We start from the raw sequence: 142,744 nt of genomic DNA, 5'->3' as shown, positions 1-142,744 counted from the left end.
GCACTCGGCATAGGTGTGACTGTTCAATACCTGAAGGAGAGAGATCAGCTACAATACATCAGCATGGAGAGAGATCAGCTACAGGCTGAGAAGCAGCAGCTGCTATCCAGCTATGATGACATCAGCATGGAGAGGGATCAGCTACTGGCCAATAACACCAACCTGACCAGGCAGGTGGAACAGCTACATGCAGCCGAGATCAAGCTCCAAGACAGAATCTCTAAATTGACCAAGCCATGTCCTTCAGGATGGCTCTATCATTTCAACACCAAATGCTACCGCTACGATAACACAGCAAAAACCTGGTCTGACAGCAGAGTGCACTGTCAGAGCCAAGGAGGAGACCTGGTGGTCATGGGCAGTAGAGAGGAGCAGGTCTTCACTCATGGACTAGCCAGAGGGAAAACTGTCTGGATTGGACTGAAGAGGGCGAATGGAAAATGGAAATGGGTGAATAACGATGAAGCATCCACCACTTTCTGGGTTGTCGGGCAACCAAATAATGGCGGAGAGGAATGTGGGGTTCTTGACTCTAGTTACAGTAACCCCTTGAGCAGCTGGCATGATTACTATTGCAATGACAAGCATGCCGTCATCTGTCAGATTTCTGCTTACATGTAGACCTTTCCTTCAAAACACTCTGCATCAAATGGTAATTTGAACTGCTACACTATATGCCTTGTCAAATGTTTTTTCTTAACTGTTTTTCCTTAGCCAATGCCTTTAGAACTTGCATCGAAAAAATACCAATGACGTGTTAAGATGAAGCACTGTTGTACCCTGTGACTTGTCTTTGACATTTGGAAATGTTAGAAACCAACATGATCTCACAGCATTCTGTGAAATGAACAAGTGGGTCCATCATGGAAAGCACTTACAGTATGTGTCCCCATCACAAAATTTTGGCAAAATTTGTGAAAATGCCACAAATTATGTCTCCCAAGGGGCCATGTTCATCTCATTATGAGTTCATGTTGCTTGAAACCTGTAGCACAGTGTTGTTCCGTTAATGTGACAGGAATGTAGAGATCCAACTGGGTCGGCTGTTGAAGGAAAGCGAAAGTCATTGCTGTTCAAAATGCTATTCAAATGGTTTCTATTTGTTCACTTCCCTTGCTTAATAAACACAATACATAAATACCAATGAAGACTCCATGTATTTTTTTCAAATATAATCACCTGATTTTGTGGAAAACTGTTTTGTCTTGATAAAGCAACTTCAAAATATTTGACGCTTATGTTGGAATGTAGAGTAGCCTATATAAAACATTTCCGTCCATTGTAGTAGAGTGAGGTCGTTTTAAAATCAGAACGGTCAGTTATTTTGTTTGACATCTAAGTCTAGTAAGATTTTCCTCCATTCCTCCCTGTATGTCTGAATGTAGAAACCAAAGCTCCCACACACCGCAAGAATAACCTCCTGAGGTCCGGGGGAAAAACGCTTTGGAATTATTATTTTTATTTTTTACATAATTTGTTTATTATGGTGGAATAAAACATGACTAAAGCATTTTTTCCCAAAATATTTATTTACTATTTGTTTTATGACATCAGGGGGACTATGACGTCAGGACTATGTTCGTCTAGATTTGTGTTATTTTTGTATTGTATTATTGTGTTATTAATGTATTAATTACTGCCTTACATCGTTATGAACTGCCCTTAAATAGTTAACAAAACACTGAAAACATAAAAACACACAACAATGTAATTTTTTTGATAGGATTCTTTCAAATGAGTCATGGAACAACCTCAATAAATATTACTTTCCGGATTTGAATTTTACATTACATTACACTTATCAGCTGCTGAACCACACATTTAGGTAAAAAGTATTTCATGAACTTCATAGAACAATGTGGGGCATTGATCAATAAGATCCATAGATAAAGGTGTAGCAGATCACATTCCTCATTCTTACTACAGGTACAGTAGAGTAGGCCAATCGACAAGTCCCTGCTTCCAATCCCAAGACAATCTCTCAAACCACTAGGCTACAGTGGACCATTTGGGCTACAGCTGCTCCATAGGAATTTGAAAAGTTGATAAAGGAAGATTGTATGGTTTATAACTCAAGAAAATAGCATATGATATTAAGTTTTATGTACGTATGTGTGTTCATGTCTTTTGGTGTCTGCTGAGTATCCCTTGAATTCACCCCTTGACTTGGATCGTATGATGAGTGATCAAGTAAGCATAATAGATATGGGAGATCTTGATTATATTGCTTCTCATCCATATTTCATGGTCAGTACCATGGTTATATAGCCATGAAATAAAATGTCAGGAATATTAATTATGGTTTTCCCTTGACTGACGACACTGTATCCACCCTGTCTGACGTGTCTGCTGCATCCTCGGTCATAGATATTTCATATTAACATGGTAGCTAATTATTGGATGGGTGGACAGATTTGTAAAAAAAATGTATTATTTGGTAATATTCTATAATAGGTAAAGGAAAAGATTTAATTCCAAAGGCCAACACTTTCAAGAGGGCTGACTTTCAAGATGGCCGACTTGTTGTTTGTGATAGTCTAAATGTTGAACAGGTGGACAGATTTAGACCATATCTTGAGTGTTAGAGCAGCAATAGGAACATGGATACATTTTGGAGGCATCAAATGGTCAAGATGGCAGTAACTAACCTGATATTTTAAGGGTTTCAGGGATATATCTCTGGCAGCAGGGGTCGTATGCATAGGCCGGTTTTGTTCCTGTGCAGGATCCTCAATGGCAGATACATCTTTTTTTATTATTATGTTTATTAAGTTTATTTAGCAGGGACAATGCAGTGCACATTATTACAATCATGACAAGGCAAGGCCATGACACAGCTTGCAGATGTGAATACGAAGAGTTCAGATGCAAAACCCCCTAAGTGCCTTTTCAGAAACATTTCTCAATTCATTTTTATATAATACAAACATATCAGAATTGCATATTTTTTATTTTATTTGTGTAATATGACTATTGTATTATCAAGTACATAAATGTAAACCAAACCAACAACAGGGTTCCCAAAAAATACAGAAGTGCAGGTCTTCAGAAATGGAGTTAGGGGTTTTGCATCTGAAAAGGTTTACAGCTAGATAGCTCATGTGCAACCTCAGTCCCTGATCAGGCTAACTATTCTAATAAAATACACAAATCACCTAAAATATACTAAAATATGCCTAGTTATTAAAAAAAATGTACAGTAAGTCTATACAAATATACAATTTCAATTATACGCCATCTTAAAACACAATTCCTATAGCATTAAAACCTTGTGCAGGAAGAAAGAAAAACAATATGATGCGTGTGACCTGTATATGCTGTGTGTGCATGTATGTGTGTTATCTATTGTGTGTTGTGATGATTACATTTTTGGTTTTCCTTCAGCCAGTGTTTCAGTTGTCTGGTAAATGCTTTAAACTCAGTTTGTGTTTTTACGTATTACAGTTGGTAAGCTGTTCATCATCATCTTTGCCTGTTCACTTTCCTATTCTAATGCCTGGCCCTGGCCCTGGCTCCCCTTATCTCTTGACGACTCTGAGTTTTTGGAAATTAATCCTGGGGAAAATAATTTTTACCTCACTCAGCCCCATCTGTCTTGAAGTTTAGAAATTGGTTGAAAATTAGATGTACTAAGTCCCAACGTCTACTACAGTGGACATAGGAAAAGTTGTGATTTGAAAGGGTTGTTATTAAAATATCATCCTGATACTTGACTAGCATTTTGTTCAGAGTGTTACATTTATGAATCAAGATTCCAGGTGTTCTACAGCCCCCCACCCCCCACCCCCCAAATGTGGCATCACTGGAAAACCCTAAATGTCTAGTTTACAGTATTAGATTGAAATAGATTACATACATTGTGTTTGAGATACATTTGGCAAAGTAATGTCCAGTACAGTGGACAAAAATGAATTGCCGGCTCTCAGGAAAGAGTTAATGAAGGTAGAACTCAGTTTTAACTGGAGGTGAGGTGTACCTTTCTCCAAATGGTGGAGTGTTGCTTTAAACTTGCCTGATGAAGGTCTAGTACCGAAACGATGTTTATTAAAGAAAAACAGCGAAATGGTCAATGTGCGGGAGTTTCTTCGAGTTGTTTAAACTCGGGGAAAATAGGCGGGAACACTCTGTGAGGCAATGTCAGGTCACGTTTTTTGCCCTTCTCGTGCGGAAGTCTATAACATCGAGTTCCCGAGCTGACGTTTTCAGTGACTATATTTGCATCATCATCATCATCATACGCAACTGGCATGTAAACAATATCACAAATGCAGAAAAATTATCTTGTAATCACTATCAACAATGGTTAATGTAGGGCCTAATTCTATTGCTGATGCACATATGTCAGAATGCTGGTCTCTGACTGTTTAATTTGGCCTACTTCAGCTAAAATTATATGTTGTGGATGTGGAGGTTCAAGTGGAGGTGAAACAAAGAAAAAAGAGAGCCAAAACAAAACATGCATTATCCCCTATTGTTCCGGGATCTGTGTCGTTCGTGTGCCACAGCCCGGAACTCGGTTGTCTCGTCAGATGTGTCGTCAGCCATCTCCGGAGCTCCAGAGAACCTGAAGGAAGCATTAGTTAATCTACAGGACAGGCTGTCATCATGCTTTAGCGTATGTATCGCACGCTAGTGCATTCAGCGTGTTGGTGCGACGCATTTTGAAGTTAAAGCGTGCTCCTCAACGCAACGGTAAAGCGCTTTCATGCACTTTTGACACGTGACGAGGTTTGCGCAGTTTTCCCGCCGTGTCGGCGATTTTGTTTTGCCACAGCGCATTTCTGTTACTAAACGCAAATATGCTTTGCTGTGCCTTAACCAAAACCACCCCTAAGTCTAACTTGTCAGTAAAGCAATGTTTCTGCTGCTTTACTTTTGCCAAGAACAGCGAGATTAGGCGAATTTCTACCTAAATTGTGCCTAAACCAAAACCATCCCTAAACCTAACCTGTCACAGGGCGTTGTGGAGCACGCTTTAACTTGGAAATGCGTATTGGACACACGCGATAGTGGGTTCAAATCAGCGTGTCATAGATACGCCTATGCATGATGACATGTTGCACAGGAAGTGGTAAATCTTCTAATAGATATACCTGCAGGCATCAAAATGAGACTCCAGGCCCTTCTATTAGATTATACATAGCCTATATTGTGTTTATTAAACATGGGAAGAGAACAAAAATAAAAAGCATTTGAATGACTGACAGCATGTGTCAACCCTATCTGTCACATGTATGCAGCAAACCCTTGGGACACATAATTTGTAGCATTTTCACAGATTTTGCCAAAATTCCATGGAGTCCAATTTCCAATTTGTTACAGAGTACAGGCACAGGGTACAACAGTGCTTCATCTTAACATTTCAATGGTATGTTTTGGATGCAAGTGATAAAGCCATAAAGGAATAACGGTTAAGAGAGCATTTGACAAGGCATATAGTGTGTAGCAGCTCAAATTACCATTTGATGCAGAGTCTTTTGAAGGACAGTTCAAGTGTAAGCAGAAATCTGACAGATGACGGCATACTTTGTACTACAATAGTAATCATGCCAGCTGCTCAAGGGGTTACTGCAACTTGAGTCAAGAACCCCACACTCCTCTCCGCCATTATTTGGTTGCCCGAAAACCCAGAAAGTGGTGGATGCTTCATCGTTATTCACCCATTTCCATTTTCCACTCACCCTCTTCAGTCCAATCCAGACAGTTTTCCCTCTGGATAGTCCATGAATGAAGACCTGCTCCTCCCTGCTGCCGATGACCACCAGGTCTCCTCCTTGGCTCTGACAGTGCACTCTGCTGTCAGACCAGGTTTTTGCTGTGCTGTCGTGGCGGTAACATTTGGTGTTGAAATAGATCCATTCTGAGGGACATCGCTTGGTCAATTTAGAGATTCTGTCTTGGAGCTTGATCTCGGCAGCACGTAGCTGTTCCACCTGTCTGGTCAGGTTGGTGTTATTGGCCAGTAACTGCTCCCTCTCCTTGCTGATGTTGTTATAACTAGATAGCAGCTGCTGCTTCTCAGCCTGTAGCTGATCTCTCTGCAAGCTGATGTCTTGTAGCTGATCTCTCTCCATGCTGATGTTTTGTAGCTGATCTCTCTCCTTCATGTATTGAACAGTCACGCCTATGCCGAGTGCAAGCAGTAGAACACACAGCAGCCCCAGACCCCCAATAGCCCATCTGGAGCAGTTCCTCACAGCTGCAGAAGAATTGGAGTCAGTATTTGCATATATTTCCTCTGCCATCTTGTGTCATCAGCTTCGACTCCCCAAATGATTGTGGAGGACGGTCTGGATTTTCTTAGTTTTTGTTATTGGGACCTTGTATGGGGCTGGACTAGGTAATCTGGCATACGGGGCATTTTCCTGGTGGGCCGGCAGTCCTCACAGGGGCTCATGCCGTTATTGGTTGTTGTCGTTTTTTCCCCCTTAGAGACTGGCCCACCATTTGGGGGTGGGGGAGGGGGAGGTGGGTTGGCCCATTGGCCCATTGGTCCATTTTAAATACAGACAATGAACTGAGTCATATCATCGAAAAAGGTCATATAAATAATATCGTACAAAAGCTGATGGGGCCCTGCCATGGCCAACCGGTAGGGTACTCATCTGCCATGTGGCCAACCTGGGTTCGATTCCCGGCAGGTCCTTTGCAGACTTCTCCTCATTCACTTCCTGTCGACCTCTCAAACTGTCCTTTCATCAATAAAGTCATAAAAGACACAAAAAAAGAAAAGTAGAGGGGCTGCTCTTTATCAAAAATGCCCAGGACACATTTTGCTCCCAGTCCTGCCTTGTACATTGCAGACCCCTGAAACCACATTAGTGTGGTAAAAGATACTTCCTGCATGCATTTGTTCCAGTTTCGTTCTGACTTCATACTAGTACATAGGCTAGTGTTTAGGGTGAGCATCTAAGCATACAGTAAAATAACAATCCTTTTTCAAGACACATTATTTGCCACAAGCCATTTTAGCTTTAACTCCAACTTCTCACTTTTGTTTATGTTTGTGTCTTACTGTCTTGACAGACACTGCCAAGTACTGTATTTGTCAGGGTTTTCAGACAAGGAGTAACCCAAATGCAGGCACAGTAGACGGCTGAGGCTTCAGGACAAACTTAGGTTTTCTTTTTATTTTAAGACGCAAGAAACAAAATCAAACACTACAAATGGCAACGCTCAGAAGATCCAAGAACTACAAATCAAAATACCCACGAGGGGGAAAACAGGTAGAGACTAACAAAACTAACAGGAAAACTGACATTACAAGAATCACAGAGGGACAGACTTACGGCAAGACGAGACCTAACAATGGCACCACACAGGACAACAGGAAACACAAGGTTTAAATACACAGGTAAGTTAACAAGGAACATTACACAATAGGCCAGGGCAAACAAGACACAGGTGAGCAGACTAATACTAATAACAAGGAAACGAGAACAAGACAGGTGGAACAAGATCAAAAGCAATGAACAGGTAACCATGAAACAGGGGGCATGACAAAACTAAGAACCGAACAGGTGAACCAAATGACAGAGAACGATGACAGGGCCAACAATAGGGTAATGAGGTAACAAGGTAACAGGAACAGGACGAGCTAAGACTACCAGGGCAACACAACAGGTGAAAACACTACAGGAGGGCCAATGGCAAGCAAACAGATGAGGGGAAGCGAGACAAGATACAGGTGAGAACAATCAGAACAGCAAGACGGCACTAAGGGCAATAATTAAGACATTAGGAACAGGAAACTAATGGACGAGTTAGCACAAAGCTATAGCCTGAGTATCATCCTCCGTAGTGACCGCGCTAGCTCAATACTTTCGCTTGCTGACCACGGAGTCTGACCCTGCAGCCACCCCTGGCAGTTGGAATTCAGATATTCGTTCAGTATATGAACAGCCAATAGGCTCGCTGATAGTCTAAGCCCCTCCCCAAGCCCTCTTACATATTCAACTGAAATACAACAACTTGATGATGGCGATGTGATGTCTGTAACCAGGACATTTGATAGTGCTTGGTGTAAACTGGGACATTGCCGTCCGCCAAGACCTTTGAAGGGTTTTCGGCACTGACACTGCGCAGCTCTTGGGCAGTCACACTGGGCGTTTCTCTTCTGTTCACTTTAATGGTTTTAGTTGACAGTTAATATCTTCATAACAAGGTTGGAACAAGCGCAGCCCCATTTCAGTGTTACTTTTTTTTGCTGTCACACTCGACGCATATACACAGACACAAACTGGGAAGGAGAGAGGGTGGGGGCTGCTCCGTGGGCTGTGCATTTGGCGCATATTAAACAACGCAACTAGTAGTTTCCCAATAAAATTTGAATCATAATGCCGTGGATCCAATACTATAATATCATATAATATTGTCCTTAAGTCTGAGCGATGCATTGATTATTTGTTTAGGGTACGTTTTCTGCCAGCTAAATGCAAGGGGGAAGGGGGCTATATTAGCAAACAAGACGATTGCACAGTTAGCCTGCTAATTTTAAATATGATCACCTGGAGCTAATAGCCTTCACATGGCTTAATCCATCCCTGTTATCAGTCCGCTTGAGGTTTTTGCTTCGGGAAAGTGAAAAAATGAGGTCCTAATTAATCTTCAGATGGTGTCGGACCCTGACGGTGCCATAGGCACACGTTGTATGTCTCCCTGAAATCATAGGTTTTTGACGGACCTCGACAAGTTCTACACTCCTTAGTTACCGTTGCTGAGCTCAGATTGGTTGGCGGCCGTTTGTGGGAGGGGTTTTGCGAAAGGCTAATTCCCTCATTAAGTGAGATAATTTCCAACTGCCGGGGGTGGCTGCAGGGTCAGACTCCGTGGTCAGCAAGCGAAAGTATTGAGCTAGCGCGGTCACTACGGAGGATGATACTCAGGCTAACAAAGCTAAGAACAGGTGGAGCAAAATCAGGGGCGGGGTAGAAACATGACAGGAAAACACAGGAGCACTATACTCATGAACAGCCATCCGGGTACTTTGTTCTTAAATTTGCGTTACGCCCCTTTATGGGTGAAAACAAACCGAATGTCTCATTGACTTACATGCTAAATCGGCTAGCCTAAATGAACACATTCCATGCTTCAGCCACGGCTGTTTGGCTATATTATTTGAACAGCCGGCAACACAACACGTTTTTGGCATGTTGCGCGTGAACAACGCTAGTCTACAGGTCCGTATCTTACGTTTATTAAACCCCAACATCACCAATTGACTTGCATGGGTTGTTTTCCCCCACAAATGGGCGTAACGCACATGGAAAACGTCACGCCGTTCATGAGTATAACAGGATGAGAATGTAAACAAAAGCACATGGACAGCAAGGCAGACAAGAAACGGGACGCATGGGGTAAAACACGGGGAAACATCAGTCAAACACAACAACACAGAGTCCAGATCCTGACAGTATTGGGCCTCAATTCTGTCATGTGATATACATAAGGACAAGAGGTAGTGAAAAGGAGCAATCGACGTTGATACTGTCGATCGATGTAGACAAAGCATGTGAGCATGGCCGTAGCCACATATGAGGTAAGGGAGGTCCGGACCTCGCTTATTTTTAGAGAAAATAATATATATTTTTTAATCTCAGTTTTTGCATACACGTTTCAAATGCCGTTTTTATTTACATAGATTTTGTGTATGGGTGAGTATGTGGTACCATTGGAAAGGTCTCTTTCTGCCCTCTCCAATAGCATGCGTATGACAAGTGTGTGTCCCTGACTAACATCAACAAACAGTAGTTGCAAAATTAACTGGTCATCAGTAGACAATCGATTTCTTAGGCCATCCTGCAGCATACAGGCTATGTCATATACTGACAGAATATTTATGACTATTGATCAACATCAATATTACTTAAAGGTGGTTAAGTAGTTTATATCCAGAATGTATGCTGCCCATTCACAAGTGTAATCATTTCTATTTATCATCGGCATCTATTTCTGTATGCCTGTTGAAAATGCCAGACATCTATATTTTCCATACTCGTCAGATCAGTAGATTTTAGTTTCTTCTAGTAAATATGCAAAATGCAAAGTTGTGAATGGGCATGCATTTTCAAAATAAATTGTGCACCTTTAAAAAAAACACTGTGGCCCTCCCTTATTTCAAACTCCTGGCTACGGCCATGCATGTGAGCGAGAACTTGTTGTCACAATGCGGATTAAACACTGTGCCTTTAAAGTCAGCCACAAATATGCACAAGACGATGAGCTCGCACCAGTTTGATCTAGCACACCACGTGTGAGGTGTGTGTGTGTATTGGGCGGGGGGAGGATGGGGTGCAGGTGGGAAGGAGGAGCTGAAGTGGGGAGCAGTGCAAACTTGTGTAGGGGTGAGAGACAAGGCATTAGGTGCAATCGAGATATCGCAACGGCTGTATCTGCATTTAGACAGCAATGCACTCTGGCTCAAAAAGTTGCATGACGGTTAGATTTCCTGTCAAACTTTGTGTGATGTTGCGGCGACGAGGTGACATGTCACATGGTGCAGTGGCGCTGCCAGAAATGTTGGGCCCCATGAAAGATTCGCATTTTGGGGCCCCTTAAGGGCCCCTCTCAGTGCTTGGGCCCCCTTAAGGGCTCCTATCAGTGCTTGGGCCCTTAGAATCTGTACCACTTTTCCTCCCCTAGCGGCCCCCCTGCATGGTGTCAAACTATCGCGGGATGAATGCGACTGCAGTCAGATCTTGCAACCTCTGCAGTTGCTTATCCCCTTCAACGCTCACCTGCAGACTGCCTCCGAGGTCACGCGCCCATGAACTGGTTGGTCAACAACTCACTCACGTGTGTATATGAGTCTTGTCTCACACCTCTACACAAGTTTGCGCAGGTCCCCACTTCAGCTCCTCCTCACTGCCTGTTAGTAGAGCAAACTGGTGCGAGCTCATCATCTCGTTCATATTTGTGGCCGACTTTAAATGCGCTGTATTTAATAACACCCACATCGTGACAACAAGTTCTCGCTCACGTGCTTCGTCCTGCTGCCGATGACCACCAGGTCTCCTCCTTGGCTCTGACAGTGTGCTCTGCTGTCAGACCAAGTTGTTGCTGTGTTATCGTAGCAGTAACATTTGGTGTTGAAATAGATCCATCCTGAGGGACATCTTCTGTCTTGGAGCTTGATCTCGGCAGCATGTAGCTGGTCCACCTGTCTGGTCAGGTTGGTGTTTTTGGCCAGTAACTGCTCCCTCTCCTTGCTGATGTCATCATAGCTGGATAGCAGCTGCTGCTTCTCAGCCTGAATGAATGAATGAATGAATGAATGTATTTGACTATTTCGGTGTAAAACATGGTACAGCAACTGAACCATACATTAAAAGAAAGAAACAGTCGTGGATAACACAAAAAAGCCCTAAGGCTTATTTCCATTGTGGTTCAGAGATGGTGGGAAACACAAAAATACCTGCTGATCTCGCTCCTTCATGTATTGAACAGTCACACCTATGCTGAGTGCAAACAGTAGAACACACAGCAGCCCCAGACCCCCAACAGCCTATCTGGAGTAGTTCCTCACAGCAGAAGGGTTGGACTCTACAGCATCTTCTGGCCTGGCATGGCCGTATACATTGCTCTCTATTCCCACAGAAACGTCAGAAGTCTCCCTAAAGTCAGCAGCATTTGCACAAATTTCGTCTTCTTCATCTTACGTCTGGAATGGCTGAAGTCTGTTAAATGAAAGCAGTCTGTCTTTGTAAAAAACCTTTGTCTGGATCTTGTTCGCTTCATCAGCTCGAGAACAAGTTTAAGGAATTGCCTTTTAATGCATTAATTAATCTGTTCAGTTCATCTGGTCTGTGCACTTCCTTTTGAATTAGTCATTTCCTTTAAAGATGCAAGATAGGTCTTTTCATAACATCATGCAGTGACTTTTTGAACTTCTAGGTTTCCTCCTGTATAATTGAAAAATAAGACTGTACACGCACGCACGCACGCACGCACGCACACACACACACACACACAGCAGGAGGTGTGTCCATTGAATCCAACATGCAGATGGCTGCCGGTGGGACTAGAGCCAAAGGCTCCCCTGGAGCTCCCCTGGTGTCGTATGGCCGATGTTTAACTTGCAGGTGACCAGTTTCACTGCGGTGGTGGCCGCCAGTAAACACTTCAATCCGGGGCTCCACAGCCAGCCTGGCGGGTCTCAATTCCCCATACACTTGGGCTGAAGCGAATAAGGCAGCCTCTTCTAACACCAAACACCACCACCTAGTGTGCTAAATAGGTCCTGTGCTGCTGCAAGGACCCCAAGTGACTAAAGCTCCTGTCGGTGGGCCTGCATCACTTCCTGGTGAATGGTGGCCTGCCAAGCTGCATAGAAGCGAATGGCTCACTGTCTACCTTTCTTGATAATATGTTTGTCTTTGTAAGATTCATCATGCAACATGTCTTTGATAGGATGTGCATGCTGTGCTAGTATCTTCAGATGACTTCTGTTTAGGATTCTAACCAAGGGATCAATGACTTATGTACATGTGCTGTAGCCTACGGTAAAAGATCCATCATTCTATACAGACTCAGAGTTTGTTCAAACTTTTTTTCTTGTTAATTTTTCAATTTTCCAAATTTTACAATAATTGGATGGAGCTGATGTGACATTTTTCATCACCATCCTCAATTTAGGCCAATTGGGTTATGTTATATTCTATTAAGCATGGAAAGAAGGATATCTTACATTGGACTTTTAATGAAATCAAGATGTTTTTATTTTCATTTGATTATATGATTGAAGCAAAAAAAACAAGTAACAATTCTGATATCACAACTTTACAAAACTTTACAACCACCATGCAAGGGAATATGAGAAGCTGACCTTTTCAAATGTAGGCCTATCTCTTTTTAGAATTTCGAGAGAAATTAACTTAACCTCTTGTGACACAAAATCACTGTCATTTTTACAGATTTTTCCAAAATTCCATGATAGTCACAAAAGTGCCTTCCATGTGCTTTTCTCATTTTGCAGAATTTTGTGAGATCATGTCTGTTTCTAGAGTCCATGGAGTAACATTTCCAAATGTCAAAGTCACAGAGTACAACAGTGCTTCATCTGAACTTCAATGGTATTTTTTGGATGCAAGGAACAGCAGTTGGATAGCATTTGATAAAGCATATACTAGCAGTTCAAATTACCATTTGTCTTTTGAACGAAAGGTCTACATGTAAGCAGAAATCTGACAGATGACGGCATGCTTTGCATTGCAAAAGTAATCATGCCAGCCACTCAAGGCCTTACCACTACTTGAGTCAAGAATACTACATTCCTCTCTGTCCTTATCGGGTTGCCCATCATCCCAGAAAGTGGTGGATGCTTCATCGTCATTCACCCATTTCCATTTTCCATTCACCTTCATCAGTCCAATCCAAACAGTTTTCCCTCTGGCTAGTCCATGAATGAAGACCTGCTCCTCTCTGCTGCCGATGACCACCAGGTCTCCTCCTTGGCTCTGACAGTGTGCTCTTCTGTCAGACCAGGTTTTTGCTGTGGTATCGTAGCGGTAGCATTTGGTGTTAAAATAGATCCATCCTGAGGGACATCGCTTGGTCAATTTAGAGATTCTGTCTTGGAGCTTGATCTCGGAGGCATGTAGCTGGTCCACCTGTCTGGTCAGGTTGGTGTTATTGGCCAGTAACTGGTCTCTCTCCTTGCTGATGGCGTTATAACTGGATAGCAGCTGCTGCTTCTGAGCCTGTAGCTGATCTCTCTGCAAGCTGATGTCTTGTAGCTGATCTCTCTCCATGCTGATGTTTTGTAGCTGATCTCTCTCCTTCATGTATTGAACAGTCACACCTATGCTGAGTGCAAGCAGTAGAACACACAGCAGCCCCAGACCCCCAATAGCCCATCTGGAGTTCCTCACAGCTGCAGAAGGATTGGAGTCTACAGCATCTTCAGGCCTGGCATTGGCATATGTGCTTCTGTCCTTTTCTTGGGAGCTCATCTCAAGATCATCAGCATTTGCATATATTTCCTCTGCCATCTTGTGTCATCAGCTTCGAGTCCCCAAATGGCTGCAGAGGACAGTCTGCTTTTTGTTCTTATATTTGGCCCCTTGCAGACCTCTAGTGTTAGAGGTGTTAGAGGAAAGAGACTGTGGTCAAAGATACTTCCTGCATGCATTTGTATCGGTTTTGTTCTGACGTCAGGTAGGGTATATATAGTGTTTGAGGGGAGCATTTGTAAGCATACAGTAAAATAACATTCTTTTTTCAAGACACATTATTTGCCACAAGCCATTTCAGCTTTAAACTCCAACTTCTCTCTTTTGTAGGTACTTGTTATTGTGTCTTACTGTCTTGACAGACACTGTCAGACACAGGGTGCAAGCAATCTGTCAAAATGGAGGCATTGTGCCTCAATTCTGTCATCTGACATCTAAAAGGACAAGAGTGGAAGTCTGTCTGTTAATCAGCCGCAGCTCAAGAGTGATTCTACGATTCGCCTACGCTTTTGGCAAAAGCAAAATGTCAATTATCAGTATTTTTTTTCAACTAAATGACCTATATGTTTATATAGTGTATATATTTAAGTTTCCAAACAAGCAAATTGCCAAGCTTAATCTTAAATCATTTGATAAATACTCTTAATGAAAACGAACATTTGCTTGATTATTTTGTCAACAGTGCTATGGACAAATACTATGTCATTTCAAACATATATAAAAATACTACAGAGTTGAAACAACATATGTTTGAAAGTGCTTATGTCCCTTAGCAATAATGTTGTCATTAATCTGTGCAACTGATATAGAAAATGTGATTGTTGAGCTTCATAAGTAGGATTTTATGATTCACTGTGATACAGACTAACACATTTTTCATTATAAATCCCTGTAACATCTGATTTGAATTTTTGTGCGGGTTTTGAACATATTTTAGGCTGGAAATCATCAGCCTCATCTGGCAACCCTGACTGTCATAGCTAATTGTAACACCATTGACGGTGACACGGCTTGACATTTCAGCCATTTTTATGGTGTTGTGCTAACTGAGGACCTCAGAAGTTCCACCACAACACCTTAATCAATTCATGTATTTGTATGCCTTATCTGTGTTTTTCTACATGTGATTTCTAATTCAGATTCTTATGAATATGTTGCTAACACAGTTGACAGGCAATTTTCCCGCTATGAGCACATGAAAAAGAATGGATTAAATTATGGAAGGATGGAGCTCAAAACTTACCAAAAAGTCTTCCCATATCCTGCCAAAGAGGTTATGACATCACGTGATGTTATTCGTATGGCCTAAGACCAAACCATTACTGATTTATCGAGGGGGTTTCAGACCGTGACACGGTTAACACAGTTTTCGTGGACACACACAAAATGGCAAATTTCCTGTATAATGGAAAGGACAGTGGTCTTTCTGACAGTTTTGTCATATTGTGATGATTACTGTGAATCAACATTTGCAATCGTCTTGTGCAAAACAAGTTTCTTTACATGCTAATATGAAGACTGAATCTGACATTTGTAAAACGGGATGGCATGAAAATGCCCAAAACCAGTATTAAATATTCATTCTTGCTGATGGAAATAATGCCATATCTACACTTTCTGTATTATATGAAAGATAAATGTGTGCTAATGTCCAAAACATCATTGGATGCAGTTAATAGTTAGTGGAACTGGCAAATAAAATCCATGGACTTAAAAGCGCAGCCGATTCGTAGAATCACTCTCAACTTTCAGCTTTATTTTCCCCAAAAGGCAATTGGTTGATCTAGCCTAGTATTGAGTAGTCGCCACATATAAAGGATTGGCTCTCCAAGTGGTGTCCCCAGACAAACAGCTGTCTACGTTCTCTTTTCTCATCCTTTAAGACTAATGTTTTGGCCACATTCTGTCGCTGTTGGGCAGAAACGTTGTATCTCCATTTTTCATGTTTTACTACTTTCCTATTTACTTATTTCACTCATTATCAATCACTATTTTCTTAATAAATACACATTTCAACATTAAAGTTTATAATTCATGTCGTCATGTATTCATGTATTTAACAGTCACACCTATGCTGAGTGAAAGCAATAGAACCATAGAATGTATAATATCAATCTATGAGTAGAACACACAGCATCCCCAGACCCCCAACAGCCCATCTGGAGTTCCTCACTGCTGCAGAAGGATTGGAGTCTACAGCATCTTCAGGTCTGGCATTGGCATATGTACTTTTGTTCCTTTCAGAAACAGCTCATATTCGGTGTCAGAGTAGCGGTGGCCATTTCTGATCAGCGTGCTAAAAGGCGTAAGTGTCCGAGCACCTGAAAAATGGCTCAAGAGCGCAGAACAAGGAGAAGAAAAATAGTAATAATAATAATAATAATAAAAATCTTTTGAAAAACAATAGGGCTTCGCACCGAGAGGGCAAAGGGCCACAGCCCTTGCACTTCGGTGCTCGGGCCCTAATTAGTCAAGTCAAGTCAAGTCAAGTTTTATTGTCAATTTCTTTACATGCACTGGTCATACAAAGAATTTGAAATTGCGTTTCTTGCTCTCCCATGCAGACATAGACTAATCTAGGTAAGGACATAGACAGTGCTCATACAGACATTTAAAGTGCAAGACTGGACAACAGAAGACTTGTAGAGAACATACATTAAGAGGAGGTATTTTGTTGTGCTTTTTCTAAAAGTCCTTTATAGCGTTCTGACATAGTAATAGTAGCATTTGAAGAAAATAAATACTTAAATAGGTTTATCAAATACACCAGCATCAGTATGTGTGTGTGTGTGTGTTTGTGTGTGCGTGTGTGTGTGTGTGTGTGTGTGTGTGTGTGTGTGTGTGTGTGTGTTTAGTGCAGGTAGAAAGTGCGGTGTGCGTCTGTGTGTGTGTCTGTGTGTCTGTGTATGTGTGTGTGTGTGTGTGTGTGTGTGTGTGTGTGTGAGTATGAGTTGTGTGTCAGTGTGTGTATGTTTGGGCTTAGTGCAGAAAGTGCGGTGTGCTTGTGTGCTTGTGTGTGAGTGTGTGTGTGTGTGTGTGTGTGTGTGTGTGTGTGTGTGTGTGTGTGTGTGTGTGTGTGTGTGTGTGTGTGTGTGTGCGTGTGTATGTTTTGAGTTAGTGCAGGTTGAAAGTTCAGTCACAGATGTAGTAGTGCAGGTGGAATGTTCAGTCGCAGATATGGTGGTGGGGATGAGGGGGGGAGGGTTGTCAGTGGCCTGGCTGGCTAGAGGCTGACAGTGGAGGGAGAGTGGGTTGAGTGTTCAGTATCTTGATTGCTTGATGCATCGTGCTGCTTGCAAGCCTGGTGGTACGGGAACGGAGGCGCCTGTACCTCTTTCCAGAGGGCAGGAGGCTGAACAGTTTGTGTGCAGGGTGGCTTGTGTCTTTGATGATCATCAGTACTTTCCTGGTGAGGCGTGCGGTGTAAATGTCCTGCAGGGAGGGGAGTGGTACTCCAATGATCTTCTTCGCTGTGTTCACAACACGCTGGAGTGTCTTCCTGTTTTTCTCCGTGCAGCTTCCTCCCCACACTGTGATGCAGCTGGACACGACGCTCTCTATGGTTCCTCTGTAGAATGTTGTCATGATGGAGGGTGTAGCACTTGCCTTCTTTAGTTTGCGCAAGAAGTAGAGACGCTGATGGGCCTTCTTCGCCAGTGATGTAGTGTTGGTGGTCCAAGAGAGGTCGTCGCTGATGTGCACTCCAAGGAACTTGGTGCTGCTCACTCTCTCCACAGCATCACCGTTGATGGTCAGTGGTGGCAGTTGTTTTTGGACCCTCTGAAAGTTGACAACAATCTCCTTGGTCTTGTTGACATTCAGCAGGAGGTTGTTGTCTTTGCACCATCTGGCCAGCAGGTCTACTTCTTATCTGGACTCCGTTTCTCGATTCTTGTCGTTGCTAACCGTCTTAAGTCGGTCTTGAGTTGTTCGTAAGTTGCTCTTGAGTTGGTCTTAAGTTGGTCTTAAGTTGGTCTTCAGTTGGTCTTTAGACGCAAGACCAACTTAAGACCAACTTAAGAACAACTTAAGAACAACTTAAGACCAACTCAAGACCTTGGTTACAACGTTGGTCTTAAGAACGAACAAAATGGCTAAAGTCGTTAGCAAAGACACTGTCGAGAAACGACCCCCTGTAGTGAGTCTCATCGCCCTTAGTGATGAGGCCCACCAGTGTTGTATCATCCGCAAACTTCACTAGATGGTTAGTGCTGTGGGTCGTTGAGCAGTCATGTGTCAGCAGCGTGAACAGCAGGGGGCTGAGAACACAACCTTGCGGAGCCCCCGTGCTCAGGGTCAGGGTGCTTGAGGTGTAATTAAAGAAAACCTACAGCAGTACCCCATTCACACACACCCATTAAGGGAGCACACATTCACACACAGGAGAACAGCAGCTAACCAGGGGGTCGTTTCTCGACAGTGCCTTTGCTAACAACGTTAGCCATTTTGTTCGTTCTTAAGACCAACGTTGTAACCAAGGTCTTGAGTTGGTCTTAAGTTGTTCTTAAGTTGTTCTTAAGTTGTTCTTAAGTTGGTCTTGCGTCTAAAGACCAACTTAGGACCAACTTAAGACCAACTCAAGAGCAACTTACGACCAACTCCAGACCGACTTAAGACGGTTAGCAAAGGCAAGAATCGAGAAACGGACTCCAGCCTGGCGGGTCTCAATTCCCCATACACTTGGGCTGAAGCGAATAAGACAGCTTCTTTTAACACCAAACACCACCACCTAGTGTGCTAAATAGGTCCTGTGCTACTGCAAGGACCCCAAGTGACTGAAGCTCCTTAAGCTCCTGTCGGTGGGCCTGGGGGTCGTTTCTCGACAGTGCCTTTGCTAACGACTTTAGCCATTTTGTTCGTTCTTAAGACCAACGTTGTAACCAAGGTCTTGAGTTGGTCTTAAGTTGTTCTTAAGTTGTTCTTAAGTTATTCTTAAGTTGGTCTTGCGTCTAAAGACCAACTGAAGACCAACTTAAGACCAACTTAAGACCAACTCAAGAGCAACTTACGACCAACTCAAGACCGACTTAAGACGGTTAGCAAAGGCAAGAATCGAGAAACGGACTCCTGCATCACTTCCTGGAGAATGGTGGCCTGCCAAGCTGCATAGAAATGAATGGCCCACTGTCTACCTTTCTTGATAATATGTGTTTGTTTAAATTCATCATTCTTTAAGCTGACATGTAGAGGTGCACAGACAATTCAGCAACAGAAAATATTGCCAATTGAGTGGCCAAATTGGAGGCGAATGGAAAATTAATTGAAAATGGGCATTAATTGAACTATTTTCAGTTCTACTTTAACATTTGAAGACTTCAAATAAACATTTATTTTCTTTGAAAAACATGTCTAAACATTTATTGTAAGTCGCAGATTCAATCAATATTTAAAAATAGTGAAAAACCTAACTTTTGATAACTTTTAAATTAACTGTAATATTCGGTTTCGGTATTTGGCCAAGTGATTATTATTCGGTTTCGGTTTTGGCCACAAATTTTCATTTGCATGCGTGCATCTCTACTAACATGTCTTTGAGTGGATGTGGATGCTGCGCTAGTATCTTCAGATGATTTCTGTTTAGGATTCTTGCCAATAGATCAATGCCTTATGTAAGCTTACATGTGCTGTAGCCTACAGTAAGAGATCCATCATTCTTTACAGACTCAGAACTTTTTTTCTTGTTAATTTTTCAATCTTCTAAAGTTTACAATAAATGGATGCTGCTGATGTAAAAAAAAATGTATGTGATCACCATCCTCAATTTTGGTCAGGGTTATGTTAGGCCTATATTCTATTAACCATGGAAAAAAAGATGTCTTACTGTTACTAAACTGTTACTAAAATCAAGATGTTTTTATTTTCATTGGATTGTATGAGTGAGGCAAAAACAAGTAACAATTCTGAAATTAGAACTTTACAAAACTTTACAACCACAGTGCAAGGACATGACTGAACTTTCTGGCATGAGTGGCAAATATGAGAAGCTGACCTTGCGTTTCAAGTCTATCTATTTTTAGAATTTCGAGAGAAATAAACATTATGTTTTCACAGATCACGTCATTTTCACCGAATTTTCCAAAATTCCATGATATGGTTCACAAAGGTGCCTTCCAAGATAAACTCATTGTGTATTGCTCATTTAACAGAATTCTGTGAGATCATGTTGGTTTCTAAAGTCCATGGAGTAACATTTCCCAATGTCAAAGTCACAGATTACAACAGTGTTTAATCTGAACCATTTTTGGGATGCAAGCGACTAAGATATTAAGGAATAGCTGTTAGATGGCATTTGATGAGGCATACATTGTAGCAGTTGAAATTACCATTTGATGTAGAGTCTTTTGAAGGAAAGGTCTACATGTAAGCAGAAATCTGACAAATGACGGCATGCTTTGCATTGCACATGTAATCATGCCAGCTGCTCAAGGGGTTACCACTTGAGTCAAGAACCCCACATTCCTCTCCGCCATTATTTGGTTGATTGTCATACCAGAAACTGGTGGATGCTTCATCGTTATTCACCCATTTCCATTTTTCATTCTCCCTCGTCAGTCCAATCCAGACAGTTTTCCCTCTGGCTAGTCCATGAATGAAGACCTGCTCCTCCCTGCTGCCGATGACCACCAGGTCTCCTGCTTGGCTCTGACAGTACAATCTGCTCTCATTCCAAGTTGTTGCTGTGTAATTGTAGCGGTAGCATTTGGTGTTGAAATAATAGATCCATCCTGAGGGACATCGCTTGGTCAATTTAGAGATTCTGTCTTGGAGCTTGATCTCGGAGGCATGTAGCTGGTCCACCTGTCTGGTCAGGTTGGTGTTATTGGCCAGTAACTGCTCCCTCTCCATGCTGATTTCGTTATAACTGGATAGCAGCTGCTGCTTCTGAGCCTGTAGCTGATCTCTCTCCATGCTGACGTCTTGTAGCTGATCTCTCTCCATGCTGATGTTTTGTAGCTGATCTCTCTCCTTCATGTATAGAACAGTCACGCCTATGCCGAGTGCAAGCAGTAGAACACACAGCAGCCCCAGACCCCCAATAGACCATCTGGAGTAGTTCCTCACTGCTGCAGAAGAATTGGAGTCTACAGTATCTTCAGGCCTGACATTGGCATATGTGCTTTTGTTCCAATCAGAAACAGCAGAGCTCATCTCAAGATCATCAGCATTTTCGTATATGTCCTCTGCCATCTTGTGTCATTGTCTTCCACAACCATTTGGGGAGTCAAAGCTAGTCTGCTTTCTTGTTCTTATATTTGGCCCCTTTCAGACCTCTGAAAAGTGAAAACCACATTAGTGTGGTAAGATACTTCATGCAGTTGTTCCGGTTTTGTTCTAAGTTCAGATACTGTACATACTGTATATAGTGCTGGAGGCGAGAGACTGTAAGCGTCCAGTAAAATAACATTCCTGTTTCAAGACACACTATTTGCCACAAGCCATTTCAGTTTTGAACTCCAACTTCTCTCTTTTGTTCTTGTTATTGTACCTTACTGTCCTGACAGACACTGCCAAACACTGGGTGCAATCTGTCAAAGTGGAGGTATTGGACCTCAATTCTGTCATGTGATATGCAAAAGGACAAGAGGTCGTGAAAGTCTGTCTATCTATCTATCTATCTATCAACTTCCTCTAAACTTTCCGCTTTTTTTTTAAATGGCAATGATTGATCTTATCTAGCCTAGTATCTATTAATCCCAATTGGCTCTTCAAGTGGTGTCCCCAGACAAACTGCTGTTCACTTCCTCTGTTTTCATTAGGTCTATTTAATTATGACTAATGTTTTGATCACATTTGGATTTAGCCATTGTTCCACCCCGGGGGGTATACTGAGGAGCTGGTTCAGTAGTAAACCAGATTAAGTTCACCTGGTGGTAGAGGTAAATCATCTAATAGAAGAGCCTGGAGCCCTCATTTTCTTAACTAAATGATGGATGTAGGTATGTCTATTAGCAGCTCTACCAATCCTTGTTGGTTAACTATGCCTGGTTTATCACTTAACCATGTTCAGGATTCTCAGGATTGCCAAGAATTTGAACGTGCAGGTGGAACAATGACATAATGCAAAAGTGACCAAAAGGATGAGAACAGAGAGTGTAGACAGCAGTTTGTCTGGGGACACCACGTGGAGAACCGATCCTTTATATGTAGTGACTACTAGATACTAGGCTAGATCAATCAATTGCCTTTTTGAGAAAGTTAATAAAAAGATAGACTTTCACTACCTTCTGTCCTTTTAGATGTCACATTGAGGCCCAATACCTCCACTTTGACAGATAGCACCCTGTGTCTGGCAGTGTCTGATAGTAAGATCTAACAAGTACAAAAGAGAGAAGTTGGAGTTTAAAGCTAAATTAGCTTGTGACAAAAATAACAGGAATGTTATTTTACTGTGTACAGTATCTGAACACAGAAAACAAAACCGGAACTGAATGAAGGAAGTGTATTTTACCACAATAAAGTGGGTTTAGATGTCTGCAAGGGGCCAAATATAAGAACAAGAAAGCAGACTGTCCTCCACAACCATTTGGGACTCGAAGCTGATGACACAAGATGGAAATATATGCAAATACTGATGATCTTGAGATGAGCTCCCAAGAAAGGAACAAAAGTACATATGCCAATGCCAGGCCTGAAGATGTTGTAGACTCCAACCTTTCTGCAGCTGTGAGGAACTACTCCAGATGGTCTATTGGGGGTCTGGGGATGTTGTGTGTTCTACTGCTTGGACTCGGCATAGGTGTGACTGTTCTATTCATGACGGAGAGAGATCAGCTACAAGACATCAGCATGGAGAGAGATCAGCTACAGGCTGAGAAGCAGCAGCTGCTATCCGGCTATAATGACATCAGCATGGAGAGGGAGCAGTTTCTGGCCATTAACACCAACCTGACCAGACAGGTGGAACAGCTACATGCCACTGAGATCAAGCTCCAAGACAGAATCTCTAAATTGACCAAGCCATGTCCTTCAGGATGGCTCTATCATTTCAACACCAAATGCTACCGCTACGATAACACAGCAAAAACCTGGTCTGACAGCAGAGTGCACTGTCAGAGCCAAGGAGGAGACCTGGTGGTCATCGGCAGCAGGGAGGAGCAGGTCTTCATTCATGGACTATCCAGAGGGAAAACTTTCTGGATTGGACTGAAGAGGGCGAATGGAAAATGGAAATGGGTGAATAACGATGAAGCATCCACCACTTTTTGGGTTGTCGGGCAACCAAATAATGGCGGAGAGGAATGTGGGGTTCTTGACTCAAGTTACAGTAACCCCTTGAGCAGCTGGCATGATTACTATTGCAATGACGAGCATGCCGTCATTTGTCAGATTTCTACTTACATGTAGACCTTTCCTTCAAAGCACTCTGCATCAAATGGTAATTTGAACTGCTGCACTATATGCCTTGTCAAATGCTCTCTTAACTGTTTTTTCTTAGCTAATGCCTTTAGAACTTGCATCGAAAAAATACCAATGACGTGTTAAGATGAAGCACTGTTGTACCCTGTGACTTGTCTTTGACATTTGGAAATGTTAGAAACCAACATGATCTCACAGCATTCTGTGAAATGAGCAAGTGGGTCCATCATGGAAAGCACTTACAGTATGTGTCCCCATCACAACATTTTGGCAAAATCTGTGAAAATGCCACAAATTATGTCTCCCAAGGGGCCATATTCCTGTCATTATGAGTTCATGTTAATTGAAACCTGGAGCACAGCAGGCACGTGCACAGCATAGTTGCCCACGGTGCTCGAGCAATGGCCCTTTTGCCCACATTGGCTGATATTGCCCTTCCAAGGGAGGGGAAAATAATATGGCAATTATAATTTCATATTTCAATATCATTTGATTTCTTTATAATTCATAATTTTGATTGAAGTTTTGTACAATAAAGACTTAAGTCAGTCATACAAATTCATCAGACCCATCGAGAATGGGCACGAGCGATGTGAGGTAGGCCTATGCAACAACTCCGGTGGGGAGGGAGAAGGCACGCGACAGGCGCTTGAGCGCCTATAAGAGACACGAAAGATTTTGAAGATGCCTGGGTGTCGGCTAGAGCCCTATTCACAGTCTACATATTAGGGTACAAAATATGCTCACAATCAACCTCTCTAATACAATCTTGAGTTTAGAACTTTTAGTTAGCCTATCATACATCTGACAGCCAGCCAGCGCCACGTTTAGGTAGCAAAAAAAAAAACGACAGCCAGCTGTAGATATGCCTCGGAAAAATAGACTAAGATTTCATGTTTCAACCGATTTGCTTTGCAATTCGTATTTTTGATTGAAGCTTCCTAAATTAAGTTTTCAAATTCAGATTCACCTGCACCTCGAGAGATAGGCAAAGGGAGGGGCAGAGCAGCATGCGCGTTACGGGGGGCACGCGCAGCTCTACATGGGAGGGAGGGGGGAGCAAGCATGCATGCGACCAGGGCAGAGTACATAGCAGACTACACAGTATTAAACTACATGATCACAATTAATGTCTCTTAAAGCCGATCTCGAGTTTAGGACGTTTAGTGATCCTAAGTAATCTGACAGCCGGTGTGCCACGTTCAGATATTGGGGGAAAACGACAGCCAGCTAGCTTGCAGAAGTTTTACATGGATCAGGTTGTTTTGTGGAAGGCTAACCCAACTAAGAAACATGCAGATGACATGTCGTTTTATCAAGCAAGAGAGAACTTAAGGGGGTAGGCTAGCTAAAGGAAGCACATCTCTGCAGAGTTGGCTGCAAAAAAAATGAACAGGTGCAGGTGAGGCAGAGAATCTTAGTCAGGATTGTAGAGGTTTGATCTTGGTGAGACCGCTAGGAAAGTGCTTTTTCTTACGCTGATATATTCTCCGACCCAAAGATACTGTTTCCACTGTCAATGTCCATGTAATTGAAATAAATCCACTCCACATGATAACTGTTCTTCTCAAGACATAGGCCTACAAAATGTGCATGAACTAACTAAAATATCTGTAATGAAAATAAAAGGTTAGGCTATAAAGTCTGCGAGAAGCTCGGAGCTTCAGAGCAACAGATAAGAACTGGTCGCTCCCACGCCTCGGTTCTTTGCGATCTGAAATGAAAGCCGGCTCGTCAATTCTTAAAGCGACAGTACACATTTTTAATATAGGCTACAAAAGACCCAACAAATGACCTAAACCTGTGAATTCTTATTGTTTTAGTTTCCTATATAATATTCATCATTTTAATCATGGAATATGCCTATTAATGAAATTTCAAATTCAAATTAAATGATCTTTTTAACCATTTTTAAACTATTTCTATTTATTATAACTTTAAGTCTACTTTGGCTGCTACAAGGATTATAAAGATGACAGTGGGTTAATTGATTAAGCATCCTCATATTTAGCCTATTATTTTACTCATCATTTCATTTAATTTAAGATGAGGATGACTCAGAGCCACAGACCTCTGCACATAGGGCAGGTAGGCATAAGACTGATCATCTCTGTGACTGATACAGGTTTAAAAACTATCAAGGCTTTTTCTCATAATTTCATTTAATTTAGGGGCAGCCACATACCACACATGAGGAAATGTGAATCAGGAGACATTTAGGGCAGGTGGGCATAAGGCTGATCATCTCTGATATGATTAATAGGTAGGCCTACATGTTTAAAAACTAGCATGTTATATCATATGGTACGCATATTCAAGATACTATACAATAAAATAATATTAATAATTATGACAATAATATACTAATATATTCTACTACTACTACTAAAAATAATAATACCCATGGTGCAGTTTCCTAAAAATTCTGAAGGCCGCTCACTGTTGATGGGTTTTTTGGGTTTTTTGGGGGGGGGGGGGGGGGGGGGTTTGCCCTTTCTTCAGGTTAGAGCAACTGCCCTTTGAGATTCCTGTGCACGTCCCTGTAGCACAGTGTTGTGTGTTAATGTGACAGGAATGTAGAGATCCAACTGGGTCGGCTGTTGAAGGAAAACGAAAGTCATTGCTGTTCAAAATGCTATTCAAATGGTTTCTATTGGTTCACTTCCCTTGCTTAATAGGCACAATACATAAATACCAACGAAGACTCCATGTATTATTTTCAAATATAATCACCTGATTTTGTGGAAAACTGTTTTGTCTTGATAAAGCAACTTCAACATATTTGCTGCTTATGTTGGAATGTAGAGTAGCCTATATATAACATTTCCGTCCATTGTAGTAGAGTGAGGTTGTTTTAAAATCAGAACGGTCAGTTATTTTGTTTGACATCTGCGTCTAGTAAGATTTTCCTCCATTCCTTCCTGTATGTTTGAATGTAGAAACCAAAGCTCCCACACACCACAAGAATAACCTCCTGAGTTCCGGGGGGAAAAATGCTTTGGGATAATTATTTTTTTATTTTTTACATAATTTGTTTATTATGGTGGAATAAAACATGACTAAAGCATTTTTTCCCAAAATATTTATTTACTATTTGTTTTATGACATCAGGGGGACTATGACGTCAGGACTATGTTCGTCTAGATTTGTGTTATTTTTGTATTGTATTATTGTGTTATTAATGTATTAATTACTGCCTTACATCGTTATGAACTGCCCTTAAATAGTTAACAAATAACTGAAAACATAAAAACACACAACAATGTAATTTTTTCTGATAGGATTCTTTCAAATGAGTCATGGAACAACCTCAATAAATATTACTTTCCGGATTTGAATTTTACATTACATTACACTTATCAGCTGCTGAACCACACATTTAGGTAAAAAGTATTTCATGAACTTCATAGAACAATGTGGGGCATTGCTCAATATCCATAGATAAAGGTGTAGCAGATCACATTCAAGTCCCTGCTTCCAATCCCAAGACAATCTCTCAAACCACTAGGCTACAGTGGACCAATTGGGCTACAGCTGCTCCATAGGAATTTGAAAAGTTGATAAAGGAAGATTGTATGGTTTATAACTCAAGAAAATAGCATATGATATTAAGTTTTATGTACGTTATGTATGTGTGTTCATGTCTTTTGGTGTCTGCTGAGTATCCCTTGAATTCACCCCTTGACTTGGATCGTATGATGAGTGATCAAGTAAGCATAATAGATATGGGAGATCTTGATTATATTGCTTCTCATCCATATTTCATGGTCAGTACCATGGTTATATAGCCATGAAATAAAATGTCAGGAATATTAATTATGGTTTTCCCTTGACTGACGACACTGTATCCACCCTGTCTGATGTGTCTGCTGCATCCTCGGTCATAGATATTTCATATTAACATGGTAGCTAATTATTGGATGGGTGGACAGATTTGTAAAAAAATGTATTATTTGGTAATATTCTATAATAGGTAAAGGAAAAGATTCCATTTCCAAAGGCCAACACTTTCAAGAGGGCTGACTTTCAAGATGGCCGACTTGTTGTTTGTGATAGTCTAAATGTTGAACAGGTGGACAGATTTAGACCATATCTTGAGTGTTAGAGCAGCAATAGGAACATGGATACATTTTGGAGGCATCAAATGGTCAAGATGGCAGTAACTAACCTGATATTTTAAGGGTTTCAGGGATATATCTCTGGCATAGGGGTCGTATTCATAGGCCGGTTTTGTTCCTGTGCAGGATCCTCAATGGCATATACATCTTTTTTATTATTATGTTTATTAAGTTTATTTAGCAGGGACAATGCAGTGCACATTATTACAATCATGACAAGGCAAGGCCATGACACAGCTTGCAGATGTGAATTCGAAGAGTTCAGATGGAAAACCCCCTAAGTGCATTTTCAGAAACATTTCTCAATTCATTTTTATATAATACAAACATATCAGAATTGCATTTTTTTATTATTGTTTGCGTAATGTAACTATTGATATGTATTATCAAGTAGGCCTACATAAATGTAAACCAAACCAACAACAGGGTTCCCAAAAAATACAGAAGTGCAGGTCTTCAGAAATGGAGTTAGGGGTTTTGCATCTGAAAAGGTTTACAGCTAGATAGCTCATGTGCAACCTCAGTCCCTGATCAGGCTATCTATTCTAATAAAATACACAAATCACCTAAAATATACTATACTCAATTATACGCCATCTTAAAACACAATTCCTATAGCATTAAAACCTTGTGCAGGAAGAAAGAAAAACAATATGTTGCGTGTGACCTGTTGCTGTGTGTGCATGTACTATGCACTATGTACTATTATTCCAGTTCTAATAACAAAGCGAGGTCTCTTGAGGACACGCATACATTCCCCCAAGACGGCAAGCATGGGAAATCTCAGACTTGTCCCAAAAAAACTCACTACCACAGTGGAAATGCCTCCAATGCTCAATGCTAAATTAGCTTTACAGAATAGTAGATCTCTAAGGAACAAGCCTTTTGTTGTCAATGAGTTTATCTGTACCCACAACCTTGATTTTTTATTTTTAACTGAAACATGGCTGGAAAAATCCACTAGCTCTATCACACTTATAGAAGCAACTCCGTCACACTTTAATTTCATTAGTACAGAAAGGCAGAATAAACAGGGAGGGGGGATAGCAATTATTTTCAAGGCACTGTTTCAATGTCAAAAGACATCACTAGGTGAATTTTCATCTTTTGAATACTTAGCTGCAGTTCTAAAATGTTCTTCTGACATACTGTTATTGACTATTTACAGACCCCCAAGACTTTCTGCACCACTCTTCTTAGAGGAATTTGGTGAGCTGTTGTCGAATGTTTGTGTGGACTATGATAGCTTGTTTATAGCAGGCGATTTTAATTTCCACGTGGACGACTTAGAGAATGTCTATGCTAAGGAATTTTTAAGTCTTATTGACATTTTTAGCCTCACACAGCATGTAACAGGACCAACACACAACCAAGGTCACACTTTAGACCTAATAATAACAAAAGGCCTTAATGCTTGTGCTAGTGTCAAAGACTATGGCTTTTCTGACCATTACTGCATTTTTTCTGATGTTTCTATGTACCCTCATGTTCAAAGGGAATCTGTTACAGTCAAAAAACGTATAATCAACTGTGAGACAGCCTCACTCTTTCAGCAAGCACTTTCAGAGATCCAAAGTCAAACCTCAGAGAGTGCAGATGATCTCATGGTTAATTTTAATTCAAGGATGACCCGTATTATGGATGTTATTGCCCCCGAAAAAATAAAAACAGTGGGACGTGAAAAAGCACCTTGGAGAAAGAATCCTACAGTTATATTGCAAAAGCAAGAATGCAGGAGGGCTGAAAGACAGTGGCGTAAATCCAAACTTGAAGTCCACTACCAAATCTATAAACACACACTCTCGAAATACAACCAAGACATTTCTAAAGCTAGACAATCTTTTTTCTCTGACATAATTAACAGAAATATTAATAATGCACGTGTCCTGTTTGGCACTGTGGAAAAGCTAGCAAGGCCCCCAAATCTAATGCCCTCTGAGTTCCTCTCAGTCAGCAAATGCAATGAGTTCGCATCCTTTTTCAAAGGAAAGATTGAAAAAATACGTGCAAACATACTCACACATGTGCAACCGACCCAAGATTCAGACCAGCTTGCTATGGTGAAGTTAAATCCTAACCTCATGAGAAATTTTCATTTAGTTGATGTGGACATTCTAAATAGAACGGTACAAAGTCTTAGCTCCTCTACATCTGACTTAGATATTTTACCAACAGCCTTCTTCAAATCCATCTTAAATCTAATATCATCAGATGTACTTCAGATCATCAACACCTCACTACAAACAGGCATATTCCCAGGCTGTCTGAAAGAAGCAGTTGTGAAACCCTTACTGAAAAAGAACAACCTGGATGCACTGGTACTAAACAACTATAGGCCCATATCCAATCTACCATTCATGGGTAAAATAATAGAGAAAATTGTTTTTAACCAATTAACTGCTTTTCTAATGTCTAATAGCTATTTTGATAAGTTTCAATCAGGTTTCCGTGCCTACCACAGCACTGAAACAGCTCTTATTAAAGTTATGAATGACATAAGATTGAATTCTGATGCTGGCAAATTATCCGTCTTGGTTCTACTCGATTTGAGTGCCGCCTTCGATACAGTTAATCATTCTATACTACTACATAGACTGGAACACTGGGTTGGCTTTACAGGCATAGTGATCAACTGGTTAAAATCGTACCTACAACAAAGAAGTTTTTTTGTCGCCATTGGAAGACATACCTCATCACCGATGTCTCTGAATTGTGGGGTCCCCCAGGGCTCCATTCTGGGACCACTACTGTTCAATCTGTATATGTTGCCACTGGGACACATTATTGAGAATAACTCCATAAATTACCATAGCTATGCGGATGATACCCAGCTCTACTTATCTATGTCCCCAAATGACTATACCCCCCTTGAATCACTCTATCATTGCATGGACCAAATTAACAAATGGATGTCTCACAATTTCCTCCAGCTGAACACAGATAAAACTGAAGTAATTATATTTGGGAAAAGAGAGGAGAGACAAAAGATTGCTACTATCCTTGAAACAAAGGGACTGAAAGCAAGGGAAACAGTTAAAAATCTTGGGGTCCTCATTGACAGTGACCTAAACTTCAACAGTCACATGAAAGCTATTACTAAGTCTGCATTTTATCACATAAAAAACGTCTCTAAATTTAGGGGCCTGATGTCTAAACATGATCTGGAGAAGCTAATACATGCCTTTATTTCTAGTAAAGTTGATTACTGTAACAGTCTTTTTACTGGCCTCCCCAATAAAACCATTAAACAGCTTCAACTTGTACAAAACGCAGCTGCAAGGGTTCTTACAAAGACAAGGAAGTTCGACCACATTACTCCAATTTTAAGATCGCTGCATTGGCTCCCAGTAAGCTACAGAATTGATTTTAAGGCTATGCTACTTGTGTTTAAATCACTAAATGGAATGGGACCCACATATCTACTGGATATGTTTCAGCTGTATGCACCAACTAGGTCACTAAGGTCAACGGAGAAGAATTTGCTGGTGATTCCAAAAGTCAAAACAAAGTGTGGAGAGGCAGCCTTTAGCTTCTATGCTTCAAAGCTTTGGAACCAGCTTCCAGATGACATAAAAAATGCACCCACTATTGATAGCTTTAAATGTAGACTCAAGACAAAGCTGTTCTCAGATGCTTTCCCCTAGCTTAAATTACTTATTCTTATTATTTTTATTTCTATTTAATTTGTTTTATTTTATTTTATGTTATTATTATTTTTACCTTATGTTTTATCTTAATGTTTTTAAATGCTTTTTGACTCTAATTCATTTCCTTCTTTCTTCCCTGTTTCCTTTCATTTACATTGTTAACTTTGTGAAGCACATTGAGTTGCACCTGTGTATGAAATGCGCTATATAAATAAACTTGCCTTGCCTTGCCTTATGTGCGTTATCTATTGTGTGTTGTGATGACTACATTTTTGGTTTTCCTTCAGCCAGTGTTTCAGTTGTCTGGTAAATGCTTTAAACTCAGTTTGTGTTTTTATTACAGTTGGTAAGCTGTTCATCATCATCTTTGCCTGTTCACCTTCCTATTCTAATGCCTGGCCCTGGCCCCCCTTATCTCTTGACGACTCTGAATTGTTGGAAATAAATTCTGGGACATTTTTTTACCTCACTCAGCCCCATCTGTCTTGAAGTTTAGAAATTGGTTGAAAATGAGATGTACTAAGTCCCAACGTCCACTACAGTGGACATTGAAAGAGTTGTGATTTGAAAAGGTTGTTATTAGAATATCGTCCTGATACTTGACTAGCATTTTGTTCAGAGTGTTACATTTATGAATCAAGATTCCAGGTGTTCTACAGGCCCCACCCCCCACCCCCCAAATGTGGCATCACTGGAAAACCCTAAATGTCTAGTTTACAGTATTAGATTGAAATAGATTACACTACAGTGGACAAAAATGAATTGCCAGCTCTCAGGAAAGAGTTAATGAAGGTAAAACTCAGTTTTAACTGGAGGTGAGGTGTACCTTTCTCTAAATGGTGGAGTGTTGCTTTAAACTCGGGGAGATTGCCTGATGAAGGTCTAGTACCGAAACGTTGTTTATTAAAGAAAAACAGCGAAATGGTCAATGTGCGGGAGTTTCTTCAAGTTGTTTAAACTCGGGGAAAATAGGCGGGAACACTCTGTGAGGCAATGTCAGGTCACATTTTTTGCCCTTCTCGTGCGGAAGTATATAACATAGAGTTCCCGAGCTGACGTTCTCAGTGACTAGATTTGCGTCATCATCATCATACGCAACTGGCATGTAAACAATATCACAAATGCAGAAAAATCATCTTGTAATCACTATCAACAATGGTTAATGTAATTCTATTGCAGATGCACATATGTCAAAATGCTGGTCTCTGACTGTTTAATTTGGCCTACTTCAGCTAAAATTATATGTTGTGGATGTGGAGGTGAAACAAAGAAAAAAGAGAGCCAAAACAAAACATGCATTATCTCCTATTGTTCCGGGATCTGTGCCGTTCGTGTGCCACAGCCCGGAACTCGGTTGTCTCATCAGCAGTGTCGTCAGCCATCTCCGGAGCTCCAGAGAACCTGAAGGCAGCATTAGTTCATCTACTGGAAGTGGTAAATCTTCTAATAGAATGAGACTCCTAACAAAATGAGACTCCAGGCCCTTCTATTAGATACATGTATTGTGTTTATTAAACAAGGGAGGAGAACAAATATAAAGCATTTGGATGACAGCAATGACTGTCCTTTTCATGCGTCAACCCTGTCTGTCACATGTATGCAGCAACACTGTGCTAATAAAAGGTTTTAAAACCCTTGGGACACATCATTTGTAGCATTTTCACAGATTTTGCCAAAATTCCATAAAGTCCAATTTCCAATTTGTTACAGAGTACAGGCACAGAGTACAACAATGCTTCAGCTGAACACTTCAGTGGTATTTTTTGGATGCACGTGATCAAGCCATAAAGGAATAACGGTTAAGAGAGCATTTGACAAGGCATATAGTGTGTAGCAGTTCAAATTACCATTTGATGCAGAGCCTTTTGAAGGACAGTTCTACATGTAAGCAGAAATCTGACAGATGACGGCAAACTCTCCATTGCAGAAGTAATCATGCCAGCTGCTCAAGGGGTTACTGTAACTTGAGTCAAGAACACCACATTCCTCTCCACCATTATTTGGTTGCCTGTCATACCAGAAAGTGGTGGATGCTTCATCGTTATTCACCCATTTCCATGTACCATTCACCCTCATCAGGCCAATCCAAATAGTTTCCCCTTTGGCTAGTAGTACTAGTCCATGAATGAAGACCTGCTCCTCCCTGCTGCCGATGACCACCAGGTCTCCTCCTTGGCTCTGACAGTGTGCTCTGCTGTCATTCCAGGTTCTTGCTGTGTTGTCATAGCAGTAACATTTGGTGTTGAAATAGATCCATCCTGAGGGACATCTTCTGTCTTGGAGCTTGATCTCGGAGGCACGTAGCTGTTCCACCTGCCTGGTCAGGTTGGTGTTATTGGCCAGTAACTGCTCCCTCGCCAAGCTGATGTTTTGTAGTTGATGTCTCTCCTTCATGTATAGAACAGTCACACATATGCCGAGTGCAAGCAGTAGAACACACAGCAGCCCCAGACCTGCAGCCCATCTTGAGTTCCTCACAGCTGCAGAAGAATTGGAGTTTACAGCATCTTTTCGTCTGATATTGGCATATGTATGTGTACTTTTGTTCCTTTCAGAAACAGTAGAGCTCATCTCAAGATCATCAGTATTTGCGTATATGTCCCCTGCCATCTTGTGTCATCAGCTTCGACCCCCCAAATGGAGGACAGTCTGTTTTTTTTTTGTTCTTGTATTTGGTCCATTGCAGACCTCTGAAAACCACATTAGTGTGGTAAGAGCCTTCCTGCATGCATTTGTTTCAGTTTTGTTCTGACTTCAGGTGCGCATACAGTAGGCCTACATAGTGTTTGAGGTGAGTGTCTGTAAGCATACAGTAAATTAACATTCTTGTTTCAAGACACATTATTTGCCACAAGCTCCAATTTCTCTCTTTTGTTCTTGTTATTGCAGTGATTCTCAAAGTGTGGTCCGGGGACCACTGGTGGTCCGCGACAGAGCTCAGGTGGTCCGCGAGGGGATTTCTACATTCCCAAGACAAGCTAGCAGGCTATATTTCTAACATGATTACAAAGCCGAACATAGCTGAAATCTTATTTTCACTGCAATAAGACAGACTTCCAATGTGAATAAAAACGATCTGCATTGAAATTAGCTATGTCAAATTAGCACCCATCTATCAATGCAGTTGACAGGTGGTCCCTGACCATTTCCGGGGGGGGAAAAAGTGGTCCTCGGTCTGAAAAAGTATGAGAAACACTGTGTTATTGTATCTTACTGTCATGAGTGACACTGCTAGACACAGGGTGCCATCTGTCAAAGTGGAGGTATTGGGCCTCAGTTCTGTCATGTGACATGCATAATGACAAGAGGTAGTGGAAGTCTGTCTGTCTATCTATCAGCTTGAGCTCAACTTTCAGCTTTATTTCCCCCAAAAGGTTGATCTAACATTGTAGGCTATCTATTTATCACCACATATAAAGGATCAGTTCTCCAAGTGATGACCACAGACAAACTGCTGTCTACGTTCTGTGTTTTCATCCTTTCTGAGTAATGTTTTACTTATAACCACTTTACTATTTACTTATTCATTAATAAATCACAATTTTCTTACTAAAAAACTTTCCACATTAAAGTTGGTTATTAATTAATTCATCATACATACTGACTGACCAGAAGCACTGTTTTTTAAATTTATAATGACTAAAGAACAAATATGAAATAATAAAAAAAATAGTGGCGATGCAAGGTTTCTGCTGGGCAACGACGATTTGTATTTTGTCAGTGTTCCATCAATCTATCACCTAATGAAGTTGTTAAAGCAGCAGTCCACCATTTTGAGAAATGTGCTCATTTTATACCTCACCTCCAGATAAAACTGATTTTACCATCATTATCTCTTCTTGCTGTGTGTGGGAGCGTTGGTTTCTACTGTGTTAACTGTGTTAACCTTGCAGCCTCAGTGCTGCCCTGTATGAAATGAGTAACATCCTGCGGCTTCCTCTCAGTGGTCTCACAGGAGAGTTTATGGTGGCACGCACCAGAGAGGCTCTACAGTACAGCCAGGCCACGCCCTCCTAGTGACGCAACACCGTCCGCATTGCTTCTAGTCAGGCCAAGAGCAATGTAAATATGGTTTCTGATCTCCCGAAAAAACGGGAGCTCCACCCACTATCTCGGACGGCTGTCAACCAGTAGCAAACCAAGGGAGGCGTGTAAACCATGCCATTTGGGGTCTTGGTCAGACCAAGTCTCAAATTCCTTCAGATTTGAAAGTCGATGATAATCAGGCTACTACAGTGCAGGGACGCAACACTGGTCCTCATCACTAAGGGCGATGAGGCTCACTACAGAGAGGAAGTAGACCTGCTGGCTAAATGGTGTAAGGACAACAACATCCTGCTGAACGTCAGCAAGACCAAGGAGATTGTTGTCAACTTTCAGAGGGGCCAAAAACAACTGCCACCACTGACCATCGATAGTGATGCTGTGAAGAGAGTGAGCAGCACAAAATCCCTTGGAGTGCACATCAGCGATGACCCTGCCAATAACCTGACCTCCCTGCCAATAATGAATAAGAGAACAACAGATACCACCACTGGATTAAGGAGTCTATGGAGATCAGAAAGCGTAGCCCAAGTACCATGAACAGGGATGAGGGGGCATACATGCTCTCACACACCTGGACCACCATCCTAAGAGGACAACTCTAACAGCAGGAGGTGTGACCAACCTGTCATTATTGGCAGGGAGGTCACACCTCCACAACAACATCAGCTGTTTTTAAAGCACGTCACTCATCAACATCTCAGTGAACCTCTGATGAAGACGGAAGTAACACCGTCGAAACATGTCAGGTAAAAGATAAAAACTTTTACATGTCTTAAGGCAAAAGAAACCCCTAAGTGTTTATGATGCGAGTTGTTTAATTTACACTGAAACACACATGCCAACATAGTACAGAGAATGAAGCTTATCTCCCCGACCAGGACACCAGTCTGCACCGCCATTTATCGCTCATCAATACATATCAGCCATATTTGTTTACGAAATAGGAAGATAAAATACACAGTCTGATAGCATTCAACCAATTTATATGTAATATGAAAATGTTGTCTTCTAAACCCTGTACTTAACCCCTCAGCACAGAGCCTCTTTTATAACCTTCCTGTCAACAAAATGGTAATGACCAAGTCTTAATCCATTTTGGTAATGTCATAGCAATGTTGTTATAATGTAGTTGAGTGTTTTCAGGAAAGAGTGGACAGGCCCGTCGACAGGCCCATCTGCAGTAAGTCAAGTCAAGTCAAGTCAAGTTTATTGTCAATTTCTTTACATGCACTGGTCATACAAAGAATTTGAAATTGCGTTTCTTGCTCTCCCATGCAGACATAGACTAATCTAGGTAAGGACATAGACAGTATAGACATAGACAGTACTCATACATGGACATAGACAGTATGGACGTAGACATTGCTCATACAGACATTTTAAGTGCAAGACTGGACAACAGAAGACTTGTAGAGAACATACATTAAGAGGAGGTATTTTGTTGTGCTTTTTCTAAAAGTCCTTTATAGCGTTCTGACATAGTAATAGTAGCATTTGAAGAAATAAATAATTAAAAAAGGTTTTTATTAAATACACCAGCAGCAGTATGTGTGTGTGTGTGTGTGTTTGTATGTGTTTTGTGTGCGTGCGTGCGTGTGTGTGTGTGTGTGTGTGTGTTTAGTGCAGGTAGAAAGTGCGGTGTGCGTCTGTGTGTGTGTACCTGTGTATGTGTGTGTGTGTGTGTGTGTGTATGTGTGTGAGTATGAGTTGTGTGTCAGTGTGTGTATGTTTGGGTTTAGTGCAGAAAGTGCAGTGTGCTTGTGTGTGTGTGTGTGTGTGTGTGTGTGTGTGTGTGTGTGTGTGTGTGTGTGTGTGTGTGTGTGTGTGTGTGTGTGTGCGTGTGTATGTTTTGAGTTAGTGCAGGTTGAAAGTTCAGTCACAGATGTAGTAGTGCAGGTGGAATGTTCAGTCGCTACCATTATACTAGTTCATGAAACACTTACGAAGAAATAAATGTTGTTCTCATATCCCCAGCATTACATTACATTACATTACACTTAGCTGACGCTTTCATTTTATTCAAAGCGACTTACAGTCATTATTATTCAGAGTATTGGTTACAGTCCCTGGAGCAATGTGGGGTTAGGTGCCTTGCTCAAGGGCACTTCAGCCATGGATGGAGATGTAGGGAGAGGTCAGGGGGGATTCGAACCTGCAACCCCTAGATTGAAAGACCAACTCTCTAACCACTAGGCCACGGCTGCCCTGGCCAGCAGGCATATAGATATGTGTGAGTATGACATTAAATGATGTTTTCATATCCCCAGCATGCATATAGATATGTGTGAGTATGACATTAAATGATGTTTTCATATCCCCAGCATGCATATAGATATGTGTGAGTATGACATTAAATGCTGTTCTCATATCCCCCACCCTCCCTATAGATATTACATGAATTACACCAAACAACATGACAGCATGTCAGTATAATCAATTCATTATCAGTATTATCAATTCGCAGTGTTCCATTGAATGGTCAGTCTGTTCCTGCTGCCGGATCTGCACTGTGTCTGATGTATGAAGCGCTACACTAGTGTTTCTCAACGGGGGCGCTAGGAAGCAGGCGTTGAGAAGGATACAGCTGAGTGGGGGCGGGGCTTAGTTCCCATTGGTGGGCATTAGTCTTTTGTATTTTTCAATACTAAGGGGGCGTTAGGAGGCTTATGATGAGGTCAAGGGGGCATTTGTTCAAAAAAGGTTGAGAACCACTGCGCTACACCATTACTGCAGGCTGCACCGGCACAATCCTCAGAGAACAGTCATAAGCACCGAAACATGGAAACATCCTCTCGGTGAAATTGGAGGTAAAAGTGTGTAGGCGTGTGTCATTATCAGGGTTAGTGAATGTCAGCTCTCCTCTGTCCCAGTCCAGCTGCACTCTGATCCTCCGGGGCTTCCGCTCCACCTTGAGGACCAAGTCTGACGTGTCTGGAGAGTGTGCTTGATATTCATCGTAACGATTATAAATGTGCCAGAATCCTGCCCTGTGTCCAGACCATCCGCTCCTGGTGCTACTCTCCGTCTTCAACCCCAGAGACCAGGTGCCACTGTGGCTGACGTCGACCTCCACATCCCAGCAGCAGTGTGACCCCGCGTTGAAGGCCTCAGAGCCCAGCACACTGCCCCAAAGCCCAAACCTCTCTGGGTTGTCAGGAAGCTGCTGCTGTTTCTGTCTGCTGTATTCTGCACTGGTCAGGTCCTCAGACAGGATGAGTTCTGGGTTTGCGGTGTTGGGGTCCAGAATCACAGGAGCTGTGGAGGAATGAAAGAGGAAATATGAAGCAGAAATGATGATCGTGTGTGTAGATGGAATAAAACTGATGATAGTTGATACAGTAATGCTGAAGGTGAAAGTGAGCACTTTAATGTTGCTTAATAATTTGATACGTTTTTTTTATTTGTATTACAAATGCCAACACCGACAGAACTGTTTACAGTAGCATTTGTAGGAGTGGTGGTGACAAGATGATGTAGATAATGATGATCGTCATGTTGCTGCTGGTTAACGATGACAGACAAGAAAGCAAAGCAAAATAGTGTGTCTGTGATACCTGCATGCAGTGTGTGTGTGTGTGTGTGTGTGTGTACTGTATGCATATTTAGGTTTTGTTGGGAAAAGCTGAAAACTAACGTGTGTGTGTGTGTGTGTGTGTGGGGGGGGGGGGTGTGAATCCAGGAATTCAGGATGACAGAGATGAAGTGAGCCTCATTATGAAGCCAAATACATGAGTGCTGAGTGTGTGTGTGTGTGTGTGTGTGTGTGTGTGTGTGTGTGTGAGAGAGAGAGAGGGCGGGGGAGTAGGGGTGTCAGCTGACCTAATGCTATAGAGGGGCACAGAAGGCACAGAGAGATTATGCGAGCACAGCGCGCAAAGCTGCACGTTTTTTGTAGTTATTTATTTTAAAAAGCTTGTAAATGAGCGTTATTGTGTGCACATTCTGTAGATTACTCAGAATGCTAAACTTAAGAATTCCAAGGTAGCACGGTTGGAGGTTTTTTTTCTGAAACTCATACCGGGGCACAGCAAATCAATACCCAGGCACGTGCCCCTGTAAAATAGGTCTGGCGATGCCCCTGAAAGAGAGAGAGAGAGAGAGAGAGAGAGAGAGAGAGAGAGAGAGAGAGAGAATGTGCGGCTCCATGTGATTTTTTTTGTGATGACATGTAATGTATACAGTACAGTAACTCACAATATTGAACCAAGTCCTTCATCTTCTCCCAGACTCTGAACTGCAGGTTGCCCAGGTGCTTTGCCACATTGACCAGAGCTCCTGAAGGCCTCTCGGGATCCTGCAGAGTGCACTGGGCTCTGGAATAACATACAGGAGTCAATGGGTATGGATTTGAATTCTTAAACAAAGAGTAACAAGAAACGTATAAGGTAGTATAACTGTAACATTTAACTCACTTTTCATCTATGTCCTTATAGTTCTGTAGAAACAACAGAGATATTTTGAGATCATGTGATAAAATATAATCCTGTGATACCGTATGTTTCGATTTTTTAATGAAAAAGTGTGCAGAAAAAGTGAAGAATTGAATTGAGAAGCGTACAAAGAATGTGTTCTAAGGAGTTATGACTATAGAGTTCTTCAGTAACGCGGAAGCATGTAGTAGATTGTAGTCTTTCATGTTAGCATTTAAGGACTTCCTGGTTCGTATCGGCTTCCGGCCTCCATTGGGAATGCATAGGGGCCAGTTTCAAATAAGCTCCGAGTGCAAGCACGCGCTTAGCGAACCCCCGCAAACTGTCGAGGGTGTTAAAAATAGGCTGTAGGTATGACATGGTTGATCATTTTGTGTCAAACTTCGACATAAATACGATGTTGCGTCCATATGCTAAACCCGGAAGCTTTTGGCGACTACAGAAGCGGCGCCTGTATCTAACGTCATGTACGTGCGGAGGGTTGTACCCATGGCAACCAAAGGAAAGCATGTAGTTCGGAAGTTTTAATGATCAGAAAGGGGTTAGCAATATTGAATTATAATCGTCATGATTTAACATGTGAATACACCAACATGATGATACGATCCGTTCCACTAATGAGAAAGGGATGCGGGGACACGCTAATGTTCGTTGTTGCCGTGCAACTTATATTTTTGCCAAACCTGAATCTCTATGGCGTTTTGCAATGTAAAAAATCGCCATGGAACCGGAAGTCCAAACGCCGCATACAAGTTGACGTCAACGCTGAAGAGCTCTATTCCAGGACCCTTTGAACGTGTGTTGTAGTCATCAAAGCAATCACATGTACACAGACTATTTCAGGTCATCAGCTATGTGGCATTTGGAAACGTACTGCATGGCTTTGTGAAAAATTAGTAATAAAAGTTTGATTATAATGAAAATCGAAATGATACAACATGAATTTAAAACCACATAAACTGTTAGAGAAAGTGAAATGCATTATATTTTCAAATAATGACAAAAACATGTTTTTTTTTAACCTGTAGGAATGTCACATCATCAGTTTTCATCTCCTCCTCTATGGCTCTGATTGTGTCTGAAAGAGATGAGATGTCTCTGCTCATCTCCTCAATCTTCTCCTTCATCATCTGACTCCTCTGCTCCTCTTCCTCCCTCAGCGCAGCTATCCTGGCTGCCTCTTCATCCTGTAGAAACTGGTGCAGCTTCTCAAACTCCTGCTTGATCTGCTTCTCTGTCTGTTGGGTCTGGACCTGTGATATGATATCACACACATCTCCTGTTTATGGATTTCCTTGATACAAATGGTAGTATTGTATTTGGCATGAGCCATCTTACCTTTATGTATTGTGCAGTTTTATCACAGGCGAGTTTCACGTCTGTAAATCTCGTCAGTTTGTCCTGTAAGGGCCTCAGAGTGGACTCCTGGAATGACACAGTTAGTGGCCCTTTCTCAATGGCCAGTGTTCTAGCCTTGCTAGGGTGTGAAACGCCCAGTGATTGGATACTCTGCGGAGCTCACCAAAGAGTACCCAATCACTGGGCGTTTCACGTCCTAGCAAGTCTAGAACACTGGACATTGAGATAGGGCCAATGAATCAACAAAATACTGACAGAGAGAACCCAATGACACTAGTAGGCCTACTCATGGGTGAGTAGCCCACAGGTTGCCGGTTCGACTCCCGACCCGGCAAGTTGGGGGGGAGTAATTAACCAGTGCTCTCCCCTATCCTCCTCCATGACTGAGGTACCCTGCATGGTACTGTCCTGCCGCACTGCTCCCTAGGGGCGCCATTGAGGGCTGCCCCCTTGCATGGGTAAGGCATAAATGCAATTTCGTTGTGTGCTGTGTCACAATGACAATGGGAGTTGGAGTTTCCCAATGGGCTTTCTGGCTTCCACACCCAGGGACACTGTGAGTTGAGTAGAGTAAAACATTTAGAAATAGTATACAGAATAGGGGATAAATATAGTAAATTTTTAAAATAGACACTGAAATATTTATATTATTAGGTCAGGTGGTCAAAAGTGCGCAGAAACCAACAAACTGATGTTACATGGAGAGAAGAGGCGTAGTGGCAGTGTTTGCCCTAATGATATGGCTCCACCTACTGGTTGAACATGAATATGACCACTATATTCAACGTGTCAGAACTATCATTGAAGACACAGAACAACCTGCTCTGAAATTAGCATTTAAAAGAATAGTGCACATTTTCTCATCATATCCTACCTTACGATCCTGTGCTGCCTCATCAACGGGACTGAAGTAGTGGTTTTCATGGAGTTTTGAGGTTTGACACACTGAACACGCTAGCTGTTCGTCTTGCTCACAGTACTGCTTCAGTTCTGACTGATGAAGAATGCAGAGTAGTTTCTCCATAGAGGTAGAAAATAACACTAGAGGTGACCCCGCCCCCCTTCTGACGGCAATCTGTGGCGGCCATTATCTGTAGGTAGGTCTGATAAATGGAAATGAATGGACAAGGAGGCTCACCTCTGTCAAAAAATGGCTTAATAATGTGAAAATGTCCATCAACACACTCTACAAGGAAAATAGTTGAAGTGTGTTGCTAAATATGTGCAGAATTAATATAATTCGATTTTTAGATGTATTTTATCGACTCATATGATTTAAGTAGATATTTATCCTGACATTTCAAATCTGGTCTTTGATTAATGGGTTACTTCATATTCACACAGTTTTAGTCCCTTTTTTGACAGAGGTGGGCGTGTTCTCCATTGACTTGAATTGACTGAAGGTGCCTACACTACCTACAGACAATGGGAGGCGCCATGTGCCACTTCCTAGTGCTGTCGTGAATTGCCATGTCCACTCTAGTGTTATTTTCTACCTCTATGAGTTTCTCCTTCTACTGACTTGAAACACAGGACAAATCCTCTTCTGACACAGACACGTCGGCCATTTCTCCTTGTTATTTTATAGTGGCTGTCTCAACCTGTGTTAGGGCATAAAAGTTGTTTGCCAACCGCCAACAACACAAAAATAATAAAGAATAAAGGGTTGCGAAGCGCATGTGCTGTTGAGGAAAAAGTCACATGACTGTTACGTTCCGCTTCAGATTCCGCGAGGCAAGGCTCAAAATATCACCATCCCAAAGCCTCCGTAACATGGAAACAAGATCACTGACTGACTGCACTTGAGTTTTAAGGGTAAATGCAATCTTCACGCCTGTGTTTCTTTCCATTCATGCTTTCCATTATGCTGCGTCATCTCTAAACATTAACTTAGCTGAATGGCACGTCTGTATTTTGTCAAACCCATTAACATTAGCACAACTTAGCATAGGCTATCTTTCTCGCGCTTTTGGGGTGCGTCTTGTCATGTCAACTGTGTAGGCCTTCAACCCAAAGAAGTTTGTGGAAAGCTTCAGACACCAGAAAAACAAGATTTACACTTTGTTTCTTTGTTACTGCCAGGCTTCTGCCATGAAGGTGAAAATAAAACAGTGGAACGGTGTGGCGGCTTGGTCCTGGGTGGCCAATGATGACAACTGTGGTATCTGCCGTGCACCTTTCAATGGATGTTGTCCCGACTGTAAGTTTGCCAGTTGTTGTTAATAATGTGCTGCCTTAACGAATGATCGGTTTGCAATAAGTAAGGTGTCGCATTTGACTTGGACAGTCCAGCTAGCGCTCGCTTGTTTCCCTCCAGAGCAGCTACCTTCAGATGCCTTGACAGGTGTCGTGCTGAAAAGCGACTCCCTGCCAGAAAACGACTGACTTTGTATAGACTGCCCCCTCTAACTCTGGACTACAGGGAGTTAGCTATATCAGTCACTGCAGGCCTACATACACCTGACACCCTCCACTATCACCCCAGAAATTTTGTGGAGTATTGCCATTTGCAATCCTGACTTCCATGGGGCAGTCATATTCTTGCAACGCCACTAAGCGGTTGCGAGAATGTGACTGCCCCCTGTAAGTCAGGATTGCAAAGGGCAAAACTCACCAACATTTCTGAGGTGACAGTGGAGGGTGCCATGTGTATGTACAGTGACTTTGATACAGCCTAACCTCTGTAGTCCGAAGTTACAGGGGGGCAGTCCATGAAGTCAGTCGTTTTCTGGCAGAGAGTCGCTTTTGAGCACGACACAGGTACTCTGAAATTTTGATCTGTTGCATATTATTTGTATAAGTACAAGTGCATTTGTGCAGTTTGTCAGTGCATATTTGTAAAAGTGTGTTTGCATGTGGAAGGATATACTAGCTGTTCAGGCTAGCCTATGACTGCCATGACTAGGGCAGTCATGGGTGAGCGGTTAGGGTGTCAGACTTGCATCCCAGAGGTTGCCGGTTCGACTCCCGACCCGCCAGGTTGGTGGGGGGAGTAATCAACCAGTGCTCTCCCCCATGCTCCTCCATGACTGAGGTACCCTGAGCATGGTACCGTCCCACCGCACTGCTCCCCATGGGGCGCCACTGAGGGCTGCCCCCTTGCACGGGTGAGGCATAAATGCAGTTTCGTTGTGTGCAATGTGCAGTGTTCACTTGTGTGCAGTGGAGTGCTGTGTCATAATGACAATGGGAGTTGGAGTTTCCCATTGGGCTTTCACTTTTCTTTCATGACTTTGCCAACCCTGACTTCCTGTAATGATTTCGTCTGACTCTCGTCTGTCTGTGTCGATTTCGTCTGTGTCTGTCTATCCATCTGCAAGTTCATGCCCTGTCTATCTATCTATCTATCTATCTATCTATCTGTCTATCTGTCTGTCTGTCTGTCTGTCTGTCTGTCTGTCTGTCTGTCTACTCAACTTCCTTGAAGTAGTTTTGGGTGGCTTCCCAATTCCATTTACCATGATGACATCTTGCCTGCAGCACTGACTCTGTATAATAAAGTAGAGCATCTCCTCTTCTTGTTTCCAGGTAAGGTTCCCGGAGACGACTGCCCACTGGTCTGGGGTCAGTGCTCCCACTGCTTCCACATGCACTGCATCCTCAAGTGGCTGAACTCGCAACAGGTGCAGCAGCAGTGCCCCATGTGTCGACAAGAGTGGAAGTTCAAGGAGTGAGGTCATTGTGCGCAGCAGGTGTGCAGTGAACCGATATAAGGAACGGAGAACAGAGATGTATACGAGAGTGTGTGAAATATGTGGATATCAAGTGTAACAAGAAACCATCTATGTTTTTTTGTATTTAACTTTTTTATATTGAAAATAAAATGATGGCATCATTTTCAATTCAGTGGACTGGGACACTGTGGAATGTTTCATTCTTTCTTTGCTCGTAATCCACACACATCCATAGTCGACAAATTGGGGGTGCACACACTTTAGTCATTACGAAATTTTACAATGTTGACCTGAAGTTGCCGCCTTTGCACATATCTGCAATATACAGGAATTTGATCTAGACTTAGTCTGTGTTGTGATGAAGGGTTTCAATTGTCATAACCTGTGCATTCTACATCATATTTTGAGCCACATGGTGAAAGCGAATGTGCCTGACCTATAGAGTCAAAATATGACACAGAAAGCTCTGTATTTTGTAGCTGTAAAACTCAATTGTAGAGAAGTAATCCTGAGTCTATTGTTTTAACAAGTACATACGCCCCCTGTCAACTCTTAAGGCAAAAAAAGTCTAAATGTGTGAACAGTTCCACTTTACTTACTTATAGACATGTTAAAATGTTTGTTTTAATTTTAGACTATGGTGCTGTTTCCACGTAGCTGGATATTTTTATATGTGTATATTTTTTTCTCCTGGTTGTATTGGTTTTGCATTGGTTTAGGCTTTCCGTTTCCACTTAGCAGATATTTAAAATCCAGGTATAAAAAGCAGGAGAAAAAAATATCCTGTTTAGGGGGCTGAAACACCTTCGTTACAATGGAGGATTTATTTTTATCCACATGTTGCGTTTACACCTAACAGGAGAAAAAAATATCCTGCTAAAAAAATATCCTGCTACGTGGAAACAGCATCTATATATTGTCAACAAAAGGGACTTTGTTGTCAATGGCAAATGTCTGTCTTCATCAGAAGCCACTTAGAAACGTGACCTTCGCAGAGATGAAGCTGACCAGTTCCAGCCTTGCTGAAGCATCCTCAGATAATCACCTGTTCTCTGCTAAAGTTCACAGCAGACCTGTGCAAGCCTCTGTGGTTTGCAGATCTCTCCAGGTCTGTATCTAACCATTAGTTGACCAGTTGTTATATTGAATGTTAAATTTGGGAGGGAGCTTCAGCAAGGCAAGAATGTGTAAAATTCATATTTGCTAAGGGTGCGCTACTGAAGCAACATACAAAGTTATCTTGGACCAAGACTTGCATCCTGCTCTGACAATGCCCCTGAACTCAGAAGACTTTTTTCATCAGCAGGAAGACCCCATGGATACTAAATCAGCTGGCCTCCTGAGCCTGTATGCCTACTCTGAGTGACATAGTTTAATTAACAAAAAAATACAAATTCTACTGAAATAACTACAATATGGGGTTTCACAAGATTAAAAAGAATATATTTTAGGAGTAGTTTGGTTATTTGACGTTTATAAAGCTTTTGGCTGTTTCCAACGGCAAACTTTGGTGTGAGGTCCAGTGATTTTGCACAGGCTATTTTGCGCAGGGTAGGATGGAATCAATGAGCGTTGGATTTATGTACAGTGTGAGTCCGACTATCTCAGTGGTTTTTGTGGGTTCAAGAGGTTGCGCCGTGGATGACGCAAAAAGGATCAGTTTGATAGTGACGCGCAATCCTTTGTGACGCCTAGAATTTGTTTTAGATGGCGTCAAGCATGTGTGATGGTAAACAAGTGAGTTTTACACAAAAAGTGCATAATCTGGCTAGTCAAGCATGGTAGTGGGACTGACATGGTTTGGCGATGTATGAATGCTGTCAATATTGGAAATCTGACTTACACCTAAAGAAACATGCATGTCAACATGCACTGTGACTACAGAAGCAGATCATGATACTCTCCATAGGATTTCATTCAAAACTCACTCTAGCCAGGTGCATACTCAAAATGTACAATTTCAATGTACTGAAAGGTTGAAACACAGACCGATGACCTCCCTTTTAATCCCTTTTTATTTCGAAATGAAAAAATGAATGTAGTTGCTGCCAAGTGGTTCTACAAAGTATTAAGCAAAGGCTGTGAATACTTTTGTAAATATGATTTCTTTGGTTTTTATTTCTATACTTTTTCAAAACTTTTTTTTCACATGGTCATAATGGAATAATTTGTGTAGGATTTTGACAATAGAGATTCATTTGTAGCATTTGGAATGAGGCTGTAAGATAATAAAATATGAAAAAAGTGAAGCGCTGTGAATACTTTCGATTGACTGTAGCATGCCATGTAACTCAGCATATTTTGTAATGCTATTAGTTTTTGTATGTGTGACCGTGCCTGCCCCTCTCCTCTCCTGTCTTCCGTCCTCTCCTCTCCCCATCTCTCCCCATCTCTCCCCTCCCCTCCTTTCCTGTCCTCTCCTCTCCTTTGTTCTCTTGTTATCCTCTCTGCTCTTCCCGCTTCTCCTCTCCCCTCCCCACCTCTTCTCTCCTCTCCACTCCTCTCTCCTCCTTTCCTCTCCTCTCCTATTCTCTCCTCTCCTCGCTTGTGTTATCTTTTTATTCCTCCTCTTCTCCCCTCTCCTCTCTCCACCTCTCCTATCCTCTTTTCTCCTCTCCTCCACTTTCCCTTCCTAGGGGTGTGCAAAATAATCGTCATATCGATGCATCGCAATACTTACTTTCACGATACAATGCATCGATTCATGACAAGGTATCGTGATACTTATTTTCTCAATATACTGCATGGATTCATGACAATTGATTATTTGATAACAATAAAATTCTATTTGCCACGGGTTGATTTTGTTCAGTAGAGAGTAGGTAATATTTCTGTTGTGATGTAAGCTCTCTCCCAGATGATAAAATGCTTAAATAGAATGAACTGACTTATGAAAGCTACACAGGAACTGATAAATAAGCTGTATTTTACACATTTACTGAAGTAAATATCGCAATGCATCACAGTAGTACATGAATCGAGAAGGGTCCAGCTGCAGTAAAACAGTTCCACCCCTAATGCAAGCACGCCCATGGGCGTTCCCGGCATTTGCCGTATTGGCCAATCGTGAAGGGATACTGCATGATGTCATTTTCAAGGCCATTTCCGGATGAAGGCTCCATGTTTTCAAAGATATCCCGTGCAAATTGTTATCTTCCAGAGAAACGTTTCACTGAACATTCCACTGACATAATATTCTCAACAATTTATGTAAGAAAGTGAGATAAATCACACGTTTTCTAATCCCAATATGTATTTTGCTTTGTCTTCCCGTACCTCGGACATTGTAGCCTACTGTTTAGAACTCGTGTCGCTATGCACAGATTTGTCATAACGTACAGGTCGCCAAAATGCTTTGATTTCAACACAACTTTGACACATTGATAGTAAATACTGTATATATTGCCTAAATATATACTGTCAATGCGTTGGCATTACCTCACCTAGCTGTGTGTATCGAGGTCACTGTTAACACTGGGTAGGCTATATGATTAAACCACAGATTTATCCTTTCCAGGATATTAACACACCCCGACAAATAATTAAAAAACCCTTTTAGGCGAGGTTGTTCACTTGGTAAGACAAAGTTGTACGATGTACATCAGCAACACATTCCCGACTTTTTGAAGTAGGCCTAATGAGTGTCACCTCACCACAGTTATGTGGCCAGCTTGAAAAGAGCAGATATTAATGAAAAAATATGAAATAGTATTTAAAATAGCAATAGGCTATTTGTTTGTTTTATTGGAGAAAACGATTTCTTCATTACCATAGGCCTACCATACTCCATGTCTGTCTATGATTTAGGAGTGACCACACCATTGAAGCTTACCTCTTTATCCAGGAGAGGTTCCAGATTGGCCTGTCTTAATTCAAAGGCCATCAGAAAACAGAGAAAAATTTTCCTACCATCATAACCAGTGTTTGTGCATACATAATCAGGGCCGCTGACAGCTTTGGCTTTGCCCAGGACAAAGTAATCTGAAAGGGCCCCCCACTCAATACATAGACTACATACAATGTAATGAGGACCCATTCCTGGACCCCTCGTCTCACTGGGCCCAGGTCAACGGACCCCTTTGTCCCCCGTCAGCTTCCCTGCATGTAGGCCACATACATTGCTGAAAGAAGTGAACGAGACAGGAATGAAATGTGAATTTATTTCTGTTTACTTTTACACTATGAAGTGTGAACGGTCAACAAGAGGGTTAACACAAAGTTTGAAATTGTGTTTGACCAGTCTCCAATGTGCATTTAACTAATAACTAAAAATAAGGCATTGGCATTAAATATAGACTGATACATACTATAAATACAGACACCCAAACAGTGTGCAATAATAAGATTAACATACTGATGGACAATAAATACACAAACACAGTGGACACACACACACACACAGCAGGAGGAGTTCATACAGGTGGTGTGAAGATGCTGTATACAAGGTGCAATGAGTTAAGTGTAAGTGGCATGGTGAAAGAAGTGTTCATGGAATATTCTCCCGTGTCCTTGGTTATTCATGTGGTTTTCTTCAGTGCGTTGAGGAGTCTGATGGCTTGTGGAAAGAAGTCGTTTCCCAGTGTGCTTTTGCAGCACCGCATGCTGGGCTAGCGCTTCCCTGATGGTAGTAGGGAGAACAGGTAGGGGTGATCTTATGAGCTTTTCTGCTGTCCTCACCACTCTCTGTACTGCCCTCTAGTCTTCAGCTTGACGGCTGCCATGCCAGACAGAGAGGCTGCTGGTCAGGATGCTCTCAATGACACCCCTGTAGAAGGTGGTGAGTGCCGTTGTGGGGAGGTCGGCTCTTCTCTCATCCTTCGCAGGAAGTGGAGTAGTGTCTGTGCCTTTTTGAGATGGTGGAGCCATGTGGTGCAGTTGGCAGAGGAGGAGCGGCACAGTGGTTGGTGCTGGGTTGATCAGGTTCAGATCCGAAGTTGCTGGTGTCATCAGCCCTCCCTCTGAAAACTGGCTCTGTGCCTGTCAAAAAAGGCATGTTAATGTTATGAATGACAATTAAGACAAAAACAACCAACCCCTATCTACCTACAGAAGGACATGACATGAGCACGTGCATATGCTTGTGCACATGCCCCCCCCCCCACACACTGCTACTGTCTTAAAGTTTGGTGCACGTGCATGCATGCACGCCTATTCTCCCCCCTTTGCCTCAAGTCAAGTGTGCATTTTAGAGGTTGTCCTCACCTGCACATGTGTGAAGAGCAGGAAGATTGGAGGTTGAGGATGAAGAGGCAGGGCAGGAGGTTCTCCTTGTGAGCGGCCCTGGTCCTGATGCTGATTGCCCATCACCACGCTGTGGCTCATCAAACCCATTACCGGCATATCAATGCTGAACAGGAACGACTGCTTCCATCTGCACGCATGCACACACACACACACACACACACGAGAGGGATACATAGAATACACTACATAAAAATCACACCCATCATTTTAATGCAGAACACCAGGCTGAAGAGATACACAGCTTCTGGCCTGTGCAGGGATCACTACAGTGCCAGTGTTTTGTATTATCCTCTATCCACATTTTTTTTTTCAATAAATAAACACAGTACAGAAAGGAATTACTGTATGAAATACTTATTGGTCTAGTGCAGAACAAAACAGATTCAGTGTTTTACTCACCACTGTGTGCAAGTTTCTGTGTTCAGCTCAGGTGGAAGCCTCCATCACAACATGTTGATACTGACATTAACCATCCTTCAGAAAACTGCCTCTGTCTGTCAGAAATAGCAAAATAATGTTAACACAACAAGGTAGTATCTTAAAAATATCCTTAACCAAAGACAGACAGACACACACTGCCACTGTCTTGGTTCTAGGACACACACACGCCCTTTAAGGGTCACATCACATGTAATGGCCGGGTTCTCACTCACTCACTCACTCACTCCTTTTCTCCTACTTTTGCCTCAGACAATGCAGTGAGTTTTTAAAAATTGGCCTTACCTGCACATGTGTGAAGGACAGGAAGGGAGGTTGAGGATGGAGCTGCCAATCAGGAGGTCCAGAGCTGTCCTGGTCCATCACCATCATGTGGATCATCAACCCCAACCCCAACTTCTTATATCTGCGTGAACACATTCACGAACACACACACACACACACACACACACACACACACACACACACACACACACACACACACACACACACACACACACACACAATAGGCGAGATACAGGTTATATGGCACATTAGGAGGCATGGGTATTGTTGCACTCTAGATGTTTAGAAATAAGTAGGTGCGTGGACCCAAAAAGTAGAGTTCAATGTGGGAGTACACTAAATAAGACACTGAGGTCAAGTCACTGCTCTCTGATGGCAGCAACCTGAAACATCTGCTCTACTCTGCTCTGAGAAAAATAAAACAAAAAATCTGCTTGTGCTTGACCTTAGTGTCTTATTTAGTGTGTGAACCTGCTCCCACATTGAACTATATGGCACATTTAAAATCAGACCCAATGACAAGTCAAGTCAATGCAACGGACATGAACCGACCATTACATTAAAATAACAGACTAAACAGTCTTTGGATGATTGAAGAGGCAGGAGAGATGACGAGGGGCCTCGATCCAGTAGCATTTATTTACTTCCCAATCTGCTCGTTAGCACCTGTTAACTTCATAACGATCGCGGACATTAATGGCGCTAATGTTGTACATACTTTGAGCGAAAATTACAACGAAAATATCAACACAAACGTAACAGAATATCTTCCCATCAAAGATCAATAAAGTAGCAGAGAAATTAAAGTACAGAAACATCATTAAATACTTTGTGACACGGAGGAAAAAAACACAGCTTACCCCTTGCCAATCTTCCTGAAGTGAGGAAGAGTTCCGGGTGCCACACCAATTAACGCCCCATCAGAAACAATAGGTAACGATAAACCCATCCCAAGTGGTATCTACATTAGCCCATATATTTTGAGAAGTTCACTAAGAGAAAATATAAAGGTTTATTTTTAGCACTACTACATCAAGTCGGTTTTATTTACAATTTCTTTACATGCACTGGTCAAGAATTGAAATTACGTTTAACACCAGGTTGAACAAATATGACACCTCCGACTTTCTGTTCGCACTCCGACTAAGTCAACTCGTAAAGTAACCGTTATGTATATTCATGCATTTTATTCGAAATCTTACCGACAGTTGAGTGATCGCTGCAGCGAAATCCATCCAGCGAAATCCATCCAGTCGTTTTAATAAGTCCCGCGGGGCGCTTACAAGTGCCATTCGGCAGCATACTGACTTCAGAAACTTGAACAGCCAAAGGGGCGTTACTGTGAGGGCGGTCTAGTAAGGAGGAATGGGCGTAGCGGTATTAGCTGGACAAGACGCAGCTGGACCATATTGCATGAATCGCAATGCATCGTGATAGAATCGCATCGTGGCATGTGTATCGTGATGCGCATCGAATCGTGAACCCTTTGCCAATACCCACCCCTATCCCTTCCTCTCCTCCCATCTTCTCTACTCTCCTCTTATCTCCTCTTCTCTTCTCTCCTCTCCTCCACTCTCCCTTCCTCCCCTCTTCTCTCCTCCCCTCTCCTCTTCTCTCCTCACCTCTCCTCTTCTCTCCTCTCCTCTCCTCTTGTCTCCTCTCCTCTCCTCTCCTCTTGTCTCCTCTCCTCTCCTCTCCTCTTGTCTCCTCTCCTCTCCTCTCCTTTCCTTTCCTCTCCCCTCCTCTCCTCTTCTCCCCTCTCCTCTGCTGTGCAGGCAGGCGTGGGCTAAGCATATGCCTGCGCACCCTGACAGCCTCCAAGCGTTGGGAGGTGCTGCACTTGTGGGGGCGTCGCTGCTGAGCCGCTACCCGGAGGTCCTCCATTTCCCCACCTTCCCCGAGATCTGTGGCACCTCCAGCTGGACCTGGAGCAGCCACCACGACACGCTGGAACTGGTGGAAGAGGAGGAGGAAGAGGAAGAGGAGGAGGATGAGCTTAATGGCGCTGCACCCACATCCTCACTGGCACCTCATTAAAGAGGGTTCCGGAGGTTTGGGAACTGGTGGAGGAGATGGAGGAGGTAGAGGAGGGGAGGAGGAGAATGGTACTGTACCCCTACCACCACCACCACCACCCTCCCCTTGGACTGCACTAAGGCCGCCGCTACACGATGCAGATAATGGCGGATGAGGAAGGAGGTTCCACCCCCAACCTTCACCTGCACCCAGGGCCGGATTATTGCACAGGCTAGATATGGCTGCACCTTAGGGCCCCCCCACCTCCCAGGGGGGGGCCCACAGGCTAGACATGGCTGCAGCCTAGCACCCCCCACCCCCCGCCAGGGGCCCCCACAGGCCAGATATGGCTGCAGCCTAGGGCCCCCACCACAGGCTAGACATGCCTGCAGCCTAGGCCCCCCCACAGGCTAGATATGGCTGCACCCTAGCCCCCCCCCACTTCCCAGGGGCCTCCACAGGCTAGATTTGGCTGCAGCCTAGGGGCCCCAACCTTTCAGGGGCCCCCATAGGCTAGATATGGCTGCAGCCTAGGGGCCTCCCACTTACCGGGGCCACGACAGGCTAGATATGGCTACAGCGTAAGGCCCCCCCTCTTGCAGGGGGCCCCCACAGGCTGGATATGGCTGCAGTATAGGGCCCCCCCACCTGCCAGGGGGCCCCACAGGCTAGATATGGCTGCAGCCTAGGAGCCCCACTTGCTGGGGGCCCCACAGGCTAGATATGGCTGCAGCCTAGGGCCCCCCCACTTACCGGGGGCCCCCATAGGTTAGATATCGCTGCAGCCTAGGGGCCCCCCACTTGCCGGGGGCCCCCACAGGCTAGATATGGCTGCAGCCTTGGGGCCCCCCATATTTTGCCCAGGGGCCCCCACAGGCTAGATATGGCTGTAGCCAAGGGCCCCTCATCTTTTTTCCAGGGGGCCCCACAGGCTAGATTTGGCTGCAGACTAGGGGCCCCCACTTGCCGGGGCCCCCACAGGCTAGATATGGCTGCAGCCTAGGACCCCCCATCTTTTGTCCAGGGGGCCCCCACAGGCTATATGGCTGCAGCCTAGGGGGGCCGCACTTACTGGGGGCCCCCACAGGCTATATGGCTGCAGCCTAGGGGGGGCCCACTTACTGGGGGCCCCCACAGGCTAGATATGGCTGCAGCCTAGGGCCCCCACAGGCTAGATATGGCTGCAGCCTAGGGGCCCCTCATCTTTTGTCCAGGGGGGCCCCACAGGCTAGATTTGGCTGCAGCCTAGGACCCCCCTACTTTCTGGGGGCTCCCACAGGCTAGATATGGCTGCAGCCTAGGGGCCCCTCACCTTTTGTCCAGGGGGGGCCCACAGGCTAGATATGGCTGCAGCCTAGGGCCCCCCACCTGCCAGGGGGCCTCCACAGGCTAGATATGGCTGCAGCCTAGGACCCCCCCACCTGCTGGGGGCTCCCACAGGCTAGATATGGCTGCAGCCTAGGGGGCCCCACCTGCCAGTTGTCTCCAAGGGGGCCCACAGCAGCCTGGAGCCTAGGACAGTGGTTCTCAACTGGAACAGTCTTGGGACCCACCATTTTCCACTCTCATTCGGTCGCGACCCATTTTTTTTAGCGTTCAAGTCTATTCAATGCAATTCTCAAAATGTAACCAAGACTCGAATGACTGGTTGCAGGCTATCTATCTCGCATAAACATTCAGATTGTATCTATGACAACAGATGACACGGAGTTCACTAGCCTATCAAAATAAAAGTTGTAAATTGTTGCAGGAAAAGTTGGATTTTTTTTTTTTAGAATTACGTTTTTTTTACACCAAGGCTCCGCGACCCACCCATGACCCTTCCGCGACCCACTTTTGGGTCGCGACCCACCAGTTGAGAAACACTGTCCTAGGGGTCCCAGGCAATCTTAATCCGGCCCTGCCTGCATCCCAACTTGCCATGTGCGACCAGCCACCTGACATCATGCACAACAGTTGGCTCTCACCAAAAATGGGTGGCGCCACACCCCCACACCTACTCTTACCTGCATCCCACTCCGCTATGCACACGCCAAGTCAGTCTGAAAAGTATGCCAAACAGAAACCACGTATGACACCACTGCACACATACTATTAAGAGGAGCCTGCAACACCCCCCGGGCCCCACCCTAACTGGAGACCTTGTCTGCAATATCAAAGTCATCACCACAAGCTCGCAGATTGACTGAAAGACTGAAACAAAAAATAATTTTGATTACATACAATCTTTTTCCATAATAAAAACATAATTTACTCATCATAATTGTCATAAATGTGCAATATTTTCATATACAATATTAAGATGGGCCTGCACATATTCTGTTGTATTTGAGTGGGAAGATCACTGTTACGCTTTTGCTGCTACACTAGCCTGGGCCCACATATAATCCCACACAAAGACACAAAATGTTATGCTGAAGCCATATTACTAAATATGTTCATGGTTATGTGGACCAGCTAATGCATAATATTACAAATGATCTTGCCCAAGGTCACTCTAGTCATTATAATTCCATAACATAGACGTCCATCTATATTGTGTCAGTGTACATAGTTGTGTTGTTGTTCCCTATGTACTGTTCTTCATGAAATAACCGTTCCCTGTACTTCTGAGCAAGCTTTTCCCACGTTGAAATTGTCTCTCCTTGTCTTATCAAATTTCCACCTTCCTGGCGCCATTGGGGGCTGCCCCCTTGCACGGGTGAGGCATAAATGCAATTGCGTTGTGTGCAGTATGCACTTGTGTGCTGTGGAGTGCTGTGTCACAGTGACCATGGGAGTTTGGAGTTTCACAGTCCCAGTTGGGCTTTCACTTTTCACTTCACTTTCACTTCAAATAATACTCATCACCAGCACTATGTATGCTGTCCACTAGAGGGACTCTGTGTCCCATAAGATCAGCTGCTCAAAGGTCAGCAGCTATGTGGTAGCAGTTTACATACATGTCATTTTCCCAGATCAATCTGGAATTCCAGACTTTCCAGCCATGAAAATGCAGGTATATAGCCGCCGTCTGTCTGCCACCACTGAAAACTCACACAATGTAACACTCATTGTGTTCTTCAGGGGCTGACAAGCATGGTGCCCTTGTGGAGCTTGTGAGGTGCCCTTGTGGGAGTCTTGAGGTGCCCGTGATTGGTGTTCAAAATGGGGACTATGATTAAGATTATTGGTTTAATCAATAAATCCTTTTTTGGTCTCCATGAACATTATCAATAATGGAAAGCAAAGGGATGTCAAGACTTATAGGAAGTCACTGTGCCAGACACTGACGAAGGTTATGACCGAAACGTCTGCAATAAAGTCAATAGTAACTACAGTAGGAGTGCTGTCCTTTCTCTTTTCTTTTGTAGAATATTTATGGTTTTAGTACCCAGTAACTCTTGTTGAGTTGAGCATATTATAAAGCTTATAAGACTTACAGGAAATGAACAAATACTGAACAGCTCTCCTCCTGTATCTCTGTCTCTGAAAGGAGACCCCTTTTTTTCTGGCAAATTGCAGCCCTTCAGCGTATAGACCTACTGAACTGTAATCCCTTTGAAATGCCATAAAAAAATGTCCCACCCTTATTGACATTCTAAATCCCATCTGGCTGTGAGTTTTAAGGTAATGGCAAAACAGTATTTTATGAAAATGTGTGTATGGAAAGCCTTTGTTATTATTACAGTACACTTACCTGACACTTTCATTCAAAGCGTCTTATTTAAACAAATTTATTTAAAGAGAGTTATTTAAAGGTTATTGGTTACAGTCCCTGGAGCAGTTTGGGTTTAGGCGGCTTGCTCAAGGGCACTTCAGCCATGGATGGAGGTGTGGGGACCTGTAAGGGTGGGATCCGAACCTGCAACCCTGTGATCTTAAGACTATATCCCTAACCATATTAGGCCATGGTTGTCCCTATGTGGATTTAGGCTTATGATAGCGTCTTACTGGAGTCACACCTCAGGATCCCACTTTCTGTGTTTTTTAGAGATGCACAGGATCCAAGATCCGGTTCCGGATCCGGCAGGATAATAGGGTTTTTCACAGGATCCGGTTCCAGGATCCAGGATCCGGTAGCCGAGGCTTTTCAGACAAAATAGTTAGAGCCAACGTGATAAAAAGGGCCCACGTGTGTGAGTAGGCTATGTGTTTCAACCCTTTCGTAGGATCCGGTATCCGGTTCCGGATCCGGCAGGATCTTAAGCAGTGGATCCGGTATCCGGCAGGATCCTAAAAATCACGATCCGGTGCATTTCTAGTGTTTTTAAATGTGTGTAGTCATAGTGTGATTGCACAAGCACATTACTTTGTCACTATGACTTAAAGCTTGATCTACTTCTGCATTAACCGTCTTCAGATGATTGTCTTTGTCAGGAAACCACACACTGCAGCCCCTTACAAAACGTGTTTTTTTATCTTCAATTTAGCTGTTAGATGTATTAGAACAGGGGTGGGGAACCTATATCTCAAGGGCCATTTGCGGCCCTTGAGTCCATTTTATCCGGCCCCCGATATAATTTTAATGTTGTGCAGCTTCACATAAAATATGGTATAGGCCTATTTTGTAAAGGAATTTTAGAAAATAAATTTGCAATACAATTAAGTTATATTCAGAGGTGCTAGAGAAGGTGGGTTTTTTTAAAAAGGTGGCTGCCTTCAATATAGGCCTAAAATGTAGGGGGAAATCCTGGTTTGTGTTCATAGTGCGGCCCTTGGAGGACTTTTACTGCCCTCAGATGAATTTGAAGTGACCCCTCAAATGAAAAAGGTTCCCCACCCCTGTATTAGAAGCAAGTGTGTGTGTGTGTGTGTGTGTTTTAATCACAGTTGTTAAAGTTGTCTTGTAAAATTGTCAATGAAACAAACATTGAAGAAAGTTATTTTGAAAGACTTTATTGAAAAAGTATAAAAAAATAAAATATATCATGATAAATGTACATCAAACTATATCGGAGATCTATGCTAAGTGATAAATAAAAGCTTGCTAGTGCGTCATCAAAGATGTGTGCGTACATAAAGTGACAACTAAAATGCTAGCTGCATTAAAAAAAAAAAATCACACATGAACACTGCGTAAAAAATGAGGTGTTGTTAAAATTAAGCGTCATGGCGTAGTTCGTCTGATACGGCTGACATCAAGCGACTTCAGTCCACTGAGCCTCAAAGCACACCGTAGGCTTCATCTCATGGGATTGAAGAAGCTCCTCGCAGCACAAGCTCGTCACAAGTCCTTTCAGTAGCTAGGCCGCCACAACCGCAACCGAGTAGCCTATCTCTTCAGTAGTCACTCCACTTCACTCCCTGGGACCCCCCCCAAGGGAATCATCTCTCGTGGCGGTTAGAGTCGGTGGAAATGACCGTACCCTCCGCTCACAACTGTCTTTTCTCACGTTGCTTTCCCATCGTCCCTCCCAACAACAACTGCAACAACAACAACAAACGCGGCGAATGCAGTCGAGTTTTCTCTAAACAAGTTTTTTGTTTTTTGTTATCTTCAGTCGCCGCCTTCTACCCCGAACATCTTGGCCAGTTCCGGGCTGAAGTCCGGGTCGATCATGTCAGCAGGCGTTTCGCCGTCCTCGTTCTTGGCGTTGATGTCGGCGCCCAGAGAGAGCAGATACCTGAGAGAGAGAGACACAGAGAGAGAAAGAAATGCTGTTGGTTAATAGGCCTATGCAGTGGCGTGCACAGTGGGGGCATGTGGAACTATGTAATATCGGAGCATTGTTGACACATGCGCTTGATCGTCAATCATGAGCATGTACGTATGTAGATGATCATGTCAAAAAAAATGACAACAGTACTTCCAAACTTCCAAAAAGGGCATATTTTGTTCAGACGGGCAAAAGGGGGCATGTGCTTTAGAACCACCTCGTGCCTATCTGAGTGTGCACGCCTATGGGCGTGATGTAGTAGCCTATATATCAGGGAGCAGGAGTCCTTCCCCTTGGCACACAATAAATTCTGCAGTGACAACAACACTTAGAGAGTAGGATAAACACGGTGAGTATTACATTCGACTCCCAAGTGTTGAAATAACACTGCAAAATTTACTGTGCGGACCGAGAAGAGGAATACCGCTCCTTTAACGCATGACGTGATATATACGTTTATATATAGGCTCGAGTAGGGGGGGGGGCCTTGTTCTTGACGCGCAGTAAATACCTCAGTGTTCACACGTTGAGTCAAATTTGACACTCAAGAGTGCTGACCCTACTCTCTAAGAGTCATATTAACTCTCAGCGAGGGCAGCAAAGGAATAGCGCTCCTTGAACATGTGACGTGATGATGTATAGCCTGGAGTAAAGGAGACCTTGGCCGTGACGTGAAGGCACTCGGGACTCCATCTATACACTTGGCATTGCTCACGCGGGGGGGCAGAGGGCAGAAGGGCAGAGCTATATGTGAGGCACAAGCATGTGTACCCAATACCACCGCCTCTGGTTTGGGTTCCACTCTGAGGTGCTTTGTTTCATGTGACCTCATGGTGTGTGTGTGTGTGTGCGTGTGTGCGTGTGTGTGTGTGTGTGTGTGTGTGTGTGAGTTAGAGAGAGACAGACCATGCCTAATTAGGAGTTAAGCACAGAAGTCTCATGACTTGTGCCTAGTGTGTGTGTGTGTGTGTGCGTGTGTGTGTGTGTCTGTGTGTGTGTCTGTGTCTGTGTCTCTGTGTGTGTGTGTGTGTCTGTGTGGTGAGTTTTAAGGTAAAGTGAAGAAGAGAAACAAGGTGATGTACTGTACTGCATTTCTTGCCCCTTCTATTCTTACTTACTTTGCGATCTCGGGGAAGCCGTCGCTGCAGGCCATGTGGAGGGGCGTCCAGCCGTCCTCGTCCCGCTGGTGGATGTCGGCCCCCAGCTCCACCAGCAGCTTGACGCAGGCCAGGTTGCCGCTCAGCACCGCCTCGTGGATGGCGGCCATGCCTAGTGAAACACAGGCAGGGGCAGGGAACCGTCACTACAATGCACAACTATTTATTTCAGTTTCAATTTATTGTCGGTTTCAATTTGTTTGTAGCCCCTTGAGATAGTAGCCTGGTCCTGACCATCCCATAATACTACCATTTCGTTCAGTGTAACAAAGAGAAAAAAAACACATCCGTCTAAAAAAAATGTCTGATGAAACGTCACGTTAAAGTGAGAGAAACGCGTGAGCTTTGGTGTCGCAGATGTTATTTTCAGTTTTCATGTAGCTGCAAAGTCACACAGGCGGGCAGGGGACTGTCACTACATGCACAACTTTTAATATCTTCTATTGTATGTGTTGTTAAGACTTTTCGGGTTGTCAAGCGCTTGTTTGTCCTGATTGTTCCTGCATTGGTTGCCCAAGATGTAGCCTATCCATGCCTGCAGAGTAAGACAGGTGGGGGCAGGGAACCATCACTACATGCAGTACATTCAGTTTCAATTTATTGGTTTTAGGGGGATAGCCCCTTGAGATGAGATATCTTGGTTTCGAGGGGGTCCCCAACCCTTTCTTTTAATTTCTTTTCTTTTCTTTTCTTTTCATTAGTTTTTATTAGGTTTTTTTTTTCAATCTTTTTTTTTCAATTAATCTAAACTGTTAAGCACATTGAGCTGCATATCTTGTATGAAGTGTGCTATCCAAATTCAGTAATTATTATTCTCGTATTGTAAAGGGTTTCATTGATTCCTGATTGTTCCTGCATCGGATGTCCCAGATGTGGCCTACCCATCCGATGCCTACACGTCAGACAGGAGTCAACTGTATGGTAACTTCACTACATGTACAATACTTTTTGCATAGTAATATTTCAATTATGTATGCATTATTTGTTATACAAAGAGTTTGTTCCTGCATTGGTTGCCAGGATGTATCTGTCTTAAACCGAGCTTGCATTAAAAACAAGCTCTCAAGCAGCTCAGCAACCACAAACTGCTGTATATGTGACTTTGTGTGCATGACATTGAAAGGTTAAGTAAACCATGCATGTTGTTGATTTCCTCTTCGGACTATCATACCAGCCTTTCAGATGCATTTTCAGAGGTCTGTGATAGGTCTAGAATTAGTAGTAGAAAAGAGTTGCCTTATTTTCCTTCAGGGTCAATAAAGTCTACTCTACTCTTCTCAACTCAACTCAACTCTACTTTTCAAACAGTGTGCATCTCTTCACGTGTGATAAGGGACCCCAGTCTAACCATGCTGGACCCTTAGATTCATCCTAACAATTCTTCCCCAACTGATGGTACCCCACTAATTGCTTACTGTGATTGCGCCCAATGAAGCCTACTCTACTCATCTCAACTCTAGTCAACTCAACTCTACTTTTCAAAGTGTGCATCTCTTCACCTGGGTGTTAGGGGCCCCAGTCTAACCATGCCGGACCCATAACCTTTCCCCCACTGGTTGTACCACCTATTTGCTTACCGGGTGTGATAAATGGTGCCCAATGAAGTCTACTCAACTCTAGTCAACTGAACTCTACTAGTCGAGCAGCGTGCATCTGCTCACCTAAGTGTTAGGGGGCCCAGTCTAATCATGCTGCTGGGCCCTCAACCTTTCCCCCCACTGGTGGTACCAGATGGTGTCCCAAGAAGTCTACTCATTACATTAAGCTAACGCTTTTTTTGTATCCAAAGCGCCTTTGGGTACAGGGTATTGGTTACAGTCCCTGAAGCAATGTGGGGTCATGTGCCTTGCTGAAGGGCACTACAGCCATGGATGAAGATGCTGGTGAGGCTGGGATTTGAACCTGCAACCTTCTGATCTAAAGGCCAGTGGCTCTAACCACTAAGCCATGGCTGCCTGTCTCTTCTCAACTCTAACTGTGCGAGTGGCGTGCATCCTCTCACCTGTGTGGTAGATGGTGTCCAGCGTGGCCTTCTTGGCCCGGATGAAGCGGCCGATGCGCTCCAACTCGCCCGTCTTCACGAAGTCGTGGAAGAGCACGGCGTCGGGGAAGTGCACGTTGCGGACCGGCTTGAGGGGCACAACGGCGGCGGTGGCGGTGGCGGCCACAGCAGCGGCGTCGGGCATGCTCTCCCAATCCTTCTTCGCCACGGTCATGGAGGCGAACTTGCGGTAGCTGACGGGCTTGGAGATATTGTAGTTGAGGTACTTCATTGTGTCGAGGAAAAAGGTCAACGGCGGCAAAAGGCGCAAGAGCAGTAAAGTCCTCAGCGGTTTTCTGAGGCCTTGGGAAGTAGAGCTAGAAGGTTCTTCTCGAAGGTTCTTCTTCTTTGTGTCCTCCAGAGGTTCTGGGCTTTCTGAAGGCTTCTTCTTTGCGTCCAGAACTCCTCTCCTGGTGCTCTTGGTGAAGATGTTATTCGGCAGGGTTGCTTGCTGGTAGTCCTCTGCTTCTCGTGTCTGGCTTCAACTGTCTTTGCCTGGTTAGAAGATGTCTTCTTGAGGTCCAGAGGTTCTCTGAGTGGTAGCTATTCTGCAGTGCTGGCCTGGCAGTCCTCAGCTATGGGCTATTTGCTGGCTTGCACTGCCTTGTCTGCTAGTGTAGGTAGTGTGGGAATAGTGCAAGGGCCCTGCCCTCGGGGCTCTCTATATACCCTTCTGCGGCGCTATTTTGGGGACTTGTCACCTCACAGATCAAGTGACTGAATTAGAGGATGAGTGGCTTGAACTGGTCCTGCCCAGCGCTAGTGTCACACTGGGCTGGCTGACTGCTGTGGCTGGCTTGTGGCCGACTGCTGGCTGACTGTTGGCTGGCTTGCTGGCTAGGGTCTTGAGTCTCGTCCAGCTCCTGTTATTCACCACTGGGGACTTTAAAAGCCACCAGTCAGTCAGTCATACACCCCCCACCCCCGGATCTGGAACTGGCAGACTCTAACCCCCCCACCCCACACCCCCCACCCACCATTCATGTGGCCTCTGATGCCTTTACGACCGACATTACAGTCAGTCACGCAGTGCACAGCACAGCACATGAGTCCAGGGGTACCTTCTAGTAAACACTTGCGGCTGCATGGGTTAAAAATAAAAGGTTTACGCATGGCTGTCAACCGCTACAGGTGGATAGATGTGACGACTTCCATAAAATATAGCCTCAAAAAAGCCATCACACAGGCCCTGCCGTGGCCAACCGGTAGGGCACTCGTCTGCCATGCGGCCGGCCTGGGTCATTTGCCGACTGACCCTGCCCATCTTTCTCCCCATTCGCTTCCTGTCCACCTCTAATACTGTCTTGTCAATAAAGTCCACAAAAAAACGTTTAAAAAGCCATCACACAAACATGTGAGATTGAATCAATACATTGGTGGAATAGCTGAACGGTGATGGTTCTTACAGACAGTCACGCACCACACACACAGGCCAATGCTAACTTCGAGTAAACAGTTTGCCGCGGCAGGGGTTAAAATCAAAGGTTTACAACTTAAGCACATCATCCAAAGTCAGGATGGCATATAGGATGGATTGATGTTCCGACTTCCAAAAATATGGCCTAAAAATAGCAATCATAGAAACGTGTGTGAGGGGGCGACCACTAAATCAGCAGATGGGTGGGGAAATGGCTGGACGGTGATGTATACAGTAGCCTAATGGGTGTTAATGATTCACACGCTACACACTGAATCAGTTTGGTCAGGTAATGAAATCACTACTTCTAGACTATTCTACAGGCGATTCCAACATGAGTGTGGCGCTTTATTTTTAGTACACATTTGGCTATTTGCTGGTAGGGCTGCGTGGGGTTTTCTTGTAACACTATTGCCAAAATGTAAAAATAGCTAGGGCTGAGTTGTATGGTAAAAAAAAAACAATCCATGCCATACTTTGAAATATCTAGGTTAAAAAAAACCTCTTTGTTTGTGTGATGTCTTCACAGACCTCCCAGACAGGCAGGCAGGCAGGCAGGCAGGCAGGCAGGCAGGCAGGCAGGCAGGCAGGCAGACAGACAGACAGACAGACAGACAGACAGACAGGCAGGCAGGCAGACAGACAGACAGACAGACAGACAGACAGACAGACAGACAGACAGACACACACACACACACACACACACACACACACACACACACACACACACACACACACACACACACACACACACACACACACACACACACACACACACACACACTTGTCAGTGACATCAGCTTTGGGGGACGTGCTGTAACTCATCAGCAGTCTCCACAAGATAAGTAATGTCTAGAAGCATCTGCCCCCCCAGCTCCCCTATATTTCACTCTGAATCTATGATCCTTTTCAGGCATTACCTTACCCAGCAACCCAACTGGCAATGCTGTTGCCTGCAGGAACAGCATAGACTGATGGACAAGTAAACATCACAACAAGTGGAAATAACAACAACAGGAGCAATCAGATATGGCAACATGGCCCTCTGCTAAAGCTAGATGCACAATATTCTGTGTGTGCGTGTGTGTGTGTGTGTGTGTGTGTGTGTGTGTGTGTGTGTGTGTGTGTGTGTGTGTGTGTGTGTGTGTGTGTGTGTGTGTGTGTGTGTGTGTGTGTGTGTGTGTGAGAGAGAGAGAGAGAGTGTGTGTTTGGCGCCCCTAGGGTAGTTCCAAAACATTGCAGGCGGACACAAAGACAGACAGACAGACAGACAGACAGACAGACAGACAGACAGACAGGGTCGTAATGGCAATACCTGCCCCAAGCCCCTTGTCTAGTGGGTGACAATGTATTCATAGAATTAGCAATGATTGTAAAGATTGTGGTTGGTTGATTTTAAACTCCCTACGGCAGTGGTGGGCAAACACAGGCCCAGGGGCCACATGCGGCCCACTGTGACATTTCTTAATGGCCCGCAGAGACTTTCCAAGAAAAACCTTTGAGCCCAAAGCCAGCATTCTACAATGCTACCCAAGACAAGGGTTCTTGCAGGTTTGAGATTAACCATGTACATTATAGGCTACTGTATTCATCTAAATACAATTAAATTGCCTGTGATATTCTTCCCTTTGGTCAATGTTCTAAACCCAGTGTGGCCCTTGGGTCAAAATAATTGCCCACCCTTGCCCTACGGTATATCTTTATGTGCAAAAGCTCTAAGAAACAAGCAGCTGCTAACTGTTTCTTGGCAAACAGTTGGCACCTGCATGTCTCAGCAAATCGTATTGGATTGCAATTGGAAAGTAATGCATTCATTTACGTATGAAGAAAACAACTTTCCACTTTTTTTCTGCACATGTATCAATTTCAAATATTTCGGGCCACCACGGTCAAATCCTTGTTGCATGTCAGACTTACAAACACATTTGTCAGTGGTGGTCACGTTTATGGATGCCGTCTTCCATTACACCGTAGGAAGTGCGTGACATGCCCCATAGGCCTATAACCAACACAGCTGCTCTCATCTCTGGCCATGCCATTCGGCACTGGGCCATCATGTCACTTATCGTTATACTCATGTTACTCCCATAAGTTGTATACCTATATTCTATATTAGTGTTTCTCAACGGGGGCGGTGCAGCCCCCCAAGGGATGTTGGGGAGCCTTAGGGGGGCATTGAGAAGGATACAGTTGAGAGGGAGGCGATGCTTAGTTGTCATTGGAGGCATTAGCCCTAGCCCATTTAATTTTTTTAATACTAAGGGGCAGTTGACAGGCTTGTGATGAGGTCAAGGGGGCGTTGGGAGGCTTAGGATGAGGTCCAGGGGGCTTTTTTCCAAAAAAGGTTGAGAACGACTGTTCTAGATCTATGCTTGGGCTCAACCAATCAGATAAGCCCCTGATCATCATCACATAATTGGACATGCGGAGATGGAAAAGGGATCGCTCCTGTCTCCTGGATGAAATGCTAAGCAGAGGCGGAGCTGTAGGGGGTAGCCAGCGGGGCATTTGCCCCAGGGCCCAGGGCCCTCCCGCCTTATGACCAAAGGTGTTGGCTCGACTTGGAAAGTGCTGGGGACATTAAATAGGGGAAATTGCCTGTGTTAGCTATTTTTGCATTATATTTTTAAATGAAGTGGTGTGGACAAGCTAGGTTTATCTCAAAAGAGGTATGAACATGTCCCCATCATCCACACCCATCAATTACACCAGGGGTCCCCAAACTAAGGCCCGGGGGCCGGATGCGGCCCGCCATGCCCCTTTGACTGGCCCTCCAGCTCTCTGCACCTCACCATTTGAACTGGCCCAAAGAAGCAATCTTATCTTGTCTTGATAGTTTCTCATCTCACTGTAATATAAACAGGCCTTCCATTTCTACTCATAAACTGTAAATCACCATATTTTTCTAACCTCTCCTTGCTATTTTTACAATGTTATTAGTAATTAAAAGGAATACCTGTGGTATTTCAAATAGAAAAACATGTGAAGTACTCGCTTCTTTTGCAAATCACTTAAACAATTTTGTGCTAGAAATTATGGCTATAACAGGCAGTGGACTAGTATAAAGCCCACATGATTGATTGCTTTTGCAAGATATTGAAATATAATGCTGTTGCAGTGATCTTATTCGATGAGGTGTACATCGAGACTACTTATCTATAATAGTGTTATACATGTCGATTTGCATATAATCTTTTTTTAGAAAGTGCGCTCAACTCCCAACTGTTTCTTACGAGGTCTTCGGGTGCGAGCAAACAGCAAATGTCATGTTTAGTAAAAAAAGCTGCACTCTCGGGTGTAATTCTTGCAGTTTTAATCTACAAGGTTAGCATGACAGACAGACGTTTCGGCCTAAGCCTTCTTCAGCGTCAAACTGCAAGAATTACACCCGAGATTTGCATATAATGAAACCATAATGCATAAGCATATGTAGCATTAATTTAATGAAAAGTAGTAAAATGATAGTTCAGGGGTTTCCTGTACAAAAGCATAGGCTATACACATTGTACAAAAATGACAACTTGATTTCCAATTTTTTTCCTCTTTATTTGGCCACCAGTTTTCACTTCTCCATGTTCGATTTGTTTTTGAATGTGATGGAATGCTTTTTATTTTACATTTTCGTACTTCCGAAACTGCTCATCATCAAATACTTTACAAACCCGTTTCCCCCTACACCACGGACCCACCCACCCTGTTCAGATCACTCCACCCTCCCTCCCTCTAAAATAAAACCCCCATAGGAAATCAAACAAACAAAAACAAAAAACAAAACCCCAAACACGCATAAAAAAATAACCCTTTACATTCGCACCCCTGCCCTTGGACGTTAAGGGAAACAAGCAGAACTCACGTGCACTCGCGTACATTCGCACACACACACACACAAACACACTCACTCACTCACTCACTCAGCCCCTCCCTGTAATAATGACCACACACACACACACACCCAGAACCTTCCCTGTTTGCGGAGGGCCCCACCACTGGAGAACAAACGTGACTTCAGAATTAATGGAGGGTTAGGTTGATGGGGAATAGGATGGGATGGGATGGGATGTGGGGTGAAATAGCAGGTGGCTGTCTGCCGGGGGTGAGAGGAACGCAGGCTGGACTCAAGGACTGTCTGTTGCACAGTGAGTATTCCCAAAGAACTAACAACAACACTGATAACACAATAGGTTTCAACGTCAGCCATTTTCAGTAACTGCTGAGGAGGAGAGAAAATAAAATCTCACAAGATGGCGGGTGTGGGTTTCTGAACGTCAGTGCAACAGGGACATGGAATGGAAAGGCGGCCACTGCAAATCACCCCTTTTTACTTTACTTTTATTTATTTATTTTTTTTAACCACTGATCCCCAATGAGAGAATGGAATCTGGGAGACCTGGATCCAACACGGTGGGCCATACCAACACAGAGTGCTTGGTGCGGCTGGGGCTGACTGGGCCACCACTACTATACGAATTACCGAGAACAGATTATACATAATAATAAAAAAATTAAATAAAATAAGCTCTCAAAGTGTTCTCTTGATTTTTTTTTCTCTTTTTAAAAAAAGGTTCAGTAGCCCAGTTAAGAAAACAAAGCAAAAAAAGAAGACGCTGAACAGACCAACAATGGGAGACCTTAGAGATATGTGAAAAAATATAGAACCAAGTGATTGGTTAGCTACATCAACATGTTGACTGCTCACAGCATAACACTCTTTCTACTCAACCTTTTACAGTATATATATTTATATAAGTTTGTAAGATCTATGCGTGACCCCAGAGCCCTGAGAGATTTAGTCCATCCACAAGCCACATTTCTGCCCGTAATCTACCCCAGATTGAATTTAGCAGAAGGAATATAATACAGATTACTGGCGTTCTCTTGTTATCTCTGCCGGCGACTCACCCATACAAGATTACAGATCACAGTACTGGCATGATGGATGTGTGGGGCTGAACTTATGAACATTTGACTTTTTATCTAAAAAAAGAAAACCAGACCTGTGACATTGATTCAATACTTGTATGACGAAGTAATGAACATGGCCACAACTAAAAAAAATGAACAAACATCAAAATGAGGTCCCAAACAGAACAGAACAGAACAGCACTCCTATTGGTTGGTTGCCGTGTGGTGGTGGATTTGCCTGCTGGAGAACACAAAGCAGTCTTTCTGGGCCCTTGTTGTTGATTCGTGGAGAAGATGAGGTTCGTTTTGGGGTGGTGGCATCTGTGGTGGATCCTACTGTACAATGCTGCTCAGCTGCTGGGCAAGGGCAGATGGGCATTTAGTGTTCAAAGGACAGGACAGGACAGGGAGGGGTAGTTTGGTTTGGTTTTGGTTTGATGGAGGGAGGAGGTCACGGTTGACTGTGGTAAATTGGTGGTGATGTTGTTTGGGGGGGGTGTTGTGTTGTGTTGTGTGTTGTGTTGTGTTGTAGGGGGGTGGGTGGGGGTCATCATCTCTGCTTCTGCGTCCCACATTGCTCCCGATCTTATAACTCGTCATGGTCACCTGTGTCATCATCCTCGATGTCGCTCATTTCATCAATTTCCTGTTAAAGAATAATAAAAAAATGAAAGGTGAGCACCAAGTTGCTTGGTTTGCAACAAAAACACTCAATGTCAACCATGAATGACACCAAATAAAATATTCAGCCAATTTCCTGCTGAAGAATAATTTAAAAGCAATAGGTGAGCTCCAAGTTGCTTGGTTTCCAACAAAAACACTTAAGCTGTCAACCATGGGTGACCCAAAATCAAATAGTCTGCCATTGCAGATAGATAGTGTTAACCTATGGATGTTATGAATAGGTAGTAGGGCTGGGCAATATGACGATATATATCGTTATCGTGATATAAAAGTGTATATCGTGACCTTTCTCCTATATCGTTTATATCGTGATAGTAATTTTATCAATTTTATACAATTGAATATCATTTAATTACATTTCATGTTGTCACAATACACACTATAAGTTCATGTAACTGTAAAAATAAGAATAAAAAGATCCATTTTAAAGAAAGGTTGTTTTGCGACATGAAAAAATAAAGAGCAAATAAAGAGAATAACTGAAAACGTATGTAATTGTGCTATACCGTGATATATATCGTTATCGTGATATAAAGTAATCCATATCGTGATATAGTTTTTTTTCCATATCGCCCAGCCCTACGCATAGGTAGGTATCTGAATTTCCATTATGAAGCTCCAGGGCCACAAGTTGATGTCTACATTTTCCTGAACATCTGTAAGAAAACCTTCATCTCTAGCCAGAAGTATTTTCAGAAATGGCAACCTGGGGTGCATTTCTGGAAAGCGTAGTTGTTAGCAGTTAGCAACTTCGGTAGTTGTTGGTTGCAATGCAATTTCCCATTGGCAATGTAGCCAACATAGTTAGCAACTATACTTTCTAGAAATGCACCCCTGATTTATATCTTCAGCGCGGTAAACAGGATGAGGCTCAGCAATGTGCCAACTCTTTCATTACCGTCCGATGCGCAACAACAAGACATTGTTAGGCTTGCTGGTAATCCTTAACCCTTTTCCAAACCCCTTCTCCCAACCAGAACATAAACTTTGTTGTTTTATGACCCAAAAGTTGTGTTTGTGCCATCCAATGTTAATGCCTCCCTTCTCCCATAGTCTTCTCACTTCTCTCATCCATGAGAGTCTGAGGAGGAAAGACTATGATGCTTGCTCTGGGCATTGTCTGCAACTCTGACTCTTCTCTTCAGTTCTGTCAACTGGGTGAGGGGCTAGGCAACGTGCCAAGAATTTTATTTGTGATTAACGTGTGGAGAAACAGGAGGAAAGGCATTGGGGAGTAGTTAAGCATGACGAGCGTAAACATTTTCGAAGTGCAAATCAGAACATTAACCAGGCTGTTGCAATATGACCCAAGACTTGTGCATGCGAGTTAAAGGAAAGACTACGAGAGAGAGAGAGAGAGAGAGAGAGAGAGAGAGAGAGAGAGAGAGAGAGAGAGAGAGAGAGAGAGAGAGAGAGAGAGAGAGAGAGAGAGAAGTGAGATAAACAAGCATATATATACACCAAGTTTATCATACGTGTCCGATACGGAGCAACAAAAACGTGTCGTGTTCAGGAGCAGGGATCGTTTGACGAATAGTGAGGATGACTAGCACAACTCTTGGGTCATGCTACTATTTTATGCTGTGCGAGTACGTGTGAGGAAAGACTATGAGAGAGAGTGAGAGAAGTGCGACATAAACACCGGATGGTAAACAACACAGAGAGAGAGCAGCTGCTTCTGGCATTAGTGAAGCAGTCGGGGTCTGGAATTAGCTTTCCCAGAAGAGAGAGAGAGACAGAAGCATGTAGTAGGGTGGATGGTCACAGCCAGCCAGGTTACCCCCTTTTTGTGTCAGAGAAGCTTCTTGCTAGGGGGTGCCAGTAGCTTTAAGAGTCCTGATTGTCAGTACATGTCTGGTGCAAAGAGATCAACAATGTGCAGGCATGTTACATGCATTCTGGAACATTCAAGCATTGCCTAAAGGCAGGTTGACCCCCTTTGGGTCAGACTGGCCACATGTCTGGTGCAATCGGGACCTTGTTTCTACTAGTGGCACCAGACATGTGCTCTTCGATCCAGAGCCTATGAAACTCGTCTGTACAGAAGAGATTAAGATGGATCGCCCCTAGATAATAATTTACAGCATGCAACATGCTTTCATGGCTTGTTTCGGCATGTCTGAATCCTGCATCTGTGGACTGATGGACGTAGAAGAGGGCAACCTGGGCAGTATAGTAACTGTGCAGCCTTTTCTTCTAATCATGTGCATGTGATGTGCATGAAGTTAGTGCGACACATGTGATGGAAACACAGTTATAATCGCTCCAACGCCGGTTTTGTCGCATGGAAAATAATCTGGCGAGTCAGAAAAATACGGTTGGTTGTGACGTTTTATTTAGATAGAATCGTCTTGTTGATGGAAAACTAAGTGGACGCATCTTCTATCGCTAAAACACGATGCTATTTAACTTTTAATTCGCCTCAGAATCTGATGGAAAAAGCACATGTCAAAGTGGTGCAATCGGGACTTCTTGTTGCTACTCGAATCCCTAACCAGACATGTGCTGTCATGTATGGGCTCGTTTCATGGAATCTAGATCAAGACATTACGATTCATGCATTGCCAACATCCGAATTGACGGTATGCACCATGTGGGGCTCAGACAAGCTACAACATGCCACGAGAGCATCTGTGGACTGATGGACAGTAAATTACAGTCCTTGCAAGTTTGCTTCAGTGCCTAGTATATATCTACTGCCCGCAATAAGCTACCAACTTGGTGTTGGAACTATTGCTCAGATTTGATACAATGCTGCTGTGTGACTAGCTGTAAGTCACTTATGTCAAGATTTAAGACTAAGTATGTAAGGATTAGATTTTTGAGTAGATTTGACCAGGTCTGTTACTCATGTTACTGGCTTGGGTTCATACTAGTGAAATGACCACGTCTTTAGCTAGGCATTACCAAAGATCTAAAATCTTAGGTCTGGACATGCAGTCGTGCAATAGGCTGCTCTGAGTGAGGCTTAACCACTGCCCCAAGCCAAGCTCTAGAAGGTGGAATGCTCTCAGGTTTCACAAGTGACGTTAAAGTAAAATGTTCAAGAATTGTTTGACTATTGCTAAAATGTTCAAGAATTGTTTGACTATTGCAAGTACATTTTTGAAATTATATTCACCATAATTTGTATAGTTTAAAAGCAAGAGTTCAAGTTCATTACTCTGATAATCCTGTGAAATGTCCAATCTACAAGTTAAAACTGTAGTCTACAGAGCCCAAATGAGTTCACCGCTGCACAAAATACCTCCAGGGGTCAGGTGTTCAGGACCCTGGGACGCAATTAACCTGGGTGTCAAGTGAAGCAGGCAGCCAGCCCAAATGCATTCATTTTCCCAAGCGAAAAACACCTTCAGTCAACTAAAAGCCTGTAGAAAAATCAGGTCACATAAATGTGTACGTCTACTCTTGCCAAAACCTCTGCCACAGATACACATAAACACCCATGGCAGAGTGGACCTGATACTTTGGTCGGACTAAGTCTGGGTGCCAGGCAGATAGCTGTACCTAAGCCAAGAACTGCCTTCAAAAGGGCTGAGGAGTGAAGAACTATTTGGGCCAACAGCTTTGTGGAATGCCTGAGCGCCCGAGGCTTGGGTTGGTATGGATTTTCTCTCTCAACATGGTTTTTAAAAAAGAAGAAAAGAAAAAAAAAGAAAAGAAAAATTCCACCTATTTTGAAGTCGAGCATCTGGAATTTCACTGATTTTATAACAGTCTACTGGTTTAAGTTGATGTGTAGGTCCTGGGATGGTTTGAAGTACCCCCGGTGCTCTACCACAATCCCTGATGCAAAACAATTAAACTTATTTTGTGGCATCTTCAGACATTTCAGGGAGAGGGATGATTAATTTGACTTTTTTTTGTGGGTTTTTTTGGAACTGGAACAACTCACAACTGTCAGTTCCCTGCCCAGGTCTTACAAGTGAATATAAAGGGTGTATCAAACTTTGATCTGTCATTTATAACAAAATTTTAGCCATTCAGTTAATCTGTCAAAGTCAAGTCAAGAGCGTTTTATTAACCGAATGGCTAAAAGAATATGGCGAGAGTATATCACAGTATCCATGGTGAGCGTTTATCACAGTATCCATGGTGATGGTGAATTACCTCTCCCTCGTCATCATCGTCTCCAGCTGGGGCGCCGCCCTCCTTTCCTCCGCTCTCCAAAAACTTTGAGAAGCCATCTAATGTCCTTTCACCATTGTAGTCAATGACCTGCAAGAAGCAAACAGCAGTCGGGGAGACATTAATACACTAATGGGGGTTACAGGGAGACATTAGTATACTAATGGGGGTTACAGGGAGACATTAGTATACTAATGGGGGTTACAGGTGGAGTTGTTTTTTTTGCCATTTTACTATATCAAACAGACAATCAAGGGATCAAAATTCATTGGCCATGAAATAAAAAAGACTTGCGCCAGCATTTTTTTGGTATGGTATAGGTGGTGTTTTCATGCATCTCTAACAACTTTAATTTGATTTTATCTACAACATAACATGGTTGCTGACAATTTCACCTTTTACATACAAACATTTGTGCCAGAGATGTACATTGGCAAATTAACAAGCAGAGAGCTGACCAAGCATCGTCAAAAGAAGAACTGTAGTCATCATAAATCATCATAAAAAGGTGCATAAATGCACAAATGCAGCATAAATGCAAACACCAAGTTTTGCAAGGGCCTGCACACCTTGAAAGTCTTTGAAAAAACAGCACCTGCAAACTTACTAAACACCGTTTTACATCATTGACTCAGAGCTAAGAGTTGAGAGCCATGGAAGTAAGAGTTGAGCTAATCCCATTGACCTCTGTGTTCCATTTTTACACAAAGATGGCGGCTCATGGAGCCTTTGACACACAGATTGCCATTGACAAGTTACAATATAGTTCCAGGAAGTGAGAGTCAAAGACAAAGTGTAGTAAAGGTAAATGTAATTCATTTTAACGTCAATGTTGCTTGTTATGTAGTGGTTCTGTCTTAGTCTCTAGCGAAAAGAATGCAACTGCCTAGAATTATTTGGCTCTACGTGAATCATGTCACCAACCAACTACCTATATCCCTGCTGTCTCAACTCAGGGGTGCATTTCCCAAAAGCATAGTTGCTAACTACAGTAGCTACTTGGGTAGTTGCCAATGGGAAATTGCATTGCAACCAACAAAGTTGCTAACAATTGCTAACAATTAGGCTTTCAGGAAAGGAACCCCTGAGTTCCATGGCTCAGCATTGACCATGCCCTTGACCGTTCACTCATTAGGACGGCCAAGAGAGAGAGAGAGGGGAGGAGGGGGGGGGGTCGTCTGGCGACCAGACTGATTAGGCACGTTAATACGGTACTCCTCTTAATGAGACTTTTGAGCCGCGTCCAGCCCGACAGCTGACACTTTCCTCCCTCAGTGTTGCTAAGTCACATACAGACCAGACTGGCGGGCAGTGTTGCCAGATTGGGCGGTTACCTGCCCAATTGGGCTACTTGGGATGGCCGTCTGCGGGTAAAAACGGGAAAAGATGACCATATGGCGGTATTTTCTGCCGTTTTGTGCCCATAGAAATCAATGCAATTTGTTGAAATTGATCAAATCCCGCCCAAAAGGTTCTCAAAAAACGCCAAAATGTGCTAAAATCTGCCCTGACACATCTGGCAACACTGCCAGCGGCCTCTTTTGGGACTTGGTCAGAAGTAGCTGCGCTAGTGCATCAGAGCAGAGGAGGCGATAATTGCGCATCAAGGGGTGATGTATACAGGGATCTTTGCTGGAATAAAAAAGGCATGCAAACAGGTAGATAGAGTTTCAATGCCCAATCTGAATGCTACTTGGTTTTGGCGTCAACAAATTGATATTGCTTAGTATAGTATAGGCTCCCCCCCCCCTTTTTTTTCACATGACTTGAAAATGGCTTGTGTGAAAACAAGTTCCAATGCCAATCTGAATGCTACTTGGCTTTGGCATCAACAGAACAATATGGCATAGTATAGCATAGTCCTTTTTCAGACAAGTCATGAAAGAGAAAAATACTGACAAATTTGTGGAACTTCACGTCAGGTGGATTTTGTTCTAGCATATTTTCTGAAGTAGTATGCTGGGTTTCAGTGTGATTTATTTTGCACTTGCTGGAAAATGAAATCCAGTTGTGTATGCCATGCCATGGCCACATGCGTGCACAGCACACATACCTTGCTAACCTAAGGGGGCATGCCAACAACTGCCCGTGTCCGAGGCTTTAAAAAGCATGTCAGCACAGATTAACTCTGGTGCATGCTCTGCAGACAGCCAACCTTGTTTATCTGGTCTACCTTAAGAACCTACACCAGCCCCAAGCACGCAGACCATGTCAACAACTGCATCGACCAATGACCACACTTGAAAGACTGTTATCCCCTTTCACACACGCACGCATGCCTTTTGAGCGAATTCTCCAACCGGGCTACAGCCATTGGCGTGGGAAGTGGATGTGTGTATATATATGGGCATTGGGAAGTTCTGACCATACCTATAGGTACTGGTATGCAGTGGTGTTTGCGTACGTGTGTGCGTGCGCGTGTGGACAGGGTGGGTAAGGGGAGATCATAATGGAGAAGGAGTTTCTGGTTGCTGCACGTGTTCACAGGCTTCCTCTCCGAAAACGAGCACTTCTAAATTCAGAGGCAGACAACACTGCTGAGGGGCCCTGCAGTGTCTTTGTAGATGGACTGGTGGTGGTGGTGGTGGTGGTGGCGGGTTGGGAGTCTTAAGTGCATGCCTGTGTTTATGTCTGTGGAAGGTGCAATGGGGAGGCATGGAGTGACAACATTGCCTTGACCGTCAAAAATAACCCATGACTCCACCGTTTTAATGGCAATTAAATTGTGTGAAGAAACGTGAGGGTAGGGTAGGGTGGGGAATCTAAAGTGCAAGCTGGTGTTTATGCACAAGGAAGGTGGAAGGTGCAGAGTGGGGGTAAGGGTATAAGGGGCTGGAGGTGAAAACATCGCCCAGACCATCAAAAATAACTCATGACACCAACATTTTAAATGTGTTAAATTGTGACAGAAAACGTGAGCGCCGTCATCAGATAAGGTGAGATGGGCTATCCTGAGGCGATGACATGAGGGTAGTTGGGGGGGTGGGGGGGGTGATAAGGTTTGCAATAAGGGACCCCAAACTTCTGACAAGCTCTTGTCTTTCAACACGAGTCGTGGCACATGCACCGCGATTTATTGCTTTACCCTGTTTGGGCGCCGTGCCATATACAAAACATATGTGACCGGTTTGGAGGGGGCAGCAAGGCCGGGGCGTGAAGGTGGCGTGCAACCTCCAAGGAGGATCCCAGGGGAGTCGGCAGGGGGCATATCTCATCTCAACATGCATGTGATCTTCATGCGTACATGGAAACGGCTATTCCAGCTGTCCAAGCTTTCTTCGGTCATAGGTTCCTTCTGATGGTATAGCGGAGCCAGTCAAGCTCTTCATAGCTCAGCTCTTGACAGACGGTGAGGGGAGCTTCTATTATGGGCCACGCGCTGACCAAGATCATAAATACTGGGTGAGAGACACTGTAAATGTCATCATTGATACGGCCAATCTTGGCACGAGGCCCAAGCCTTCTTGGATATCTTGATCCTTCAGAATTTTTAATATTCTCTTTGGGAGGAGAAAGTTGTTCAGTGAAATGACAGCCTTCAAAACCCCAAAACAAGGGAAGGACATTGAAGGCTTTGAAGTCCAGTTGGTGGAGCAAAGACTCTCTGAGACTCAAAACTGTGCTGATGCCAAGGCAGGCCATATCAAAAGAAGTTGCCTTTAGTCCTCCTCACCCAGCACTTGTGATCTTGGATCTGAACACGTCACTGCCCCATTTCTCTTCCCAATAAGGCCAAAATCAGAGAGAGTAGAGAGAGAGAGGTTCCATTGGCCCATTGTTTCCTGGTTCTATTATGGCCCCCCTTAGGCAGACCTAGGCAGACCTGAGGACTGTTCTATTCATTGTAGGAGCATTATGACACACCCCTTTAGGCAGACCGGAACCTGGTCGTGTTAGGTGCCCATAGAAACCTATTATGTTGGCATATCTCTATAGAATATCTCTGCCAAAATATTCTGATGCTGAACGTGGCCTCCAAAGCCAAAACAGGGTTTCTCAAAAGAGAAGTTGTTAGCCTGTTAGCAACTTCGGTAGTTGTCAATGGGAAAATGCATTGAAAACAACAAAGTAGCTAATGTAGTAAGCAACTTTGGTTTCGAGAAATTCACCCCAGGGGAGGTTTTTGACGGCTTTGTAGTAAAGCCGGTAGAGGGGGAAACTGCTACGTTGTTATTCTGTCATGCAAAGTAGTACAGCTACACGGATGTGTGAGTGTTGATCCATGCACGCCATTCCAGCTTGCAAAACAATGCAAATGTTTGGCATGAGGTCCCTCCACCACTTAAATGGAGCCGTTTTTGGATTCACACCTACAGTATGGTTTTATCCAGTGTTATGGTTCACCATATGGTTATGTGCACCAACATGCAGCGTACGAATAAATGAAATTGAAATGCACTCAGACAGTGCAGACCTCCGCCAAGGAAGCTGTTTGATAGAATATTTAAATATGTTCCACCCTATTTTTATTTTAAAGGGACACTGAGATTTTTAGTTGTTTATTTCCAGAATTCATGCTGCCCATTCACTAATGTTACCCTTTTCATGAATACTTACCACCACCATCAAATTCTAAGTATTCATTATGACTGGAAATATTGCACTTTTTATACATGAAAAGGGAGATCTTCTCCATGGTCCGCCATTTTGAATTTCCTGAAATAGCCATTTTTAGCTGCAAAAATGACTGTACTTGGACCATACTAGAAAATATTTGTTTAGTACTTAGTTAACTTTCATGTTAAGATCAAATTTGGCAATAGGCAGCCCAGTTTCAATGAGTAGCATAGTTGCAGTACCTTTTTTGACCATTTCCTGCACAGTGTCCCTTTAAGCCTTTATGCCTTCTTTATGACTTAAAAACTGGAATGTCAAAATTCTCCCCATCCTGCAATTCAATTTGCGGTGACTAAGGGAGTCTAGATTTCTAGGCTAGCAATGGTGAAGAATCTGTGGGGAAAAAAATCCTGGTTCCGGTTTGTAGCCGGGATCACCACTTGAACCACCACAAGAACCACCACTTGTTCTTTTGGTCATTTTCAACAACTCCATAAAGTCTCATCCAAATTCGTTCATAAGTCAAACAGACAGAACAACCAATGCGACCGGAAACCTAATCTCCTTGGCGGAGGTAATGAAGCCACATTATGCTTCCCTCTAGCTGGGAGGAACATTTGACTGTAGGGAAGCTTTCTGGTCTGATCTGATCACATTCAATGTTTATTTATTGATTGCACCAAGGTCAGTGTGTGTTTTTAGATGCGTCCTAGCATCTATATAAGAGGGTGTGTCTATCAACAAGTCCACTAGACACAGACAGACTGCTCTGTTTATCTGTTTTTTTGTGCATCAATACATCCTAGTGAATGACTTGAAAAGAAAGACCGAACCCACCTTGCGATCGTCTCCGGCTGGGAAGAACTTGAGCGTGGGGAAGCTGTGGACCTTGACGGCCTCGATCTCGTTGGCGGTGGAGTCCATCTTGGCCACCACGATGTCCCCGTGTTTCTCGTACTTGGCGCCCAGCTGGTCCCAGATAGGGGCGAGCTGTTTGCAGTGGCCGCACCATGGGGCGTCTAACGCGGGCGAGGAGAGAGAGAGAGAGAGAGAGAGAGAGAGAGAGAGAGAGAGAGAGAGAGAGAGAGAGAGAGAGAGAGAGAGAGAGAGAGAGAGAGAGAGAGAGAGAGAGAGAGAGAGAGAGAGAGAGAGAGAGAGATCAATAATCACAGAACTACAGTGAATTGCATTCCTTCATTTGTACTGGGATTTCCACCATTCGACATCTGGCACAGGAAGAAGGACGGTGTGTCAATAATCATGGTTCAGAGATGGATTAGTGGATAAACCATTATATGAAGTGAACCATCAAAAAGATATACAGATGTGTGTCGAGCAGTTTGCAGTGGGGTCTACACAGGTAGGAAGAAATATACCCATGGCACTTTATTTTCTCATTAAAGGGGTATGCCACTATTTTGGGGCTTAATACAGTTAAAATCGTTGGCTGGGGTTTATAAAGGTGGTAAAGCGTGCTACAATGCTACACGGATACATTGACTTTCACTAGCTTAGCGACATATTCCCTCTTTTAACTTGTCTTAAAGCAAGACAACGCTTAACATGAAAAATAAGACACTTTACCACCTTTATAAACCCCAGCCAACGATTTTAACTGTATTAAGCCCCAAAATAGTGGCATACCCCTTTAAGGAATAGCACAAAGTATCTACATTTAGGGACGAGCTGCTTGAAGCAACTAAACCATGGGTCATCGAACATGAGGAGAAAGAGAAAGGTTGTCAACAACCACAGATCTACACAGGAGGGGATTCCTTAATTTATATTAGGCTAAATTAACCGTCTATTCATTTATCAATTTCTTTCCCAAAACCTAACAATTGCACTATGAGGTGAACATTTATTCAAAACGTGCAATTATAAAGTCATTCTATGCGGTCATTAAAAAGCTTAAAGATGGCCTCTCAACGTCATTTAATTAATATTGCCGTGTTCCCCATTGTTATTGAATGTGTTACGCGTTGGTCCTGTTTTAAAAAACGTTCTGGTTGCTTTGTTTCAAGACGTTTTTGCAAGCTGGCAAGGTGGCTTGTGGAGAAACGAGAGAGTGTTCCGTGTTTCTCGTGGAAATGCGTCTCTGATTGGCTCACTCCTCCTGCTCTCGAAGAAACGCGTCTCTGATTGGCTCAGTCCTCCAGTTCTTGGAGAGAATGTAATGGGAAACAGAGTCGCCACTTCCCCGGGTGGTACTGCACTATAGGGGCGCCAACGGAGGCGTGCAGGCTCCATTCAGGGCTGTGCTCCTTCGACAGCGACCCCTAGGCGAGCTGCAGGCACGGAGCAACCAGAGTGAGCTGGCTTTATGTATGAGGCTTTGTGCTGTGTGTGTACCTGAGAGTAGCAACCAGCTGATAGCTAAGCTAAGCTATGTTTCGGGCCACCAGACGTTGCTTGTTTTGAAAACAAGCAGAAAAAAATTACTCGACATGTTTTTAGATAAATGGGTCGATATAAACCTTTGTGGGCAACGCCTTCTTTCGACGTGACGAAACACAGAAAGGCTTTCGTGATTCGCTCGTTTCTCTGCATTATTTATGTAAATGGGAAACACCGGGAAACACAGAGCCTTGCAAGCGAGTTTAACTTGGGGTGACCGTCCGATCTTCGAAAGGAGTGAGTAAAACTGAGTTTTATCGGAAGTTGGCCTTTAAACAAATACAGACAACAGACCATTTGAACTCAGAGATCAACTAAATAGTCTGCCACCACTTGCCACCTCTGACTCCAAAAACACAAGCTGATGGCCCGCTGCCATTTGCAGGTCATGTATCAGCTATCCACACGTGAGACCCAAATTAAGAGGGTCAATTTGGCTTAATTCAAAAGCGCATGGGAAAAAGTAAAAGCATCGGCTCGAGTCCAGGCAGGGGGACAGGTGTGCCCTTTCCCCTAGAGAGCCCATGCAGCCCCAGCCAGTGTGCAAAAGGCAGCAGAGTGAATCAGCAGGCACGTGCTGCTGACCCAATGCTGGACCCCATTTCTCGAAAGCATTGTTGCTCACCAGTCAGCAATTTCATAGGTTGCTTATGGTTAACTGAATTGCAACTAAGTTGCTAAATTCAGGGTTCCCACACCTTTTTCATGAACAAATTCAAGCACTTTTCAAGCACCTTCAAGCACCACATTTTCAGTTTTCCAGCACCTTTAATAGGTGAAAATGTTGTGTTTTTAAGATGCAATTTGCTGCATTCTAATCAATTTTAGGGTGTCGAATGGCAAATCCCATCTGACATCTCACTCCCTCAGATTTTCAATGTACCTGAACAATCCATTTCTATTATTTGGCTTACAGAGTTTGACTTGACACAAATTTCAAGCATTTTCAAGCAGTTCACCAAAAATTCAAGCATTTTCACAACCTTGAAAACACTTAGTTGAAATTCAAGCATTTTCAAGGAATTCAAGCACCAGTGGGAACCCTGTAAATTAGTTAGCAACGACACCATCAAGAAACGCACCCCCTGGTCTGTGGACCAGACATCCACTGTACCCCTCAATAGGAAAAGCCCCTTGTTGTGGACAGGGGGGTTGGTTGGTGTTTGCTTGGTCTGGTAGCACAGCTCGACAGGTAGCTCATATCAACAATCAGAACTCTCTACAATTGCGCCTTTTTGGGGGTTACGGTTTGGACCCAGTCAACAGAGCTACCTGTCGAGCTGTGCAACCAAGCCATCAGAATTCCCTACAATGGTGCCTTTTGGGGGTTATAGGGTTTGGGCCCTGTCAACAGGCAATTGATAGCTCATCTTATCTCTCGCCATCTTCTGGTCGGTTGCCGACAGATACATTAAAAGTTGCAGCAGTGGAAAAAATTCCTCACGCCCACACACAGGCCAGCCCCATCGCAGCTGGTCCAGCCCGGCACGGGAAGGCAAATTTGGGAAGCGCCGGCCACGGAAATAGCCCCCGGGCACTAAATTTATCTCCATTGATTTTTTTTGTCTCCCTCCCTGCTCTGTCTCATCTTGGGGCATGACTGGCAGACAACAGAAAAAGCACCACTGACTGAGGATTTCATCTGTTCACAGCCACACAGAGGGGCCCCAGCCATAACGACATGAGGGGCTTAGCGAGCAAACGAGTGAGCAAGCACACGAGAAGCCGCAAGCTAGCAGGCAAGACTCACGTTTCACACCCAGAGGCCTTCCTCTCCCTCGCAACAACCCCAGAGCCACCCACCCCCCACTATACTGAACCTAAGGACCCCCCCCCTAGAGTGCAATTGAAGTAAAGCCTCCTCAAAATAAATCATGTAAACTCGCATGTGAAAGCGAGCAGACCTACCAGCTGACTGGGGGAGATTTGTTGGAATAGCCGTCATGCCAGGGCGGCATGGCAAATTTTAACCCTTTGAGGAGTTCCATCACAAATATGAGATTAGAATTTAGCCCAAATTTTGAGTTCTCATTATGAGGTCGAAGAGCGAGCGAAGCAAAGACGGGCGAAATACAGTGCTCCATCCTGACAGCTCAACAGTCATCAGATCATCACAACGCTTCAAATAAAATTAAACATTTGTTATGTTGATGTGCTACGTCACTGCAGGCGAAATTCACTCCTCATTTGCATAACATTAAACTTGGTCGGAATTTTTTTTACTTCGCTCCTGTTTGCTTGCCTTCACCTCCCTAATAGTAATGAATGGCGAAGTTCGCTTCACTTGGCCAAATTCGCGTAACCGTTTCCCCAGCGTAAAGCATAGAGGTTACTGGTATACCAAGGTATATACAGAAGGTGTGCTCACGGTAATAGCTACTTAACATGCAGAAACATTTTTTTATTTTCTAGCAAATTATGGAGTTCAGGGCAAAGGGCTGCAATGTAAAAATGCTCAGTCGCCCCACCACTTGCATTTATACCCTAGCTCAGTGGTCTCCAATTAACTTTTCCCAAGGGCCAAATAATGTAGAGCAAGCGAGGCCGCGGGCCAGACCCCCCCCAAAAAATAAAAATAAACTAAAAATAATAAAAATAAAAATAAATAATAGAAACACTGTTGAAATATTAAAATATTAGTAGCTGTTGCAATATAGTGCCAGGGAGGAATGTAAATAAAGACCAACTGTGGACAGGTTAAAGAGAGAGAGAGAGAGAGAGAGAGAGAGAGAGAGAGAGAGAGAGAGAGAGAGAGAGAGAGAGAGAGAGAGAGAGAGAGAGAGAGAGAGAGAGATGGAGAGAGAGAGAGAGAGAGAGGAGAAAGAGAGAGATACAGAGAGAGAGAGAGAGAGAGAGAGAGAGAGAGAGAGAGAGAGAGAGAGAGAGAGAGAGAGTGTGTTCAACTGCTGAATGCATGTTCAACTGCTGAACGTGATCTCCAGCAGAGCCACTTCAGTCACGGACGGAGGGAGGGAGGGGGAGAGAGATTTAGGCTACATGACAAGACCTAAAACAAATATAGGTCAATGTGCGCTAAAATTCCAATTCGGTCGAGGAACAAAAGTCATTTCCATAGCGATTAAATCTCATTGAACTCGTGCGCTGCATCTCACCTCTGCCTGAACAGAAAAGACGCAAGCCCATGCCACAGGTGACACCCAGGCAGATGAAATAGTTAGTTTCCAGGAATGCTCGTCTATATATTTCTTTATTGCGGTCGTTTTCGAAAATCATATTAGTTTTCCTCCAACGCATTCCCGATGTATCATGCATTCCCTGCTCAACTGATCTCGCATAACGCGCCCCTACCAAACTACGGGGGAAAAATATCCTCCACATTTAGAATAGGCTACTACAGTACGCCAGCTAAAATGCAAAGAGGGTGATATCACAAATACACAAAAATAGTGCAGGGGAGGAGAATCGTCCACATTTAACAGAGGACAGTGTGCTCTAACTGCATAACTGAGCGCTCTCTCTTGGTTGAACAGAGGGAAACACGCTCACCGTCGGGGCTGTCGGGGAGATGAGGTGGGCCATCAGGAATATTAAACCCTATTCTGCCTAACTACTAGCCTACGTATGTTTCCTGGACATTTCTGAAATTCGGGTTAGGGGTAGGGTGGAGCAAGGTAGCCTACTGTTCTCAGATGCTCCCGTGGCGCCTTCAGATAGGCTAAATTAGGAATGCGATATATACACGTGCGATACAGAAATACAGATACGGTCAGCCAGACCTTCAATATTACGAGTGCAAGACAAAGCAAAACTGATATAACAAAGACATACAATAGAAGCAAAGGAGAATCGTTTACATCTGCAAACAGAAGAGAGTTGAGAAAACTCTGACGACTCGGCTTAAATAACTGTGCACTTCGTGCCTTGTGACTCTTTAATAGAAAGTTCGCGCAGGCTGCACTCAGGCAACGTTGACCTTCAGGAATACTCAGCAAATCTTCTACATGGCTCTATATTTCCAAGACATTTTAAAGGAACTGGTTTCGTTTTTGTCCTCCCTTCTTTTGGTAACGACTGTTCTCTGGAGCTTGAATTGCGTTAACGTCTCTACATGTAGGCTACTACCTTGCATAAATGATACTTCCAAAATACGGGATAATTGTCATCCAAACGTCACATAAATGTGAGTAAACAAAAGACAAAATGTATCTGGCCTGCTAAATACATAAAAATAGGGAAGGAGAGAATTGTCCTCATTTTCAACCAGAAGAGAGGAGAGTGCTTCGATACCGCACAATTGCGAATGGTCTGATGACCGAGGTAAACGCAATGATAAATAACGGCTTGTCTAGATGTCTAGGAGACAACAGATTGCACTTCACCATTTTCCCTCATTGTCAATGTCTGTCATGAGACTGTTATTATAAGATTTAACTGTTTGTGAATGCTTAGGAGAGATGACTGACGTTTTTGTGATCGAAAATCGCGCATGGCCACAAATAGGCGCATTTATGGTTTCATTTTTAAGGACCTCATGGCGGGCCAGAAATTTGCTGCCCCCGGGCCGCAGTTGGCCCGCGGGCCGTTGTTTGGAGACCAGTGCACTAGCAGTTCCGTCACTTTTGTTTACCTCGATCAGTAGATTTTCTTCAATTATGCATTGACATGAGGAGCTTGGATGCTGTAATCAAAGTGTGTGTGTGTGTGTGTGTGTACTTACAAGACAGTTGGTGCAAAGACACAAGGTGGTAGCCTTCATCACTGTCATTTTTGTTTATAAAAGTATAAACTGTATTGCTTCTCCTGCAGTCCAAGCTCCTGGCACCAATGCATTATTTTGATATGATAATATTGCGCGTGTGCATGTATACACATGTGCATGCTCGTGCTGCAAGACCACCAATTTAGTACTTACAAAATTCAATGAAGACGTTCTTGCTGGAATCGAAGGCCACCTCTTCGAAGTTCTTTCCGACCAGAACCTTGACAGGGTTCTTGTCCCAGTCCTCGGGAATGTCCTGGCTCATCAAGTGGGGCTGAAGACAGAAGAGAAATCGGCGATGAGCACCCAATGTCATCACAAATATTTACTTACCAAAACATCACATCCATCACTACCATATTCTATATATTAAGATTTGGCTGCGCCCCATATACTTAGCAACACATCACATCAATCACAGCTTTCACTGCCATCTTCGATATATATATATATTAGATACCATTTGGCTGCGTCCCTGTTTAGGATGCAATGGAAATATCCACTGTTCTTCACTTTATGGTTATGAACAGCGGGTATTTTGCGTGTATGTCTTCACATCGCTTGCACTTGTCGATTCATACATCACGGTCATTAACTTTGTACATCAATGGTTCCCAATTTGTTCCCCCCTTTGTACATTTCAATATGGTTCGTACACCAGCTAAGCGAATGTTTTGGTGTGCCGATTTCGGCAAAGTATTGCGGTCCTATAGCACAGTGAAGCCAATTACTGCACATTATGCACAGTCGTAAGGAGAATCCTTATTTGTCGTCATTACAATGAATGACTTCTAGGACAAGTCTAGGAGTTATAAATTACATTTTAGTTGGACCCTTCCAGCTTACAATTCACCATACAATTAAAATGATTTAATGTTCATTAAAGTTGTAGAAAATCGAACATATCTGCCATTGCTCTATTTAGATCACGCACCCCCTTGCACGCATCCCAGCTTGGGAAACCTTGTTGTGCACAATAATGAATAAATCATCTCCATGTTATAGATTATTGGCAATATCTGGCCACATTGCCACTGTCATGCAAAGGCAAAGTGCAGTAACTACACATTACTATAGCGTCTTGGATCAGCTGGTGTGGGAGAGACTAGCTGAACCAAGTGGCCAATTTATAGTTGGTGTGAACAAGCCTGGGCAAATTAAAGTGAATTGTAATCATTTTACCCACTTCCTGTCTAATGAATTAGTCGCCTGTTGCCCTTATGCTTCAAATGCTGGAGGTCACCACCATAACTACGCTCCTCAACGCCACGTCCCTGTTGTGCCGAAAAGCGAGTCCCTGCCAGAACACGAGTGCCCTCATTGAAACCAATGACATTTTTTGAGAGAAAATTATACTATTTTTTGCAGAATTAATTACATAATTTATGAACTAAACATATGCTTATGAAACATTACTCGTCCTCCACTTAATATGAGCCATTTGAATGAAACATTTGTTATGACAATTCTTCGATTATTTTATGAAATTAATACTGAAATTGTAACCAGCTCTTTGCAATACTTCCAGAAGGAATGTAGACGCTTTATTGATAAGCTTTCCATCTTAAATTGTGTTGGATTTGTCTGCAAAAATGGGGAAAAAAATATCTGAAAAATTGGTCATTGGTTTCAATGAGGGCACTCGTGTTCTGGCAGGGACTCGCTTTTCGGCACAACGTCCCCAGCAGAGAAATAAACCTTTGCTGTTCACAAGGGGTTCTGGACAGGCCGCCATGTACTGAGATCAGTGTCTGTGTGCGTGTCTGGGCACAAAGCAAGCTCTGTAGAAGCTTGATCGCGCGCTCACTCTGATCTCGTTTTCCTCGTGACGTGTCCTACACTGCTCAATGACCAACTGTCATGCCGTCTGCGCCGTGGACAGCCTGCCTGAGAGATGGGCGTCAGACAACCCTGACGTAACGGTCTGAGAGAGGACCCTGTTGGCATTACCAATCACTGGGCTGACAGGAAGGCACAGTCTGTGCTCCCTACAACCTACATTAGTCGCAAGCACACTGTAGGGGGGGCTGGGTGATGAGCCAACAGACATTTCGTTCCCCTTGACTTGGCTCAGGTGACTGACTGAAGCTAACAGCTAGTATAACATAAAGGCTAGCAGTCGACAGGTTTAAGTCCCCCATTTCCTGTGGATTTTTTTTTTGGGGGGGCTGGCTTTCTAGTGGCGTGTGGATCGAAGCTGTTGTAAACGGTGTGAACCAAAGACATTGAGGTGAATTGAGGCGACATGCAAGTCGGCTCTGCCAGTGACTGAAGGCAGAGCACACTAAATGGAAGGCGATAAGAATCTAAAAGGAGGCAGTTCTAAAAGCCCTAAATTAGGAATCTGGAAAATCCCCCATCACTTCCCTTTTCCCCCCAGAAACTGAGTGCATGCAATAAACAGTAAGAAAGGCCCTGAAATGGATCCAATCAAACCACCAACATTGATATTCATGTTTTTCATAAATTATATATATAATTTTGTATAAGGCAATCTATTGGTGTTCCTAGCCATCAGAAAGTAAGGATGATTTCTTGCAGAGGACCATTTGTATCTCCCCTCCCAAAATACTTTTTTCTCTTCTCGCCAAGTGATTAGTCATAACCCTTTTTAAGGGCGTGAACTGGTGAAGTTCATGGGGAACAGAATCTGATTATTATGGCTCATGAAGGACCCTTCGTACCCCACTTTTATAGGAGCTAGATGGGACACTGTGAGGACGGGACGAGGGGTGACTGGTGCCGTTAAAGAAAGTGAATAAAGCTTGCACATCCAAGTATTGATGCGAGAACAAGACCAAAAGTACCAAACACAAAAAGGAAAGAAAGTATGATTCAATCAGGAATTTGTTGCTCCTTCTGTTTTTTAAACTATATCCATTTATAGATTGTACCGTGACGTTCTGGGCCGATGTACCCTGACCCAAAGCGTAACGACTCAAACTATAAATAAATATAGCAAAAATAGAAGGAGCAACAAATTCCTAGTTGAGTTACACTTCATCCTTTTTGTGACTAGTAGATCAGCCTGTGACCTAGCCTACCATGTTGAGCTTGCCCTCTGTGACAGCCTTTAAGGGGTGAGAAGGGACAGGTTGACTGAAGGGGTGTAAATCATAGCCTACATGACGATACGATTCAATATCGATCTTATTATTGGATGCGATGCGATGTGATTATGTTCGATACTCGAGAATGCCCCACGATACGATACAATACAATTACGATTCAAATTACTTTTCCACTTCGATCATGTTATAGAGCTAGGGCATTGGGCAGGGGCCAGCGATTCCATTATTTTCCATACTCAAGAATGCCCCACGATACAATGCGATTCGATCGTCCAATTATATCGCGATATATATCGATACATTTCGATTATTATTTACACCCCTAGTTGACTGGATAGGCAGAGAGGCACAAGATTGCACCAGAGATGACTGGAGCACTGCACCCATATGACCTTCCTTGAGCTTATGAAGATCACATTGTCAGGGGTGATAGAGCAGGGGAAAAAGTTCAGGCTCAGGATTTTTTTTCACTAACGACGATAAGATACTGCATAGTGACGTAACGTAGGCCTATTTTGACACAGTGTTCAAACATTTAATAGCCTGTGTATGACTATTATTCAAGCCTGATAGTAGACGAAAACCCTGAACCTGTAACACTTTCTGAGATAAGAATAACCTAATGGCTAATAATTATTTATGTTTTTATTTTTGCAAACTCTGTCAAGCCTGAAATCAGGCATGGAGCCTGAATACTATCAGCCCTACATTGTGCCTTTAAAGAGCCGACTGGCCTGTGTCATGTGACCTCCATTGAGCTTACGAATAGGCCCATACGACTTTGTTACTGTCGACCAACGTTGACGGAAGCACGTGAGCGAGAACTTGTTGTCACGATGTGGGTGTTATTAAATACAGCGCATTTACAGTCGGCCACAAATATGAACGAGACGATGAGCTCGCACCGATTTGCTCTACTAACACACCACGTGTGAGGAGTGGGGGGACAGGCAGTGAGGAGGAGCTGAAGTGGGGACCTGCGCAAACTTGTGTAGAGGTGTGAGACAAGACCCATATACACACGTGAGTGAGTTGTTGACCAACCAGTTAATGGGCACGTGACCTCGGAGGCAGTCCGCAGACGAGCGTTGAAGGGGATAAGCAACTGCAGAGGTTGCAAGATCTGACTGCAGCCGCATTCATCCCGCAATAATTTGACACCATGTGACATGTCACCTCGTCAACGCAACATCGACGAAATTTTGAAGTTTGACAGGAAATCTAACCGTCATGCAGCATTTTCATCCAGGGTGCATTGCTGTCTAAATGCGCATGCATGCGTTGATGCGAAATCGAATGCACTTAATATCACATATTGTGCCTGTAAGGGGCAGGCTGGCCCGCGCCCATGTGACCCACCTTGAGCTTGCCGTCGGTGAAGGCGGTGCAGAAGGAGATGATGTTGTCGGCGGTGATGTCGCTGGTCTCGGGCTTGTACTTGGTCATCTCGTCCTCCAGCGTGATGAGGCGGATGGCGGGGCACTCCTCCTTCTTCAGGCCGAAGAACTCCAGGATGCGCTGGTTGTCGTCCACGTCGCTGTCGATGTAGATGAACAGGATCTAGCGGGATGGAGGAGAGGATGGAGGGATGGAGGGGGGAAAAGTGCATTTAGCATTGCATGTGTACAGGATGTAGGTAGAATATAAGTCAGGGAAATGGAATTGGACACCATAAATCAGACAAATCTAATGGCAGGAGAGGATGGATGGAGGGGAAAAGTGCATTTATGGCATTGCAAGGAGAAAAATGTGTACAGGATCTAGGGAGAATAAGTCAGGAAAGCGCTATATTTATGAACACCATAAATGAACAGAATCCAAAAGGGAGGAGAGGATGGAGGGGAAAAGTGCATTTAGCCTCGCAAGGAGTAAATGTGCACAGGATGCAGGTGGAGTAAGTCAGGGAAATGGGATTGAACACCATAAACAGAATACAATGCATAAGCATTAGGGCTGCACAATATCAGAAAAATAAAATAAAAAAAATGCGATAACAGCATGCAATACCTCGATAACAATATTCAAACGATGCTTAGAAATATAGCCGAGATTTTCTTGTCACTAATTTGTCGGTCTGTGTGAGGGCCGTGGCAGGCTTCTTGTACATTTGTTGATATTCAGCTAATGATTGGACAGCTTTTTTTAATACGTTATTGATAATCAGGTCATTTTCGCGATATGCATATCGCCATTCTTGATATCGATACATTTTCGATACATTGCGCAGCCCCAATAAGCATGGTACTCACTTTTCCCTTGAAGCCCTCCGCTGCCTTCTTGAACTGGTCCATTTTGTCCTGGAAGTCGGAAGCTGCCTTGGGGACGAAGAGCAGGATGTGGGACTTGATGTCTCCTCCAAAGATCTTGGGAGCGGTCTATGGGGAGGGAAAAGGGAAAGCAGATGTAAATGCAATGAGTCAACTGAATCACCAAAAATGACCTAAAACAGAGAAGAGTTAAACTTTAAAAGCTATTTTGACTGTTACAGAAGGGTAAGAACAGGATTCAAATATGCAACTAGCTGATCTACAGACTTTTACTTACTCTTCTCTAGTGGGGACATTCTGAATGCAGCTCAAAACACAACTATGAAAGTACATCAAAAGCATTCACAATGTCCCGCGAAGAGAGCAAAGTATTGTCTCAAAATGTCTCCTCTAGAAGAAGGGAATGCATGATGGAGTTGTGCCGTACCTGCTCGGTGAACTCGATGACGAGGGGCAGCTGGTTGGCCTTGATGAAGGCTAGGAGCGCCTCCCTGGTCAGCTCACCGTCAAAGGTGTTGCGGCCCTCATCAAACTGCACACACACAAAGAAGAAAACATACATTAAGAGTAGGTCTTAATCAGCTCAGTGAAACTCATCATATCAGTTATTCACTAGTAGAAAGTTGGAGAGTTAGAGGACTCTGATGAAGACGGATGTCGAAATGTTAGTCTGATTGCACTGATAAATTGGACAGAAAGTAGACATCCGTGTAGCACCAGATTCTTTTCCTTTCTACTTATGATTTAGTCTTGCTCTGTTTGCACTGGATTGTTACTTTAGAAGTGCAGACTGCGCATTTCCTTCGGTTTATCAGTTATTCATTGATTGAATGTTTGCCTTCAGTTCCACCACATGCTGAAAACAAAATTATAACTTGTGAACATTGGTCCCATATTCCAACAACTTAACTTCCCCATATGAATCTTAAACATGTTTGAGGTAAATACAGCAATTACCCAAGACCATATACCGAACAAAAACGAATTCTGGTTTGGCCTATAAAAACATCGACAATCCTCTTTATTGAAGTCTTTCATGCCTCCAGATTAGAGCTTCCATGATCGTAAGCCTATAAAAACAGACCATAAAACTTAAATATAGATTTACCAAACCCCTTGCAGCCTTACACCCCACCCTGACCCTGCAACCGAAGATCCCTAAGAGCGACCAGGATGAGCAAGCAGGGAGTCTAAGTTTTAGTAAAGGTTATATATAAATTTTAACAAAAGTTAAATATAAATGACAATAAAACCTAAAAATAGATTTCCCAAACGCCCTGCAGCCTTACACCCCAATCCCTGCAACCAAAGACCCCTTAAGGAGACCAGGACAAGCAAGTGAGTGGGCAGTCTAAACACAAAGTTTTATTGGGTGTTAAGAATAGTACTAAGCGGTGTGCCCTGACTGGTAGCCCTCTGGAGGGCACCCAGCATAGCGGTAGGCCCTGCCGCCAGCAACCACAACAACAGTTACTGACATTGACCCCACACACAACACACCAAAACAATAACAGGTCTGCCCGCCAACCGAACCCACCACAGCCTCCCGCCCTTGCTCGTGTGACTCGTGTGCCCAAGGCAAAGGTGTAGGTTTGGCTCGAAAAGTGGTGGGGACATTTCAATCGCAAATGGTCCGGATATGCTGTTTTTGCATTATATTTGTGAAAGAATGGTAGGGACAAGCTAGGTTTATCTGGAAAGTGGTATGGACATGTCCCCACCGTCCCCCCCTAAAATTACGCCCATGGGCCAAGGTGCAATCAACCAGAGCAGAGTGGCTTGCAGCTTGCAGCTGTTGATTTGAAATGAAATGCAGAGGGCTCTAAGGGCGGCTGTTGATGCCTAGCCTTGCCTTGCCTGTCGGCACAGATGGGGCTTTGCCGGGGAATGAGGAGCGACCGAGTGTTGGATTACTCTCGTGGACAGCGGCTGGGTAGCAACACAGACAGACAGAGAGAGCAAAGGAAAGAGGAAGAGGGGGAGAGAGGAGGAGAGGAAGAGGGGGAGAGAGGAGGAGAGGAAGAGGGGGAGAGAGGAGGAGAGGAAGAGGGGGAGAGGGAGGAAGAGGAGGAGAGAGAAAGAGGGACAGAGAGAAAGAGGGACAGAGAAAGAGGGGGAGAAGAAAAGGTGGAGAGGAAAAGGTGGCGAGAAAAACAGAAATAAAGAAAGCGAGATGGGGAGATATGGAGGAGGGAGACTGTGTGGAGAGTTGAGGGGGGTGGGCGAGGGTGGCGGTGGTGGTTTGGAGGTAATATGGCTGCTGGGGTGTTAAGGCATAAAAATCTCATCAATGCCTCATTAAGCCCGAGAGGCCAACACAGAGGTTAAGCTTCATGACACACACGAGGGAAACCCGTACCACCAGCCCAGCCCAATCACCACTTAAGCATACAAACGACTCTGCTTACTCACTCGACTCTACAGTACGGATGAGCACGTGAGGAATACACAAATAGGCACAGTGTATTAGAAGGAGTCTTGTGGAGGGGTCATTTCTAAACTTAAGTTATAGGTGCAATCATCTGTAAAAGATATTTTTGTGGCAAGTAAATCCGGATCCTTGAGGGGTTAATCCTAGGAGATTAAAGAAACGTGCTGTTAAAAAACTAATACTGATGCTTTTACTTGGCTAAATATAGGGCAGTGCACCAAATTGTGTTGAGGATTTTTTTGACTGATTATTTTTACATCTGAAGAAGTAATAATGGCCAACTGTAGTCTAAATTTGACTGCAGTACTACTTTGGGCCACAACTTAGGGTGATAAAACACTCTTAGAATACCAGTATCCGCGGTACTACATTTGATTGTAAAGCATTAATTTTATTCAACATGTTTTTAAATTCAGTAAATCTGCTTTACAAGAGAAAATGTGATCCAATATTCAAATGTGACCAAATACTTTTTTAGTACTGGCTTGACCGCGATATATATATATATTTTTTTAAATATTTATTTTAAAAAGTATTTTTCAATAGGTTATGTTCTGTACATATGATGACGTCAACAGATTTAAATACTGAAGATCTGATTTTTAAAAAATCATCTCCCCATAATAAAATCAATGTCAGGGGTCACTTGGGTGGTGGGAATGGCCTATGGGAATGGCCCACTGCCCCGTCAGCTCCTAGTGTGTAAGTGGAAGTGTTTTTTGCTTTGGTTTTAAAAACCGGACCATTTGTTGGCCGGGTCTCCTAAAGTTATATAACCACTGACGTCTATATGAGCAGCTGACCAATTCATCATATTTCACACAGCATTTCAAGTGTGATAAAATAAATAATAATAAAAAAAAACGCCTAATTCACCATGACTGAGTATTTACATTTGATTGCAGTAAGCTTACTGTGTGCACTGCACAAAAACTGATCACAAAATCATCTTTTATTCAGAGGTTTTAAATAATAATTTAAAAATCTGATTCAGTACGATTTTTTGACCACCATCATTACAATTCGCAACTCTTTGTGAAGTATTTTTTTTATCCATCAAAATCAACTCTACATAAACTGCTCTGTTGAATATGATAAAAAAAGATATGATTCAATACTCAAATATCAGATTCCTCCCCATAATAAATGAGACAGGGTGGCACTTGGTGGGAACAGCCCACTGCTCAGTTAGTGCTTACTGTAGAAGTGGAAGTGGTTTTTCGCTGTGGTATCAAAACAGGACACTTAATTGGCCGGGCTTCCCAAAGTTGTATAACCCATATTGGCCGTCCTCCTGACTAGATGACTGACCTATTCTGCCCTGGCATGCCATCAGCATGGCCGTCCAAAACAGGCCCAGACGAGTTACGTACGCCCCACTCGCTGGCTTCTTGGAAAGAGATGGAGAGCGAGCGCTTCGCATACCAGGTGAGGAAAGGTCATGCATCAAGATCAGATATGCGATTAGATAATCACTGTATTTTTTATTTTTTTTGCATTTTGAGGTTTTCACTGTGTAACGGATAAATTTAAGTTTTTCCAATTCAAATTTTCAACCAAAAAAAGAAAAATGTAGAAATGAAACGGATTGATGTGAGCATGCCTCTGTGTGTGTGTGTGTGTGTGTGTGTTTGCTCCCTAGCTGCATGTAAGGTCATCTAAACGTCTTATAAGATAAGTCAAGAACAAAATGTCACCCTCACAGCTTGCCAAGGTCATTACTAAAAAAAAAAATCTCTTTACACATTTTAGCCTCGTTTATGTTGTTTGACCTTTGGTGCCTGGAGCGACATATATGCTGCATTCAGGCTCTTGAGATTTTAGCTTTTTTAATAAAAATGTGGGTATGTTAGAACTGAATTAACACATTCTAATGCAAAATGAGAATCTTGGGGTTTAAAATGCTTTTCATGTTTTTATGTGCATCAGAGGCTGAGATATTTAGGTTTTTATAGGCTGAGGGCAACTTTCCCAACAAGGGCTTAGGCATTCAGTAGGCATTTTTTGCAGGTGCTTTAGGCATCAATGGGTTAAATACTCTACATGGCCGCCATCGATGCCCTGCCACCGCCCTCATACCCATGACAAGTCATCCACAGAATGTGCAGCCATGGCCAATATTAGCAACCATGACTTGATACCTACCACCAGGGTAAGATATCGACGGCGCTGTCTGGATCAAGTTACCTAGCCCCGAATCAAATCTGGGCCGGGCCAATAGGGGTCGGTCTATGTGGGCGTAGTCATCGAGCCGTGGTGCCACCTTATAAAGCTTGTGCTCTACTTGTGGAGATGGCACTTGGCACACATCCCTTGCCCTACTCCCCCAAACGGCACACACATTTTGAATCTTAATTTGATAAGAGGATGCGAGACTTCTGGGACTGAAATTTTTGAGAGAAATGTAGGCGTTCCTAGGCCTTGCTACAACAAAAATCGCATTTAATCTCACTAAGACGCACGGCCACCCTGCACTTTGTGTGAGCACACAATAAGAGGGATGGGATTGCTGACATGAGGACCACGCGGTACACATTTCATATCGGGATTTCACTAAATATTGACTTTTAACATGGTAATCTTTCATAAGCCTCGGCTGGTGTAGTCTCCTTATAAGCTGTGCAGCGCTTGTGGAGTTAGCACACCTCCTCAGCTTTGCCAGTAAACACACATCCCATCCAGGCTTTGGAACCAATGGCATGAAATTGTGCAAAAAGACCCATGACATTACTGAAATTGCGGAAATGGCATGACGTCAAAGGCAAATGAAAATGTTCAGTGTGAAATTTGAGGTTTGAACTAAGTGTGAGCCTCTGCTGGTGTAACCACCTTTTAACCCATTGATGCCTAAAACACCTGCAAAAAACGCCTGCTGAATGTCTAAGCCCTTGTTGGGAAAGTTGCCCTCGGCCTATCAAAACCTAAATATCTTGCACATAAAAACATGCTTTGAGTTGTAGTTAAACCCCAAGACCCTCATCTTACAGCTGAATGAACACATTCTAATGCAACATACCCACATTTTTATTAAAAAAGCTAAAATCTCAAGAGCCTGAATGCAGTGTACATGTGTCTCCAGGCACCAAAGGTCAAAACAACATAGACGAGTCATCAGGCTAAAATGGGTGTTTTACCATGTGTTCTACTCAAGACGTTGGTACATCGCCAGCCTCGTGCCCCACACTAAAGCTTGCCATACCTTACCATACTTCACCATAGAGCAGTGAACATGCATAATACAAGTGATGACACTGCTGAATGTGAAACGGTATGACTTCCTAGGCAAATTACATTCTCAGTTTGAAACTAGGCATTAGGCCTATGCTGGTTAAGCTAGCTGTAGGCCTCTTCCAGTGTAGACACATTAGAAGCTGGCAACCCCACCCCTCCACAGCCCTGCTCCCAAGCACACGTCCTCTTTCCAGACTTTGTGATCGAGTGTCGTGAAAATGTTCTGACATGAGTGACTATAAGGTTGACACTTGCTTCAGAGGCAATGTCATCAAAGTAATGAAGCCATTTTCCTTCCGTTATGACGCCCAGCACAGGTGTGCCAAACGGCAACCCCTGCGCCCCCTTGCGGTTCAAAGTACTGGTAGGCTTCATTTAATCTTCATGTCTGAGTGCGCTGGTCACGGCTACCATGTCAAATTTCTTACAGTCCATGTGCTTTGAAGTAATACCATTTCCACGTTCAGCAAACTCAATTTTCCACTTGAAAATGTTAAGCTTCCAACTACAGTACTAGGTATAGGCCTCTTGTGTGCTGGTGTGGTTAACTACTGGAGACATTGAGAATCATGGACTAGGTCCGAAACGTCTGTTGCTCCAGTTTTAACATCTGACTTTTGTTGTAAATTTTCTGCTACAATACACATATTTCACAAAAGCCTTTTTTCATTACCTCAAGTGATCACTACTTTTTTGGGAGTGGACGCACCAAGCCAATACACGGGTCTAAAGTGTAGGCGCAGACGCCGACCTTGTTGGTTTTTGTCATTTACTGGTGTGTTCAACTAAATGTAGGCCTCTGGGTGGTGTCGACACCTTATATAAGCTGTTGCTCTACTTGTGGAGTTGGCAGACGTCCCCCTAGCCCTGCATCTCCTTGCCAAAGCGGCCGGGCGTCCTCTTTCATTATGGCGTGATATGCGCCAGTCTGATTGATGACTGACATGACTTGAAAGTGGACAACGTTAAAGCTAGACGGTTCATTTGACGTTTCAGCATAGGGTTCAGGCTTGCAGCCGAAGACTGAGCAGACCATGGAGGCAAATTATTTACTGAAATATTTTGATATGCGGGAAACGGCAGCTTATAGAAGTGTGTCAATAACTGCAACAGCTGTACTACGATATCTTCAAAACATCAGGCATTCCTGTAAGTATCAGGCACCGCACCACACTCAGCCATTTCTTAAGACCTGATTTAAAAGTACTAAAAGTGAACTGTGGACATTTTTGTCATTGATCTTGTGTTTACTTTATAGTCATACATGTTTTTTTGTTTCTTTAATACATATTTTTAATTGTGTATGCATGCTTGTCTCTGCAATATACTGTAGTAGGCCTATATCTGCACATAGTCTCACCTACTACGTGAAGTGGCTCTTATCTGGCTCAATTGTTGTGCATCGTCCCTGTCAAATAAACATCAAACCGAAACCTGGCTAAGGAGTAAAGCAGATCAAGTTAACCTTGAGTTAGGGGCAAATCATCTCATCGAAGAGATTGGCGTCCTCATTTTCTTAACTAAATGACGCCTGTGGGCCATCCATCATCAGGTTTACCTCTTCCTGTATGTTAACTGAACCATATAATTTAACCATGTACCGCCAGGCTAGTTGATCTTGGCTGTACTTGTATTATGATACATTGCCAAAGCAGCACCTCATTATTTAGCACTTATTTAGTATTAAGAAGTTTTAAGGAAATGCAGCCCAGGACCCCGTTTCTCAAAAGCATCGTTGCTAACCAGTTAGCAACCGACTAGGTTTCCAATGGGAAATTGCTTTGCAACTCAGTTACGACAGTGTCGAGAAACGCATCCCAGGCTAGTTGATGTCAGCAGTAAGCATACCTTCTTGAAGAGCACGACGCCATCCTTGGTCATCTCGTACTTGGCGAAGATGGCATCGTCGGAGGTGATGCCGAATGGAATCTCGTCGACGGACTCGGCAGCCTTCAGGAAGGCCTTGGCACCGTCAGACTCAGCATCCTGAGGAGAGAGAACATCGCAACGTCACGGATGGATGGTTTGGCACATTTGCACACACTGATGGACAGGGCTCTAAATGAACTTTTTTTCAACACCAGCCAAAATAGCTGGTACACACTCACTAATGGGTTAAAGTGGCTGGTCTTTTCTACCAGTCTAAATGAAATTTCACCAGCATTTGACCGATTGGCTGGTGTTAATTTAGAGCCCTGCTGATAGATATGCACACTTTATTTATATTTTCTGTGGTTGTTGTACTGCGACACTTTTAAAGACTGAACCAAAATTCTCACTTGGTCGTAAGGGCTAAAGCAGGAATCCAATTCTAAAAAACACTACTATAAGTTATAAACTAATATAATATAAATAAAGATTAAAGTTAAATCCCATCTCTGTCTCATTCATGCAGATCATCTTTGTCAAGAGTTCAGCTGCAGACAACTGGACTTCTATTTGGATACTGTAGACGCTTTGTTTCCCCTTCTTCCACTAATAGAATTATTCAGTTCCAATTCTGATGTGGATAATTCTGACTCACACATGACAATTACAACTGAAGACGTCTGACAGTGGAAGAGACCAAACGTCTTCAAGCCTAAAAAAAGACATTATGTTTCCTACGACTAAGCTCTCCGTCTACACGCCTATAGCATCCTTGTTTTTCCCTTACATTTTATATTTATCATTTTATACTCATTAGTTTCCACTCCACACTCTCTCAACAACATACTGCTTCCTCAAGTGGCTCAATGAAATGCATCTAGGGAATTCACTTGTGTCATTTGCACATTATAAAAGAATCTATGCATATGCAAATATGTATGGCATCAAAGGAGCTTACATGACAAGTCTGTCATTCCGATTTAATGCAATACTATGCATCGCATTGTGGGTCTTCACTGCCTGAACAGCGCAGACTTGTCAGCCTACGAGTACTGAACCGACATAAATCAACTTATAGACCCCACTTGACCCACTACAGCAGTGGTTCTCAACCTTTTTTGAACAAACGCCCCCCTTGACCTCATCCTAAGCCTCCCAACCCCCACTTGACCTCATGATAAAGCAGTCAACACCCCCCTCAGTATTAAAACATTAAATGGACTAATGCCCCAATGACTATGCACTGCCCCCTCTCAACTGTATCCTTCTCAACGCCCCCCTGGGGCTCCTCAACACCCCCTGGGGGGCTGTAGCGCCCCCGTTGAGAAACACTACACTACAGACTACTGTGGCAGGCAGGGGTGGTCCTAAGGGCGGGCCAACCGGGCAATTGTATGGGGCGGCACCCGCGAGGGAGCAATACATAATGACTCTGGCATCATAGGGGCACTATGCAAGTATATCAGCTCCCATCAGCATTTCAGGAGCAGGTAGGGCGGGTGTAGCGCAGAGGGCAACTCAGACACCTGGTGGCCTCACCTTGAAGAAGCCGATGACTGCCACCTCGTTATCGGCCATCAGGGACTCGGCCTGGGAGACCTCTGCCAGGGTGGTGGCAGCGGGACCCGTGCGCTTTTTCAGCCAGTTAACGATGTCATCGGCCGTCCTGCCAGCTGCAGAGAGAGAGAGAGAGGGGGAGGGGGATGAGAGATGGAGCGCGAGAACGAAAGACAGAAAGAAAGAAGGGAAGACGAGAGACAAACAGAGAGAGGACAATAAGCACACGTGATTAGCATACGGGGCTGAATGGAGCCAAGCGGCACTGCTGGTACTGAGCAAACACTAGTGACTAGTGGGTCAACAAAGCCAGAGAGGCAATCCAATCCAATCCAATCCAGCCCCTTTTCTCACAGCCAGCAAAGCCCTCCTGGAGAGCAAACAAGACAGCTGGAACTGTTCCAGAGCTGGGGTGCATTTCTGGAAAGCGTAGTTGTTAGCAGTTTGCAACTTTGGTAGTTGCCAATGGGAAATTGCATCGCAACCAACAAAGTGGCTAACGTAGCAACTACGCTTTCCAGAAATGCACCCCTGCTTTGGCTGTAGCCTGTACATTTTTGACATCAACCAGGGAATCGTTTTTAAAATATGAAACAATGAAATTGACCATTACCAACAGACACTGCTACCATTTTGAGACTGTATTTAATCTGATTGTTGAACTTGACACTTCAGGGGAAAATATAATCCAATCCAGCCCCTTTTCTCACAGCCAGCCAGCCCTCCTTGAGAGCAAACAAGACAGCTGGAACTGTTCCAGAGTTGCTTTGGCTGTAGCCTGTAATATTTTTTTTACACCACAGAGGGAATCTTTTTAAAATATGATGGTCTAAAAATACATATCAACAGACACTGTCTGCTACCATTTTGTGGCTGTATAAAGTTGATTTTTGAACTTCTGGGGAAAATAAAATGGACAAAAATGCAAAATTATGCCAACATTTTTACATGATGACTGATCTTTTCCGTAATTGTTTGATCATTTTAAAAACTTGAATAAGACTTGCTAATGTTCAACAACTTTCTGTAACATTGAGCTGAAATGTCAAGAGAGCGTGCCAACTGGAACGACAATAGAGCGGGCCAACTGGAACGACACCTGATGGCGAGAACAATATTCCTCCTAAGGCATGTGTAACATCCCTGGGTTTATCTCCTGGGCTGGGGCCTGAACAGCCTGTCCACAATAACAAGGATAGACATTAGACAGTCAGGCATGTGGACGACTGTGGAGAAGAGAAGAGCTGTACTGTTCTCGTGATGCAATAGTCCTGCAATGCCTACTGGGGCCAAACTGTGTGCTATGCTGCAAGCAACACCACCAGCTGCTGCTGCTGCGTGGCCGAGGGGTGGCCCTCCCCTCCTTCCTCCAAAACCTCAGCCCTCAACACGGCTTTTGGGGAGGGCAGAGAGACGGAAGCTTTTATGAATAAAATTTGAATATGAAAAGAGTAACACACAAAACAGTGCTACTATCGAACGAGTGATCTTTCATCTGTTGCACAAAATGTGTTTGGAAAAAAAAAACCCTATCCCTCAGATAGGTTTTGAGGACGGCAGAGAGAAGCAAGCAATTATAAAATTTGAATATGAAAACACACAAAAAAACAGTTCTACGACTGAATGGGTGATCTGATCTTTCACCTGCTCCAAAAATGTGCTTAGAAAAAGAAAAAAGAAAAAAAAGAGTCATCCCTCAGTCGTGTTTTGGGGAGGGCGGAGAGGGGAAGCTTTTAGTAAAATATTTGTATATGAAAATATACAAAACTGTGCTATTTTTACATGAAAGTAACTGTTAACGTTCACTGTTCTCAGAACAGAATATTTGTAGATTAAAAAAATGTAGTAAAAAGTAGATTTAAAAAAAAAAAAGTAGCCTGCAGATGGCTTTTGGGGAGGAGAGAGCGAGCGAGCGCGCGAGCGAGAGAAAGAGAGAAAGAGAGAGGGCAAGAAACCACAGTGTGAAAGGCTTGGCTCCAACTTGGGTCCTTCCCAGACCGCCAGGGCCAGCCCTCCTCCGGGCTAAAACCACAAGGCAAACGTGCAGTACTGCACATCTCCCCTCTTGCTTGCTCGCTCCAACTGAAGGAGGAGTCTCTACGCTTCCACACAGACGGTACTTACTCACACAGCCAGTCATCACAGTCACCACCCCTCCTTTCCTCATGCCTGGGTCACGTTAAAAGCATGTGGAAATCGTTTATCTCCCAGCACAAGTACACATCACCACATTATGGCGAGAAGCAACAGGTTGAAAAGGCAGTCCTAACTGCTAAACGGTTGCTGCCTTAATAGCTTATGAATGACTGTGGTTAAAGGAAAAGGGCGGGAGCTTATTCCTGCCATATGATTGAGAGCAAAAGCAGGCTACTTTGTGTATTGGAGTTTTTAAAAAAAGCTCCTCCGCAAAGCATGAAGCGTTATAATATTCATCACATTAACCAATCTATGGGACTATGGGAGAAGTTTGCAAATCAGCAGTGTGATGATCTGTCTGGTGGACTAAGTGACTAAAACCAAGTCTGATACAGACATGCATGTGATCTGGGTTGCATTGCATTGCATTAAATTACGGCAGTGTTTCTCAAAGTGGGTCGCAAGCCCCCCTGGGGGGGGGGGGAGAGACATCACAGGGGGGGCCTGTGACATCTGATTTTGGGGGTTTTTCCCCCAAGAAAATTATTTCCTGTCTCTCCAATAAACAATACATTTTAAGCCCTCACCAACATTATTATAAATTGTCATAAATGTAATAGCATAGGAAATGAACACACGTCCCTCTTTATTAAAATCTCACCAGTCACCTTTCCTTTGATTCTGCGCAGCGCAGCAATTGTAAAATCAGTCTACGCAAGTACTGGTGTTGCTTGGGGAGGCTCAGAAGCATTCCGACCATCCGAAGGAGGGAATGATGGGAAAAGTTTGAGAACCACTGCATTACGGAATGTGTGCTTTTTGGATGACAGCTGAATTCGGTTTTATACTTCCTACTCATTTTCCTTTTATTCATCCTATTTATTGACACTTGGAGTGTCTAAATGAGTCATTTCACACGACATCAGACACTAGTAGTGGTTCTCAATCTTTTTGGAACCATTGCCCCCTCAACCTCAGCCTCATCCTAAGCCTCCCAACGCCCCCTAGACGACATCATAACCCTACCAACGCCCCGCATACTATTAAAAAATGAAATGGATGCCACCAATGACAACTAAGCTCCACCCCCTCGCAACTATATCCTTCTCAACGCCCCCATTGAGGAACACTAATCTGGTATGTCAATTTTTTCAGTGTAAAGGCCTCAAAAGCAGCAGATGCTCATCTTGTTTAGCATCAAAAGGGAATTAGTCTGAGGTCACTGTGCAAAGTGCTAATTGCCCCCGTGGGGACAAATACAGCTTTTCATTCTGGTTGATTGCCGGGATGCATCTGAAAGTCCCCACTGCCTTCCTATGTAGAAGGCAAAGAATAAGGACGCGCCCATGTACTAACATCCAAATACCCTAGTAGGCTTTCAACCAGGAGGCGAACGGTACCCGGATGACTTTCCATATCAGAAGTCCGCTGGAGTTCAATAACTGTACGGCCATTGGTCATTAGTGCCGTCAAGGGCGGCCCATAGCGAACGATTCGGTTCAAAGGTTATGTACATGCCAGTGATGTAGTAAGTCTGATCTGTGCTCACTAGTGGCTGGCTTTCTACATGGAAGCTACTGGTCAGGGCACTGAGTGGTAGCTACTGGTCAGGAGGCAGTGCCCAACAGAGACTTTAGATGCAGCCCACCAGGACTCAGCGCTGTACTCCTTGGGGAAGTACTCATTTCAGACATGTTTTAAGTTTGATCTTTTCCCTGGTGACTTCTACCTGATGAAGACGGAAGCTACAACGTCGAAACATGTCAGGTTTTTCCTTATATTTCAGACATGTTGAAGTTTTACCTAAGTATTGAAATAAAGCGTTCCTTGTTTTTTTAACTTTTAAAAAGATTTGTGGGGCTTTTATGCCTTTATTTTTTGTGACAGGACAGTTAGAGGGTGACAGGAAGCGAGTGGGGAGAGCGAGACGGGGAAGGTTGGGCAAATGATCCAGGCCAGACTCAAACCCGGGTCACCAGTGTACCAGACAAGAGCGATGGCTGGGCCAAAGCTTTCCCTTCTGATTGACTGCTTTGCAGGACTCACCGCTGTACTCCTTGGGCGCCTCCTTCTCTCCGCCCCTGAAGAACTTGATGGTGGGGTAGCCGCGCACGCCAAACTCCTGCGCCAGGTCAGACTCCTCGGTGGCGTCCACCTTGCCCAGCTTGATCTCCGAGCCCTCCGCCTTCAGCATGCCCGCCGCCTTGGCGAACTCGGGCGCCAGCGCCTTGCAGTGGCCGCACCATGGCGCATCTGGGGGACCACAGAGAGAGAAAAACAGTGAATATTTAGACAGAGATAGTAACAGACATTGTGAAAACTGAATTAACGCGTCCTGTAAATGAGTGAATACACAACAGTGGCTGCACCATGGAGCACAGACAGAAAATCCATTTATTTAGTTTTCAACAAATATTTCTAATGCTTTATTATATGACAGGACACAGTGAAGGAGTGACAGGAAATGAATGGGGGGAGAGATATGTGGGGGAGGATCAGCATAGGAACCAGGCCGAAATCGAACCCGGGTCACTGGCATAGCAAGCAGCCCAGTGCCCTACCGTTAGTCACAGTAAGGCCAGAAAGTTGATCACTTTCGTGATAATTTAGAGTTTAGACAGACAGTAGTACATCAAACATTGTGAAAAAATGTGAATGAAGCACTGTTCATAGTAGAGCAACTTTGTTGATCCTGAGCAAAATGACTATGCACTCAATACTCCCATGTGTCAGGGCCTTCCAATGGCCACACGCCACAGCACATCTGCACCGATAATGCTTAGTCATGCTTTGTCTAAATTGTATTGAATTTCAGCACTTGGGCCAGAGCCGTTATTGTTTTTAAAATGCTTTATGCTGATTTGATTTCCTGTTTGATTACTGTACAAGTAGTAGCTAGCCGCCTATAGTTTAGAGTAGAGAAGATTGATCCGGAAGAAAAGACACACACTAAACAGCACTGTGGTGCATATACTCAGTCGCAGTCAAAACACTGCTTGCTCAGACAGAGATGGCGATTGTTGATTTTTGATAACATCAAAATGTGTTCAACTAAAGCAGTCTTATGCAGGTAAGATAAAAGCAGCGCTTACTCGAGAGACTGGATATCACACAGTGTGTAAATTGTATCACGTTCCCTGTATACAATGCAAACTGTAAATTTAGAACTGTTTATAAATAAAAGACAGTGCTGTGGTTTATTGAATGTCTGTTGTGTGATGCGAGACAGCATAAGCTAGACATAACTTTTCAAATCGTACAGGATGGGTGAATTGGGTTCGATAGTGCCAAAAAAAAAAAAACCTCTTTCAATACCTCACTTTCACTGTGTTGTTAGTGAAAAAGGAATAGAAACCAATTAGCCCTGCAAGGAACTACTCATGCAAGACAAAACAATCACAATGTGACTGTAGCACCATGTACATGGTATACAGCAGGGCTATCTGACCATCTCAACTGGTCATTACATGTAACGTTTCATAAAAAGGGAAACCCAAGAAGTATGCATTATAGAGTGGCCATGTGACGTACTCTCAGAGCTCTGTTGGGGTAAAGGGCAACTGAAAGCTTTACAACTCATTAGGCCTACTAGACACTCACTATTTCACTTTCAATATTGGTAGTAGTGGGAACAGAAACCCTCAGGCAGTGTTAATATGTACTCAGGTATGGCAGAAGCTCAGAAGGTCACTGTGGCTTATCTATGCATTTAGGACTACATGACATCTGGCTGTTATTCTGCCACGTATAAACATCATCCATGTTGGTTGAACCACTAGGAGCCATTGCCTATGTGAAGTCTATACAAGCATTTACAAAAGCATAGAACTGCGTCCTCTTCTTGGCTTATTCCAGCAAACCACGCGCCTCCCGCTCAACCACAACTTAAATGCAGAACAAGGGAGGCTCGTGGTACATTTTCGACACGTCCCCTGTTTGGTAGGTCCGTTAGTGGCTGTCCAGTTGTCAGTGCAAAGTCCTAAGTTCACCTGGATAGTGTGACCATTATACTTTCTTTCCGCAGTTTTACGCAAACTCACCCACAACTTTGTAAAATGACTAATAATGTGCATGACTTTTGTGATTAAGCAACATAATAACAACGGGCCAAACAAATGTTAAACCATATAGAACGTAGTTTGCAAAAAAAAAGTTCCTCAACCCGGCTGTCCTATGTACACGTCAACCAACCACCCCCTTGTCGCCCCGCCCGACTCTATCAACAGTGGTGAGGAGGCCGTGAGATTCCGCCCTCCCCCTTCACTGTTCATTGGAACTTCGGTATCGTGGAGAAGTTTGACTGGGTGAAGGTGTTGTCGTCTACTACAGCTGTGGGATCGCTTCGGGACAGCCAATGGGGAAGTCTTGATACGGCGGCCCTGTTTGCACTTCCCAAGCTGAGATGATGCAAAATACTCCAACTCGGAAACTAAAATTCACCGATGAATGACTCCTCGCTGCTTCTGCTATGATGCAAATTTAGTCCTCTCAATACAAAGCACTTGTCTACTGCTATGCAATAACTTTCGGTTTCGCTTGAAATTACAGAACGTGTCAGACTCACGGAAATCATATCCACAGGGCCTTCAAACCGATATAATCAATAGTCTCTTCTACACTAGAAAAGACAATCTAGTAGCAACACCCACTGTATGAAATAGACTGGCCCGACCTGTCATGCAGCAAAGTGAGCACGCATTCTGTCATATTAATCTCCACGTCAGGAAACAATCATAACCCACAGGTTTAACAATCAAGAAAACTTGGTGTTTGATGACTAAGAACCTGAACAAGAAGCATTAGGCGAATGCACATAGTACCGGTAAGTCCCTCGATAAAGCACACCACTGAAACATTGGCATGAATGGCCCATTTACTCTTTCACCACAACTGTACAGTGTGCGGGCCACTGGCAAAGCACTGCATACATCTTTTTGATCTAACTTCACCATGCTAAGGAACAAGCTAACCCCATTAGCCAGCTAACTGATAGCTAACTCTTCAATGGATAGCCTGGGAAGTTTGACGTTAGCAAACACAGGCAGTAACTCAACCGTTATAAGCAAGCATCGACTAATCCACGCAGGCTCAAAAACATACATAGACAGGCATGGCTTCATTAAAACCAGTCGCTCAGTTTAGCAACATTCGCAGACAGAGATGTAAAAGCTAGCCCTCAAGTCACTTAGCTAACGGTCGGTGTGCAAGTGTCGTCCTGCATACCTAATCAAGCATCATCACGGATATGAAATCATCCCTAACTTGAGCTCTGACAGCAAGTTGTCATTCAGAAATAAGCTGGTGCAGTGAGATAACACAGAAGCATACAGGTGGGATACTCACAAAATTCCACCAGAATGTATGGATGCGCCTTCAGAGCCTCATCGAAGTTACTTTTCTTCAATACAAGAACATCTTCCTCTTCGCCAATATCAGCCCTGCTTGCCACAGCTAACGTAAAGAGTAACAAAAACTTAAACATGGTTGCACTTAGCGGCAGAGAAAAAAAGGCAATTTTTCAAACTAAAGCCGGCTGATGCACAGGCAGACACTTAACGTGGTTTTATCTCTATTTCCCGGTTACAGTCGCCTGTATTTTGTCTCTGCCGCTTCTAACGTGGCAGTGCGTGCAGAACTGGAGAGGTCAATCACTCTGCGCGTGCGCATTTATGAGGTTGAATGCTGTTCGTGTTGAATTGTGACTGGACCACGGCGCACACTACCTGGAAGTGAATGCTGTGAGGCAACATTGTTGTAAATTGTTGTTTTCATAGTGGAATTCGCAGTTGACACAAGGCATTTATTCATGATCACATGGTTAACAACATGTGTGAACTTAAAGTCGATTTCAAATAGGCTACATTGCAAATGTGGGCTACATCCCAAAGTAAGTTCTTACTAGGCCTTCATTCATTTGGGAGGAAAGAAGGCTAGTTTAGGGCAAAGCCATCTGCTGTAATGCAGGTCATGTAAACAGGAATAGCCTGCATTATAACATTCCTTGCGCATCCTGTAAATGACACGTTTCTCAATCTCAGCCACAAATACATATTTCGGCATCATGCGACGGAATAGTGTCACGTTCTCTTAGGTGTTACATATGTGGACCAGTCTTAATACATAGGCTAGCCTACGTGTCCTACGTGTTTCTCTGGTTTCCTCCAAGGCAAAAATTGGACAACAGAGCCATTTGACGTCAAAAACACCCAATATCTGTAGGCCTGATAGCTGTAATGTAACACTGTTTTGATTAGCTACTTCAGGGGCAGGTAATTTTTCACAAGGGACCTTGTGAACACGCACGCGCGCGCACGCACACACACACACACACACACACACACACACACACACACACACACACACACACACACACACACACACACACACACACATTCTTTATTTAACACTTTACTTCCACAATTTAAAAAAGGGGTTTCTACAGACACAACATTACTCTTAAGGAATGTGTCATTTTTTTGACACACGCATTGTGTGAAGGTAATTTGTGTAATGTGACACAACATCCTATTATTCAGTTAAAATGCTGTGTCTGACAAATTTTGTGTTAAAATTTGCACATTAATTATTCTAAATGTATTTTAAATTTACAATGTAGCCAAATATTCATCACAAACCAGGAATGTGGATAGAATATGACTCAGAAATAGTTTTTTATTTCATTGATTCCTTGTTATTATACTATTATTACCAGTTTCTTACACATATATGAGGCATCTAACAATGTGTTGTCCCTGAGCACACACATTCAAATGTGTTGTCCCTGAGCAAACACATTTTATGTCATTTCTGACACAGTACTTCTTAGCAGTTGCAGGGGTACTCAGAAAAGATCTAGATAATACCACGCACACACGCACACAAACCTCGTACGTTAAAGTCGACATTTAGAATAGCACAACATTTTAGTAAAACATCACCACATGCTATTGGTCTGCAGTGCGTTTTTTTTTTTTTTAAAGACAGTTTAACAGTTGCACTTGCACCATACCAATGAGTCATCAATGAGCCTAACCACTCAAAGCAAGCTCACCACACGCATTAACCTCAGGCCACTGAACTGACAAGCCCTGCTTCTTGTGCCATGCCTAACTGACTGCTAATAGGCCTATACTGGCTGTGAGGAAAGACTTGTGTGCCAGTAGCACCCCACACCAGACGGACACGTCAGCCTAACTCTATTAAATATGAGGAAGACAAAAAGACAAGTAGGCCCTACCTTTGTTTCCTCCTTTGACTTCGTTGCTTGCCCAAGGGCTCCTGTTACACCAGTTCTCTTGTGATGGTATCTGGGACCAGGAAAAGCCCATTTTATTGGCACAGGTGTGTGTGTGTGTGTGTGTGTGTGTGTGTGTGTGTGTGTGTGTGTGTGTGTGTGTGTGTGTGTGTGTGTGAGAGAGAGAGATAGATAGAGAGAGAGAGAGAGAGAGAGAGAGATAGAGAGACAGAGAGAGAGAGAGAGAGAGAGAGAGAGAGAGAGAGAGAGAGAGAGAGAGAGAGAGAGAGATATCACAAGAAAACATGTGTGTGTGTGTGTGTGTGTGTGTGTTTGCATGAGTGCTTGTTTGGTTTGGTAGTGAAACATCATTATAATCCTTTGGTGTGAATCATTAAGCAAATATTGAGACATATGACTGCCAGGGCATGCTTTGTTCTCCTACCCTCTTCATGGAGCACCACTCTAATTTTAGGCCTACTGACCTGAGCCAAGTCATCCTCAGGAGACCCTCTGGAAAAAAAGCCTTTGTACTGTAGTTTCTTTTGCAGTCTGCAGTGTTTTTGTGCAATACAGCATTAAACCTGGAGCAATAAGTAAAAAGGCAGTTTTAATGCATTGCGGCACTTTTTTCATAAGAGGAAGGAGGAGACTGAATGGCAAATGCTGTGTTACTGGTGTAACGGCATAGTCTCTTTGTGTAACACTTGTGAAACACTTGATGGCTGGAAGACCAATATCCACATAAGCAGTGCTCGGTGATACATTAGATGACAAAGTAGCCTACAGGACCTGGTGCTTGTTCACATGCAACTATGCAATTTCGGAAAATGAATGCTATAGATATGGAAAGGTTGAAAAAAAACAAAAAACAAATGTGGAGTGATCTTTGGAGTTTGATTTAGCCCACTATTTCAAGTAACAGTGCCTCCCAGGCCATTTGGTAAGCATTGCAATCAGGGCCGTAAACAGACATTTTCAAATACAGAGATCAAATAGGCCTACTGCGTGCTGTACTGCATACTGTACATTTAGAATGCTTCAAACACTTCAGTCAAACTCTAAGTTTGTTTTCATTAATCACTGCCTTGAGGATAAATGGGGGTGGCATATATAGACTGAATGTATCATTGTTGATCATATAGCCTTCGTTTTTCATCAATAGATAAATTTTACATTACTGAAAAAAAATGCAGAGGACATGACCTCTGTGTCCTCAATGGTAGTCACGGCCATGATTGCAATGCAGAGATTGCACTTGCCTTGGCATGGCCCGCCGTACAGGATGTTGACTTTTGATAAGCATTTTCCCAATCAATAAGAACAGAGGACTAACCAGAAAGCGGAGGAAAAACCTCTCAGACTATGACAAGAGCACAATGAGATTGGATAGGGCTAAAACACGTTTTTGTTTTTTTATTTTGCCAAGAGACAAGATACTTCCTGTGCGTCTCTAAATTAAATCCGACATCAAATTGGGTTCTAATCAGCTTCTTGTTATCAAGGATAGAGAGGGCTGACGAATGACGCAAATCTTCACTATTTTTTTTAAAAAAAGGGGGAGAGGACGACTGGTTGCCATGACTACTCCCCCCTCATCCGCTCTAACGATTCACCTTGAGGTCATTGTTGTGGAGGAAATGACAATTAAGCGCAGGCCCGCTTGTGACGCGACTCTCCGCACTGTTGCATATGGTGCCACGTTGCAGGTTTTTTTGATGAGCTTTAAAGTGGCATTGCTGCACAGCTAATAGCCTACATCTAAAACTGCCCTAATATCAACCCTAACAGCAAATGCACTTAAACCTGGGCTGATGTAGACTCTTAATAGGACCACTAACTGTAGTATTGCGCTGATGCATTTGACAAAAAGAGCGAGTAACTGTCCACTATTGCCAGAAGCTTGAAAATAAAGAAAACATTCATTTTGGTTTATACTAGAACCAGAAACATATTTAACAGCAAAACTTGCAAGACGATGTACGCATTCTGTGTAGGAGCCTATGCTGCGTCCACGTCTTTTGATGAGATTTAAAAGTAGAGTCTTGTTGCACAGCAAATACGTCTAAAAAACTGGACTAATATAAACTCTAGGAGGGTAGATTGCACAGCCAATGCATCTAAACTTGGACTAATGTAAACCCTTTATAGGACCACTAACTGTAGTGTAGCCTAGGGCTCACATGGTGAAAATAGCACATGGGCTTAAAAAATAAAGAACACATAGGCCTACATTTTGGATTTATAGTGGGGCCAGACACAGTTGTTTCAGATTTAACAACAAAACTTGCACAGCAGGAAGATGTAGCCCACATACTGCATATGACATGTCCACCTCTTTTAATGAGCTTTTTAAAGTCGTCTTGTTGCACAGCAAATGTGTCTAAAACTGGTCTAATGTAAAATAAGGATCATTAACTGAAGGGCTGATGCATGAAGCAAAATCAGTGAGTGACCGTTATTGCCAGGAGCACATACACGTACATTTTGGTTTATACTGGAACCAGACACTTGTGTCTCAGATTTAACAAACAGCAAACTTCACACAGCAAAAAGCTGCCGGCTGTGTGTCCTTGCAAGTAGCTCACTCCTGACTGAACAAAGAAATATGAAAGGTGATCTACACAGTTAGATTATCTATGTGGTTGTTTCCTAATGCAAGTAACTCATTCTTGACTGAACAAAGAAATATGAAAGGTGATCTACAGTTAGATTATCTACATGGTTGTTTTCCAAGTTCAGTCTTTGTCACTCAGTTCAGGTCAGGTTACCCGTTGCACTTTTGGCCTCCAGTAGAACGAGCTTCTTCAGTCGACACCCTCTAGTGGATGAAGGAGGCATAATAAGACATCGAAGATAATTATAGGAAGACGTTGGCCCTTTCTCAATGCCCAGTGTTCTAGCTTTGCTAGGACGTGAAACCCTTTGGTGAACTCCGCAGAGTATCCAATCACTGGGCGTTTCACGTCCTAGCAAGGCTAGAACAGTTGACATTGAGAAGTAGCCTTTGAGTCCTATTCCACCAAGTACCTCACATCCTCTCTTTCTGCTTGTGGTCTAGTGATGTTTCAATATCAATATTAACGTCTCGACAAGCACAACTCAAAGGTCATTTTCTGATTTGCAGTCGGGGTGGTGGTGAATGGGGAAAAGTGCTCCAAAAGTTGCTCTGCTTAGGCTGACAGTGGGGAAACGTTATTGTTTTCCACACAGCTGAAGCAAAGGAGGAGATGAGATAATGAGTTAGACGCTACAAGGAAGACAGAGTTACCAAGGTCTTCAACCCTTTCATGCCAGCCTTTATGATAAGCCTGTTGCCAAAATTATATTACGACCAAGTCTTAATATGTTATTGAAGACTCCCTGTAATGTCATAGCCATGCTGTTATGATTTTCATTCAGTAAACAGTGAGTCCGATCAGCAATCCATCTGCACCAAAAGACCTGGACGTCCTTCATATTAAAATAGCCAGGGGGGTTTAATGTCAAGTTGACATTTTTTGGGTGTCATGGCATTCCAAAAACCAAACGGCAGACACAATAATACACCATAACAGTCATAAGCATGTGCTTGTGACATACGTAGGTCATGTCATAACATTGGGTTACATGTCACACGTAGACATCTTCAAAGAAGACATTATCAAATATTCCATAAGTCTTTGTGTCATGATATTAAAGTTGGGTGAAAATGTGAATTTTTTGTTGTTGTTTCTGAAGCAATGACAGGGTCAGGGTCTTGATGATTAAAAGTAAACATTAGAAGAGAGGAGAGATTAGTTTAAAGACTCTTGAGCCAAGAGCCTTGAAGGGGAGAGTGTTGGGCTCAAAAGTGGATTTAAAATTGACAGCTGGATTGCTCTGAACTGAAATAAGGGAAAGGTTGCATGTAATCAAGGCTAATTGAGTGTTAATACATTCATTTGTATGTGTGTATGTCCACATTTAGCAAGTGTTTCTAGAAATATAGCTAATTAGATACAGAAAAGAAGAGAGATTAGAGGTTAAAGACTGACAGTATCTTGTGCTAAGAGCCTTGAGGTGGAGAATATGAGGGGTCAATGGTGGATATAAAATGGTCAGCCTATGACTCAGAGCAACCAAAATAACATTTATTTGAGGTTAACTGAGTGTTAATGCTTGCATATTATTTAATAACACACATTTCCACCTTTAGCAAGTGCTTCTACAAAACCATAAACACAAGAGCTGTAGGGATTTAAAGAAGGAATCACCTTTACATGAGGTTTATAGCAGAAGAGGTCTCAGGCCAGCTGTCATAAATATAGCGCAGAAGATGACTGACCAGATGAGATGATCCAACTTCATTGGCCGGTTGACAAAGTAACCCCATGATGTGTGGTTATAAATACTGACAAGTTCGTTCCTAGAACTCACTAGAAAGATGAAATCAAAACCTCCCAATGCGTACGGTGACCTACATTATATAATGATATCAAAATAAAATCCAGTACGTCTTGCCTAGTAGTCCAGCAGCAACATAAAAACAGAACTTGGCTCAAAAGGTGAAGTTGAAATGACACACCCCCACATTATATAACAAAGTATTGGTCAGCTAAGTTAGCCATTAGGCTACATACACATAGAAATGCAGTATTAGCTACCTATATCGAAATTATAGGTAACAAAATGGTCATTTTGCCCAGCAATACAGTATCAGAAGGCTGGTAATTGTAACTATTACAGAATATCACAATACCAACCCCATGGGTTAGACTCAATGTTATCAAAATGTTGTCCATTTTGCGAGTAGTGGGCCTTCAGTGTAAAAAACACAGGTGGTTCCCAGACCTCAGAAAGGTGAAGCTGAAATGAAAACCTTCCAGATGGCTGTCAAGACCCCGACATTAAAAAAAACCATATCAAAATGATGTTCATCTTGCCCAGTAGTACAGCAGCACGCAAAAACAGTCTTCTATCAAGATTCCCCACATTATACAATAGGCTACCAAATATTGTAGATCTTGCCCAGACATAGCCTACAGCAGTGCTATTCAATTGAAGGCCCCAGGGCCAGATCCAGCTCTTGCATGGCAAGGCTCTGGTCCTCCACAAAGTCTGAACAAAATGAAAACATAGGCGTGCTATCTATATATAACATTACGTTCGTCCCTTTTACTGTTAGGAATTTGATAAACTGGCCCTCAGTGACTTTTATTTGAATACCCCTGGCCTACAGTATTTAAAGACTGAAAATTGTGTAGGCCTAACCATTACCGAATATCACAATAGTACCAAGGCGTCGTATAAGATGTTGTTAATCATTCCCAGTAGTACAGCACAAAACACACAGTTGGCTGGTTCAATAATACAGTACTCTTCGTCAAAACACAAGGAAATGGCCATTAATGCAGATTACAATACACTAGATATTTCTTATAATACGTTATATTTCTCATAATACGATATAGTGACTGTCTTCTATTTGCATGGCAGTGTAACCTACAGTGTTAACGACAAGGGTGAGGCGTTTATTCATTCATGTTTACCGTTACAGCTTACCACAAATATTGTGACAAGTGTGCAATGCCCTCTTTCATCATCATACTTGTTGTTAGAGGTTGATGCAATGTGCCACACTCTTGACCAAGAAGCAGTTGATGAGGTCTTCCACTGGGGGGTGATGTTCAGACATCTTCAGTAGAGTATACTCTGATCCTCTACTCTGAACCATGGAGAAGTACAGTAAGCGCCTTCTGGGCAGACATTTGTTTCTTGAGAGATATCCCCTCTAGTGGAGAGAAAGTAGAAGTACATCTGCAGTTTTATGAAAATCATACAGACTGTAATGTGAGGGACATTGAATGACATTGAGTTGTCTTCAGTTGTCCTTTGTGTAGAGCAAGATGTGCACTGTGCTATGTGTGTGTGTGTGTGTGTGGTCTGCCTTTGACTAGATGTGTGTACAGTAAGTGTGTGCTATCTGGTTAATATAAGTTATGTGTTGTGTGTAATGTCTTGTGTAATAATTAATGAGTTGCACTCTTTACACAGGTGTCACACCTGGTTTGCACTGAGGAAGGTCCAGGGGGACTGAAACATTTGCACCTTTCTTGTCTTTTCTTTTCTTATCTTTCTTGCACCATTCTGGTTAAGGCTCCTTCAAGTAAAAAGACATGATCTGAAAAAAGTTCGTCATTCTCTGTGCCAGTCCCCCCTGCAAATGTATTTTTAGTAGGCCTACTTGTATAAGTGTTTTACTCATCAAATGTCTATGACACATGATGTTTTTGAGAAAGCGTGTTCACAGTTCAAATCTGGTCGATATCAGTTCAAACCACACTAGTGTGGATGTGATTCATCCACATTGTCATATCAGTGTTTGTTTCCATATTAAGCACCACAGTCAGCTCTATTCCTCATTTTCACTGGACCATTTCTGAATCTGCTGTTGACCATTTGGCTAACTGTAATAACTAATTATGATCTATGTACAACAGCAATGGTTGAAACACCAACACCAACACCAAACAGAAACACTGAACCTCTGGGATACACTTCTGAAAACTCATCAAAACATAATTTCCCTGTTTTATGCAAACCCACTAAACCAGTGTATTTCACCAACGCAGGGGTGCATTTCTCGAAACCATAGTGGCTAACTTGATTAGCTACGTTATTATTTTCAATACAATTTCCCATTGGCAACTACACAAGTTGCTAACAAGCTAACAACTACGCTTTCGAGAAATGCACCCAGATCAGTAAATCGGTTATATCTTAAGCTTATATCTCTTGTCTTCCTGCAGCTATTATACAGACCGAGTCATCATCACCGCTCTTGACAGTGGCATTTCCTAGGCAGGAAATGATGTCATCCTGGATCATGAGCCAAGATGGGCAGTCTAATTACATTCAAATGACAGGGCCTCAGTACTTCAGCTTGAGCTCCCAAACTTTTTTTTTTTTGCTGGAACACCCTTTTGCACCCAAGATTATTTTTGTGACCAATCTTCCCTGTCAAAGTACATTTTTTTGTTTGTGAATTTTAATTTGAAATTTCTCGCAGGAAAAAATATGAATACTTACTAAACCCTTATAAGTCAATATTGTATTTTTTGCAGTGTTATCATAAACATGAATGTGTATGGGTTTTACGCAAGTTTACAGACAACCCAGAGAGGTCCCGGCACCCACTTTGGGAATCTCTGAGCTACTGTATGCGGTGTTGTCATAAACATGAATGTGTATGGAGTTTATGCAAGTATACAGATTACCCATAGGGGTCCCGGCCCCCAGTTTGGGAACAAATGAGCTACTGTATGCCCCAAGTCAAGATGGCCGCCATAAGGCCGGTGTGCATCTGTGGTGGGGTGGAGACCACATGGCCTGTGGCATTGGAGGAGTTATCTTCTAGTCCCAGCGGTACTGTAGCGGAAATCTGTGTTTTTGTACAATCCTCTGCCCTTTCCTGACAAGCGGGGGCTCTCTCTCTATCTCTCTTTCTGTCTGTCTCTGTCTCTCTCTCTCTCACTGTCTCGCCCTCTTTCCCAAATCGGTACATCAAAGTCAGGCAGTCTATCTTCATTTCAGTGCGATTTGTGCTGCCAGCGTAAACTCCGTGCCACCTCTCGCGGAAATACCGTTTAAAATGGTCTTTGGCAGATGGCCAGGACGCATGCAGACCATGGGAGGGCAAGTTTCAACAGCTCCATGCAGTCGACTAGGATTATACAATTAAATAAAAACGACACAGTGGAATATGACGTGGCTGCCCAGTGGTCTAATGGAAAATCTGACACCATTACTCTGAAAAAATGAGCCACGTTTTCCTATGACAGTTATTTGTCAGATTTCAAGTGCAATTGAATAAACTCTGGCAAGTACATAGCAGTTTGTACTTGTAAAAGTTATATGATATATGTTTGTAATTAAGACCCAAAAAAGTAGAACAAACCTAGACAATTCAAGAAACAATTTAGTAGGCAGTATGTTATTTAAAAAAACTTTAATAATACCTCTTGAGGAAGACAACTCCTCTCAAGAGCACATTCTGTGTTCCTTATTCATAATCCATAAAACAAACAACAACATTTACATAAAACACTCTTGATATTCAGTCATTATCTCGACACTGTGAGATTAATCTTCCCACCTTATGTCCAGACTTACAATCCTTACCCCTTGCTTTTCCTTTCAGCTATCCTGCCCTTCTGGGGTACATTTCTCGAAACCATAGTTGCTAACTATGTTAGCTACGTTGTCGTTTGCGATGCGATGCGATTTCCCACCGGCAACCACCCAAGTTGCTAACTGGCTAACATCTACACTTTCGAGAAACCCACTCCTGAGCAGCAGGGGAGCACTGGAAGGCAGGAGGTGCACAGTAAAATCTAGTGTTAATTCAACACTCCGAGAGTCAAATTCAACACCCATAGTTCCAAATTTAACATTTATAGTGTAGGTCCTACTCTCTAAATCAAGACAAACTTGACAACTTGTCATTGACCAGACACCAGGATTTTAGAAGTTTTTTTGGGGTGTAGTCGATGAGAAGTAGCCCCCAGTTTGTCCTCAACTGTGAGCACCACACAAGCTGAAGCGCAGACATCCTTCTTCCTACTCTCGCAGAGGTGTCAAAAGCCAAATCAAAAGTACAAAAAAACAGAAACACAGTTTCCTTCCTACACAGGTAACTTATCTGAGTAACCAGTAGACCTGTCTTACGATCAGCTAACTTTGCACTGGCTTGATCCAATTAGTGGTGGGCTCTTGTTAGGTTCCTAGTGTTTTTCAGTAACAACATAGTCTATATCAGTAGTTCCCAATCTTTTTCTTCAGGGACCAATATTCTTACCATTGTAAGCTTTGGTGACGCAGCGCCCGCATGAGAGGGAGTCAGGTGATACGCTCTGTCTCCTGCGAAAACTCATTTTAGTTATAATTTTATTCCTCAATTCGTCTTTGTTCAAAAACAGAATAAATGTTTAATGTAGCACTTACATTTTGTTGCTTCTATGCATTTGTCATTTATTCAACATGGGCTACATATGGTATTAAAATGAAACCCCTTAAAATCAAGAGGGCTTCGCGACCCCCCGTGGATCTTTGGTGACCCATAGGTTGGGTCGCCGCCCATAGGTTGGGAACCACTGCACTATATACCCCATTAGGTACAATGTCCTGACTGGTGAAACAGCTATGTCATATCATGTGCTAGTGTTGTAGGTACTTACACCATGAATTTACATTTAATTTTACTTTTGGCACCTCTCTCTCAAAGTGTTGAATGAACACTGCAGAGTTTACTGTGTGGAGGCGGGGATCAGTAGTGATGTGATTTCATCTCCACTTCTGAGGCACATGCGCGGTCCTCAGTCTACTGGCTCAGGAAGCTCAGGAAGGTCATGGTTCAGCTCCGCATACTCCACTGCACCCTGTTCAATATATACACACAAACAAACGCATGCATACACACACACACGGGTGGACACATGAACACACATGAGCGCGCATGCACACATGCACACACACATTTGCACGCACACACACACGTGCACACACACAAACATGCTCACACACACATGGACACATGAACACACACGGACACATGTGCACACACACGTGCACACACACACACACACAATCCATCAAAAGACATGCAAAGAGGCTCTTAGCAGAACATTTCAACCCCTTCAACTCTAGTCTACTCCATTTACTCAAGAAACTGATGGAAATGCCACTGTATGCCATATTTAAAGTGAACATTTGTGCAATTTAAGTGTTACAACCAAATTATGTAACTATGTCACAACAACATTTTAGCCTAACTCAACTCCCCTGTCTAGGACGATTTCTTAGACAGGGGTGGGGAACCTATGTCTCGAGGGCCATCAGGTTGTCTTTTCCAGCCCCCGACAATTTTAACGTTATACAGTTTCACATGAAGCTGGGGTCTGTTTTAAAGGTGGCAGCCTTCAATATATGTCTAAAGTGCAGGGGGAAATCCTGTCCTGTTCATAGTACAGCCCTTGCCGGACTTTATAAAAACCCTCGAATGAAAACGGATCCCCACCCCTGTCTTATACCTTACTTCGTCTTGTGTGCAATGTTACAAGGTGTTGCTACCAAACCATGTCATGATACAAACTTGATATTTCCTATATACTGTAACTAGTGATATCACTAAACATAACAATGGATATGGATAGTACTTGAAGAGGGGGGGGAACTCATGAGGAACTCAGTTCCCCCACCTCTTAATATTCATCATCAGAGTTCCTGCACTAATCTTGTGCGCCACATTTTACAAGTGGTGAGGGTTCCTTCTAGCCTGGCGAGCCAGACCCGTACAGCAAAAAGCTGTGCCCCCGGGAGTAAATTCAATTTGCGGTCGCTAGGGGCATCTAGATTTCTAGGCTAGGTTCCTTCACTTCTTTTTGGATGATATAATGATAGGGTTCCTGCACTTCTGTCTTTTCCACTTCAAGCACTGGATATGGACAAGTAGGACTCATTAAGATTCTGCACACATGGTTCATTTCCACCTGACTCATATCACATATCTCAATTAGGGATGCACGATGTAAAAAATTTCGGCCGATACCGATATCCGATTATGATATTGCGGTTTTGGCCGATGACCGATATTAACCGATACCGATGTTTTTCTGTCTTTTTAAAAAAAAAAGAGATGACAATGATGCAAACAATCAGAATTTTTGAATGTCGTCTTATTTCCAAAAACACTTTTTAACTCCCTGTGATAATCAGATAAAAAATAGAGACAAAATAGAAGACAAACAGTGAAAGTCATCGTCAAGTCCATTCTTTTAGAACCGTAACATATAAAAAAAAACATCGGCGTTAACATCGGCCCAGTTTTACCCATCAGACCGATGTCCGATGTGTTGAATATTAGCCGATATTGGCCGATACCGATACATCTGGCCGATACATCGTGCATCCCTAATCTCAATGATTCAGCTTCCCACAAGAAACAGTCACATCCTGGACTTTTGTGTTCCAGTTCCCTTCTAACAGCGTTGGACTGGGGGAAAAATAGGACCCGGGCACTTTTGGCTCAAAGGGGCCCCTAATAATTAACAGCGCAGAACTGACACTCACCGATGGGCCCCGCACCCTCGTGGGCCCATATTTTCAGAAATGTATTTTTTTACATTTCTGAAAAAAGGGGTTCATGAGGGTGCGGGGCCCACCAGGAAATGCCCTCTATGCCAGATGGCCAGTCCAGTTCCCTTCTAACACAATGTCCTGATCCCAAATAAACAGGTTTAGGAGAGTTTGACTAAATATGGTGGTGTGGTGGTGTACTCCACGAAACCAAAAGGTAGCAGAATGGTGAGGGTGTGGAGCTCCCATGTTTGCCTATTCAGAAGGTTGGAAAATAATATAATATAATATAATATAATATAATATAATATAATATAATATAATAAAATAAATAAAATCCATGTATGTGTGTGAGTGTGAGTGTGGATTATGTGACTACAACTCTTGTGTATGTACGACTGGATAGGTGTATGTGTGTGTGTGCTTTTTTTGGGGGGGGAGGGGGGGGCATGTGTAGTGATTGTTTATGTCTGTGTCTTTATCGGCCTGTGCGGGAGGCTGTGTATGCTCGAAGTTGTACATGTGTGCGTGTGTGTTTAGCGTATCTGGGTGTATGTATGCATGTGCATCCATCCATGCGTGTGTGTGTGTATGCATGCACGCATGCGTGCGTATACATGTATGTATGTGTGTGTGTATGTGTGTGCCGTGTACATATGCATGCACGCATTTACGTGTGTGTGTGTGTGTGTGTGTGTGTGCATGCACACATGCTTCTGTATGTGTTGGAAAGATAGATTCCTGACTGGCTAGTGCAGATCCCTGAGCCTGATAGCAGGAGAGGAGAGGAAGCCCCAACCCTGTTACCCTTTGTTCTCCCAGCGGAAAATGTGAGCGGCGTGCCCCCCCCCCCCCCCCTCTCTCACACAGCACTATCAGCACTCCGTTCTTAAATAGCAGCCGGCCTCAGACTGGTGAGTGAGCGGGAGACTGAGGACTGTGTGTGTGTGTGTGTGTGTGTGTGTGTGTGTGTGTGTGTGTGTGTGTGTGTGTGTGTGTGTGTGTGTGTGTGTGTATGTGTGTGCCTCTGTGTGTGTGTGTTTGTGAGCGGAAGACTGAGTCTGGGTGTGTATGTGGTGTGTGTGTGTGTGTGTGTGTGTGTGTGTGTGTGTGTGTGTGTGTGTGTGTGTGTGTGTGTGTGTGTGTGTGTGTGTGTGTGTGTGTGAGTCTGGGAGTCTGGGTGTGTGTGTGTCTGGGAGTCTGGGTGAGTCTGGGTGTGTATGTGGTGTATGTGGTGTGTGTGTGTGTGTGTGTGTGTGTGTGTGTGTGTGTGTGTGTGTGCGTGAGTGTGGTGTGTGTATGTGTGTGTGTGTGTGTGTGTGTGCGTACGCAAGCGTGAGGTGTGTGTGTGTGTGTGGGGGGGGGGGGGGGGGGGACTGAGTCTGGGCGTGTGTGTGTGCGTGTGTGTGCGGGAGATGTGTGTCTGTGTGTGTGTGTGTGTGTGTATGTGTGTGTGTGTGTGTGTGTGCCTGTGAGTGTGTGTGTGTTTGTGAGCGGGAGACTGAGTTTATGTGTGTGTGTGTGCACACATATGCCTATGTATGTGTGTGTATGTGTGTGAGAAAGAATGCGTGTAAGACGTGCAATCAGGTGTGTCATGGTAAAAGGCATCCCTCCTCCTCTTGCGTTTTGTGTGTTAGTAGGTCTGTGGAATGCCACAACGCCATCCTGCATATTTGATGACCTCTTTCAACTTGAATGCACAAACAATAAGGAGGTGTAATTTCCACTCTTTTTCCACGTCATTCATTCAACAAGCCAAGGGCCAGTGTGCTGTGGAGGCCACGGGGCGGTCAAAACAGGCCGCTTCATCGAAACCAGCTACCAATAATTAATATTGAATTCACAGGAAGTTTGTTTTAGGAAGACTTCCTGGATTCAAAAAGGTATTGATTTGAGGTGCTTTGGATGGGAAGACTTGAACAGAAAAATACCACGGTACTTTTGTCTTGTCCATCAAAAATAAAAAAGACTTTATTACATGGCTTGGTTACAGAAACCTTTAAATAACTCCAACATGTTTTGGCCTTTGGAGAAAGGCTGGAGTTTATTTTTTAAAGGTTTCTGTAACCATGCTATGTAATAAAGGCTTTTTTTATGTTTGATAGACGAGAGTGCCTCCTTGGTATTTTTCTGTTATCAAGCCTATTACAGTACCATAGTCCTAACCCAAATCCTATACCCAAACCCTAACCCCCGAGCAAGACGTGGTTTGTAGCTCCACAACTGTCTGTATGAGAGTAAGTTAAGTTCCACAGTTCCAGTGGGTTACTGGAAAACTCGCCTAAACACGCGGCATCCCTTTCAAATGGTTGTTTGCCATCAATAGGCAGTATTTCAAAGGCTTTTGACATGTTTGGTGTTTTGGAGTACTCCCAGCCACCGACAGACATCCTGTAGGACGTTCACGGTCAGGGTAGAAAAGAAGGAAGAGGTGGAAAGGGTGACAGGGTAACAGAAACTACGAGTCTTACACCCATGCAAGAGGGCAAGAAGGAGGCAAAGGCCAAGTTCAACTTACGTTATCTACGTGCTCAGATGGGTCTGGGGGGGAAAAAAGAAAAACATAAAAAAGGATGTCACTTGAGTTATAACTTGTCCAAACAGGAGCCTGTGTCAAGGGAACCACCCAGAATGTAAACAGTGCAATATACCACAATACATAAACCATGGGTTCTAGAACTGGTTGTTTGGTACTTATTTTACAATCAAGCAACTGCTGGTTAACTGAAAAATTGTCAACAACATACATTTTTGGGAAGAAAACTTTGTGGGTAGGATCCCACCAAATTCAACTACAAGTAAGAATGGCATAACACTGCCAATATTTACTGTGTAGTACATGGACACAAGGAAGAGCAAATGTATTCCCTAACAGGCCTGGAAACATAAACATTCTCCTTTTGCATATGACAGCACACAGCGTGTATCCTGGGGGTTTAGGTAAAGACATATTAAATATATGGTGAATTCAGGTAGATTGGGCCACTTTGGACCATTTACTTATATGCAAAAAAGTGGCCCAATTTACCTGAATTCACCATAAATCCAATACTGAAACTAAAGAGTAAGACCAACAACAAGTTATTTGTGTGTATTAACACAGCACATTCAATTGTGTACATACGCACAAGGAAGTGAACATGTATTTTCTCACTGTCATGTGAGGATAACAATTCTTACTTTGCATATCACACCAAAGTGTGTTTGCTGTGTGGTTTTAGACCAAAGTGTGTATGCGCTTTGGGTGTGTTCATATTTGTGGCCAGAATTAGAGCTAGCACGAGCCTCCGCCCTGAACTTAACCCATTGATGCCTGATGTTGCGTTGCGCAACATTGGCCCTGGCGCCTGGAGCTGCATTACGCAACATTCAGGCTCATAAGATTTGAGACAACTTCATTAAAAATCTCTGTTTGTTTGAGATGAATGAACACATTCTAATGAAAGATGAGGGTCTTAGCGTTTAAATGCAACTTAGTGCATATTTTTATGTGCTTCAGAAGCTGAGATATTTAGGTTTTTATAGGCTGAGGGCAACTTTTCTTAAAAAGGGCTCAGGCATTCAGCACCCTTTTTTGCAGGTGCCTTAGGCGTCAATGGGTTAAACGGTGATCTCACTCAGTGCCTCAGACTGTGGACAGCAACCACAGGTAATCTATTTTTAAAAAGACTACTGACGCATCTCCGAGTCCCACAACACAGATGATTATACACCCTTTCTTGTGCAGAATGATAAAAAAGAATATTGATGTGTGTCACAACACAAGCTGATAACTATATCGTATATACATACGCCCTTTCTGGTGCTGAACTGGCTGCTTAATGACTAACAGCGGAATTGAGTCAGAGATAAGAGCCGTTACCATTCATGTTAAACTTCCAAGATAAGGAGATAAGGAGGCTACTCATAAAGTGAAGCGCACAAGGACATTCATTTTGTGGTTCAGCCTATAAGCCTATAAATCAAAGCACAACAATCCTTATATTGGTTACAGGGTAGAGATATACATAAGGGTGAAATAGCATGTAAACAATTGAAGGGAAAATAATCCTCAGTCAAAATGTACAGAACCGAATCAACTGCAGACTTTCATGTTCAATCCTCTCTCTCTCTCTCTCTCTCTCTCACTCTCACTCTCACTCTCTCTCTCTCTCTCTCTCTCTCTCTCTCTCTCTCTCTCTCTCTCTCTCTCTCTCTCTCTCTCTCTCTCTATCTGGTTGTTTCTGCCTGTGTGTGTGTGTGTGTGTGTGTGTGTGTGTGTGTGTGTGTGTGTGTGTGTGTGTGTGTGTGTGTGTGTGTGTGTGTGTGTGTGTGTGTGTGTGTTTACCTTGAGGTCCTGTTTGGAGCTCACTGTACACTGTATCTGTGCCCTTCTTTAAAGGAACTGCAGGGTGGAGGCACAAACAGACAAACAAACAGACAGACACGAACACACAAAACAAACAGCCCACATGAAAACCAAAACATAGACCTATTCCTAGGAATCAGAAAGCACAATATCACAAATTGATTATGTAAGGTACTGTGTTAAAGCACCATCTACTCAAACATTTTGATCATATATTTGATCAAATCAAGATGGATATTTTATACAACAACCCTCAGCTGGAAATATCAAAGATTCCTTTTTGCACAAAGTATTCAAGTGTGCTGATTCTTAGTCACAGTTGCAATAACCAGGCAAGCACCGCACACTGGGTGCTGATATTTTACTTCTTTTATATTCCAATCCTTTGCCATGATTCACTAGAAGGCAAACATGACCAGTCATGGTCCAACATGAGCGTTGCAGCTGCTGTAACAGAGCTGTGAGTGGCATAGGGACCATCAAAGCAATTAGCTCCACCCTTTCCTGTTTACAAATCGCACTACTAGGAGATCCTTCTAGAAAAAAAAACGTATGCCCGTCAGCTTGTCTTAGCTCTTAGCCATGGTTCTGTCTCAATTAGAAGTAATTATGCCACACCCAGGAAAGGCCCATTCTCTTATCGGGAGCTGAAGAATGTCAGGAAACAAGAAACCATGTTCGTTCTTGCTCACAGTGCTCATGCTGGAGTAGCTATGATGATGAAGACATGACATGACGATAAAAGGGTGGCGGGGAAAAAAGAGAGTATATAATGTGTTTGATGTACTGGTGTGGTGGAAGCCTGTCTGTGGAAGTGCTAGAGGCATTTTCTCCTTTGCTGTCGGGCCTAGCGTAGCCAGGTTGTTGCAACCTGATCAATTTTGTTTCACTCCAGCCACTGAGGTATCAGACCTAAAGCAGATCCAACAGTAAACAAAGAAGTTTGATTTGGCGATTCAGTCATTCAGCCAATTTGCGAATGAACAGCAGTGGAGCTATAACGTCATCTATCCAGGTTTGTTTGTGGCTCAGCAATGGAACTTTTCCACGTGACATCAAAGACCTTTAGATTCAATGCATTTTAACCACGACAAGTAGCATTCGACGGCACAGACATAAACTTACGCCCCGCTGTTTTCTATGGAAACCGGTGGTATGTCACAACCAAATAGCTGCGACTGATGAAATCTTTTTTTTTTAAGTACAAGGCTAACATGGAGGAAACGAATCTTAATGCCGCGACGTCAGGCAGGTTCCACGAAGTGAAATGGAACCGGCTAGGCCCAGCTGATGTACCTGCAGAGAAGGTGCGAGTCCTCACCTCTGGCTGGGTCTACAGGCTGCGGATGAACCACCTCTGTGTACTCCACCTCTGGCCCGTGTTGGGAGTGTACGCTGCTCCGATCACTGCTGTCTGGAGATATACATGAACAACATCAGATTAGTATTACGTTTTACTTAGGCTGTGAAGATTCTCATTCTCATTTTGAGGCTGAAGATGTTTCACTCCTCTTTCCAATGATCTTCATCAGCTCTGATTGAGTAAGGGAATTGCAAAAAGGTTTTAAGCTTGTTTAGCCTCCAAATTTAGCAGACATGTTTAACACAAAGCTGCTTAGTTAGTTTAGGTACAGGGTATTGGTTACAGTTTCTGGAACAATGTGGTAAAGTATTATCCTGCCCGAGGGCTCATGAGCTGTAGATGAGATTCAAACTGCCAACCTTCTAATTTCAAGACCAACTCTCCAAAATGTTATGCCACTTCTGGCCTAACATGAAGTTGACAAGTAGATGTACTTATTTGCTTACAATAAGTAAAGCATATAGGTCACTATCTCTACACTCACAGTTGCTATGGTAACAGTGTTACCTGAGCTTGATGGTCTGTCGGTAGTCCAGACACTTGTTCCGACGTTCACACTCGCTGGAAGACAAAAAGAGAGGGACAAAAAATAAGAGGGGATGACCACGCTCAAGTTGGGGAGACAGAATGGAGGGTTGAGGAAGAGAAAGAAAAGGAAAGAAAAAAATGAAGAAGAGTGCTGACTCTGCTGCCAACCTTGCCTTGGTTTAGACGGACAGAATTGTATCACTAAACAGGAAGTGCCTGTTTTTTTCAAATGCTGTATTGTTGCCTGGTCATTGTAATCAGTTGATTTCCTCAGCCTGCTGCATGCATTTGGCTGGAAACACATGCCTTTGTCCACAAATGTGAACACACGCTCAATCTTTTTTCACACACACACACACGCACACGCACACGCACACACACACACTCAGAGTCTCCCATGGATTCAATAGGCTAAAGCTCTAGACTAAAACAGACCAAATAGGAAATCCTTCATAGAAAGAATTGTTTCAGTACAACAAGTAGGACTTGGCTTCATTTCAATATGGGCAAAGTGCATGGTAATGTTCTTTTTTCAGAGGCTAGGAACATGGATTTCTCCTCTTTTTGCTCATTTGTAACGTAAAAGAATTAAGCAGACAGACACATTTCCAAAATAAACATCAACCATTTAATGCTATAAGTGCTTCAGAAAAATCCAAACTTATAAAAATGCAAAATTATATACCCCTTCTTGTAATTGTATCTACAGTGATCAGTGCAAAAACATTTGACTTTAAATACACAGCAATCACATAAAATAAATGGTAAAGCCATCAAGTAGTTTGGAGCAAAAAAACACATGCAATGAAAGCAGGCACACACTTATTGGGTCATTAACATTTTTTTTAGTAGCAGATGTAAGAGTGATGCGACATAATGCCTAAAGCTAATGCCACTATTGTATGGATTCAGTAATTTTTGTTATGTTTCTAAGTATTCTTACGTATCTAAGAAGCATAATGCATTGCTTGTACATAAATGAACAATTATTAATTAATTTGTGGGCATCAGCTGTGGTTGTCGTCTGCTACTAAAGGAGACATGAATGAGCCTATTAACACATGGAACATGACATGACATGACATTTGACACAGGACATAAAAGACAGACAAATGGAAAGGATGGGATGGCTATCCGACACCACGGGTCCAACTCATTATATGACCTCCCGTCCTTTTGCTTGTGACCTCGCTGATGCACTCCCTCCATAGATAGTGGACAGTTTCCCCCGCTGTCACAACAGCGTTTGGGGGACTTTTCCCCAATAAAAAAGTGACCTTTAAATTGCGATTTTACAAGATATTGAATAAAACGATCATCAATATCGTCTTGCCTCGCATCATGAGGCCACAAACAAAAGGAGGGAACTTCCACAATGCATCTACTGATGAACACATTAATAAATAACATTTAGGCTTTTGTGAGTAAAGAAAGACATGAAAACAGGGCGTTCAGGAAAAAACGAGAAGAGCACTGGCACTTCTCTAATACCATCCAACCTTTCAGACTAGAGATTTAAGAGGACTATATGATCAACAACTTCAATCTGTTTTAGGGCGGAAAAATAAATAACTTGCAGTTTTTCTGCGTGAGACAATATAAATACACTTCAAGGGTGACTGGGGGGTTAAAAAAAAAATCAAACTGTGATAAGTGAGGAAATCTATTAAATGTATTAACATCTATGCTCCTGTGATCATAGACCATCCTTCCTTGGCTTGGAAAATTCTTGTTTGTGCATTGGGGGACTACTGGCTTCTCCTCAAGTCAAGCCATTGGGTTCTCCTCAAAGTGTCTCTCTATAGAGTCAGAGTATCAAGGCATGGGGCTCTACACTACAGTGCACTACTCATGGAGAGCCTGCAGTTTCTCCTGTGATAACCATGAGTCAGATGGTGGTGGAGCCACGTTATTTTATGTCCAACTGGATGCGGTCCTCTCCATCGGGGTTGAGAGTGATACTCCGTCTAGAAATAAAGATGGTTGAAGGGAGGGAAGGGTCCAATGATATCTCTGCTTATGTCAAAGCAATGGCACTACTTCTGAGAAAAAGCTCCAAACCTGCCATTATTACTAAGCACAGGTTGTGCAACTCAACACATCCCCAAACAGGGGAATATAGGAATATAGCAGCAGCATAAAACATACATGAGGCCCTTTGGTGAGGGCTTTGGCTCTCTCTTGTTCAATTCCACATCTGCAATTTCAGAGTGAATGAACAATGCTAGGAAACTGTGCTGAGGCCTATACGGAGGCATGCATTGCATACATATACACAAACAGGAGAAACCGATGGAGAAACATAGACATAACATGGTGAAAAAACAAATAGAATGTAAACAAAACTATGAGAAAATACTACAACATGCACACATCCACGGCAGGCCAGCGTTCCTGTTTGCTCATACACAACAGGAAAGTCGTGCTTTAAAACTGAGGCACTATGGTGGTGGTGTTCGTCTGGGCCAGTAAACAAAGACAGGGCAATGCAGTGGTTAAATTAGAGAGCAATGGCAAACAAAGGGTCAATTTAAAGCAATACGGTACCATTTCTGATAATAAGCTCATTTTACACCTCTCCTTCAGTTAAATGATTGAGCTTTACGTTTTCACCGTACCTCCAGTACCTTCCGCCATTCTCTGAGTCTGACTCAATTTTACCTCAGAGCTAGCAATTGTCATTGAATCTTATGTGTCCAGTTAGCTGCTAACCGTACCCATAAGATTCAATGCTATTCATTGCTAGCTTGTAACTAGAAGTAGCATCACCAGACTGAGGGAATGGCTGAAAGAATAGAAGAAAAGGTAAAACTCAATAATTTAACTGAAGTACATGTGTAAAAGGAGCTTATTTCCAGAAATGGTACAGTGCCGCTTTAAGTGTGTTTGGGCGATTGAGTGATTGAATATGATGACCGACCCAGAATTGGCAGAAGGTCTTTCAAGACGCTCAAATCATCACTAGTGTGTGACTATTAGGGGTAGACCACTTCCTGTTCATACTACTTCACTGGGTCAGGATATGTCAAGACCTCAAAATATGATATAACATTGACCATCAGGTGAATGAAGAAACAATAAATTAATGGGTTAGGCGGGTTAGTGTTGGTTGGTTAATTTCCGTTGGCGGCGAGGATGACCAGATCAACACACAGGAGGAGAGAAGACTATACGGCGGGTGAGGGTCTAACCTTTGTTTAAAAACGCAGTCTCGTGCGCCACCATATTCACTGCGATTGAGTCATCTGATTTAGGGCTCGCAGGCTTTCTGGGAAATGGTGGAGATGGTGACGATGGTTGATATGGCAGATTAGGATTACAATTGAATTCGGATACCCATTATCTGATGCTAGCAAGCAAGCATCAGTTACTCTTCCTGGGGTCCATTCAGAGACATGGGGAAGACCTATGTACATGTTTGGGGCTAACTTCGTAACAGGCTATCCTATCCATATACAGAATTACATCTGCTGTGGTCCATTTACATGTACAAGTACGGTACTTGGCCAAATAAAGATCATACTGAGACTATACATTGAGGATATACAATGAAACAGAACCTGCAACAATTCATCGTTGGTACTGTAGGCTACGGGAGCATTGAAATCCCAAATTACAATTTAGCGTCTACAAACTTTGTTGTTATTGCTATGGCTGTTACTGAACGCTTAACTGTCTGCACGTTGTCTCAACTGACACCCTAGGTCTTACTGCTTTCAAAACTGTTGAGAGAAAAGCAAGCATGCATGCCAACTCACACTGACAATTCAGTTGTCTCCTCTCTTTTACCTGCAGCAAAAAAGAAAAGATGAGAGGAGGGGTTGTTGTTGCTGTTGTTGTTGATGTTTTGGTTTGTTACGTTTAGTTTGTTTGTTTGTTTGTTTGTTTGTTTTCACAGGCTGAGTCGTGAGGAGACTTGTTGTGAAGCTGGTGGACTGTAGGTCGTTCTACCTCTCTTGGCCTTGTAGCGGACGATGACGGCGACGACCAGAGCTGCCACCACCAGAAGGCAGACGATGACGATCAGGCCTTTCTTCCACGTGGCCAGCCTCACTGCAGGGGAGAGGGAAGGGAGACATTAGGACAAGGAAGAAGTAGACCTATGACAATATGACAATGATAAGTCCTTTCTTCCAAGGGGCCAGTCTCACTGCAGGGAGAGGGAAGGGAGAAGAGAGACATTAGGACAAGGAAAAATTAGACCTAAGACAATATGACAATAACGATCAGACCTTTCTTCCGTGTGGCCAGCCTCACTACAGGGGACAGGGGAGGGAGACATTAGGACAAGGAAGAAGTAGACCTATAACAATAAGACAATGATGATAAGTTATGTCTTCCAAGTGGCCAGTCTCACTGCAGGGGAGAGGGAAGAGAGACATTAGGACAGTGGTTCTCAACCTTTTTTGAACAAGCTCCCCCTCCCCCACTCAGCTGTAGCCTTCTAACCCGTAACCTCACAGGTATGATACACAGGTCAAACACACCACCAAATGATCTAAAACTTTGAGATGGCCAAGCTCTCTGCAGAAGAAGGGAGAGACATTACCACATGAATGGCCAAGAAAGAACTCAAAATGAAAGCAGCGCCGTGGGAAGTAGTTTTTATCAGGGGGTGCAGTACATAGGCGCCGACTTTTGTTTTTGCCCGTGGGGTGCTCGCGGTTCCCAACCAGGGGTCGCGACCCACAGAATGTCCCGTTTGTTTGCCATGCCTTGCTTTTTCCCAATAACATAACCATTTCATGTTACTTTATTTGTATGGGTAGGCAAAATAATAACAAAAGGCCTATCCTATTTATTTTCCTTGTGGGTGTCAAATCAATATGTTTAAAATAAAATCGCCTAGGGCCTGATATTTGAATTGAAAATTGAACATTAAAATCATGTAGGTCTATTGAACGCCAAGCCCAGGCCACGTTTGCTGGTGACTCTTTCTATACTAGTCGGCATTATGAAAGGTGCCAGCTGCCTACACGGACCCTAAGATCACACAATCATCCTTTTCCTCAATAAAATGAAACCATGATGTAAGTGTTGTATTAAGTACATTTTTGCCAAACATAGCAGTATTGTACAGTAGCCAGACTGCGTCCAAACAGGATATCAAATAATCATAAGGAACAACAACAGCAAGGCGTCCACATGGAATTCAGACTGGCGTTCAGCCACTCACTTTAGATTCAGCGTTTATATTACACACAAATAACTTAGCCTAGGTATTACGTGTCAAAGAAAGATGTTGTTGTTAGGTTGGAGTCCAACAATGCAGCATGACATGTGGCCATGCACTTCATGTTAGCTATGTTCAAAACTAGGCTACTCAGTCATCATGACTAAAGCCAACAGTGCTAGAAGCCAGAAAAGCTAAATAAAATGGCAAAATCATCCAACAGCGCACAACAAAAGTATGGATATGTCGAGAGTAGACTCGACTTGATCATCCCAGCACTTAGACCCAGAGCAGATAAAAATGACAGATAAAACGGCACACGGCGGTGCTATAGGCCTACATGGGATATCGCAGGATGATATGACAGCGACTTACCATTTTGAAGACTAAACTTTCCGACTGCAAACCAATTGTCTGTAAGAAGTCCTAGCTTGTAGGCCTACTGAAAAGCAGGTTTAGATCTTTCCATAACTTCCATAACTTGTGAAATAACGCAATATAACCAAACAGCTTCACACAGCCCAACACAGCCTGTGATCAGTTAGAACTCTTCTTCTGAACCGTTTGCATAGACGCTGAACTGTTCTGAAAATTCATGTCGGGCATTTTCAGTCTAGATTAGTCCCCAAGGCTTTCAACTGGATTTTACTAATGTAATACTTTTCTGTATCTAACATCATGTTTTATCAATGTCTGCTATCTCGAAGAGGTCTGCTATCATCATAAGGACTGATACCATTGAGGGGAGTCATCAAGGCCATTGGGCAAAAGCCCTGTATGCCATATGGTCAATCCAACACCGTTTCTATGGTTACTGTCTGATTGTGTAGAAGAGCAACGCGCCACAGGGGGAAAAAGGATCGGCGCGTGAAGTATTGTTACAAGATGACAAATTATAATACCTTACGTTACAAAATGACAGTTATAGGCCTAATGCAAACGCCATTTCATCTTTAAAGTTCTCTCGCGAATACTGCTTTAGTGCTCGGGTTTGTCCGTGGGTGCTCGATGGGTGCCACAGATTCACCGTGGGTGCCCACCGATTCCCGTGGGTGCCCGGGCCCTGAAGCACCCACGGTTTCGGCGCCCAGTAGGGAAAGACGGGGGGGTCTGGGGGTCCTTGCAATTTCTTGCATTTTAACGCATTTTTAGCGTCCTGTGTTCCGTTTCAGCTCACAGGAGGGGGTGCAGCCGCACCCCCTGCACCCCTAGTTCCCACGGCTATGAATGAAAGGTCTGGAATGAGGAGCAAAACATTGTCAAGCTCAAAAGAAGACCTTAAGTTGCTTACAGCTAAACTCTTTGGGTCAAAGCCCAAGAATATCATTCATAGTGTAATACAGTAGTTCTCAAACTTTTTCCATCATTCCCCCCTTCAGTGGGTCTGAATGCTTCTGAGCACCCCCTAAGCAACAGCAGTCAGCAGACTGATTTGGCAATCGCTGCGCAGAACCAAAGGAAAGGTGACTGGTGATATTAAACAAAGAGGGACTGCAGTCGAATGCAGATGTGTGTTTATTTCCTATGCTATTCAAATTCATTAATAATATAATGTAGGTGAGGACTTTAAACTTATTGGCGAGACAGGAAAACATTTCCTTGGGAGAAAAAAATCCAAAATCAGATGTCACACGCCCCCCCTGAGATACCTCCGCGCCACCCCAGGGGGGCTTACGCCCCACTTTGAGAAACACTGCCTTAAGACATAGGGTGATAGATGTATAAAGTAGACATTGAAGTGCTCTTGGTGTAATTACAACACTAGTTGTATTCAACTCAGGGGTGCATGTCTGGAAAGCGTAGTTGCTAACTATGTTAGCTACTTTATTGGTTGCAATGCAATTTCCCATTGGCAACTACCGAACTTGCTAACTGCTTATGACTACACTTTCCAGAAATGCACCCCTGGGGTGCATTTCTCGAAAGCGTAGTTGTTGCAATGCAATTTCCCATTGGCAACTACCCAAGTTGTAAACAGCTAACAACTACGCTTTCAAGAAATGCACCCCAGGGGTATGAATGGGTCCTTAGGCAGTGTGATAGCACATCACCTCTGATGGCGATGCGCTCGCTGGTGGCCTTGTTGGCGGGGTTGGAGGCCTCGCAATAGTATTCCCCGCTGTCCTTCATCTCCAGCCACTGGATGGTGTGGTTGCTGAAGTTGGTGTCCACCGTGCCGGTGTGGAGGTGCGGCCTGCCACCGCCACCGGAGGAGGCGCCGCCGGCGAAGAACCACTTGAAGGTGATGGGCGGCGAGCCGCTTTGCACGTTGCAGATCAAGATCAGCTCCTTGCCCTCCTCCACGTCCTCTGGCACGGGTAACGTGGTCAGCAGGGGCTTGCTCAGCGGCTCTAGTAGGAGGAGGAGCAAACACACCGTAGCAATGCCATGATGAAAACCAGGACAAACAGGCTGTATCTCAAAGTCAAGGATCCTGACCTTGCTAGGACGTGAAATGCCCAGTGATTGGATACTCCGCAGAGTTCACCAAAGAATGTCCAATCACTGGCCGTTTTCATGTCCTAGCAAGGCCAGGATCCTTGACTTTGAGAAACGGCAACAGACTGAAAAACAGCTGTTACCCATCAGCCATTACATTAGTAGCCTCTTAGATGTGGTCGCCGGCGGGCCTTTCACTAGTTGCTGAAAATACTCAACTACATCATAACAACATTGCTATGACATTACCAAGAGCCTTAAGTAACAGATTAAGACATAGCCATTACAGTAAGGTAATTACATAGGCTCTGCGCTAAAGAGTTAAATGGCTCTAGGAACAAACAGAGAGGAGCAATAATGTAAGTTTTGTCAGTTCAGAATCAGCTCAGGATTAGGTACAGGAACGGGCAGCGGCACGGTTCTCTGTCTTAGAATTCGCCATTGGAGCAGTACAGATATTTTTCTCCTAATCCTTCTGGAATTTTATCGTGCGTTAGCTCACATTGCTCGAGTCGACTATGTGAGCCCCTTTACAGGGAATGCCCTCAGGTAACTTACCCAGGGGAGTAGCCGCAAATGGTGGGCCCTATGTTCAATCACCTCCAATGGACCCCCCTGCAATATATCTATGGTACATACAGTTAGGGCCATAAATATTTGGACATCTGCACAATTTTCACCTTTTTGGTGCTGTACACCATCCCAATAGATTTGAAATGAAACAAACGAGATGTACATTAACAGCAGACTTTTAGCTTTAATATGGGAGTGTTTGCGTCCAAATCGAGTGAACTGTGAAGGAATTATGACATTTTCTATTAGTGCCACCCCTTTTTTAAGGGACCAAAAGTAATTGGACAGTCTAGTATTTATACATCAAACTTTCCATTTTTAATTATTTGGTTGCAAATGCTTTACAGTCAGTTACAGCCTGTAATCTGCAATCCATAGACATCAATAGACACTGGGTTTTATCCCTGGTGATGCTATAGTGAGCTCTATTGCAACAGTCTTCAGTTCCTGCTTATTCTTAGGGTATTTTCCCTTCAGTTTTGCCAGCAGCAAGTGAAATGCTTGCTCAACCGTACTCAGGTGAGGTGATTGACTGGGCCATTGAATAATATTCCACTTTTTTGGGGTAGAAATGGCTTAGTGGCTTTCAGATGAAGCTTTGGGTCATTGTCCATCTGCACTGTGAAGCATTGTCCAATGAGTTCAGAACCATTAGGTTTAATATGACATGATAATATAGCCTGAAAATCTTCAGAATTCATCCTGTGGCTTTTGTCAGTAGTCCTCATCATCAATAAATACAAGGGGAAAATAGTATTGACAGAAATGCATGCCCACACCATGACACTACCACCACCATGATTCACTGATTGGGTGGTATGCTTTGAATCATGAGCAGTTCCTTCCCTTCTCTATACTCCTTTCTTCCCATTACCCTTGTACAAGATGATTTTTGTCTCCTCTGTCCATAGGATGTAGCTGAAGACCTATACAGTCTTTTTAAGACGTTGTTTGGCAAAGCCAAATCTGGTATTGCTATTTCTGATGCAATCAATAATTTACATCTTTTAGTGAACCCTCTGTATTTCCTATGGTGAAGTGTTCCTGAATGTTCTTGATCTTTTTCTTGATTGTTGCCTTGGACATGTATCCACCGTTCACCTGGACACTGTTCTACATCTGGCAAACTGTTGGGAGATGGGTTTTTGTTCACCAGATACAGAATATTGTCTGTCATCCACAACATTTGTCTTCCATGTCTGCCAGGTAATTTGGTGTTGCTCTGGTATTTCTTTTTTCCAACATTCTGAACTCTTGAATTAATCATATTCAATGTTTCCCCATCTCTAAAATGGGTTTGTTTTGATTTTTTTCAACCTTATGATGGCTTGCATCACTGATGGTGACAGGTGGACTTTGGATCTCATGGACATTCCGTTAAAAAAAAATTGGAAATGCAAATGGAACACTTCAAATGAACTCTAAGACTTTGTATTGACATCTTGGTGATGGTGTAGTAAGGGAATAACACACATCTGACTGGAAAATAGCTGAGAAGCCTACTGTCCAATTACTTTTGATCCCTTGAAAAGTGGGCAACACAGACAAAAAACGTTGCTATTTCATTCCTGTTAATGCGATATGGATATTAACACCTTCACATTAACGCTAAGAGTCTACAGTTAATGCACAGCTTGTTTGTTTTATTTCAAATCCATTGTGGTGGGGTATAGAGTGGAAAAGGATGATAATTGTGTTGCTGTCCAAATATTTCTGGCCCTAACTGTAAATCCGGCACTTTGTGGCCCCCCTTATATACAGTACATGGGGCCCTGGTAACTCAGTCACACTTAACTTAACCCCCATGTACGACACCACCCTTGAACTTACCTACAACAAAAGCGTTGAGTCGGCTGCCGTCGATGTGTTTCCTGGCTCCGCTGTTCTGCGCGCGGCACCAGAAGCTGCCGATGTGCTCCCTGCTACTGATGGCGGTGGTGAAGAGGGCCTCCTGCCCCGCCCGTGCCACGCTCTGGGTGCCCAGCGACGCGTTGGCCCGGTACAGCGTGTAGTTGATGGGCAGCGTGCCGCTGGAGTTGCACTTGATCTGGAAGTTGTGTCCCAGGATGACCGTGCCCTTCACGCTGATCTGAGGCTTGGAGGCAAGCACTGTGCAAAAAAAAAAAAACAAGTTGCATTGCATTACATTACATGACATGACATTACATTACATTTGGCAGGTTTTGGTAGGTATTAGGTTTTTTTTTCATCATGCCAAGAGTCTGGCCTGGGGCTAGGGCAGCTCAAGCATTAGTCTAGGTTGCACAATTTATTGTTCTCATAAATGTTAAATCTATATAAGTAAATATGAAATTGTGTATTAACAAATACTGCACACAAAAACATTTTGTAATTTCTATGTACAGTAGATTACAATATTAGAATAACTTTCAGGAAAAAGCCAACATCCTTTCATATACTTTCTACTCCTTCAGAGACATTTGCTCAGTATATCCAGAAGTAATAATATCAAATTGAATATAATGTAATGAGGTTATAAATATGTGCTCATGTGTGTGTCCGTCAATTACTGCAAAACAAATCGTTTCATACTCCCTCAGTTTTGTCCTATATTACAAAATGCTTTCATTATATACGTATGTACTGTAGGTCAAGCAATGCAATTCAACACAACGAAACTCAGCACAGCACAAGACAAGAGAGGACAAGACAAGGCAAGACAAGAGAAGACAAGAGAAGACAAGACAAGACAAGACAAGACAAGACAAGACAAGAAAAGGCAAGACAAGGCAAGACAAGGCAAGACAAGACAAGACAAGACAAGACAAGACAAGAAAAGGCAAGACAAGACAAGACAAGACAAGACAAGACAAGATAAGACGGGGTAAGACAAGGCAAGACAAGACAAGACCATGCAAGCAAAATGCAAAGCATATGATTTGATGACAGGTGGGCACACGTCACCTTTAGATTTGAAGACGATCACTGGGCTTTTCTTGGAGAGGGACTTGGCCTCTGCTGAACAGGTGTAGTTGCCATCCGTGTCAGGGCCCGCTCGCACACCCAAGCGGTCAGGCTGGTTGCCCATTGGTAGTGGGTTGCCATTCCTAAATATGGAGTACCTCACCTCCCTTGTTCTCTCGACCGATATATTTGTACTTAGGCAGATCAGTTGGACCCAATCTCCCTGAAATGGTTCTTTGGGCTCGCTGGTCAGCGTGGGTGCAGAGAAGAGTTCTGTGGGAGGATACATTACACAGTGGCTAATTGATGGATATGAATTCTTTAAGCACAGACAAAAGAAGTTACTACCTTTGGTTCTGTATGTGACAATCTTTTTCACATCCACACGCAAAATAAAAAGGTAGATTGAACAGTGTTTAAATCATTTAACTGCTATCTGAAGTATCTCAATGTTGTCAGTAGTTGTGTGAGAACAACAGTGAGTAAAGAACCGGAGAACGCTACAAAAAAAACTCAAAAGGAGAACTCAAGGTTTACAGTTTCTGAAGATCTTTCCTGGAAGTTGCATATCCAGTGAGGCTTTTATCTTAGATCTTATCTTCTGGGATATTATTTCTTCAGATAATCCAGAGATTGGTAGTTTTTGTTTTGTTTAAATCTGGCTTTTTATAGTTTAAGTTGTTGTAGTATTATATTGCACAGGCTCACTGTGATGGTGTGACCATCACTAGGGCTGTGGGTGGGTAGTACGCTTGTTCACACTACTGAGCACAGCTCTTTGGTGTGGTGGTCAGACCTCAAGTTTTGTAGCCCAGAAGGCCTGGTTCAAATGCTGTCAACTTTATAGTACTCCCCTTCACTACACCCTCCTTCAACAGTCAGCATCACCTTCGCTACCTGGAAGACACTGTTGACCTCCACTTTGCACAAGAGGCTTTCTTGAAGGTTCCTACAAAGGTTCTTTGAGGACCTTTCAATTGTCTATGAGAACCCCAAAAGGTTATCTGAGGAACCCCTGGGGTTCTTCCCAGGAGTATCACAGTAGAACTTCTACGTGCATAGACATTCATCAGACAATCTTTATATTCACCCAAGATCCAACTAAGTGTTCTTTGATGAACCTTCAAATGGAGTATTTACAGTGCACTATAACATTGCAATGGCTCACCTTCTATCTTGAAGATGCCCTTGACCTCCACTTTGAACATGTACTCTGTCAAACCAACAAGCTTGTCTCATTGGTGTAGTGGTTAGACGCCCAGTTTGGTTCCCCAGAAGGCCCAGGATTGAATCTCTACAGAGCAACTCTAAGGTACACCCCTTCTCTAGATATTGTTGACCTCCACTTTGATGATAGGGTTTTCTTGCAGGTTCCTCAGAGAACCCAGGAACCCAGAGGTTCTTTGAGGAACCTTAAATTACCCCTGTGGAAGAACCCCAAAAAATGTCTCTAAAGAACCATGGGGTTCTTCCCAGAAATATAGCAGTTAGTTTTTCAAAGAACTGTTACATGTACCGTATGGTTCCTCAGACAAATTGTGCATCCCTCCCCCAAGATCAGGGGTGCATTTCTGGAAAGCGTAGTTGTTAGCAGTTAGCAACTTCAGTAGTTACCAGTGGGAAATTGCATTGCAACCGACAAAGTAGCTAACATAGTTAGCAACTACGCTTTCCAGAAATGCACACCAGACTAGTGTTCACTAAAGTGTTGGCTGCACACACCTTTAACGGTCAGCGTTTCCTTGGCGATCTTGGAGACGCCGTTGACCTCCACTTTGCACATGTACTCCCCGGCGTCGCCGGTCACGGCTCCCGTGCTCCGGTGCTCCGTCCTGTTGGGTCTGCTGCTGAGAATGGTGCCACCCTTCATCAAGGTGACGTCGAACATCTGAGGGGACACCTCGCACGACACTCTGAAGGCGTCCACCTCGAAGACGGTCTTGGACGGGGTGATGTTCAGAGAAACTTGGACGTTTATCTCTGCGAAACAAAAAATGAAATGTGTTGTTGGGGTCTTTGTGCTAAAGGCCATGCACCTGCCATATAAATGTTTCATTTTGGTACATTCTACATTCACACCTAATTGACTTACTGTCAATCCCTTACAGATATCATATGAGTAAATTGTCAAGAAGTACAAGCCAGTGTATCATTACATGGTGCATCTGTCAAAGTATGAATGGGTTTGTGCTACAGGTGCGTTTGGAAATCATATCACAGCACCACCATATGTCACAACAGGGGTGGAACAATGGCACACAGGGCCCAAGGGCAAAATACTGATAGGGCCCCCCATATGTTGCCTGGCTCTTGCCCGACCTGTAGTTCCGCACAGATTCATGAGCTCCATAACTTAGTATTAGAGCATGTAGCAGGATTCCATTTCTCCAGTCAAAAAAATAATCGCAGCATTTATTGCTTCAATATCAAAAAATTCCCTCAAAAATGTTTTCTGTTGATCTCTAAAGCGTCAATATAGTCTATAATATGTCCTGTGACTCCTCAATGCGAGCTGCCATTGATCTTGAAGCAATAAATGCCCGGCATTATTTTTTGAATCCAGAAATGGAATCCTGCTACATGCTCCCAAACCTTCGTGTGTGTTGAGCGTAGGAAGGAACCAGGCTACCCCATGTGGTCTGCCAAGGTCATAATAGGATCTCCACCACTACTACTGGAGGGCCCTGGACACAGGGGCAAATGCCCTGCACGCCCTTCCTATAGCCTCCACCCCTGCATGACAAACTTGCTACACTACATTTGTTTGATGCAAATTATAGTGCTTTAAATTGATTGCAGTTCTACTTTGGACCCCATTTCAACTGTACATACAGCACCCACATCCACATTTCGCACTGAGGCATTGGAGTCAAAATGCATGGAGTAAGAAAATAACTTTTTCCAACAACTTCTCACCTCTGACGACAACAATGATGGCTTCACTCTCGTTAGATTTCACGTCTTCGCTCAGCAGTCTGACATTGTACCGGCAGGTGAGCTTGTTTGTGCCACTCTTTTTGAGCTGAAGCGTCGCGTCGTAACTGGACGACTTTGCTTGGTCTTTGTGGACCTGTTTGTTGTCCAGGAAGAAGAAGAATACGAACTCCCCGCTCTCTCCTCTGGCACTGCACATGGCCTTCACTTCGTCTCCCTCTTGAATGGACCGCTTATCTAAATGCAGGGTAGGCTTCGCCATTCCTAAATGGAAATGACGATATATAAAAAGTGCTGTTACGCGATCACAAAATGAATCTAGTTTATTGCAGAATTTGTAATTAATTCATGTAATTCATTGCATTTAATGTCATATGCTAATCGTTGCCAATGCTATGTTTTTAAATGTGTAACAAATGAAGCACACTGACACACGGCATGTGAAGTCAACTCATCGTGTTTACTTACTCAAACTCCTCGAACCCTGGGCAAGACCCCAGCAATAGAACACAACATAATACAGGCATAACACGATGCTGTTTCAGCGCAGTTGAACTGACCTGGGGTGCATTTCTGGAAAGAGTAGTTGTTAGCAGTTAGCAACTTTGGTAGTTGTCAATGGGAAATTGCATTGCGACCAACTACCTGCATTGCGACCTACACTTTCCAGAAATGCACACCTGAACTGGACATGACACATATCATTCCATTACTAAGACATACTGATAGGCAAATTAACTTTTGGTGATGCTTTGAAACATAGAGGGATCAAAGTGACAGCCCTAATATAAAAATAAAGTAATGTGCATAATCTCCCCTTCAGTCATTTTTAAGCAACATACAACTCAGGGGTGCATTTCTCGAAACCAAAGTAGTTTACTACATTAGCTACTTTGTTGTTTTCAATACATTTTCGCATTGGCAACTACCCAAGTTGCTAACAGGCTAACAACTTCTTTTTCGAGGCCATTGTTGGCCCCTAAAGGCTCTTCCACTGCTTGTTTTCTGGTAGGCTTACAGCTCCACACAGCGCGACTCGGCCGCCATTTTTTGCTTTGCGATTGATGTTGTGCCCATTCGAAAAGCAAAAANTGGCGGACGAGTTGTGCTCTGTCGAGCTGCAGGCCTACCAGAAAATTGGCAGTGGAAAAGAGCCTTAAGTTCCTAAAGTAACATAAGGATAATATGTTAGCATGGCATGTTCAGCATTTAACAGAATTAGGGGTATGCACTCTCTTGCCTAAGGTTATACTTGAAAGGGGGAAAGGAAATACTTCTGAAAAAAGAGCATGAACTCTTGGATAAAAACAGGAAGAATTGTACATGATTGAATTTTTATTTTTTTTTGTGATGCGGCACCAACATTCTCAGGCCTACTGAATTACTCATTCTGAATTTGGTAATGAAGGACAAATATGGATAAAAAGTCGATGTTTTGCAATAAAAACTGTGTGTAAAATACACTATTGAACTGCAATAGCATTTGCCTATAATAACCCAATCTGATATTGGCCAAATCTTGCAGGACATACAAACATGAGCAGCCACAACCAAACATTTTGGAAAATCTGACCTGTCACTTTCAGTTCCCCCCCATCGCTTGAGCCCTTCTTTCCCAGGGTAGACCAGAGACACTTGTAGGTCCCGATATCTGACACTCTGGCTGATGCAATGGGGTATTCCCATGAGTCCTCATTTGTCGTGTTCATCACAACCTGGTTGTCCTTGACGATGCTGAACTCCACCTCGGGGAAAGATTGACCTCTGCTGATGTCTGCGTGGCATATGACCGTGACTTGTGTGGCCCTGCCCACGCTGTGACTGGGTTCGAATGAGACGTGGACGTTGTCGACGCTGACATCTGCAGGGACAAGAGCAAGACAAAACACGGCATACAGCACATGTGTACAAGTCATGTATAGTTACATTACATTGTAAGAAAAAGGAGTCGCACACAGGAGCTTGATGCTGTTCAGTGAAACTGTATTAAAAGCTGAAAAAAAAAGAGAAGCCAAAACAAAAAGTGGGATGCAAACGTTTCGGGTCTAGCCCATCATCAGTGTTCCCAAAATCAAAATGATCTTTACACTGCATTTTTGTTTGGAATTACGCACCGAGCGAAACTCTCAAGAAAGACAAAGGCGCGGACGCCATCTCTACCTTCATCTAGTTACGTTACATTACATTACATTACATTACATTTAACTGAGGCTTTTTTTTATCCAAAGCGACTATCAGTACTACAGGTTAAAGTCCCTGGAGCAGTGTAGGGGTTGGTTGCCTTTGCTCAAGGGCAGGGCCGGCCCGGTGCATAAGCGAACTATGCGGTGGCTTAGGGCCCCTAAGCTACCAGGGCCCCCTGTGAGCAGCGAAGAAATTAATTGTCCTCTAGTTTCCCTAGCCATATTTTTTTACTCATGTGCCATTTACAACGATGAATGAAACAGGAGCCACTATATATCGAGTATGGGGGGCCCCAGATTAATTTTTGCTTAGGGCCCCATAAAGGCTTGGGCCGGCCCTGCTCAAGGGCACCTCAGCCATGGAGTGACATAGAGAGTGGAAGGGTGGGATTCAAACCTGCAACCCTCTGATCTGAAGCCCATCTCTTTAACTACCAGGCCACGACTGCCCAGCTAGTTCTTTCCGATACTTCATGCATTTTGAATGAGTAATGCACCCTTGAGGCATAGGCATGTTCATAACCATCAGCGATTTAACATACTTCTATAGATATGCTCAGCAAATAAGTACATTTTGAATTTGTGAAAGTGAAAGTGAAAGCCCATTGGGAAACTCCAACTCCCATTGTCATTGTGACACAGCACTCCACAGCACACAAGAATTTCAGTTGATGGCTTCCGTTGAAAGCTTAACACTTTGTTGTAAGGTTTCTTTTCCAGTGTACCTACATGACATAATGTGCTTACACGATATAGACTTAATCGTAACCCTTAGGTAACGTGCAAGTACACATTTACAAACTGGTTCATACTATTTCAACACCATCTACCGTAATTGGACAGTGTTAAAGGCCCGGCTTGTGACGAGATCTAAGCGGCTCACGTGTCATTCATTTCAAACTTTGGTAGACTGAACCTGCTGACATTATTGTAACAGGTATGGTGCGTATAATAAGGTGTAAACCAGCGTATGACAAGAACTCACTGAGCTCTGTTATATCTAAGCCAGGGGTGGGGAACCTGTGTCTCGAGCGCCGTTTGTGGCCCTTGAGGTCGTTTTATTCGGCCCCCGATGTATGTTATGCAGCTTCACATGAAATATGACATATTTTGTATCTGAATATTAGAGGATACAGTTGCAATACAATTACAGTAAGTTATATTCAGGGGACCTAGAGA

At 43.3% G+C, this 142,744-nt stretch overlaps 5 protein-coding genes and 1 long non-coding RNA gene across 16 annotated transcripts in view; 1 reads left to right on the top strand and 5 right to left on the bottom strand.

Annotated features, from left to right (window-relative positions):
* Window positions 1–37,392: 37,392 nt before the first annotated feature.
* On the bottom strand, window positions 37,393–41,931 carry LOC134457204 (E3 ubiquitin-protein ligase TRIM35-like). Its single transcript, XM_063209084.1, has 6 exons — window positions 41,782–41,931; window positions 40,887–40,973; window positions 40,571–40,801; window positions 39,531–39,553; window positions 39,313–39,431; window positions 37,393–38,373 (listed from the first exon to the last, which is right to left on the bottom strand). The coding sequence occupies exons 1-6, from the start codon at window positions 41,929–41,931 to the stop codon at window positions 37,835–37,837; spliced, it is 1,149 nt and encodes a 382-aa protein (XP_063065154.1). The 3' UTR covers window positions 37,393–37,834.
* A 545-nt stretch (window positions 41,932–42,476) lies between these two features.
* On the top strand, window positions 42,477–44,764 carry anapc11 (APC11 anaphase promoting complex subunit 11 homolog (yeast)). The gene is made up of 3 exons (XM_063201587.1): window positions 42,477–42,722; window positions 42,990–43,107; window positions 44,436–44,764. The coding sequence occupies exons 2-3, from the start codon at window positions 42,999–43,001 to the stop codon at window positions 44,579–44,581; spliced, it is 255 nt and encodes an 84-aa protein (XP_063057657.1). The 5' UTR covers window positions 42,477–42,722; window positions 42,990–42,998; the 3' UTR covers window positions 44,582–44,764.
* A 3,957-nt stretch (window positions 44,765–48,721) lies between these two features.
* LOC134465769 (uncharacterized) lies at window positions 48,722–51,946 on the bottom strand. 4 transcript variants are annotated; one of them, XR_010038188.1, is made up of 5 exons: window positions 51,751–51,946; window positions 50,549–51,540; window positions 50,225–50,319; window positions 49,784–49,952; window positions 48,722–49,558 (listed from the first exon to the last, which is right to left on the bottom strand). It is a non-coding gene; the product is annotated as an uncharacterized LOC134465769 (long non-coding RNA). The 4 variants fall into 4 exon arrangements; XR_010038186.1 differs by having other exon boundaries at window positions 50,549–50,669; window positions 51,409–51,943; XR_010038196.1 differs by having other exon boundaries at window positions 50,549–50,669; window positions 51,751–51,943.
* Window positions 51,947–57,436: 5,490 nt separating this feature from the next.
* ppp1r27b (protein phosphatase 1, regulatory subunit 27b) lies at window positions 57,437–62,023 on the bottom strand. The gene is made up of 3 exons (XM_063201445.1): window positions 61,363–62,023; window positions 59,322–59,472; window positions 57,437–58,170 (listed from the first exon to the last, which is right to left on the bottom strand). Exons 1-3 carry the CDS (start codon window positions 61,631–61,633, stop codon window positions 58,044–58,046), a joined length of 549 nt encoding a protein of 182 aa, XP_063057515.1. The 5' UTR covers window positions 61,634–62,023; the 3' UTR covers window positions 57,437–58,043.
* A 4,320-nt stretch (window positions 62,024–66,343) lies between these two features.
* Window positions 66,344–106,425, bottom strand: p4hb (prolyl 4-hydroxylase, beta polypeptide). The gene is made up of 11 exons (XM_063201433.1): window positions 106,112–106,425; window positions 102,815–103,021; window positions 98,615–98,748; window positions 97,055–97,192; window positions 89,972–90,076; window positions 89,527–89,652; window positions 88,637–88,837; window positions 84,360–84,480; window positions 77,927–78,108; window positions 72,515–72,622; window positions 66,344–68,366 (listed from the first exon to the last, which is right to left on the bottom strand). Exons 1-11 carry the CDS (start codon window positions 106,248–106,250, stop codon window positions 68,307–68,309), a joined length of 1,521 nt encoding a protein of 506 aa, XP_063057503.1. The 5' UTR covers window positions 106,251–106,425; the 3' UTR covers window positions 66,344–68,306.
* Window positions 106,426–117,128: 10,703 nt separating this feature from the next.
* pecam1b (platelet and endothelial cell adhesion molecule 1b) overlaps window positions 117,129–142,744 on the bottom strand; it is a 29,625-nt gene continuing 4,009 nt past the window's right edge. The window contains exons 3-16 of one of the 8 annotated variants that reach the window (XM_063201363.1): window positions 140,956–141,243; window positions 139,365–139,646; window positions 138,171–138,428; window positions 136,449–136,721; window positions 135,354–135,632; window positions 132,563–132,862; window positions 129,290–129,391; window positions 129,097–129,127; window positions 128,530–128,606; window positions 125,318–125,371; window positions 124,769–124,861; window positions 123,427–123,483; window positions 121,618–121,640; window positions 117,129–117,400 (exon numbers count right to left, since the gene is read on the bottom strand). In XM_063201363.1, the coding sequence (XP_063057433.1) occupies window positions 117,338–117,400; window positions 121,618–121,640; window positions 123,427–123,483; window positions 124,769–124,861; window positions 125,318–125,371; window positions 128,530–128,606; window positions 129,097–129,127; window positions 129,290–129,391; window positions 132,563–132,862; window positions 135,354–135,632; window positions 136,449–136,721; window positions 138,171–138,428; window positions 139,365–139,646; window positions 140,956–141,243 (2,180 nt within the window). In that variant the 3' untranslated portion in view covers window positions 117,129–117,337. Of the gene's footprint in view, window positions 117,401–121,617; window positions 121,641–123,426; window positions 123,484–124,743; window positions 124,862–125,317; window positions 125,372–125,834; window positions 127,306–128,529; window positions 128,607–129,096; window positions 129,392–132,562; window positions 132,863–135,353; window positions 135,633–136,448; window positions 136,722–138,170; window positions 138,429–139,364; window positions 139,647–140,955; window positions 141,244–142,744 lie in introns of those variants that run through there. The other 7 variants (XM_063201372.1, XM_063201382.1, XM_063201399.1 and 4 more) reach the window with 7 other exon arrangements.

Source organism: Engraulis encrasicolus, chromosome 1 (genome assembly GCF_034702125.1).
Source record: "Engraulis encrasicolus isolate BLACKSEA-1 chromosome 1, IST_EnEncr_1.0, whole genome shotgun sequence".
In the NCBI taxonomy this organism is placed as follows: domain Eukaryota; kingdom Metazoa; phylum Chordata; class Actinopteri; order Clupeiformes; family Engraulidae; genus Engraulis; species Engraulis encrasicolus.
This window is presented reverse-complemented; position numbering and strand designations above follow the sequence as displayed.

Bases quoted from the DNA above. Each gene is read 5' to 3' on its own strand.
- LOC134457204 (XM_063209084.1), bottom strand. From the start codon at position 41,931: ATGGAGAAACTACTCTGCATTCTTCATCAGTCAGAACTGAAGCAGTAC. The intron at 39,432-39,530 runs GTGAGTTAAATG...ATGTTATTCCAG, and splicing joins TATAAGGACATAGATGAAAA to AGCCCAGTGCACTCTGCAGG. The intron at 38,374-39,312 runs GTGAGTTACTGT...ATTCCTCCACAG, and splicing joins GAAGGACTTGGTTCAATATT to CTCCTGTGATTCTGGACCCC.
- anapc11 (XM_063201587.1), top strand. From the start codon at position 42,999: ATGAAGGTGAAAATAAAACAGTGGAACGGTGTGGCGGCTTGGTCCTGG. The intron at 43,108-44,435 runs GTAAGTTTGCCA...TCTTGTTTCCAG, and splicing joins CAATGGATGTTGTCCCGACT to GTAAGGTTCCCGGAGACGAC.
- ppp1r27b (XM_063201445.1), bottom strand. From the start codon at position 61,633: ATGAAGTACCTCAACTACAATATCTCCAAGCCCGTCAGCTACCGCAAG. The intron at 59,473-61,362 runs GTGAGAGGATGC...GTGTTTCACTAG, and splicing joins GGACACCATCTACCACACAG to GCATGGCCGCCATCCACGAG. The intron at 58,171-59,321 runs GTAAGTAAGAAT...TCTCTCTCTCAG, and splicing joins GGCTTCCCCGAGATCGCAAA to GTATCTGCTCTCTCTGGGCG.
- p4hb (XM_063201433.1), bottom strand. From the start codon at position 106,250: ATGTTTAAGTTTTTGTTACTCTTTACGTTAGCTGTGGCAAGCAGGGCT. The intron at 97,193-98,614 runs GTGAGGCCACCA...CTCTCTCCTCAG, and splicing joins CAGTCATCGGCTTCTTCAAG to GATGCTGAGTCTGACGGTGC. The intron at 89,653-89,971 runs GTACGGCACAAC...CCCTCCCCATAG, and splicing joins TCATCGAGTTCACCGAGCAG to ACCGCTCCCAAGATCTTTGG.